Genomic DNA, 116,208 nt, shown 5'->3' on the forward strand with positions numbered 1-116,208 from the left:
TTTCATACCTTGTCGTCCTCCTCCTCCCAAAAATAAGCAAATATTGTTGAACTTGCTAATCCGAAGCAAGGAATGTCCACTAACCTGAGTAAACCATGTATCCACCTCAATGTCGAACTCAAATTTGCTATGACATATTAACATTAACGTGAACCAAGTTCGAATTGATGGTGCGACGCTTCTTAAGGTTGTAGGTCTAGTAGGGTGTTTTGACTCTGCCAAGATTATGATGGCAATATGTATGGTCATACTGCACTATTGGAAGGTGGAAAATGCCGATCTTGCTATGGTCGGGCTTAAAGGTTATGCTGAAGGCTTTAAAAAGGTGATATGTCAGGCTTTATTCTTCACTCCCTTTATTGGAGTATAAAATTTGACTTAGGAAAGGATGTCATCTATCAAAAAATTTACTTGCTCTTTCGCTAGTGAGAATGGATCGGAAATGTTCATTCCCCATGTGGTAAATGGCCAGGAAGTGACTATTGAATAAAACTATTATGGAGGGAAAGAAGAAGGTCAATCTTCTAACATTTTCAATAAATAAATAAGAACCCCTTTAATGAATGAGCCAGTAGTACTCAACTTTCAAAACCCTCGTTGCCATGCATTCGGCTCCCAAGTGCATCCTGCGTATTCCTCGATGCAACTCCACCAAGACGTATTAGGCCTAATCTTCATCTAAGTATTTGAGCAATGGGGAAGAAAATCCCGCTGGAAGAGTTTTCCATTGTACATTATGTAGGATGAGGCTTATCGTACTTTCTTGGCTGATGTTGAATCATCAGGGAAGGCATTGTTGGTCAGATAGTTGATGATCAGGGTCATCCAACTAACATTCCCCAAGTCAATTGGTAACATATCGTCATGATCCCAACTTGGAGTAGTTAATGTTCCTTTTATGAGAGTGTAATGTTGCCCCATTGTCTTAGTACTGTCGAGCTTTGAGAGTACATGTGATGGCATTTTCATGTGTTCTTCTTGAATCAAAGTAGTGAAAGTGATGCGGAAGCAATGGGTGAGTGAAACAAAGCCCTCCTAGGAGTTGTGTTGGCTTTGAAGGTGCATGATGAGTATGGGTTTGAGAGGTTTGGCCAGCTCAAGGGAGAAAGGTGAAAGGATTGAAGTTTATAGCCTAGATTTCTAGGAGAAGTAAAGCTAGTGCACAAAATTGGCAGCATAACAATACTCAATTAAACTTGAAAATACAAGGTGTAGGCTCCTCCTTTTATAGGCTAAGGAGGACCATAATGCAACCCTAATGCTAGCCAAATGAAATGTAAATGTGAAGCACATGGGTGCACATGGCACATGGGTGCACAAATGAGCACATGGGGAGGGGTGTGTCTAGTTTTTATGCTCACCCCCTCCATGGTCTTTCTAGAATGTTCACACAAATATGCTTTCTACACCACTCTAATTACTAAGCACCCCTAATGGGCCTTTTATGTAACAATTACAAAGGTCTTCTCTTCCCAAAACCGTAGCTTTGACCCATGTGTATGTGAAGCTAGACGGTCTAGAAGGAATCCTCATCATGGCCTAGACGCTCCTTATGTAGCCGCTCCTCATCATGGCATAGACGCTCCTTTTCATGGGATAAACGCTCCTTTTTTAGTCTAGACGCTCCTCATCATAGGCTAGACCGTCTAGTCTTGGAGGCTTGGCTTTCATCGTGTGGTGAGCTTGGGCCCTCCTCCATCAACATGAGCACAATCATGGTAGCTTTTGGTACATGAGTGATGTTGAACTTGTCAAAATCTTCGATCAGGTTCTTGGCAATATGATACTATTTTGCAACAAAAGCTCTTTTGCTTGATATTCATCATTTATTTGTTTTGTAACTAACTGAAAATCACTTTAGCACTTACACCTAATTTCCATGCAAGTCTTAGTTCGACGATTAGTCTTTCGTATTCAACTTGGTTATTGGATGTTTCAAAGTTGAACCTAACTATTTGCTCGAGAGTAATGTCATCAAGTTCTTTAGGATCACCACATATTTGCTTCTTCTATTGTTGGAAAACCCATTCATAGTGAGGACCACCATTCGTGTCTTTCTCAAGGTATGAAAGCTTAATGAGAAAATTTGCTAAGAATTGAGTCTTTATTAGTCATCTGCTTTTGTATTTTAGTTCGAACTTAGATAATTTCAGTGACCATGCAATCATTCTTCCAACAAACTCTAATCTTTGTGATACTTGCTTGATAAGATAATTCGTGCGTAGAATAATGTTGAGAAGATAAGAAATAGTATATATTAAATCAAAGAAGTCTACATTATTTTATTTATAAAAAAATAAAATATTAGTTTTTGAAATGTAGTTGTTTGTTTTAGTTTTTATATTTTTATATCTATAAAATGATTATTTCAGTTTTTGTTATATTAATTTATTCCTGATAAACATTTTTTTTTAATTTTATATTTTTTTCCCATTTTGAATTAGTCGTTTGGAAAATATTTGATAAGAAATAAAGATTAATAATAAAATACATTTTAAAGGATTAAAATTAAATAAAAATATTAAAATTAAAAATGTAAAAGTAAATTATAGGGACAGAAAGTCAAAATAAAAATTACTCGGACCAAAAGCAAAATATAATCATATTTCAAAGGCAAAAAACATTTTAAACAAAATCAGATAACGTCGTTTTATTTGTAAACTTGCTAGACTTTGTGCCGTTTTGGATGTCAAACAAACGGCACGTCGTTGCATAGCACCTTAAATTCTTCCTTTTCAATTATTCCCTTTCCACATTCTCTGTTCAGTGCTTCAGAGTTTCACTAAGAAGAAGAATCATGGTGTGGGGACTCTTCCCCGTTGATCCTCTTTCAGGTACCCATTGTCATTGAATGATTAGAAGAAACTTTTATTTTTCTTTCTGCTTCTTTTTTCTAGGATTTATAGGTCTGTGACTGTTTCTGTTAACATACTATTGGTGTGCCAAGACAGTTATTGTATTTTTTATTTTTGAAAATTTGTGTGGCAGGTGAAGATAACTACTATATTTTCAAAACTGGAATTTACAAAGTTGGTCGAAAAGGTACTGTAATTTGTGGTTCCTTGTGATTTATTCCAGAACTGAAGGCTTATGCACATATTTGATGGTTAAACAATTATCTAGACATCTGTGGCTGAAGTGTTTGATTGATTTTCATTGCTAATGCTGAAAAGATATCCTCGAGGGACTCTTTTCTGGCATGGTGAAGTAGCCTACCTTTGATAGAGTGAAGATATTGAAATTGGGTATGAGTGTTTTTTTCAAAGACTGATATGGAAGATGGGCTTACGCTATTAAGATGAGGGCTTGCCTGTGAGTGAATGTTACCTCTAACATGCACACAATAACAAAAAGCTTATCCCACTAGGGTTTCTAATACGCACGCTCATGAAAACCCTTTACAGTTTGATGGGTGGTTATCTGCATGTTTACTTTGGATTATTTTTTAGGAAACAATTACTCTTCTATGTAGACCCTCGAATTTCTATCGTGGTGCTGCAAGAACAAAATTTGCTGAATTTACAATTTGTTTATAGTAACAACGAGGGTGGTAAAGGTCAAATTCCTGGCAACATGATCACATAGACTCTTATACCAAGTCAACCCCCATTTAACCCCAGATTAAATGTTATGCTGATGCCTTTTAATAGTTTTGATCTCCAGTCTGTATCATAAACTATAGCAATACCTGTCGTTGTCCAGATTCAGGAACTATAACAGAACTGTTAGCAAAGGACTGGTGAAGTTGAAGGTAATTAACTGTAATAAAAGCAAGTATAACAACGGAACAATAACAACAAAATCTTATTCCAATAAGTGAGGAGGTCTGTTGTCATTCGGCTCAATTAAAGACCAAGGTTTTAGAGATGTTATTTATCATAAGATCCTTCCTGACAACATCTTCAAATGTTCATCTTGCTCTCCCTCTCCTCTTCACAGGACTAAAATTCATGCAACTGAAATAAAGTAAACTAAATTTTAAAGCTAAAACTGTTTTGTCCATATAGAGCAAAGTGAGATGCTGGTGGCTTTTCAGAATGGATTGTTATGACAATTTGCTTCCTTTTATTTTTCATTCACAATTTTTAAGTTTCTCTTCTAATGATTTTTATGTTTTATTGAATTTTTGGATATCATAATGATGCTTTGTATGAACTTGCTACTAACTTCTTACAGGTTGTGATGTGATAATCACTAAAGATAAAGGTGTTTCTCGGGTTCATGCAGAAATAATTGTTAATAAAATGAACCTGGTAAATCCTTTACCAAATGAATGTTCTCATTTGTCACCCAGTATACATATTAGAGATTGCTCCAAGTATGGGACATTTATTAGCAAGAATGTTGGGCCCAAGAAAAAAGTTCATGAGCTACCAAACAAGCAAACGCCACTAGAGGATGGCGACCTTGTTTCTTTTGGCACTGGTAGTGCTACCTACAAGTATGTCTATCCCTTCAACTTGATTCTATTTCTTTTGTGTCATTCACTTTTAATTTTGAAATGCTATTGCAGTACCTTTCTATATTTGAGTTTGTATGTATATGTACATTCAATCTCATAACATTTGTCTTTCATCTTATGTCTGCTTAAAAGCTTTACAATTTAATTTGACAGGTTTTGCCATGTACCCCTCGTTTTTTTCATCTGTTGCTCAAATAAAGTGGATCTTCAAGAGAAAATTTCATCAATTGGTCAGTGGTGGAAAGAACATCTGAAGGTTCTTCAGTTCTTATAATTCATGAATGCATGCTGTGTAATTGCTTTAAAATACATTTACTTACAATTAGTAACGAAATAAACACCGAGCTGGTGGAAATTTGTGCTAGAAGCAGTATTATTGTGTGATAACTTAAGAGACCATTGGTTTGAAAGGCCACTATTAATGTACCTTTTATTTTATCCCATTCTAATTGTGCAGTTTTGATATTATGAAATGCCTAAATTTTGGTAGTTTCAACTTTCAACTAACATTAGCTATCATTTTGAGAAAAATAGAGTTTGCATATCTTTGATGGTAACCTGGTATTATGTAAATTTAAATTATAACAAGTTCAGAAAAATCTTTATCTTGCTACATAAGCAGTATTAGACTCAATTTGTTCAGAAAAATTTCACACTATGTTGTGACTTGAGTTATAAATTTAATGTTTTTCTCTCCAAACTGGAAGAATAATTATTTTTTGGAAGCACTAGACTGTTGTTTTCATGTGAATGCTGAATATTGACCAACTTATACATTCAATGTAGGTGCTAGTTTTACTCATACCTTAGGTGAAGGGTGCACACATGTGCTGGTAGATCAACTCATGCCGTTGAAGAAGGATCTTGTTGATGCTGTTGTGGCAAAAAAATCTTGTGTTCTCCAAAATTGGCTTGAGGTATATAAGCGTTTAGGTTTGCATATTTGTTCTTAACTTTTCATTAATATTTTACATTCAAGTGATCGTGTGCATTCACAGTTTGATGGCATGAAGGTTAGTTTCTTACATACTTGTCATATTTGAATTTTTTGTTTTATTGTTTTAATATTTCTTAACATGTCCTTTTAAAATCTTTTAAGATTTACATAGCATTGTTCAACAATAGAATAGGTTATGTAAAAGGAGAGCTGATGTAATGGATAATGCTGGAAGATTCTTTTATAGATTACACAGCAATAATATATTTAGATGTCAGTTACCTTCTTAAATTGTCAGGATGATTTACTAAAATTCAATTCAAAATTAAGTTACAACCATAAGTTCATAATCATAATTTTTCATGTAGCTTGTGGACCTTTATCTTGACATAAGAGTCTCATGATCTAGTCTACTTAAAAGGTTAGATTAGTGCACTGAGAGTACATTTTACATGTTCACTAGTTATTGTGTTTGTTAGAAGCATATACCCTGAACTGTATGCCAGAATTTGTATTCCGAGTGCTGGCCTATGATAATGGTATTAATTGTTGCTTATAGGCAAAACCATAGAATTGATCAAATTCATTTATCATAACAAATCATCAAGCATAAACATTAATTATAGTCTTGAAGTGTGAGATTCGATTGAATGATTTAGTCTGCAACCAGTAGAGGAATTTTTCTTGTGTTTGAAGTTTAACCTGTGACTGTTTGTTCCATTCCTTGTAGTTTTTTGCAGAAAAGAATATCAGCACCGAAATTCCTAGCTGTCATTCGTAAGTATTGCTTTGACTTTGGAGTTTGGTTATGCTAGCTTTATATTCCATGTTCTTGACCCCAGATAAGCTAACTAAAGAAGCTTACTTTTTCTTCTCTATTCCCTATTCTTTCTCAAGCAGATATATTCCAACAGTGTCAGTGGACGGAGAATCTATTAAAATTGCTGACCCCAGGTCGCGTGAAGATTGCATGAAAGGATACACATTTTTGTTGGAATCTGAGCATTTGGTACTTGTTATTCAAAGTCTTTTATGCTCACTCTAAACCCAACTTAAGTATTATAGTACTAGCTAGTTTTGAGATTTCCCTTTTTAAATAAATATGCTGATACATTTTCTGCACTTTATTCTTGGAACTTTTTTTAATGTTCATATATAAATATGCAGTGTTTTTGAAACTATAAGATGGAAACATCTTGATATTTTTGAAGCATAGCTCGTCTTGACAATATTATTATCTTAATTCTTCTTCCTGCTTGCAGTATAAATTTCGGGATCAGCTAAAATCTTTATTGGAGGTGGCTGGTGCAAAAGTTGTTTCCGCTGGAGATTTTTGTTCAAATAGTCAAGTATGTATTTCATTTCTTTCTTTTCCATTTATGAATTTTTGTGTGTAAGTGATATAGTTTTGATTAAGGAATTAATGGTAGACATAAAATTAAAATTGAGGTTTTGGTACATGTTGAAATTAAAGGGGTATATGAATAATACGGAGTTGTACTGCAATTTTAGAAAAGAACAGGATAGAATTGATGTAGGGGGGAAAATTGATGTCATTACAGGTTCTGAGTTAACTATATCAGTTCAATATCACAAAATGATGGGTAATTAATGAAGATAACACACATAGAATATAAGCTAGGTGGTTAAAATGCATAAATACATCATGGGTTATTTGTGACTGCAAATTGCATATGAAGCTCAAAGGGAAGTTTTATGGTTTAACTATAATAGTATACAACAAGCTATATTCTATATGGTAGTAAATGTGGAATTTTAAAGGAACAACAAAAGGAAAAAAAAAGTGAAGAGTTGTAAAAATGAGAGTGTTAAGATATAGGGCTACGCAAGAAATACATGAATTGTAGTGAAGATTATAGAAAATCGGTTAAGGTGGTTTAGACACATGAAAAAAAACCCATTATTGGCACTAGTGAGGGGAGTAGTTTGTATGACTTTTACCCTGTGAATAGAGGTAAAAAAACAAAAAGGAAATTTTAGAAAATTATTAAAATGGATTTCATGGTGATTTATATCTGAGAATTTGATTTTTAACCAAGTTTGATGAAATTGTATGATCCACACACTTGACTTCATCTAGTTGAATAAGTCTATTGTTGTTGTGACTATCTCCGCTTCTCTATTATTATCCAGAGTTAGAAAGATAGTCATCGTTGAATAGCAAAAGAGTTCAAGTTCTTAGTCAGCAACTCTGATTTCTCTGTTTTAGACACTAGACTTATTCTCAGGCAGATTATCTCTGGATAAAAGTTATGTACTTCAGTATTGGGATTCTCACTTGTTTCTTGTAGGCTTCAAATTACGGAGAGGATAATCGTGTGGTTTGTGTCATCCCAGAAGGACCAGCATGCAAGACTAATCTTTTTGATAAACTGAGTTCCTTGCTTAGAGTTAGTGAGATGGATATACTTTGTGCTGCTTTCAGTGGACAGCTAGATCTGTCTACCTTTAAATCACCATGCAGTAAGTATTCTCTATATCTCAAGTAATTATTTGCACGGTCCAAAACTTTGTTTTTCTCTCCATAAATAAAGAACCCAAATCAGTAAATATTTCAAAATTACTACTGCTTTTCTTCGCTTTCTTATACCTGTGTTTGCTGCTGCTGAGTGTAAAATTGTGAGACTCGAATTCCACTAAAGGGGGATGAAATTGAAAAAAAGGAGGGTGAAATTGACTACAAGAAAGACATTGCTGTTCAATTGGCTTACAAATTAATTTTGGTTTGGTGGTACTAATAATAAGTTTTGTTATCTGTATGCTGTTTTATGCATACAGAAGATTCAATGTTTCACAGAAGGCAACTTCCATTTATTTATTGCATTATTGTCTAGGGTGAAATGTCTAGATTATCAAACTAATGATTCTGTTATCGCTTCTTCATGATTTATTTATAAGTGTGACTTGGGTCTAAGAAAGGGGGGAGGGGGAGAAATAGCGTTATGGCATTGCCAACTTTTAAAGAAATAGCCCATTTCAATTTGCATCTTCCATCTGGCATCTCTGCTAGGTTTTTTATTAATCAAAGTCTCTTATTCATGAAACCAAGTAACAAAAATTAACACATTTGTAGTATTGACATGGGCACTTGGAAATATAAGAACCATCTTGATTTCTTAATTGGTTGATCACCTCAACATGTGCACACACTTACATATTATTACATTTTATTGAAGAACCATGGCACAATCCGAAATTAAATTTCTAATTACAGGGAATAAATCAACTAACTAAATACGAGATTATACAATATAATCCCTAATTGTAGGGATGTAAATTAGCTTATCAGTAAATCAGCATGTTATCTCAAATAAATTTGTACTTCAGTTTACAATAACAAGCTCTGTGTTGTTGCAGTACTTGTTTCGTCTTCATGCTCTACAGATGAGACAATTGTAGCAGATTCAGATACTGAAGTTGAAACAGCCACATCAGCGCGCTCAACTGAGGCATTAAGCAACGACAATAATGTAAAATGTGGAAAAACAGAAGAAATATATGATGATTCTTGCACTTTGGATAAGAGAAAACATGATAGTATAGAGGCATCCTCAGATGATGTTTTAACCAGATTGCATGACATTAAACGTGCAAAAACAGAAACATCCTTGGATGGTGCTTCTGTCAGATCACATGCTACCAGCTTCAGTAACGATAATGTTGGTGTCAAAGTAAAGAAAGACAAGGTTGATGATAATGAAACTGGAAATTCAGATGTTGTTTATAGCCAACATTTAATTGTTCGAGATACAAACATACGGAGTAGCGTAAGCACTGCACCAGACAGCAGTTTTCCAAATTTTAAATGTTTCAGAAAGGTATGTAGTTTTGATACCATATCTTGCTTAAAAACGTGCTTATAGCAGAAAATTGAAACCAAACATATTTTGGTTTTTGTAATTGAATTTTATCTTGACATCTAAATACCTACAAATCTTGTTGCTTCATGGAATGTCAAATATTAAATTTTAACATATATTATTAATGTCATGGTTCATGAAACCTGTGCCTACCCTGACCAGTTTTCTTTTAAATGGAATTTCAGGCACACACTCAATCTGGTAATAGCTTTGACAATCTTGTTCCATTTGCAAAATATCCATACAAGTGAGAATAATACTAAATCTGATATTATTTTGAACAAAAAATTCGCTAGTCTATGCTTCATTAGGTTATTTAATATTTCATTTTTTTCTTCCACAGGGATTCTGACTGCGGGGATGACGAAATGTCTGAGTTAGTGAAGGAGGAAAAAAGGCGAAAGAAAATGGAAGCTGTCGCAGATGACCTATTTAATAATGAGAAGGTGAGTCTAATACTCTTCCCATACCCCCAAGAGAGAGAGAGAGATCTGGTCCATACTTAATCTTATTGAGTAATCTACCTTAATGTTTTACATGTCCTGTTCTAGACAAGGAAACGAGGCACAGGTGGTTCACGAGGCACTGTTGGTTCTCTTCGTAGCATTCTTTCTTCATGAAGGTAATGATGAAACTTTTAACCAGTAATGTGACAAGGGTCTGATGTGATAAATGCTGGAAGTATAACACCACTTGGCATTACACAGATACAAGAATAAAGATATTTATTTTGCATTGCCGAGCAAGAACATAAAAGAAAGATTGGTGCACTATTTAGCTAGGTCATTTATCCATTTTGATTGAGTATTCTATCAGTTGCTTTTAGGCCTTATGCAAGAAATAGATTGAATGTAAATATATGTACGGTTGAATACATGAAATTAAATTAATGATTCATAATTTATTTGGTCTTTTGCTTTTTCCAGATGTGTAGTACTTGGTTAAATAATAATAGAGGATTGTTAGCAATACTCTTTAATACTTTCTTTCTAACACTCCTAATATATTATGTTACTGTGCCTTTTTTTCCTCTGATGTGGGCATGGTGAAATGCTATAGCAGGGATGTCTCCAAAGAAGTGGCATCAAAGATTCTGCACACTTGATGTTCAATTGTCTGCGTTTTGATTGAGAATAGAGAGAGGTTATTGGCCGTCTATGGTGACACTCTTCCTCTTATCTTTGAGAGGCCTCTTGAAGGATCTATCTAGTTTCCCTTGTTAGCATTATGAAGTAAACCAAGAGTTCATATTTCAGATGAGTGAGATGACCATGTCTTTCTCTTGGATAGTGAATACCTGTGGTGTGTTGATATAAATCACATTTTTCTAATTAAACTTTGTATGGTAATCCTAAACACTGTGTAAATCATATTTATCTCATTGCTGTGTCACAGCATGTTGTTGCACCTTTCCTATTTTTTTTGGTGCCTGCTTATAGGAGAAGTGAGATTAGAAGAACTACATCTAGTTAAACGTGAAAAAAAAAGTGAGAATAATAATTCTGCGAGTTTAACCATGAGGATTGTATTTGTTGAATTTGATTGAAATTTATTTATGTTGTAAAGCTTTTTCGCAGTTATTCATTCATAAATTATCATATAAGTTATATATATATTTTATTCGTTTTGGTAATCACTACTTTGGTTGATAAAAAAATGCTAATCGAACAATAACGCAATCTATACTAATAAGACTAAATAATAGCATAGGTCTATAATATAAGCGTCTTTTTCATTAATTCCCTTTTGACCAAGTTTTGCAGCCTTAAGCTATTCACTATTAATATTTATAACGCGTTATTGTTTTAGTAGTGCTTTTGGATTAACTAAAGTTTGGATTTTAAAACATAGTGCAGAATTGTGTTAGTCATTGTTCAAAAAAATCTTCTTTGAGCCAAGGAGATGAAAACCATTTGAGTATAAGATTAACTATGCATCCTAAAACTGACCAGACCTTATAAATCAGCGTTATCAATTTACGTTTTATTTTAATTTTACAAAGACAAACAAAAAAAAATATCCAAAAAATTGTAAGCAATCGTGTCATGTGGGTCCAGATCCAATGAATAAAAGTTTAACGATTTTCGGTACTAAAAATATAGAATATCAACATATACTATAGATATAATGTGTAAGTGAAGTGGGTGAAAACCCAGAATAAAAATACAAGAACAGTATCTCGAAGTGGTGGTGGAAACAAAAATCCACCAAAAAAGAAATCCCAATGAAAGAACACAAAAGAAATAAAACAAATTAAATAGTAATAATAAAAATCACAGCCTAAACCTGAATTTACAACTACTGCTCTGAATTCTAATAGAACTATTAGCAGTAAGGTTGTCCACCACAATGTTGCACCTAATCCTGAACTTGATTGTGAACAGTTTCAACTTCCCAAGCTTGATCCTCACAGGCTGGTTCACCTTCAAATTGAGGGGCACATTTCCAGTTTCCTGCAGCTGCTGCTGAAGGCTACTTTGCAGGCCAGTAGCATCTTGTGTTTGGCCAGTGAGAGGGATGCTAAGCACTGTGGTGTTGCGGTGACCTTGGTAGAACTTTGGTAAAGACCCTTCACATAGTTTTGTGTCCTCGTACCAAGAACTTATGTGGCTGCCACCTTCATAGTATATTCCAATCTTCTTGTTAGGGTTTCTGGCAGTGATTGTCAAGTTGAAAGTGGCAGATAAACTGTTGTTGTCAGAGGTATCAAACTGTGTGACTCTGAGCTCATCCACTGAGTACTTTGGAACCTTTGGTCTGAACACAAGGTATAATATCCCAACTGTGATGGCAATGGCCACAATCAGAATCAGCAATATGCTTATCAACCAACAGAAAAACCTGCAGCAGCAGCTTCTTCTTTTCTTTGGTGGCCTTGAATGCATCACAGGAATGGTGTGCTGTGGAGGATGTTGTTGTTGTTGTTGCACTCCTCTCTCTGGATCACCTGCATCAGATTTAGACATGCTTCTTGGCACCAAGGGTGCTGAAGGCTGGTTTGGTGCCTCAACATCATGGACAGGGTGAATTTTCTGAGGGTCTGCAGCCATCTTGATCTGGTTTAGGACAATCTCACAATGAAGTTGTGCTTGAGGTTGGTTTGGTTGGTTTCTTTTACCTTCTGTTTGGAATAAATATGTATATATATATATACACACACAAACAGAAGCAAAGGTTGACACAAACACGTTTTGAGCAAGTCATGGATTATAAAGAACAGTTTGAATCCTTGAAGCTTCCCATTGATGACTCCAATGGCCAAAAGTGTGACTTCATATTTATCTTTTAGAGTGAACTTTGTTCTCATTCACATCACACATAAATCAATTTTAACACTGTTCAAACCAATAACTTCTTTCTTATATCATGTTAAGGTTAATGTTCAATGTTTGTGTCCTTATAGAAATAAGAAATAAAGCCGCCGAAGGTTCTTTCTTTAACTTCTTGGTTTCTCATTTGCATGACGTAACCGTGTTATTATGCTTTCTACACCATTTTCCTTTGTAGGTCAATTCTCCGTGACATCAAAATTCTACCAAACACTTCAACCTAAACGGCTACACCAAAAAATTTGAGGGTATAAAGAAAAACAAATATGAAAATGATGCAACAGAAAAAATTATAATAATTATTTGCAATCTATGGATCACATTGTTTTCTCTTACGATCTTTTATATCTTCTACTTAATTTATATGCATTTTATTATTTTGAAATAACAAGGTGCTTATAATATATTATTAAGTGTGATTAGGTTGGTAATTTTAAAAACTACCACACGTCTAATAAATATCTTTTCGTCTTAGAATTTTCTTCTATGGAAAGAGAAAGGGATTAAAGTTCCATTAGAATCTTTTAAAAGTTATTATGTTTTAAGAGATAGCTGTTTGAAAAAATAAATAGCGTGTTAAATCAGGCACATAATAAAAAATTGAACTCTAATAAGAACGTTGATTTACTAAAATATTACATATTATTAGCAATACTGAAATTTTTTCAACAAATTTCAGCTATATGAGAATATTTGTCAAACGAAAGGAAAGTCTCTGGGAATTAGTATGGACAAACACGTGGAGATGCGATATTAAAATATTAATATAACTACTACTAAGTTTTTTTTTAAAAAAAATGTGTTTTTCTAATTTTTTTAATAATATTGACATTTATATAATTAATTTTTAGTTCTACTTTAATCACGTTTGTTTTACAGAATGCTGGTAGTACTTATAATATAATTTGGTTCGTTAATTACAGTATTATGTTTTGTTACGTATTTTTTGTATCTTAAACATTTAAAAACAATGTTTTATGAATAATTAAAAAATAACCAAAAGGATTAGTTAATAGGGTTTTTAGTTATTTTATTGTTTATTCCAGATTTAAAGAAGTGCAAATTTTAAATTGAAGGCACTAAATTATTATGCCAAACCATTCCTTATTTAATTATAAGGCATTTTTTAATTTTATTTTACAGTTTGAAACGGAACATGATAATTAATAATCTTTTATTCCATTACCCAATAATTTGTATCATCTTTCTGTTAAAATATCGCCCAAACAATTCAGCCACCTTAATAGCTTGGTGAGTAGGTTAGCAAACCCACATCAATATAATAAATATTAAATGTCACACAAAATTAGTATTATAATCTTCTTTGATGACTTGTACGATAATAATTCTTTAGCATATAAACTATTTTATCATAACGAATAAATGTCACAACTAATCCACAATAATCTAAATATTTAAATGAAACAAAAATTCATTTACAACATATAAATAGGTTCACCCCTAGGTAGCACAGAACACTCACACGGACACGACACGGATACTAATATACGTAAAATCTGTAAAATCTCTAAAATGTAGGACACGAATTTATATATTATATAAATTGACAATAAAGATTTATGTGCACAAGTATGTTCCAGAATACTTTTTGGAGCAGAAAGATGTTTTTCATGACTGGTTCACAAAGATTTGTTTCTTATTCTTATAATCATAATAACAATTTATACAATAAAGTTTGAATTTTAGAAAATTAATGTATTTTTTCTTTTTTTAAATTGTGTTAGAACCGTACTAGAATTGTCAGAAATCTAACAAATACTCTTTGAATTGGACACGGATACATGTCCTACAGGTGTCATACGAGTATCGGACACCGACATGCCATTTAATAAGAGTGTTTGAGCTTCATAGGATTCCCCTTATAAATCAATTTTATAAGAAGAAGATGTATTAGAAATCCAACGTAAATTAAGAAAAAATTAGTTTTGTAATATTTAATATTTACAATTAACAAATTATAGTTTTGTTTTAGGGTCTTCCTTGACTTTAACGAAAAGCTAAAAAAAATATCCTTCTAAAAGTCTTAAGTCTCTAGAATATATCTTTTTTTGCTTACAAGTAAAACGTTTCCTTGGGTAATTTTAACAACAAAAGTTGTTTTGCCCTAGATACGCGTCTGTTGAAAAGACCAAGTCAAAGCCATGCCTTTAAATTTTAATTACTATTATTATTAAAAAGTTGATACGAAATCAATGTACATACAGTTCAATATTACATCATTATTATCACTGGAAAGAAAATCTCTGCAACTCTTTGTAATTTACAGAACTCTACTTTTTATTTTTTTGTTAATGAAATAAAATACTTGAAGTTAAATAATTAGTTAATAGTTTGAATTGAAATGTGCAATGGATGATGACATTAGAAGGCAAGGAAAAGCAACACAAAGGGGAAGAAAAGATTTTTTATGAGTAAAATATAGTTTTGTATTATCATTGGTTCAACTAAGTTCTAAATCTTTGAAACATTGATTTAAGTTTATGTAACAAATGAATAGAGTTTGAGCAGTCACTTTTAATTATGGTTGATACACAAATGGTGTTTGTAATCTTCCCTCTGTGTATTTGAAGAAACGAAGAGCATGATATAATGCTGCCATAACACAAGTTCAGGAGCAATCACACAAATTGTTCATAAACAGAAGAGAGATCAACTTGAATTGGCCTTGATGAAACAAGTAAAAATAGTTGCGAGTATGCAACTCAAAACATCAGAAATGTCAACCTCGTTGAACATCTAAGATACAACACAAAAAGGTGGAATTCATGCATTATCATCATCACACACACACACCCTTATCAGAACCAAGCCTGCCACGTCCAATGCCACTGCTGTGTTCGTGATCACAGTCTGTTCTTTTGCTATTCAAATTCTTCTTCTTCTTGATATCAGAGGACACTTTACATTCCAAACTTTTCTGTCCCTCTTCTCTTGAGCTCAATCTTGAAGTCCAGCTATCTGTTGAGTCAGCAGAGTTTGGTTCCCATGAAGAGCAAGAAATGGCCCCCCAGTGATGTTGGCCACTGCTGCTCACAGTGAAGCTGTTGCTTCCTGAAGACTCTTGGTCATCCATGTCAACTACCGCACTACCCCTCTTCACCGTCACATACTTGTGCAAACTCGGTTCCATCACATCATCACCAACATCTACCTCAGATTCCACAAAAGGGTCCTTGGAACCTTGCACTTTCTTTCCGTAGTACCCATTCCTGAAAGATTGTTGAGTGGATGGACTTTTTCTGTCCTCAGAGAAGGCACCGGAGAAATTGGAGCTGGTGGTGTAGCTGAGATCGCCAACAGCTTCAATGATAGAGCAAGCCTTGGTTAGACAAGCTGGGAGAGATGTAGAAGAAGGTTGTTGTGGTGTGTTCTTTTGATGGAAGTTCTGGATGTCCTCAAGCAGTAGGGAGGCATAGGAATGTGTAGGATTCACATTCACCACAGATTCAGGATTGATGTCTAGGTCTCTAGATCTTCTAGAAGATCTGCTTCTTGTTAAACCTTGGGGTTTAAGGTTGTCAACCCCTGATGACGCCACCGTTGTCTTCACCACAGCACTGTCTAAAGACACGTCCTCATGGTGCTCCTTTGTCTTGCAATTCACAGTCACACCCTTCTCCAGTGCAACTCTGCCATTTGGTTTCTGCAGTGGGAATGGCAAAACATCATCTTAATACCATAGTAACTAGAAAATTACCGAAACCAGGCCAATTTTTGAATCTTCCATAGTTAAATTAATAAATAGGAAAGGTAATAATGATTACAATTTACAACTAATCATGAAAACAAATCAACATTCCTCATTTAACCCAATGGCATAAAAGCTCAATCACAACAATAACACAATTCTTTCCAGATACCAAGTGATTACCTGCATGGCTTCTGCTTCAGTTTTGGGCTTGTTTTGTTGTACCTTGCTGTTATTATCAACCTCACTAAGAGGGTTTCTTCTGTAAGGAGATTGTTCTGCTTTCCTTGAGGAGTTATTACGGCTAAGAGAGGGTTGTTGGTGCTGCTGATTCTCACTCAACACTCTAGCACTTGCCACATTCCCATTAACTCTTGCAGGAGACTGAGTACGTGGTGATGCGGCACCCCTTGAGCCAACATCTCCAACATTTCTCTTAACAGTGATCCTCTTGGTGCCAGATTCTCCACCACAATTGTTACTCTTATCCATAGCCAAAGAGGAAACAGTGGGGGGAACGGACACCATTTTCCCAGGCCTAGAACTTGCATTGTTGTTGCTTGCATTTGCAGAAGTGTCAGATGATCTTCTACCAGGAGACCTACTCAATCTTCTTTCTTTGCCAGTGGATTGGTCTCTTTCCCTACTTGGGGTTCTTCTCCTTCCCTGAGAACGCCTGGGGGACTGGCGGTGGCGGCGGCTCTCCGCTGCCACATCGTTCTCCTCACTGCCACTGCCCTTGGCTCTCCTTTGGTCATCCTCAGCAGAAGGTGTGTCATTGTCACAGTTATCAAAATCAAAACTTCTCTTAGAGCCTGAGTACTTTCTACAAGAGCTGCTTCTGCTGAGCCTCCCACACTGGATCAGAATTGCATCCACCTCTTCTTTGGTGCAGCTTGAAGTCCTCACTCCCAAACCAACGTTTGGAGTGGAAGGCGCAAACTTGTTAACCATTGATTCTTCATTGCTGGAGGAGGCCCCATCACCTTGTTGTGGTGCTGGTGACTGAACAACAAAAGGTGGGGATTTGGAGGTTGTTGTTCTTTCCCTATCATCATGGCTCTTCCTGTGTTTGATGATGAATACCTCTTTCCTCACTTCACCTTCATCTTGTGGTGCTGCTTCAGGGTCATGTTTCTCTTGCAGTGTCTTCTTCTTGAGGCTCACCTCCGGGTCAGTGGGTTTGGACAAGGTGACACTGACACAGTTCTCAGAATGAGAAACTGTGTTGGATGAAGTAGAGGAGGACCCATTCTTCTTGCTCAAACATGTACCCATAGGGGCTAGAGAAAGAGTGGTAAATGACAAAGAGAGTGAGATAGAATTCGAAGAAACAAAGGAACAGGGGCACCCCAATAAGAGAGAAAAAGGAGTTTAAGAAGATTTGAATTTCAATTAGAACAACAAAGGTTGTGGCTCGTGGAAAGTGAACGTTCTCCAAGAATCATTTTTTATTAACTTTAATACTAAGGGGAAAATGAAAGATAGAGGAAAAAAATTCAAATTTGTTGTGACCCAGATGACCCCACTGAGACAAAACCTTCAATTTGTTAGCTTTTTCTGAAATAACTAAATAATTTGCAAAACAATTTGGATCTTTGGTACATATGCCAGATGGGTATCTCCAACGTAACATGTTGTGTTTGTCTTCTCTCTCAGGATTCAAATTCGCATGATAACGGATTAATAAAGGAACAGTGTAAACCTAGAAAGTTGCCAGTTTTTTTGTATTAAACGGTTAAAAAATGAGCAACGGCTATATTCGTTTGGATTATTGTTGGTATTTGGGCCTTCAACAAGAATGTTCACACTCACTCACATGTTCATATGCATCTTCTTCTATTCATTTTATATACCACTGCTGTTTCAAAATACTCTCAATTTTTACCAAATTTTTTTAATTTAGTATACATTTTAATTGAAATGTAGTAACTATGGCTTTAAATAAACGCTTCATCATAATTGTTAGGGATTATTAATGAGTAATTAATAAGCATGTGGAACTTTGTTCACTAACACACGCAAAAGAAAAACTTGATTCAGCATTGGTTTCAACATTATTGAAATGAAGTTAAAGTTTGGAAAAGAAGGTCATAAACTGATATTAGTGGCAGTGGAAAAGTTTGATGAACTATTTTTTCTTGAATTGAGATGTCAAGTACCAATAAAAGGCTATCACATTCCTTTAATAAAAAGTAAAATCTATTATAAATATAATAAATAAATTATTGCTACATAATATACTCATAATTGCAGCTCTCTACTACTTTATCTCCCAGTCTTTCCCAAAGTGATACCACTTATGGTTTGGATATGATTGCAGGATAAAGAAAAGAAAATTTAATTATAAAAAATAAAATTTAAACTGCCCTTTTTTTCCTTATTTTTTATTCAATTTAAATTTCAAAATTAGAATAAATAATATATTTTTACACTGTAACTTATTATAATAGAAATAAAATTATTTATATCACTGTACAAAAAAGGAATATCTTACTTGTTAACTACTTTTTAGATAATTTTACTTTATTTAATAAAATAATTAAAAATTACTATATAATTTTTTATTTGAAAACAATCATCATCATTATTTTAATATTATTTTTTATAAAATTATATACACACATAAATATACAATAATAATTAAATAATAAAATTAAAATTTAATTCTTTAGTTATTAATTTTGTATTTTTATAATATGTTCTTTATATTTTATATATTAATTAAATTAAAAAGTGATCAATTACTTTGTATATAGTTTATTTAAAGTTTATATAAATGCTTTATATACACTTTCTCAAAGGTTTTGGTGACTTTGACAAAAATTGGGTTAAAATTAAAATTTATCATTAGTGGCCTTGGAATTCGAAGTTGTTATTTTTTTTTTCTTCCCTTTTGTGGAAAGTATTGAGTCCCATAAATGGTGTGTAAATTGGAGAATTCAATCAAAGTGAAGAAGACAATAAAAAGTAGCCTCTGACCTCATAAACTAAGTTTCTAGAGGTTTAAATTTTAACACTTCTAGAATTTAGTTGTAAAAAGTGTTAACTTTTTTAGTTTTTTAAAATTAGTTTTTTAACTGTATCATAATACAAGAGAAATTACTCTGTGGAACATCATTCACATTTCAAAAAACTACAAAAATGGAATAAGTTTAGTGAGCATAAAGGGAAGAGCAAATCAGCTTTTTGTCAGACAAAAATCAACTGGGTTTTGCATTCAGTAACTCATGAATGTTAACCTGTACCCATATAATTTTAAATGACTATTTTACTTCAAATGTGGAGAACAATATTTTTTATTTTGAAGTATTTTTATATTTATACCATTTATGGTGGCTTGCACTGGTCAGAAGTAGTGGTTAGTGTAACTGATGGGTGATGATGATTGGTGAGCATTGTGGTTGTGTAATTTCATATGTACTCATAGTCTTCACTCGGTAGCATAGCCATAAATGCAGTTCCAGCTAGGTAGACCAGACTAAGTTTCATTACAAAGTAAGTCTCAAATAGATGTTAGTATGCATTGATCGTTTTGTTTAGATATATTTTTCTAATGTATATTTTAGTGTGTTTACATTCATATATTATAGATATTTACCCATTGCATTATATGATTAAAACTAGTGAAGGTGAAATTGTAAAATATTGTTTCATACAAACATTAAACGTGGTCTACATATTATTATACATAGAATGAGTTGCCTCAACAACTCTTTACTCATATATTAAGAATTACACGCACATATATTAATCTTGTAAACAATTAACTTTATTTATACTTCTTATTTTCAAAATATAATAATATGTTCTAAATTATTTAAAATATATTTTTAGATAAAAAATGTCTTTCTAAATATGCAAACACTATTACATTCTAAATTAACATTTCAAAGGTATTTTCACATAAAAAAAATACATTACAGATTATAAAATTCAAAATGTGTTTATTACATTTTAGATTATCATATTAAAAAATACGTTCTAAAATACACAATGGCAACTTTGCCATTTCATCCCTCAAGAGGGTGGGGTTTAAATTCATGAGGGTGTAAAATGTAAAACCCAATCAACTCCTTTAATTTCTAATGTTTTTTTATTGGGCTTCAGACTAACCCAGTTAAATTTTAAAAGCAATTTAATAGGGAAAAATAAAATGAGTTATGGGCCATGTGTTGGCTTCATCCGATTATTTCTTTATGCATCTTTCTGACGAAAACGATTTTTTATTTTTACAATTTTCCGAAAAGGTTTTCCATGTGTATTAAGAAGCTTTAGCATAAAACGTTCTGAAAACATCCTTGTAAAATATATTTCAAAGTGAGAATTCTGGATATCATCTACAGTACATAATCTAGAATAACGTTTACAAAATATTTGGTCCGAAAACACTAAAATTTGAAACCTTTTAGAATGTCCTTTCTATAAAGTTTTTAGAAACCTTCAAAAATCTTGTTCCGAAATAACCTTACGGAAAAGTTCTTATCAAGCAGTCTTCTGAAAGTGCTGACATAACAGCCCAATTAGTCCCAAAGATGATGTGAAAGAGGAGATTAAAACCGCTTAAGCATCTAATAAGTCAATTAAAGAAACTTCTCCAACTCAATACTCTATCCATGACTTGGACAGAATTGGAACACTAACTAGAAAAAGAACTTGAATACAACTAATAAAAGCTTTAAGAAACTACTAGAATAATAGTGAGGTCTATCATATACAAGATTTCCTTTAGTTTATAGCTCAAAAACTATGAAGGTTAACTCAAATCAATGTCCATATGTTAAATTTATGTTGAGTATTCTCCAAGTTATTAACATATACTCGTCAAAGCAATTCTGCAATCAAGAAATTCGAAAACAAGTTTTCCCAATTCTGAAAACCTTCCCAAAAAAAAAAACTTTGACTGCGTTTAAACCTAGAACTGGCATTTGCAAAATTTCCTCCGAAAATCTTGGTTACGGAATTTTAACTTCTTTTTATAATAACCATGGTTTAGAAGACAGAAAGCATCTACACATATAATGTCTGATAACATCCATAGATAATACCTAAAGAGGAGTTAATCCGTTTCCAGCCCCACCAACCGCTCTACAAAACAACCAACAGAGCATAACAAATCAAACCCCAGTGGATCCAAACCCACCTTCACCTCTCAAAGTTTCGTCCAAATCTTCAACCTCGGTAACACTCGGAGTCACAATCTTCTCAATGATGAGTTGCGCAACCCTGTCTCCAACCTTCACTTCAAAATCAACATCCGAATGGTTGAACAGTATCACACCAACCGGGCCCCTGTAATCCGCGTCAATCACCCCAGCACCCACGTCGATCGAGTGCTTCCATGCCAACCCGGATCGTGGAGCTGTAATCAAACACAGTTTAACTCAAACCGAAAAGATAAAGGCTATAAAAATTGTAAAAGGCCTTAAACGGAGAGAAAGTTACCAACGCGCGCGTAGGTCCCTTCTGGAATCGCGATGCTGATGTCAGTGGCTACCAGAGCCTTTCCTCTGGCCGGCACCTTCGTCTCCACGGCGCTATCAAAATGTCATCTCATAATCTTTCAATGACTAGTTAATTAAAATAGTGAAAGAGAGAGCGTAGTTTAAAGGTATACCTAGAGAGATCGAAACCGGCGGAGAGAGGGGAAGCCCTGGAGGGCAAAACGGCCTTGTCGGAGAGCTTTTTGACGCGTAGAAAGGGAGGGGTCGAGGAAACGTCGTCGTTTTGGTGGAGTTTTGGGATTTTGGGCGATGGCTGGCAGGAGCCGTTGGTGGCGTGAGTCTCTGGTTGAGGTTGAGCCATTATAGAAACAAGGCGATGACTTTGAACGGTTAGAATTGATGAAGGAGGTTGAAATGGAGGGTAGGGTTTATATAGAAGAGGAGGAAGAGGAAGAGGAAGGGAAAAGGCGCCCAATGTTCTAATAACACCAAATTTTCCCGCCATTTTTTTGTTTTTGGTGGGGTTTGAATGGTCAAGAAGCAGAATGTACTTATAGGGCAGTGTCAGATGCACTGAAGAGACCTTTACTCTTCGTTACTATTATTAAATTGCCTTACCTGCATACTTAATTATATTTATATTTATTTTCACCTCCCATTTATTTAATTTATAGATGTAGACTCTCTGTGTGGTCGTCTACAGAGTAACTCGTGTGAACAACTTTACAGAAAAGAAAAGGACTGAAAATAATAAGTTAAATTTCACGTCTTCTTGGGCATCCTCATAAAAGTATCAAAGTTGTGATGGAAGTAGAAATTTGGGATTTAGTTGTTGGTAGTGCAAATTGTAGAAACATCAAGATTATGATAAAGAATGTGAGTTCTGAAAAATCAAACAGTGGTATGTTGTATTTTGTTTGTGAAAGGTGGAGCAACTATCCATAGCCAACACCCTATGCAATTAGTATCCGGAAGGAGGAGCAACCATGGAATCTGGTTGTATGTTTGGATGGATTATGGAAATTGGAAGATGAAGTGCAGAGATTTAATCTCTTGGCTTGTTGTTGTCTGATGGTATTTGTATTTACACTATATAAATATTGGTGTTTAAGAAGTAAACACCAATTGAGGTTTGCCTGTTATGATAGCTGGAGTCAATAATTAAGTATCCAATTAATACTTTTGAGAAATGGAATGGCTTAGGTGATGTTGGTTGAATTTTAAGGTTAGAACAAAATCTAAGACAAACATTGAGTCGACTTCCTAATCAATCAGGAGATGGACTCCAAAGGTGCAATTTTCTTTTTCATTTTTCAGCGAATCAACTAGAAGAATTTTGTAACGAAACAATTCCAATGTTTTGCATTGGTAGTTTCTAATGTGCCAAAAACTTGGGTTAAGCGACTCAAGAATCTCAGATAGCTTCACTATATAAAGTAAATTCAATAACTATGAAAGAATATCCAAGCATTCTAGACATTGATGCAGAGTAAATCCAACAACTATGAGAGAATATCCAACCATTCAAGTCCATAAACAGGATATTGAAATCTAAGATTTAGGTTTCAGACAGTGATTCCAATCTAAGATTGTGGGTTTGTATGTGGTTTTGATCAAAGCTTTAGGGTTCAATCCAACTTTCTTCCAAGAGTTTACAGAATAGGGAGTCAATCTGTGTTGAATATTATGAAATTGACCCATTGGTTGTTTAGTGTATTCTAACCTTTACAAAAACTTGAATAACACCATGAACAGTCGTATCAAACAATGAGATGGCTAAGGTACACAGGCGAAATTACTATAGATCCACATAAGAAGGATACTGAAAGCCTTCTAAATTTGAGGGTACAAGAGAACTTTACTGTGTTGAAGTTAAAAATATATTTGATGATGGCTATGCTGAACCAGATAACTCAACCATGAAAAACCTTAGGAGTACAGTTGATGTGTTATTCAAAACAAAAAGTAAATGAAGTGAAAGGATGCTATATAGCATTTGGCAGCTATGCAAGTGAAATCAATTTTTGTGTTGCATCCTCCCACTCTCTGAACCAGCAAAGGGGTCGATCACAACATTTATTACAGCTGGTTTCCGAGCAGAGAACGATTCTGAAAGAGCAAACTTGAGTTCATCCGGCGTTCCAACAAGATACCCCTTTCCGCCAAAAGCTTCTATCAAAGCATGGTACCCTGCATTAGGGACAAAATCTGTGGGGGCAGGATCACCTTTGTGAGGTCCGTCTATCTCCTCTGGGCGTCTGCGGTCACCACCATATACACCACCATTGTTGAAAACAATCACAACCACAGGAAGCTGGTACCGAACCAATGTCTGGATAAAAGATAAGGCATCACATGGCATTCTTGTATTCCGAAAAATTAATTGCCGCAGTAACAACAAAGAAAGTAAAAACATATGTACATTCATATTAATTGAGAGAACTTGCATATACATATCATAATAACAACAATTTAAAAACTGTAGAAAAAATGGTTGGAACAAAAATTGAGTTTCTTAACTATTTAAACAAGAAATCCATTTAGATAGACTAAAATCCACAAGCATTATCATTTCAAACTTGAAGAAACTTATTTTCCTGGTTCATGATAAAAGATATAAAACTTCTCCAATCTTCGTGAAAAGATAACCAAAAACAGAAAAAATTCAGAATTACAACAAACAAGAACAGCAAAACCTAGTTTAGAAATTCTCCAAAGAAGCCAAAACGTATACCTCACACTTAGAACTCACGTACTTTCTCATCCATTTTGCTTTTTACTCTCTCATCCTCAAAGAAAATGAGCACTTGGATACTATTGTTTAGCCCAATGTAGGCTGAACCACTATTCTAATGACAGGGACAAGAAGGGTAATAAATTCCTCACAAATAACAAATCTAATCACACCTTCAGGAACACCATCCTAAAATCTATTCCAACAGATGGCAAATATGTTATGTCAATTCCAGGACTAGGTTCAGTTTGCATAGGACAGTAAAAGGAATATAAATGACAATGTCTCTCTCACGCACACATACACACTTAGTACACAAGAACAGATAAGTAATTACTATGCTTAACTAACACACAAGGCATGATGAATAAAAAATGTACCTCAACTTCAATGGCACTAAACCCAAATCCAGAATCCCCTTCAACGGCAACCACAAGCCGGTCCGGAGAAGCAACAGCGGCGGCAATGCAGTAACCAAGACCAACCCCCATGGTCCCCCACGTGCCTGCATCCAATCTTGTCCGGGGCTCGGTCTGAACTAACACAGACCTTCCTACATCCATGGTATTTGCCCCTTCAGAAACCACTATAGGAGCAGGACTTCCCAAACCCGCGATAGCATCGCGTATAATCCTCATAGGCGTCAAGAAATTAAACGGCACAACATCCTTTCCCAATTGAACCTCCATCTTTGCCACATTCTCCTTCGCCTTGTTGGAAATCGCTTGCACCCACGGATGCGTGCTCCCCAAGCAAAACGGGTCATCTTTAATCTCCTTATTCAAAACCTCAATCACGTGCTTAGCATCACCCACCAAACCCAAGTGAGGTTTTCTCAGCTCAATCTCCTCCTCACTCACATCAACCAAGATAAACTTCACATCCTTCGACCACTTCGGTGGCTCACCGAAGTGTAGAAGCCAATTCAACCTCGCTCCAACCACAAGCGCCACGTCACACTTCCCAATCGCGAGTGACCTAGCAGCGGTGGCAGCAAGCGAGTGAGTATCCGGCAACAACCCCTTCCCCATCGGAGTGGGGAGAAACGGAATCCCCGTCGCCTCCACCAGCTTCGTAAGGGCGTTCTCTGCACGCGCGTACGCCGCTCCTTTTCCAAACACAATCAACGGCCTCTCTGCACGTCTAAGCAGAGAAACAGCTTCTTCGATCTTCGAATTGGAAATAGAATAAGGTTCGGGTTTCGCGCGGTTTTTTTCTACTTCAGTTAAGAGTTTTTCCGCTTCGGATTCTGATACTTTTTGATGTAAGACATCGGTGGGGAGATCTAAGTAGCACCCACCAGGCCGGCCTGATTGGGCCCATTCCAAAACTTGGGCCACACAGGCCGGGATTTCGGAGATGTGGGAGGCTCTGACGGAGAGTTTGGAGAAGGGTTTGGTAGCTTCAATCTGGTTGAGTTCCTGAAAGTCGCCGCGGCCGACGTCGTTCTGGTTGCAGGAGCCGGAGATCAAGACGGTGGGCCAGGTGTTGACGGAGGCATTAGAGAGGCCGGCGAGTCCGTGAACGCATCCGGGGCCGGAGACGGTGAGGAAAACGCCGGGGCTCGCTGTGAGGTAGCCGTAGGCGGAGGCGGCGTAGCCCGCGGACTGCTCATTGTGGAAGGCGATGAAGCGGACGCCAAGGGCAACGGCGCGGTTGGCCAGCGACGTCACCGGAATTCCCACCACGCCGAACATGTGGCGCACGCCGAAGCGGACCAACGACTTCGCGGCGAGAACGTTGCCGTCGATCTCCATCGGTGGTGAATTGAGTGGTTCTGTTATTGGAGCTGGTCTGTGACTTACGTGGAAAGCAATTCGACTCTGAAATGTTATGCGAATTGCGATTTGGTTAACGTGCGGATCTGAATTTATACACGGTTCGAAATTTGAAACCTTGTTGAATTTCTTACACACTTGCTTTGTCACCACCCAACCATGACTTCATTCAGATAATTGATCACCCAGAGGATGTAATTATAATATAATTATCGGTAAAATAATGGTATTAATTATTTTGAATATATATATATATATATATATATTAGTAATAATTATTATTATTATTTCACTTATTTCTTATGCAGATATATAAATTTAGGAGGATAAGAGAAAAAAAAAATGTGAGGCATAATTGTATTAAGTGAGAAGAAGCTAAAGGTTTTGAAGAAGCAAAATTGTTCTTTGCCAGTTCCAGTTCTCCAATCATTTGGCATGACTGCGGAGATTGGTACAACTGGTGTAACTTCATCTTCTCCTCATTTTGAATTTTATATTTAAGAACCCTAAATAGTATTTTATTTATCAAAATTATGAAATTACTGCCTTTCAAAGCTTGTAGGAATATAATAACAATTTATTTTAATTTAAATTACAATAAAACTAAATTTCATAACATGGTATTGAAAACTATATAGATTATCTGAATTTACACATTTGTAAATCAAAATGATAAGACCATTGAGTCGTTTGTGAGTGTTTTTTAAAATGATAATCAAGTATTCGGTTTTAGAAAGGATATGAGATGAGAGTGAACTTTGAGTGATGCATGTGAAATGTGAAATTCAATAATAATTTGAGTTTGTATATATAACTAGTAGTGTTAATAACTTTTGATAAAGAGTTAATATTAAGATACGTTAAAAATAAGGTTGATAGAAATGAAATAAGAAATTTGATGGCCAATATATTAAGATATTAAAATTTTAAAACTCAACTATTTATTAATTTGTTATTATTTTGTATATATTTTAGGTTTTTTAGTTTATGGTTTAGGTTCAGTGTGTAGGTTTACATTTTATGTTTTATTATTTAGGGTTTGTGTAGAGTTTTTACCTCTGAAATTAGGGTTAGTTGTGATATTTTTTACTAGGGTTTATATTTTACCGGTTTAGGATTTTAATATTATTTTTTAAAATTATTTTTTCAATTAAAAAATAATTTAATCGTTCTCAATTTTATAAAATTTATAAAAGAAATTATTCCATTTAAAAAAAATATCACTAAAGTCATGCTATATATATATATATATATATATATATATCATTTAACATAAATTGAAGTTGTGTATAAATATGCCGACTTCTTAAAAAAAATGCACAGAAATCATGTTATATCTCTACTATATCTTCCAAAAAAATTCAAAATCGTATTTTTCATCATAATAAAAATATTTTCTACCCATTATGTGAATTTCAAGAAAAAATTACATCATTTTTGTGCTTTTGCCTTATGATCGCTAAAATAGTGCATATAGTTAGTAATTAATAATTCAGAAAAAAAAAAATAGAATTAGAATATTACATTTCAAATCCTAGTTACAATGTTAAGTAGGATTAAACAATAATAACTGATATCTTTATCCAGCAAAATCATCTCTGGACTCTTTCTTCCTACACCATAAAGAAATTATATAAACCTATAAGGCCCAATAAGTTTTACCAACAACTATATTTGAGATTTGAGTAATTTTATAAATCATCAAGCCCACAAATGTTTTGCTCTCTTTTATGTGAATATATAAACCAAGAAAATTATATGAATTCAAAATATCATATCAGAAATCTAAAATTTATTATTTAATTTTTTTTTTTTAATTAATATATAAATTATTTTATATAACACAACGAATGTTTATATTATTAAAATTAAAATTGTCAAATATTACCTTCTGGTCAGCTTTATTCATGGCACCTTTGGAATGTTGTTTGACCATTGAAAGGTACTGAAGCGGTGAGCCACCGCATAGACCCTCCACCAGTTACAACCTCAGTCACCCACTACCTACATGCAACCATAACATGCTTTTTCAACAAAACTCCTATTGTTGAAATTATTATTTTAATACAAACTTTATAAATATAATTTTATTAAAACTAAAGATTTTAAAACTCACATTTACAAGAAACATTATAATATATTATTACTTCCATAATTAGCAGTCTCTCTTTCATTTCCTAAAACTCTTTTATAGCATCTTTTATTATCGTTTCAAAAATATATTTAAATATTTAAAGACAAAGACATGACATAACCTTTAGTAAATACTCGTGCTCTCAAATAACACTAAATATTTAATTTAAAATATTTTAGTAAAAAAAGTCAAATCAAATGAAGAAAATAAGTTTAACATCATTTCATAATAGCATGGATGCTTCTCTTTCAAATTGGAGAATATTCAAACTTGTCTAAAATTAAAAACATTTTTTAAATTATCTAAATGTTTAAAAAAACATCAAAATCAAATAATAATTTTGATGAAATATCATCTTATCAACTCACATAACTCACGTAACTTATGAAAATTTCAACATTTCAACTTAGACTTAGAATTTTTGATGACTTAATAAGGTGATGTAGGATAGACCCTTTTGAGTCATATTTAACCATGTGTGAAACCATTTGAATGGTCTAATTGAATATATGTTTTGATTAGTCTAATACTGTTAATTTGAACTTTATACTTTGAATTACACTTTTCTTGTATAACCAAATGTAGTTATTTTGGTACTTTCATGATAATGCCTAAGTTAATTAAATCTAAGCATAGTTTGTTTTATTTCCTTGATCTTGCGAATTGGAATATAAATTTGAGTGAGGTTTATCTTGAACAATAGTTATATTGGTTAACTAGGGGATGGTAGTACTTTTGAGCCAAAAGTGTTATATGTAATAATAAGGAATAAGAAAGTGTTTCCACTTGTCAATTTTGTAATTTAGAGTAACTCATATTTGTATAATTAACTCATCATAATTTTTTTTTAACGAATTACAATCAAAATGAGATGTTTTATTTCTAATCAATTCCACTAATTGGATAGAATCTCACTAAACAAATTTTCCTAAAATATTATAATAAATATTAAAATTTACAATATTTAATAAAAAAAATTAGAATTAAGCTCAAAAACAAAGAAAGAAAGGTTGAGAAAAAATGTTAGAAAGAGATATTTGTAAGAATAAGAATAAAAATAAGAATTTGATAGAAGGAAAAGAAATAACAAGAAAAAAAATGTAGTCATAGGTTCACAAACTTCACAATTAAGTTTCATTTTATAAAAATTATTTTATTTTTAACTTCATAACTATACAATAAAAAAAATAAAATACAAACTATTTATCCATTATAAACAATAATACATATATTTTTTTATTTAAATAAACGTATAAATATTATTTGTTAACAACACACAGCAGATATGTTCATATTATAGTATATGTTTGCACTAGTATTGTATAAAAGTTATTAAATATTTTATAAAAATGACCAATTATATAAAAGTATATTATCTTTTTCACAAAAAAAAAATAAATTATTTAAGTGTCATGATTTTGTTGGTTTTGGGGCAGATGAATAACACCTCAGCGGCATGTGCCAAAAACCCTTCCCCACTAAAAGACAAAAACTCACAAGTTCCCATATCAACCAAACCCAATCGCAGTCACCACATATCCCAAATTATCTACAACTCTATTTTTTTTCAAAGATAAATTAATTAATAGATAATTTTTATATGATTTAATTACTATTTTATTCCTTAATTATATATGTATATTCTAAATTTATTATATAATTTTGACATAAATAGAATCATAGTTTATGTAAAATGAATGAGCTATAATAAATTTAAAAAATAAAAATAAATTATAACAAAAATGATACAAATTTTAAAAATAAAAATTATAATAAATAAAAAATAAACAAATTAATAACATTACAAAAAATTAAAAAACTATGAAACACCACCAACCTTGTGCATGAAGACTGCGGTGGTGGTGAAGAGTGACATGGGACCAACAGCGGCGACAACAATACCGACAGAGCAAGGCAAAGAAAAAACCCAAACAGTGCCAATGAAACAGTGGTGACCTCCTAGCAATGAGAGAAAATAAAGAAATAGGATAAACAAAAAAAAATACAAAAACTAATGGTAAAGAAGAAGTAGAGATCTGGAACAACTCACCAATGGCACGAAAACAATGCAGGTTGTGTGGATACAAGAAGAGAGGAAGCACCTAGCAGAAGAACAAAAAAGAAACGAAGTGCCAAGAAAAGTATGAAAGCGTGCGTGACGCACTTTTGTGTTAAGATAAAAAATGATTTAAAAATGCGTCTAAGGGGTAAAGTCACATTTTTAAACAAAGCTTTTTGTTTTAAGAATGTGGCTATTAGGTAAAATCACATTCTTAAATAAAGCGCTTTGTTTAAGAACATGACTTTACCTAATAGCCACATTCTTAAAACAAAGCGTTTTAAATGCGGCTATATCAAATAGTTGAATTCATAAATGAAGTTAATTTCAAAAATACCATCGCGTTTTGAATGGCAATGTGTAAAAACACTTTAAATAAATGGTCATTGTTTTTATATTTTGCACTAGTGGTTGGAACACTCTCCCACAACCTTTTGTGATGGTCATCTCATGTGGCATGAATATCGTCCACTTCATTATCAACATCAAAGATTGAAATATTTGTGAAGAACGATAAAATTTCATTGTTATTAAGTATTGAATTATCGTTCTCATGAATATTGTGTTTGATTTTTTTCTTGAAGAACCACTGACATTTTTGTTAACGGGATTTGTGACATAAAACTAGCTTGAGATTCTATTATGAATAACTCTTTATTATATTTGACATTTTCAAGATCAGCTAATGTAAAATCCAAATACTATTATTACTACCAATCCACTTAATAGGTACACTAAAATTTGTGTAATCAATCACACATATTCTTCAATTACACCAAAGTAAGACATTGATGATATAATAGGATGTTTATCTTAGAAAAAAAATATTGATTAAGCCTCCACCATTACTCACTATTTTGCATAGTATTTTCATTCATATTCAAATTTGGTATAAAATGAATATTAGTGTTTATTATGATTTCGTTCATATTTTTCTTTTTTTAATTGACGTTAGACTTTCAATAATTATGTTTTGATTTTAGCTTAATAGTTTTGTACTAAATAAATATATTCAATATAAATAGGACACAACTTTATGTAGCAGTGGAGCTTAATTTAAGCTTACTTTTAAACATTGTATATTAGCAACAAAAGAAATTCAAATTCATTCATTGGTTTGATTCAAATTTAAAATTACAATCTGGTTCGAGTATAAATTCGAAAGTAAGACTCAAATAAATAAAAAAAATATAAAACAACTCAACCTCCCCATTTTTAGAAATAATAATTTTTTATGTTGCATACGTTTATATTATCCAGTTTTATATTATTATCCAGTTTAAATCTGTAATTTTTAGTTTAATATTGCTATTTTTAGTTTTCTTTCATATATATTATTAGATGATTCAATGACTTAATCCAAATCAGTTCCAATATTATCATATTAGTTTGATTCATAATAAGGTTTTAAAAAATTATTTAATTCAAAGAAATCAGTATCAAAGTTAGATCTAACAATGTCTTAAACTTAGACTAATTTGTCCGTAAAAACATCCACAATTTTAGCTTCTTATATTTTTGTATGCATTATTGCATTTTTACTATTTTATAAAATTTACAAGTAAGTATTTTTTTTTTGCTACCAAAGTATGCGTAATTCGAGGACCAAACACTTGTAAGGTGTTTGTCCAAATATACCTTTAAGAAAAATTCTTCAGTTTAGTTTTAGAAGTCAAAACTCATAAAAAAATTAAAGGGAGTTAATTTTTTTTTCCCATTTTTCTTGTTTCCTCTGTTTTTTTTTCCCATGTATAACTAAAACCCTATAATTTAGGTTTAACGAACACGACTCGAATTCCTACATAGTTTGTGTTGTCTTCTAACATAATTTGAATTTTATTAATTTGGGTTTTTACAGTTATGGAAGTTAGGCAAACAAAATGAAAAGTTAGGTACTAATGGTTTGTCGAAGAATCACGTGTAGCCAAAATTATAACATCATATATATAAGAGTTCTTAACCAAGTGTAAAAAATTTAAATTTTAAATATAATAGCAAATTAAACATATTTAAACCAATTATATAAGTTTTATTTTATAAAAATGATATACAATTCACTCGGTGTCCCATCTTACAGGAGAAATAGAAGAAAATTATGTTTTTGTTTGTACGAGAATAGGAGAAATAGTAAATAAATAAATGTAATAAATTTTTTCTCAAATTAAAAAAAAAAATACTTTACTAACTTAACAAGAAAACCAAGATTCCTTGGAAGTTTTTACGAATGTGGAATATAAGTATTATAGATACGTAACAGAAAAGAAATCTTGTCATAAATAATAATTCCCTCTTTCAGATTCTCTCTTACTTTAAATATGAGAAATCGAGTTTTGAATATTTATTGTTATGAAAACATGTTCAGCCAATAACACAATTGCATGAAAAATAATGAGTGAAATGAAAAGTAGATTACTGTGATAAGAAATATGAAGATTCCCTGAAAAATTGAATAATAGTTTAGCATAATGTAGTAATAGAGATAAGATGGGTTGTCAGAATCACTCACCCAACTAACCTAAATGCAAAATGAAATAAAAATAAAGATGTAAATTAGTAATAATAATTTGGATAATGTCATCATTGTCATGATCCAAAAGTATAGAGAGGGCCCCACTTTCACGGTTATTGTGAGATTTGAGGAACAGGTCAAGTGTTGTCATTGTCTTACGAGGGTAGGGCTCAGCTCAGCCATTCTATCTACACGCCGCTCCATCACACTCTCACTCTCTCTTTCACAACCTTCACCTTACTCTCTGGTATTCTTCTTCTTCTTCTTCATCATCATCATCATCATCGGCATCTCATCTTTCCTTTCGCCATCTCCTTGTCCTGTGATCATGTACCATTCTTCAGTTTGAGTCTTGTGATGTTTGGAAATGAAGGATCTGAAAAGTTTTTGAGTTGTGGTTGATATGTTGTTATTTTGAGTGATTATGAAAGTAAAATCTAAGGGCCCACGTCTCACCCATCTTAATTAAATTCGAAAAGGATGCTAGTTTTTCAGATTTGAAATGAAAAATAAAGGCTTCTTAGTTTTAGTTAATGTTTTGTTGACGTGGGTAGGGTTGTGCTGTGTTGATTGATTTGGTTTCTCGGGTACTGGATTTTGTTTTGGTGAGCTTTTATGTATTGACATCCAATCCATGAGCCTTTGGTGATCTAAAAAAGAAATCTGAAGAAAGGGGGAGGTGAGAGTGTGGTTCAATTTTTGATGTCCATCTGGGGATTGGATCTGTGAATTTTGCATGTTTCACTGTTTCTGTTTTGTTTTTAAACATTTTTGACATACTTATGACTTGTAAGGTGATTTTTTTTTCTCTAACATGTCTCAACTTTCCCGTTTGAGATTCTTCAATGGATATATGAAGATAAGTAAATCAAATGCTTTCTATGATTTGAGCCAACTATTTGTTAATTGGACAAGAGGGTTATTCTGTTCTTGGAAGATGGATCCTGGATCTAATCGAAGTAATGGATTCTGTGACTCCAGAACTAGTTTCTATAGAATCTCCCCATTTGCATGTACTTTGTTCTTGTACAATTCTTTGCAGAGTGCAATTTTCATCACTTATTCTGTCATAAATCTGTGCATAGATAGATTTGAGACTAATTAATTTGCAAAATCGGAAATTCTAAGATGTTCTATCTGGTTATTAGACAGCTAAAATGCAAGGAGGATTGAGATCATTTTTGTCCCACGGGAATGTCATAAAAAATGCTGTTCTGCAACGGGTTCGCATGGTGAACCCCCTGTTACAGCCAATCGCCTCCTCACGGTTTGAATCTGTTACACCTGCTCGCATTGAGGAACATGGTTTTGAGAGCACAACAATTGCAGACATCATGAAAGATAAAGGCAAGGGTGCAGATGGCTCCTGGCTTTGGTGCACCACAGATGATACTGTTTACAATGCTGTTAAATCGGTAATGTGTATTTCATTTTATTACTATTGTTTTTGGAATAAATCTAGGAGTTTACAATGTATTGATGTATGTTCTTACATTGACATCCATTGCAGATGACCCAAAACAATGTTGGAGCTCTGGTTGTGGTGAAACCTGATGAGAATAAGGCAATTGCGGGGATTATAACGGAAAGAGGTACCCAATTAGGATGTAAATTCTTTTTATTTTACTTTTTTGGTGTACTAAGTACTTTATTGGTGTAATGGATAATTTAGTTTTATGTGTGGATGAAATTGTTTGGAAATACAAAGTAGTAAACTTAAATGTTCTATATTATAGAAACAAAGAAAGAGGAGGGGAAACTGCTTCTTTATGCTCTTTCATCTCCTTCTTCTTATCCGTGCCATCTAAGATCTTAAAATTCTATTTAGTTTTGGGGCAAGATTTTTGGTAAGTATAGTTTCTATATTCTACATGTTTTATATGTTAAGCCATTGAGCATCATATACATAATTGCTTAACTGAACAAGAAAAATGAGATTGGCATGCTTGACACACTTGGGGGCGCCCTGTAATTTCGAAAAGGATGACAAGAAAATGGGTTGTATTCACTCGATGGTGCTTTTGGCTTTCAAGATTCTGTATCTTGTGTTGTAAGTAGTAAATACCTGCATGTGTAAGAATGTTATGATTTGTGTTGGAGAAGGAAAATGTCTAATTGGCTGACTAACTAGCTAATGATCCAGTTGCATAATGTAGTGGAGGAAAATAGAATGGTCTTTTTATCAATATATTTTCATGCAGTTAAATGGTCTTAATTATCTACAGCACTGTCTGTTTGTCCCTTGGTCATTTATGTTAACTATTTGGTCTTTTGTTATGCAGATTACCTGAGAAAGATCATCGTGCAGGGAAGATCTTCCAAGTCTACTAAGGTTGGAGATATTATGACTGAGGAGGTATGTATATTATTGTACTTCTTGTGTTCACTATTCTGCCAGCTTGCAGAAAGAGCTTTTGAGAAATAAACAACTATTTTTCCAAAATTAAGCTTTACCAAACGCACAGTTATTCTATAGTGAAACTGCAATTTGTGCTATGCTATGTGTTTAGAGAATTAAAATGTTCCCCTAGTTAGTGGTGCTCCCACTCATGATAACTAAACTAAAATTCTAATGTTGTGACTGCAGAACAAGCTTATCACAGTCACCCCTAATACCAGAGTTCTACAGGCTATGCAACTGATGACTGGTATGTATGAGCTTTGATTTGAAACATTAAAACTTGTGAGATAGTTACTATTATAATCACAGTTTGTAACTGGATATTATAAAAGGAAAAATAAAATAAAAATTCACATTGTTACAATTATCATCATTATGATCTGAAACCAAGTTAGATTACATAAGCTTGTAACTCATGTATGTTTCTGATCTTATTCTGCATTTTGTTACAGATAACAGAATCAGGCACATTCCTGTCATTGATGAAAAGGGGATGATTGGCATGGTGTCCATTGGAGATGTAGTTCGTGCTGTGGTGCGTGAGCACCGTCAAGAGGTTGAACGTTTGAGTGCTTTCATACAAGGGGGTTATTAGATGATGATGAAAATCCCTGAAGAGCACTCAAGCTAATTTGGGTTAAGTAATAAGCCTGAGTGCTTGTAAATATGTTATGGCCACGGTGCCTTCTTGTTTGCTTCCCTGTAATTTCAGTTTTATGAACATTAGCCCCAATGGTGTAGCAGCATGTTAATAATAACAACTGGACGCAGTTTGAATTTGTTTTCAACTTTTGAAAGCATGTTTCACTGCTTACTGCATGGATCTTCTAATCTGCACTATGCAGATGGTAACTTTTGTTGCCTTATCATGGATGCCCCAGTTAAATATGTTACTTTTATACATAATATTATCAAACAAGTGTTTCAAAATGATTAAGAAAAAAAAGAGAGAAATTATTATTTTGTTAGTTTCTTTTCTTTATTTATCTCAGCATTTGCTTTCAAAGACTATTATGTATTGACAGTATAATCTACTCTCGTCTAAGTACATGTTATGTAATATGATAACTTTTTTATCAGTCATTTTAAAAAGTTATTTTTTATGTAAACAAAAAAATAACTTTTTAATTCATAACTATTAAGCTTTTACGAATAAAAAACTATTAATTTTTTTTTAATTTATACATTTAATATTAAATAAAAACGTTTTATGTCGCCATTTATTGATGTGTTGTGTCATTGAGTTTAAATTTGATATAAGATTCCTCTTTCTGGAACCGGTTATGAGATCATAGCTTGAGTGGAATAAATCATCATAAAGTAACATTTATTTGTAATTTCATTTCATTAAATTACATAAACTCACTTATATATGGTCTACTGGGCATGATAAAGGAGATAAGATATGGTAAGATATCATGTATTTTATTAATCAATTATTTGGTAAGTCAATAAGATATGATGAAGACAAATTCTACTTTCATATCTTATTCCAGTACCTATTTATTTTTCTTTCATTAACCTACAACAAATCACTGTCAAAGCTTACATAACACATAAAGTTAGAACCAATAACGTGCGTGGCTTGTAGAATGGTTATAGACAAGTGAAGCTTCTGCGTCAAGAACCCATCACTGCGTGCTCATCTTCACTTCTTGTAGTTTATTATGGTACATAATCGCTTCTCATTGAGTAGGTTTTATTATTTTTAAGATTGGAAAATTTTGTTAAAACCTATTTTTTAATTCTAGAGAAGATCGTTGAATTTTGTTTTAATAATACTATTATAAGTTAGTTGACATTACTATAATTATTTGTGTCAATAACAGTGATAATTTATAAAATTGATTAAGAATGCAAAACTCAATGTATATACATTGCTCCAACTTTAAACAGTAAAGGAAGTGTTCTTTTGCCTTTGTCTCACCCAATACCTATCTCTTTTGGTGGGATTTGTTTGCTTTCCAAGGAATTTTGTGAAGGGGGAAATGGGAAATGGATGGCCATAATGTATTTACGGGTTTTGGCCTTACAAAAATGACACAAAATAATTTACTTACAAATTATTATGGACATGTTTTGTATTTGTTGTGAGAAGAGAGTCGTCCTCCAACACTATTATCATATCCCTTCTTCGTAGTGGAATACACTTTTCCTATCATGTCATGTCTTCGGTGCTGTTTGGTTTGATACAGAAAATTTGAACAAAAGGGCTTCATGGAATCCACTTCTTCTTTTGGTTCATTCTCCTTTTATGAGTATGCTAGTCCAAGCAAAGTAGTCCTATGGCTGGCATCTATCTTCTCTGGCATCATCTTGTGTGTTATTGTAAGTAAACTCAGATTGTTCATTATTTGTGTTGTGTGTGTGAGCTTTATGTTGCCTTTTAAGAGTTGATAAGATGTCTTTGCAAACTGGAAAAAAGGGTATTGGAAACTTATGGGTTTCTTACGTGGACTGCGTGGTTGTGCAATTTTTTTAAGATGAAGCTATTGGGTGAAGGCTTTGTATTGAATGTGGGATAAATCTTTGGAATGTTCTTGGAGTGGAACTGCAGTTGTGTGTACTCTGGTTTCGGAAAAATTATATCTTTTAATTACTCTATTGGCTTCCTCGTTTTGAATTGATATGGTCCATTCTTTACTTATTTTCCTTCAAGAGTAAAAATTCCTTCAAAATGCACAGAAAAGTTCCATGCCTTACTATCTCAGAAAAAAGATGGTATGTCATGATTCATATAGGGTGATTTGGCATTGGATACGCTTTTAGATGTATATTTATGAATGGAGTTTCAGCTTGTTCTATCTTCAATTTGTTCTTTTTCTGAAACATATGTTAAGTTTTATCTGAAGGGGGGTAATTCTAAAAATGACTAGTTGTAGTGAAGAACTTTTTGTTGGCAATTTTAAAGCCTGATCTATTTGTTCCTTCTTGAAGGCTTATACATCAACTGCTATTTTGAGTTCTTTGTTGTTCAAGGGATATGGAAAATTGAGCAGTGCAGAGAAAATTGAATGGAATAACAGGTGAAGTACCTTTGCATAATCTTTCCTCTCTGCATATTAATTAACTATATTTTTTGTGTAAGTATGAACATAATTTGTAATGCAGGGGATTCTCTACGTTTCATGCTCTTTTTGTATCATCTGCATCTTTCTACCTCGTCATCTTATCAGATGTCTTCATTGCGAAATCACACGACGACATAGTTATTAATAAATCATCAAGGTTATCAGATACAGTATTGGGGGTAAGTTGAAGATATAAGCAAAATTTGGTTGTTAGTCTCTTAACAAAATTTGACTTGTTGTCATCCATTTGTATGATTTGTCGGTCTCATGGAAATCTTATTAGCAACATTTTTGTTAAGATTCTGTCTGTCATGCTATTTGTAATTTATTTATTGCTGTTAACTCGTTCTGCTTTGTTTTTCATCATACTTCCCTGCACAGATTTCTATTGGTTATTTTCTAACAGATCTGGCTATGGTTCTTTGGAATTTTCCAGCTTTAGGGGGTCTTGAATATGTAAGTACTTATAGGCTTTCTTGTTATTATTATTAACATTAACAATATTATCAATGCATTATCTGACACAATATTTTACTTTTATCTTTTTATCATCTTTTACTTTCATGTTATGTTGAATTCAATAATATGTAACTGGTAAATCTTCTTCCTCAATCAACATTTAGGTTCTACACCACGGGCTATCCATAGGTTCCATTACACTATCCCTGATAAGTGGTCAAGTTCATATCTACATACTAATGGTTCTTTTCTCTGAGAGCACTACTCCTTTTGTAAATCTTAGATGGTAAATCTGTTGTTCATAATTTCATCAACCTTCATGTACTTTTTCTCAACATTACTTAATAACATTAATTTTATATGTAGGTACTTGGATATTGCTGGCCTTAAGAGTTCCAAACTTTACATTTGGAATGGCATTGCATTGTTCTTCGGGTGGTTGGTACTACTACTGTCTAATATACTCATTATAGTCTTGGTCTAACTATAATTCCTCTGAAATGAAGTTTGGAAAATGGTCTGAAGGATTTACTTATGAACATGTATAGTTTTATTTGGTGCTTTCATTTTTGTAATTTTCTCTCTTATTTTTTACAAAATGAAAAGGTAATATTCCATGTACCATGTATGTGGCTGAAGCTTGCTTTATTTGGAAAAAAAGAATCACAAGTGGATGGATTACTTGAGGTTTAGCAGTCTTGGACCATAGCAAAAATCAGTAAATTAGTAGGTTAATTATACTGTCTTGAACATGGTAATGATAATATATATAGGTACGTCTGTGTCATCCAACTAAAACATGGATCTTAAAATGCTGAAGCTATTTGTTTTTCAACAGCAGATGCAGAAATTTAGTCCTTACAATAAATGTTAGCAGGGGTGTCAAACGTTGTTGTGACTTTCGATGTTTGTTGGTTGCAGTGGTTGTTATGGAACTACTTTTATTGGTAGTTCCAGGTACATACCAGTTAGACCTGAATGAGCTTTTTGTGCAGAGTGATTTCAACCACTTGAAATTTCTATCCTTAACTGTTATCTACTCTGTGGTAGGTTGCAAGGATTTTCCTGTTCATGTTCCTTTTTTACCATATATGGACCCGTTTGGCTGAGGTTAGCATGTGCTGTGACCCTGTTACATAAGTAGTCAAATTTTCCCTCTTTATTGCACTGAATCAAAACTCTCTTTTGTTAATTTCAGGTGAAGGAGGTCTTTCTTTTCGGCTTTTACACCTTGATTATGGTGCCTTCTGTGTTGGCAGTGTTGAACATATTTTGGTTCTGGAAAATTGCAAAGGGCATGGTTAAAACTCTCACTAAAGCAAAGCACAAGGGAGCATGACAAATACTCTTAACATAGCATCTTGGCCAGTAATTGTTTTATAGTACAGTTACAATCAACATTTTTATTTTAACTTGAAATTGTAAGCTTCACTTCAAGTGTATATTTGAAATTTGAAATACTCAATTGAAATTCTTTTAGTGGCAAAACCTGATCTCAATCATTTTCTTAGTATGCTATTATGTATGAAAATTAAGATTCCATTTGAATATGCTATTATGTATGAAAATTAAGAATCTAGATACAAGATATACAAATATTTTTTAAGTTTTAGAGAGTTAAAATGCAAATAAAAATTTATCAAAGTGAATGTTGCATTGAAAGAAAGAAATTTTTTTCAGAAGTTCTTAAGACAAGATCTACACAAAATAAAATGAAAACTTTGTATAGTATGAGTGTGCATTGGAGATAACCTGATATAATTACCAAAGGAATGACATTTTATTATGTTTAGTATTACTCTGTATTTATAATTAGAACTTCACTTAAAAATTCACATTAATTAAATTTTCACTTTTATTATCTATATAACAATAATAGGAGGATGTTCTAATTGCTTCTAAAATTGCCATCAACGGTTACTCTTTTTTTTTTCAAAATTATTCCCAATTATTATATCTTCCACATGTATGAAATAGCTCAACTTTTATTTAAAAAAATTATCCTTTGTTTTATATTTTAACTAAATAAAAGTAACATGATATCAAAATATTTTGTGGACGTGGTTTTAAAAAATTATTAAAATAAAAAATTAATATTAAATCATAATTAATTTAAATAAAATATTACGTAGATAAATGAGAGTGAAAACGTAAATAATTAAAATAAAAATGGGGATATTTTTGACACTCATTAAAAAAATAATCACTTGACAAATTAATATTATTAATATTTTAATCAATTTACTTTTACATTTGAACTTAAAATAATAATACTTATATTATTAAATTAGCTTATTAAAAAAATGTCAACAAATTTTTACCTTTAACGTCTCCAGCACAAAAACAACATTTTGAGATATAAATCACATCAGAAAGCATCACGGAATCTAATTTTGGTTTTGGTACACGGCACTAAGGAGAATTTTAGCATTACTGAGTTTGGAAGAAAAATGATAGTTTTACAAATTATTTGAAGTTCTATACAACTCTTATAAGTTTAGAAATAAATAAATATATATATATAATAAAAAATAAATTTGTAATTAAATAATATAAAAAAATATTAAGAGTTATAATATAATTTTATAAAAATTTAGAATTGGGAATGTGTACTTACTTTTTAATTATAGATGAGTATCAACTTTGCTTAGGCTCTGATCTCAGCACCTGTCAGAAAATTAATAGAAATGAAAAAAAAAAAACAAAAGAGAATTTTCTATTTCTTTTCTAAGGAGAGGACAAGTGGACACGGCAATGACAGAAAAAAAAACCAGGCACAAATCGTGTTTGTTTGTAACTTCTAAGGACATTTGTGTCTCTGTTAAAGACCCTCAACTACCAATCAAATTTTATGGTGTAAGACTGTTAGGTATTCTAGGAGAATGTTACGGATAACTGATAATTTGTGGTTGTTGCATGCATGTTAGGTTTCACAAACGTGTTTTCTTTCTATATACTGCACAACCTTTGGCCTTGGTTTCCCAAATTAGATTTTTGCTTTCTCTCTTTTTCCTTCTCCGATGCCTTTGCCTCTATTTCCTCCTTTCCTCTTTTACTTTGTATTTTTTTCATTTTATTTTTAGTTGCAGTAAATGCACACGTTCCCTCTTTCTACAAAAGTTGCTATCATGCAAATGAGTCTAGTATGGGTTATGGTGACGCTTGATTTTGAGTATGGTGAGTCGTGATTACTGTGCCAGGTAGTGTTTGTTTAGGGTGGATAAACGTTTGAGGTTTTTGTTTTGGCGTGTTCAAGATGTGGAGTAGATGGTGGTGTGCTGGTGGTGGAGGATCACTTTTGAGGCAAAGGGCGTCTTTTGTTTTCAGTGGAAGCCATGGTTGTGTGGGGAAGCTTCACCCTTTTGATCCTTTGAGCGGTTTTGGAGGGGAATGTGGTGGAAGGAGAGGAGGGGTGGCGTTTGTGTTGAAGCAGATGAAGAGGGGTGTGTGTTCCACAACTTCAGTTTCATGCCTTGCTGGTGATTCATGTGGGAATGGGAGTGCTAATAATAATAATAATAATAGTAATAAAAGTAATGGTGATAATGGGGATGGAACAAAAGGGTCTCCGACTTCCCGTGAGGCTAAGAAGCTTATGAGATGGACGAGTGTGGAATCGTTCAAGGAGAAGCTTGTTATGGAGGGGAAGGAGATTATTCCCTATTCTCAGTTTCTTGAAAAGTGTGAGAAAATGGGAGTTGCAAGTAATGCTGAGGAGGCTGCAGCATTTACCCAGTCTCTTGATGATACTTCACACATTCTCCTCTTCAGAAACAAGGTCTTTCTGCATCCTGATAAGGTGAGTTCTATCTGTCATGATTCTATATCAGTATCATTCGGTGTTTCATAATTGTTTATCAGAAAGAAAAAAAATTGATTTGTTACTGCAGGGCTCTCTTAAAACATGATAAGATCAAGATTTGTTCCCATCTGTTTAATGCCAGGAGATACCATTCATCATGGTCCCCTACTTTTTAGGCTTTGTTTGAAAGTTTAGAATATTTTGCATTGCTACATTAATACCTTGCAATTCCTGTTTCTGGTGGTTCATGGCTTGTGAGTATTGTCGCCTTTGGATTGCAAATTAATAGATTGTCTAGTATAAAATGGATCGTGATTGCTGTAAGTTTAAAATATGAATAAACGTAAATTGAACTCATAAAATACAATAATGTTCACATATAAATCTTATTATATAATGACTCTCACACAATCATATAATCAAGAAGGAATAGACACTTACCTTGATCCATGAGTGATCCTAATTGAGCAATTACTTTATCTCCTTTTGTCCCAATCTATCTTTTAGCAATTCCGTTCTTGTCACACACTTTCGTGATGGTTAACAGTGAAACAACTATTATTTGCATAGACAGAATCCTATAGCCTTTAGTTCTCAATCTTCATTGGACGTAGGTTTTCATTAGGTATTTCATCAGATATATATTTCTCACGTTAACCAATGAGTCATTTATTCTATTATTATTATTATTATTAAATCATATTTGAGCCCAAAACTCAAACTCTAAGTCATGTGAGTCACTTTATAGAAATTAATTTACATAATTTCTTACAGTTAATCACAAAACTTCACCCTTTCTAGTCCTCCCATTATCCGAATTTGGACCATTATCCGAATTTGGAGAGAAAAGCCATATATGTTGGCCACTAGACAGGGCCAAACATCATAAAACTCAAAATTGAGAAGAAAACTTGCATGGAAGATTTACTGAAATTGAACTCAAATCTTGAAGACTAACTACCTTTTTATTGCATGGTGAATAGCAGGTGCTGGATCCGGTTAAAAGAGCAGTTCCAGTGTCACTAATAGGTGATGATGATGAGGTAAAGAAGGAGGAGGAGCTAAAGAAGCTGGGAGAGAAGAAGAGAGAAATTGACGAGTTGGCACGCATGCAGGTGAGGAAAATCCAGTGGTGTGGACTTGGATTTTTTGTGTTTACTTTTGGACTATTCTTCAGGCTAACATTCTGGGAATTCTCATGGGATGTGATGGAACCTATCACATATTTCACTGCTGCCTCATTCTTCGTGATAGGCTATGGCTACTCCATGTTCACTTCTAGAGACCCCACTTACCAAGACTTGATCAAGAGACTCTTTTACACAAGACAGAAAATCCTTTGCAAGAACTACAATTTTGATGCTGTCAGATTCAAGGAGCTCCAATGCATGTGCCAGAAACCTTTCAATGCCAAAGCCATTTCTAGTAATGGCAGAGGGGGGGAACACGATTTGGAGGATGTTTTGCGCAAAGATTAACCAACTAACATTTCTTTTTATATACCATAACGTTTCTTTCCATTAACCCTTATGAAACAAAATAAGATAAATGTTTCATTCTTCATTTCTATCTTGCATAAACTTTATTTTCAACCCTTACTACTTAATAATAATAATAATAAGTAAATTTAGTTCCTTTCTCAATTATTTTATCCACTTTCAATTTTTTTGTCATCTAAACTCTTGTCCTTTGTTCGGATTATGTAGCAATGAAGAAAGTTAAAAGTGTATGAAAAAATTGATGAAATTTGTGAATGATAGGATGATGAGTGTAATTGAAATAATTTATCTAATTTATTCAATTACAACAATGAAATGACTAATTAAAATTAATTTGTGCATCAATTAAAAGTTATTTTTTTTAAAAAAAACTAAGTGAAAGAGTTTTTATAAATTAGTTTATACAAAATAATTTGAAGCCACGGATATTTATCCTTTTTATAGAAGTGCTTATGATTATAAATTTATTCAAACAAGTTCATTAATTTAAACAAATGTTTCAGTTAATTAACCTTTGTGAATTTACATACGAAAAGGATTACATGATACATACTCTTTCATTTTGTTCACAATACATCCTAATTTATGAGTCGTGTTGTTTTCAAAAGTGAAGCAATTTTTTAAATAATTTAAAACTACAAGTAATTAATTCAGATGAGATTTTGAATATTAGTAATGTCAATTAAAACGAATATATTGTTTTGCCAATGAATTAAGATCCCATTGGAAATGAATGTATTATTATGAATTGGTTTTTTCAAAGCTCACTGAATCTTAATTGATATTAAAAATTACTTGATACTTATTTCAGAAATTTGAAAAATAAACAATGGGTTCGTCAATCTTAATTGATTCGCCAGATAAAAATAAATATGATGTATAGAATGAATATGTAATAATAATATTATCGAAATTCAAAAACTTTAAATTCGTTAATTAAATATCTTAAAATCAAAATGAGAATGAGGAAATAAATATCTTAAAAGCAAAATGATAATGAGAAAAGAAAAAATTAATATTTGCGGTGAACGTGGATCGAACACGTGACCTTCAGATCTTCAGTCTGACGCTCTCCCAACTGAGCTATCCCCGCAATTTAATAATAAACTTTAATACATTTTAACTGTTTTGAGTGTAATGTCAAAAATACGTTTGGTGCTTTTGCTTCTCACACCTTCATGATTACTATCTGCAGTCCATGCTAACAGTTAAACAATTAAAATACTTTTCCTCGTTGAAACATGCTCTGCCATCACACCACTATCATTACATTCACTAATTTATCTTATTTTTCCACTGTACTTATGTTCTTCACTGTACTTTTGAGATGATGAATAGAAGAAGGAGAAAGATAGAATAAAATGTTGGATTTTGTGGAAAATTTGATTTTGTTCTCAAAATGTTTAAACTAAAATAAACTATTGTCTTTTTCTGATAACAATTGTGAAAAAATTATTTTGAAAATTTTGTTTTAAAAAACATGTCATATGTTTGATATGTTTTAGGAAGTTTGTTTAGAAAGATTTGTGGATGAGATAATCCAGAAGAAGTCACAGTTGAAATATACATGAATGGTAAAATAGTCACAGGGCTTTTAAAAACTACAAAGGTGCAATTAGTGATTATAGGGGTGCCAGAAGCAAAAGTCTATTTTGAAAACCAATTAAGATAATTGCTTATGCACTCCATAATTTTTATAATAACTATTTTATTCTTTTTTAAAGTGGCTTTCAACTAACTTATGGATTATTTTTCTAGAACACATTAAGAATTCATGAAATACATAGTTCTTTTTTTAAAAAAAAATAAGATTTTCGGAAAACATAAAACATATTCCAAAATAAGTTTTTTGGAATAGGATTTCTAAAATAAATTTTTTGGAAATGCGTTTTTCAAAATGAATTTCCAGAAAGTTTTTTTTAACAAGATTTTTTTCCATTGTTCTCCTTTTCTTCTTCTTCTACATCATACAACAGTGATGATGCAGAAGTGGCAGAGAGTAGTGGGGTGCAGTGAAGGAGAAGCAATCAAACAAGGAAATTAGGTCATTTCACCCATGGCTGCATCTTCCTGCACCTCTATATCTTCTTGTGCCACCCCATAAATTTTTTATATTCCAAAAATACTCTTTTCAATATTCTGTATTACATAATCCAAAAGTCTTTTTTTAGATTCAGAATTAGCTTCCAAATTAAGTAATCCAGAAGTCTTTTGTGATTAGCTTTCAAATTACATAATCCAAAAATATTTTCTATACATAAGATTAGCTTCTGAATATATAATTCGGAAGCCTTTTTTTTAGATGTGTTATTAGCTTCCAGATTACATAATCTAGAAGTTTTTTCTAAATATGAAATTGACTTCCGAATTATGTAATCCGAAATATATCCAGATTACATAATCCATAGGCTTATTATTTCAAATCCAAGGGGTGAAAAAAAGGATAAAATAGTATTTTCATATTTAGTATGGGGTGGTATAAGAGGTATGGAGGTGTAGGAAGAAAGAGTCTTCACCCATTAGTAGGGTTGCAGTTTAAAAAACAGGGGAGGGGTGCAGGAAGTAATTTCCAAGAAGGGCCTGTTAAGGCAAGACACCGAACGAAGAGCCGAACTGTTTCGTTTTTTGAAATTTGTTTCTTTTCTTTTTCTTTTCGTGGCTGACTTTTGACTTCACATCTAAGCATTAGCAAAGGTAGCAAGCGAAAAACAGGAAAAGCGAAACGCAAAAGCGGTAGTTGAAATTTTGGATGTGGAATTGTCGCGTTCAAATTGGAGGGAGCGGCGAAGGGAGAGAGAGAGAGAGAGGAAAAAAGGATTAGCATAACCGTCTAAGCAGGAGCAGAATCGCGTTCCGATGGAGGCGGTGGCAGAGGGTCTATGGGGGCTCGCGGAGTACCACGAGAAGAGAGGAGAAATTGGGAAAGCAGTGAAGTGCCTCGAAGCCATATGCCAAAGCGAAGTGTCGTTTTTCCCAATTGTTGAGGTCAAGACTCGTCTTCGCATTGCCACACTTCTCCTCCACCATTCTCACAACGTGAACCACGCCAAGTCCCACCTCGAACGTTCCGTTAGTCTTCTTCTTCTTCTTCTTCTTCTCGCTGCTAATAGTTTCCACTACAAATTCTTTGCTTATGGTTTTGTTTTGGTTCTTTTTTGCAGCAATTGCTTTTGAAGTCTATTCCGTCTTGCTTCGAAATAAAGTGCAGAGCGTATAGCTTGCTCAGCCAGTGTTACCATCTCGTCGGAGCTATTCCACCGCAGAAACAGGTCTTGCACAAGGGACTTGAGCTCACTGCATCTGTTGGATACGAGTATGTGTTCCCTTTCTGAGATCTTTCAGCATTTTAATTTTAGGTTTCGGTTTAGGTTATCTGAAACTAGTGGTTTGCGCTTTGGACTTTGGACTTTGGACTTTGGAGAATGAAACGTAGTTGTAGCTTCAATGTTTATTATTAGCTTGCTTGCTTCTGAAAGTCAATGGTTTTTATCACTGCACTTTATTGTCTGATGTTATGCTTCACAATTTGACGATGCCTATCTGTTGTTGCCATTGGATCTGTTTAGACAAACTTCTTCTAGGAGAGAAAAATAGGAAGAAAAAAAAGATGAAATGTGCTTTCTCCATAAACTAAAATTAGCTTTTATGGATATGTATAGTGATGTAGACTATGCTCGGTTTAAATTATGTTGGATTGCATAGGAATGGCAACAGGAAAGGTGCGGGTTTGATTATAACTGTCCCGAAATATAAACTCATCCCCGTCCCCCGAACCGGTATTTAATTTGTGTCTCTATTGGATAACAGTATATCCGAATCCATCCATATATTTATTAAATATTATTTTTACAAAAAATAAGAATCGTAATAAAAAAATCATATTTTGAAGAATTTAATGTGAAAGGACACATATTTTCTTTTTTTCAATGTTAAATAATAAGGAAAAAATTATAATTACATAAATTTCAAGAAAGAGAACCAAATGAACTAATAATGTTCTAGTAATTTAAAAGGAAGACAAGATATATAATATATATACCCATCTCCATTCCCGTATCCCATTTGAAAAGCTGGTTATTTCCCATACTCATACCTATGACCGATCAATTCGGATATTCTCATCAAGATTGAGTTTATTTGTCATCCCTAATATTGCATGTTCTTGGGTGGAAACTTTGTGACTTCAAGAAGTAAAAAAAAAAATGTAGTTGCAAGATCTCCTACCAAGGCAAAATTTCGAGCTATGGCACAAGGGGTGAATGAACTGTTATGGTTGAATTTTTTTTGGATGAAGTGGAATGTGAAGAACTTATGATTCTCTTTTGAGATAATAATAGGCAATTTGTATTGCTCACAATTCAGTCTATGATAATACCAAACACAGAGATAGACTGACACATCATCAAAGAAAAAATGGATAATGGTCTTATAACTGGTTCCTACATCCCATTAGGGCTTCAACTAGCATATTTGTTTCGGAGGGACATTTTACGAAGCGGTTTGATGATCTTAATGCAAGCTGCAAATGATAAATATTTATTTACCAGATTGAGGGGGAGTGTTGAGGAAATACTATTAATTATTGGGACTATTTATATATGGTAGGGATGGGATGAGTTATTATTAATTATCATATTTATTTCAATAATTGATTTCTAGAGTTGGTAGTCTCTTGTATAGTTGACATTAAGAATCCCAATCAGAATTTCTTCCCTATTTTAATCTCTTCCCTTTCCTTTTTCAAGTCTGACTAACACTGCTACTACAATTACTGTCGCAACTACTGCTAAGTATTCATAGTTTCTAGTTTATTTCCTTGAAGGATTTCAATGAAGTTGTGGTCTTGCAACTTCAATTCACAGCTTGCAAATGCTTTATCTATTGAAGGGGATTACCAGGGTTCAATCTCTGCCTTAGAGTGTGGATATGTCTGTGCTACTGAAGTATGCTTGCCGGAGTTGCAGGTATGTTGTCTTACGTGAAGAGACATGTTATTTGATTCCTTCTCTTCATTTGCCATCAATTCATTGGTGAATTTCTACCTCTAATCGATAGAACCTTCCCGAAGCTTGTTGTCTTTCACATCTATTGTGTGTGTCAACAAATAACTCTCTACTATGCTAAAATAAAGGCACTCCATTTGTTGCGAGTTTAATATAATATCGCCCATCAGCTCTGTCTGTAATTTCTTGTTTTATAACAATGGAGCAGATGTTTTTTGCCACTTCAATATTGCATGTCCGACTCATGCAATGGGATGATGATAATTTGGTTGAGCAAGCTGTTAATAAATGCAATGAGATTTGGGAGTCAATTGATCCAGATAAAGTGAGTGCAAATGTTCTTTAGCTTCTGACTTTTCTAGTTTTCTTTGTGTAGACACTGTGTGTTTTTAACTGAAATGTGATTCTTTTTACCTTTGCTCTAATTTATTTTCTCTCTTGCATCCTAACACTTCTCAGCGACGACAATGCCCTGGCTTACTATTTTATAACGAATTACTGCACATATTCTACCGATTGCGACTATGTGATTACAAGAATGCTGCACCCCATGTAGACAATCTGGATGCTGCAATGAAGTTTGATATGCAGCAAACACAGCACATACAGGAGCTAGTGAAGGAGCTTGATGTTCTAGATCAAAGTCTCTCCAGATCTGACCTTCACTACAGGGATAGGACAGCATTATCTAGAAAGCAAACAATGATTAAGGAGCAACTGAGTAGCATGACTGGGTTGAATTTAATTGGGCAGGAAACACTGCAACCAGTGTATTTTGGGAATGTCAGAAGAACCATTGGAGATAAGCTTCAGTTAGCACCTCCTCCCATTGATGGTGAATGGCTTCCTAAAAGTGCTGTTTATGCATTAGTTGATCTAATTGTTGTTGTATTTGGGCGCCCAAAAGGACTTTTTAAGGAATGTGCAAAACGCATACAGTCTGGGATGCATATAATACAAGGTTGTTCACCTGCTTTTTTAGTGAGTTTGTGTGTTTTTTCATCTTCATTTGGGTTTGTTCCAATTTATTGCTTTCCTGAAAGTACAACTGCTACTTATTTTAACTACAAAATAATGATTTCTCATGTGAAATCAATTTGTAGTTTGCTGTCCAAATAGCCCTGTGATAATTGTTGACGTTGTCTGATTTATGCCCTTTTACTTGCAGTTCCACCATCTTCCAGTCTTCAACTATTCTATATGACCAATTACAACCATAAAGTGTTTTTTTTTATAGTTTTCTTTGTTAGGCTTTAATGTGAAATGTATTAGGATGCGTCAACTGATTAGAAGCATTACTCTGTTAAATTATTTGTTCTGATTCCACGATTGATGAGTTAAGTTGTTTCTGTTACTCAAATGGATTTCCATGTTAGTCGCTGCTGTTATGGCCTGCTTTGGAGACTGAAGTTGTAGCCACTTTGGAATTATTTTCGTTATGAAAATAACATTTCTTCTGCTGTAATAGTGTCTCATATTGTAAATAATGTATTTTACAAATTTCTATTGTAATGATTATTAGTTGTCAAACATATTAGGTTTTATTTTGGGGTGATACTGAAGTATTTAGGTTTATATGTTAAAATGGGCATCATATTTAAAATCATTCAATTATATTTAGTTATTCATATTTTGAAGTTCTTCCCTGCAGATGAGTTAGTGAAGCTTGGAATTACGGATGGTGTTCGAGGTGAGATTTGTTATTCCTCCTAGCTTGTCCGCTTTAAGATGCTTATGCTTCCATGCAATCAAGAATTCCTAATGTAATTTTGTTGGACCTTTTTTTACCAGAAGTGGATTTACAACACTCTTCTATTTGGATGGCTGGTGTGTACTTAATGCTACTAGTTCAGTTTCTTGAAAACAAAGTGGCTATAGAGCTCACACGAGCAGAATTTGTTGAAGCACAGGAGGTTGGTTATCTTCCTATGATATATTTTGTCAGCACCAAGGATGAGAAGACATGATAGTTTGCATTTATTCCATACAATTTCAAAATCGCTATTAATAAATAATAATCCACCTTATTAGCTGTCTTGCTTCTGCTGATATTTTTCTTGTTCCTGTAGATTTATAAAGTAGCATTCCATTACATTCCGGAATTGATATAGTTAATTAATACCGCTTCAATTTTTCAGGCTTTGGTACAGATGAAAAATTGGTTCATGCGGTTTCCAACCATATTGCAGGCATGTGAATGCATCATTGAGATGCTTAGAGGTCAATATGCTCATTCAGTTGGCTGTTACAACGAAGCTGCTTTTCATTATATTGAAGCAGTGAAGGTATACATATATATGTATGCATATGACATCTCTATAATATAGATGCGATCTTTTAGTAGTGAACAAGATGTAGTCACTGCAGTTTTGATAATTTTGACACGTTTATGCTGATTTGGCATGCTAGATACATATTTATGTTTTTGTCTGTAGAGCTTGTTATAAATTGTTGGTGGGGTGGGGATAACTTCATGGTATCCAAGCAATGACTACATATTTCTGTGTAGCTTACAGACAGCAAATCAATGCAAGCTATGTGCCAAGTTTATGCAGCTGTCTCTTACATCTGCATCGGTGATGCTGAATCTTCTTCACAGGTGGAGAAATTCCTCTAACACAAATTAAATTGGTTCTACATATTTTTTTTAAGTAGTTTAATTCCAGGAGATTTTCTTTTATTGAATGATATTTTTTCCTCAGGCACTCGATTTGATCGGGCCAGTTTATGGAGTAATGGATTCTTTTGTTGGAGTTAGAGAAAAGACAGGTGTTCTTTTTGCTTATGGTCTTTTATTGATGAAGCAACAGGATCTACAAGAAGCAAGGTAAGTTTTTAGATAACTGGTGGAATAACCTGCACAGGTGTTGAGTCTACAATCTAGTGTTCTTTAATGTATTTGTCTGTTATTTTTTAATTTAAAATTTGTGTTAGTAGATGTGTATATGAAAATATCTCAACACCTTAGAACTTGTAGATTACAAAAAAAAATTAGCAATGGATAAATATTTAATTTAGCCTATTTTACTTAGGCATCCACATTGGAAAAATGCACTTTACCTGCATTTATTTTATTCATTATTATACTTTTCTTATTTAGTATATAAGATCCCCGGTTGAACCATTGACTAGATTACTTCATTGCGTCAGTTTTTAAAACATGGATACTGACAATGGAAAGAGTTACTGTGCGTTCTGTTGGGTTTCATTCATATAAGAAGACCAGTGCTACACCTTAGTTGGTGGATGTTTCTTTAAATTATTATGTCATGTAATGTAACAGATTTGACTATTAAATGGACCTTAAAATTAAGTAATCTCCAGAATGGAATCTCACTTGCAACTGATCTCTTACCTCCATCAACATATATAAATTCTAGTTCTTCCTTTGTCTAAGTTGCAAATTTGTTGCAGAAATCGTCTGGCAAGGGGATTGCAGCTCACACATACATATTTGGGGAACCTTCAACTTGTTTCACAGTATTTGACAATCCTTGGGAGTTTGGCCCTTGCATTACGTGACACCGTACAAGCCAGGGAGATATTGAGATCTTCTTTGACTTTAGCAAAGAAACTTTATGATATTCCTACTCAGATTTGGGTGCTATCTGTTTTGACTGGTACTTATCTATCTTATGTAAGACTACCTAGTTTGCGAATGCAACAAATCTATTATGACTTTAAGTGCTCCCTAGTTGCACACTTTGTAGATGAGTACTTAGATTGCCACCTGAGTGTCATGCCTTTCTTGCTTATCTATTGTGCTCATTTTTGGTTTGAACTTTTTGATGATAAACCTTGCGTAAGAGTGGCTGGTATGTAAGTGGGATGATATAATTTAAATTGTATGATTTCCGGCATGGTGTCTTGGCTTTATTCTGTATATTTAATTGGAGGTTGCAGGTTCAAATCCTAGAATAAGCTGTGCTCATCTTATCTTTCCCAAACCCATGCACTGGGTGCTCTCTCCCACTTTCTATTTATATATTTATCACTTTCTGTTTATATATTTATCGTATCATATCTCCCCCTCTCTCTCTATATATATGTATGTATATGTGTTTGTATATATATATTTGCTTGAAGATTATGCATGTATACTTATGGTTTCAGTTTTCACAATGGTCATCCTTAATTGTACGTAACTCAATGTTTCTTAATAGATTTATTCTATTTTAAAAAAATGTTTAAATATACTTCCTGGTTATTTCAGCCTTATATAAAGAATTAGGTGAAAGGGGAAACGAAATGGAGAATGTGGAGTATCAGACAAAAAAATCAGAAGATTTGCAGAGGAGACTTGCTGATGCACATGCATCCATTTATCATTTTGAAATAGTAAGTTCATATCGACAAAGAATCCGTATGCAGTTTGTCTTTTTTATTTACGTTATTTATTGTTTGTTTCACCACTTTGATCAACAGATTGACAAAATAAGACTTCAAGTTCACCAATTAAACGATTTATTGTTTGTTTCACCACTTTGATCAACAGATTGACAAAATAAGACTTCAAGTTCACCAATTAAACGATTTGGACATCAAGCGTGCAATGGCAGGTCCACCTCTGGGAGTCAATCTTGATATTCCAGAATCTATTGGTCTGTCCGCAGCCGTGCCGGCTCCTTCATCGTCAAGGCTTGTTGATATTGACACCAGAAGACGTGGAAAACGGAGACTTTAGTGTGTTCCTTGTGCCGGCAAAACCATTATATTTTTTGTTAATTAGTCGCAAGCTATTGGTCCAAGGTCCAAGTGGGTTGAAGAGTTCAGCAGATAGGGTTTCCAGCAAGGTTTTTTTGATGCGCGTCACTGTAAAAGATTATGTACAGTTAATTAGAATGTTATTCATAAGTTATAGATGGAATAGATATTAGAAGTTACCAATTAACATTTAGAATAGGTGTTTATTTCTATTTTATTCTTTTGTATCCAAAGAGAGAAAAAAAAAGGTTGAATAGGTGTTTTAAGTCAGTATGTTTTCTTATTAGAAGATGTCATATGTAAATTAATTGCAATGGTTTTAGTGAAATATAATTTCATGTACACCACATTTAGATGAAATGTTTTGTTCTTTGTCAAAATTAATCATATCATTCATGGTTATGACTTATCTATTGTTTACAAAAAGAACTTCATTTTTTTCTTGGTCTTTTTGCTGTTCTTGTTCATGGGTATTCAGTACAGAATGTCAGAATCTTAAATGTGTGTATTTGATTGTTAGAATGTTGCAAAAATTGACTTCAGTTATCCACTCAGTCCTTCCAAATTATATGGTGACACTGCTTCTGACCTGCTATGCACTTTTGTGGGTTGTGGGAATACTACCTTGCTGTGGAGTATCGGTTGACAATATTCTGTTGTTAAAATGAAGTAATAATCATTATTGATAACAAAAACCAAGGTCACTGGACATCTGAATTATGAAAGTTGTCTCTTATAAAATGTTTAAAAAAGGGAGACTAAAAGTTACAGGGGATGTAACCCAATAAACTGAACACTGCAGTGAGATTATAAGATTGTGCAAGTTTTCAGAAATCAAAGTTGTCTATACAAAAATGTATGAATGTTATATGCATTCAATAAACAAAATTTTATATTGAGATCAATTAAATTATAATAAATAAGAACTTCGATCCAATTATTGATGACAGATTTAAAGAGAGTCCCGGATCATGATGATACTTTAACTTATGTTCATAAGAGTGCATAATAGTTGTTTAAAGTAATAATTTTTTTAGTTATTTATGCATTACTATATACTTCAGTATTAAACCTTAATTATACTTATTTTATGTAATTTATATGTTTAATTCATTTAAAAAAAGATTATTTAAAAGTTGACACTCAATTGTAAATTTTATAAATTACTAAGTGTCATACTGAATAGTCAACAATTTCTTTCATATTAAAAGTGAAATTATTTAAATCTATTAATTGCTAAGATTGCACCCTTTGACATCATCATGTGTCTAAAGTGCAGTTGATTAGTTGGAGGAACAATGCCTACAAAAGTCTGCAATAAAAAAAATTAGGTATGGTTAAACATTTTAATTCTCGTCCACTTACTTCCGCTTTATATAATATAATATGTAATTCGTGTAAGTTAAAGAATGGGTTTGGGTGAGATGACAAACAATCCACATAAAATTTATTTCTTTTTCTTCTCTGTGATGGAATTCATGGTTCTTATTGTCTAATTGCTCAAAAATTAATATATTAAAAAAAAGATACTTATAAATGTTTAAGAAATAACATACTCAATTTTTGGTTCAATCCAATTATTAGAGAACAAGCATGAAACATGCTTAAAGTGTTATAATTGAAAAACTAAAATATTATTGAGATTATATAAATAATAAAATTTGTTTAATTTTACATGTAAAATGAATTTATTTGATAATTTAAGTATCAATCATATTATATGTTTTTGCTAGTTATTTATAATTTATCTCTTGAATTTTTTAAAGTGAAAATATAAGGTTTTTTTTTTTATAATGATATTCGGACGAAGACATTTAAATAATAACATATATTTATCTTAATTCACTATTGAATATTTAAAGTTGTTGCAATATAAGAAAATTAAAATGTTTGAGTATATATTTTTTCAAATGCATGTATGAGATATATTACTAAAGGTCATTAAACATGTTTTGTATGTCAAGAAGACATTACATGTCAATTTTTGAAACATATACAAGGAATATAATATATCTTGGTTAGTGAAAATTTATTAAAAGTTATCATCCTGCAAGTTGAGAATTTTTTGAAATTTTTTAATGGACATGACAATGTGTTATTGATAATTAAATTTAGGAAAAGATAAATGGTAAAAGTGTTTTCAAAAAGTTTTGAGAAAAAATTAATTGAGATAAATATATGGGAAAAGAAGTTTGTATTTTATAATCTCTTATATTGACACAAGTTATAAGTCAGACATTGTATAAATGTAATGTATTTAGACAAAAATGTGTGATAACTTAATTGTTTGTTTGGATTTGACTGAAATGAAGATATGAGAGGAGTTGATATCAAAAGAAGTAAGTACAAACACATATTTTCCTTCAACATGTTACGATTTGTCCAATAAAGAGAAAATAAGTTGTTGTCAGTGTCTAAAGTGTGTGAAGGTACCACAACGATACTTTTCAAATGGTAATAACCTTATACTTATGTATGATTTTAAGTTAGTTGCTTAAAGTCTTATGATTGTCAATATTGATACAACAACTATAACATGTTGCTATTTGTTGGATCTTAGCCTAAAATGTTAGACATATATAACTTGTCTATGGTGATCTGTGTTTCGACAAGAAAAAGTCTTCACCAATGTTAGTGATAATGCATGTAGATTGTGTATAGAAGAAATATTTCATTGTTATTGTATATGATTATTTGTTCCATGATATGATGAGAGCAATTAATCTGAAGTGTTATTTTTAAGGTTCACAACATGAAAATATCTTTGTGCAATAACTATGTAAAATTGTTGTCTTGAGGACTAAAAAATATGCACTAAAATGTCTGAAATGTTAATTGAGAACATACCACTAAAACTAAAAGTTTTCCACATGAGAGTGTAGCAACAAAAACACCACGATTCAATTGTAATTTGATCAACCTAACCAACACCACTTAATTGATGTCACCTTTAACAATCTCATCCTCAGTAATTGTCTTATTGGGATTCTTGATGCCACTTACAATAATTTTCCCACCAACAAATGTTTCCTAGAGAATTGAACTCATGACATTGGCTCTGATACTGATTGTTAGATTAGCCACTTAATATTAGTCTAAAATTATAGCTTGTAGTCAGAATGCAATATTTTCTACTTAAGAGCGTAGAAACTCAAGAGCCCAATATCCTATTGTTGTTTGACTCACTAGACCTATGCAACATGTAACATAATAATTGATGTCACTTGGAACATGACAATGATAAATTTTATTCTTGATATTTGAGATTAGCCACATTTAACCAATCTCCAAGTTAATTTTTATTTTTGTCTTACTCACCCCATTATATAGATTACCAACCTCCGTCACTTTTAAGTTTGAGTAAAACATCTTTTTGATATCTACGTAGAACGAAGTTGAGTGGGAGAAGAGACATTTCAAACCTTGAAAAGCTAAGTGATGATTAAAATAAAGACTTGATTAATTAAAAGTATGAAAAGTCCATGAAGGTAAAAAAATCTCTGTTATTTTGTTAAGGTTTTAGAATAAATCTTTGAAATTTAATAAAGATTAAAAAAATCTTCTTTATTTTGCTGAGATTTTAGAATAAACCTTTACAATTTAACTAAGTTTAAAAAAACCTATGTTATTTTGTTGGGATTTTAAAATAAACCTTTGAAATTTAACGAAGGTTAAAAAATCCTCCATTATTTTCTCGAGGTTTTTGAATAACATTTGAAACTTAACAAAGGTTAAAAAAAACCTCCGTTAATTAAATCAATTCCTAGGATTATTTCAACCTCCGCTAAATAACTTTTGTTAATACCCTTTTTTCTTGTTGTGAATGTCTTTCTGCATATTATTCAAATGAAATAAAATATTTCAACATTTTTTTATCTCTATTGTTATTGCTAACTTCTTTTGCTTACAAATAAATTCTGAACATGGATCTAGTGACCACAATTATACTATCATTTCTCTAACATTAGACATATCTATGCTAGAACCATTTTAATTTAAAGTAAAACAACAACTATAAAAATAAAAATAATAACATTAATAAATATATAAATAAATAAATAAATAAAAGTACATAGATATGACTTGGACTCAAATACCTAATTATATACATTTTTTTGAGCAATTACATCTAGTTGTTTAATTCTTCATTGTCATTTTTCTCTATTACTCTTGGTTATAATATTACAAACTTAACACTAGTGCAAAAAAAAAAAACTTTCTATGACGGTTCTACAAGATATTTTATGACAATTCTGATGGCGATATAGATTCAGACGACATAAAAATTCTGCATTTTCTATATCGATTAAAAAAATATCATAATAAGTTGACTTACTAACTGTTGTTTATAAACCATGATAAAATGCGCACAGCTTTCTTGATATATTGGTTGATTTTTAACATCAAATTTCCCTCTATATTCTTACAACACTCAATTATAAATGTTATAGTGTTTATCTAGATTATTGTACACTCAATCGTAAAGCATGAAAACAAAATATTGGGTGCTAAAATTTAAAAATATTAACAAGACGCTTAAATAAAAATTAAAAAATACAATATATATAGTCGGCTAAGTATACTCTTTAAAATATTAATTTTAAAAAGTAAATGAATGAAGATTGGTTAAGTGTGACATTTTCGAGTCTAGGTTAATGAATTGTTTAGTCAATCATTTGTTCGATGTATATAACTATGCACATAGTTGATATTTTATTATAAAGTTTGCTTTTGACTAATTTTAAATGTTTATTCTTCGAAAGACGAGATATAGACATTTTAACAATATTATAAACTCAACAATTTATAATAAACAAAATAGTTTTAAATATTAAATTAATCTTAAACTTTGACCAATATTTCAATTTTCTGACTTAGCAAAAATAACATTTACAGGATAAAATATTACAACTCTCACAAAAATTAAAGAAAAATGAACACGCTTCTTGACCGATGTTTCTTCGGTCATTTCAACGAAAAAAGAGTACAGTACAATTAAATTTGACTTGGGTCAATGATGGTTCTTAGTATTTTATTGAATTAAAAAACGACTCAATATAAATATATACAAGACACTGTTAATTTATTTTAATAAAAAATGATATAAAATTAACGAATACAAAATCGTTTTTAAATAATTTAATAATAATAATAGTGGAACCAGCCTTCTGTCTACGAATTTTATGATTTGATTAGGAACATAGTTTCATTAAACATTTTTATAAGAAAAAACTTTTAAAAAATTGAGTGACCTTGATATTCCCAGGTTAATTTAAATCCCGTTATTATATTTAATAAGAGATTTAGTGATTATTCATCATGGATGTAATGATTATAATACTGTTGAGAATTTTAAAGAGAAATTTTAGACTTTGATTAAGGAAATGGTATAACTTATCTATCAAGTGTTTATAATTGTTAATAAAGAAGTAGTTAGTATTGAAAATTCTTCATCTACCTCATCCACTGAAAAATTGGTTTTAATTTTTCTAAAAACTTTAAATAACTTTATTAATGAAGTATAATACAATTTTTTTAAATAATCTCATTGTAACCGACATCTCTATATCTTCCTTCCAACCGCATATATCATTTTCAATCGCAATATTTTCATTCTTCTTCCGCCACAATCTTTGAGAGAACAGTTTCATAATTTGACATGTTTTAATTTACTTTATAAAATAAAATGCACACTTATCTGAGTGTTTGAGTCTTTTGTAATATTCACACTTATACGAGTGTTTGAGTCTCCTGTAGTTAAAAGTTTTTTCCATACAACATCGCAAAAATCCTATCAAGAAAATAACTATTGTTGCATTCGCAATGGGTTCAAACTGGACTATTATTGCAACCTAAAATAAATTGTGAACTCTTAAAATCAAAAGTTTATTGTATAGTGCAATTTTTTTTTTGTTTTGTACTCCATTTTTACATCTCATTGATTTTTTTTTCCTAGATTTTAGGACTTCCGGATTGTACAACCCAGTATAAAAAAAAATAAGCAAATGAAAACACAACCACCACCAAGAAAAACACTACGTAACTTACCTACACCACCAATCACTACAAATAACCACCACTTAAAAAGAAGAAGAAAATATCACACTCTCTACTATAAAAGATATTGTTGAAAAAGTATAGAGATACCAGGAGAATTTATCATCATATTTACAGTATCATGTCATCCTTGGAAATCTTTAAAAAATCTATAAAATAAATAATATTATTATAAAACTAAAATCATTCCTTTTTGAGAGTAAAAAAAGTGATTTCAAAATTTTGAAAAACGTAACAGCTATAAAAATTCATTCATTTAAACGAATTAAATATATATTTGAATCTTAATTCTTCTTATATAATTCGAGCAAATTGATCGCATCCATCTATTTGACATTATTATAAGAGAAATCAAATAGGTAGTGTAAAAATTAAAATTCAATGGCATCTAAAATAATTGAGATCATAATATTTTTTCTATTGATAAAAATTAATTTAAAATTTGCGGTGAACGTGGATCGAACACGTGACCTTCAGATCTTCAGTCTGACGCTCTCCCAACTGAGCTATCCCCGCAATTTGTTATTAAATTTTAATAATTTTAAGTATTTTGAGTGTAATGTCAAAAATACGTTTGGTGCTTTTACTTCTCATACCTTTATGATTACTATCTGCAGTCCATGCTAACAGTTAAAAAATTAAAATACCATGCTCTGCCATCACACCACTATCATTACATTCACTACTTTATTTATCTTCTTTTTCCACTGTACTTATGTTCTTCACTGCACTTTTGAGATAAATAATAGAAGAAGGAGAAAGATAGAATAAAATGTTGGATTACTGGGATAATCAACATACATCTATACGTCAAGAATAATTTAAATACAATTTTTTTTAATGTACTAAAATGTCTATTATGATCTTAACCATATAGTAATATCATCTTTCTAACTCCGTACATTTAATAATACACTTTTCTGATTCTTTGTAGTGGTGTAATGCACTAATATATAAATATTATATAACTATGAAAAGTTCGTATTTTGCTCAACTTGTTTTAAATCTAGTTTGATATTAGTTTTATTATCCCAATTCCTTTTTTTTTATTGGCTTTGGATCTCTGTGTATAGTTCTTTTAGTAAGATTGAGAAACTTTATTTGATTTGTTGAAAGCTTCTTCTGGAGAACAGTAGTTTTTGCTCTTGGTATTGTGTAACTGAATACAAAAATTGAATTAATTAATCAAAGAAAAGCATATTCAAATTGACCAAAATATGCTGATAGAAAACAATACTTTAGACTGCTCTCCTTTCTTTATCTATCGGCTTGGATGAACTTGTCCCACTTTAACTTTGTGGTATTAATTAAGGATTATTTTTAAACCTTAATTAGCATTTAATTGATATAAAAGGGATAGTCTTAAGTATATTATGCTAAGTATTTGATAATTCAAATGAAAGGAACAAATTAATTTGTAATTTTTTTAACTAACATAGTTCTTGATATTTTAAGTAACATGCCACTCAAAGATAGGTTTCTTAGACGGTATGACATATGCAGTAAGAAACAAAGTTATGTGAAATAGGAAGATAAATAAATAATAGTTGAGTGTGGAGTATGGATTGGACACGTAGACGATTTGAATGAGAAATAAAACAAATAAATAGGTTACTACAAGAGCTAGATTGTATACAATTGAGTAAGGATGAGAATGATGAATGACAATGGAAGGTCTCATGAGACACATGCGTACATGGTAAAATCAACTTATAACAACCTTTTGAATGCTTAAGTGGAGATGAAAAGTCTTTATATATAAGTATTTTAGAAAGATTAAAGTCCTCTCATGTGCTCACTTATTGACATGAAGAGTGTTAAAGAACAAAAGAGAAACCAAATATATGTTAGCCACCCGAGGAATACTTCTTGATGACATATTGTATGTAATGTGTGGTCAAGAGGATGAATCTATTAGTCACTTATTAGTAATGTGAGGTTTAAAATTTGAATGTATATAGGTTGGATCATTTATTATTTTTTTTATCAGCAAAGAATGAAATTAAATTAAGAGGGATACAAAAGGGGTATCCCAACCCTTTTACATACACCAAACCACATTAAGAATCTCAAAGAATAAAGAGATGAACAAACACTCCAGATGTGCATAAGCTAGACATCCTATTCTAGCTAGCACCGTGTATTAGAATGTTATAAGCATTGCAAACTGCAGCTACAAAACCATCAAAATACACCAAAATATTGATTATCTCCACCACCTCATTGACATTCCTTCTACCCATTGCAGTGGCACGATTGTAGCACTTGTCACAGAATTAATCACTTCAATGCAGCATCTTCCATTCACTCCTTTTTTGTTGGATCATTCATGATTCAATTTATTTCATTTATTTTATGTTGATAATTTTTTTTCTCAGATTCAATTTAATTAAAAAATGAGTTTTCTTTAGATATTTTCATGACCATTTTTCTCATATTAATGTTCACTTATTTATTTTATTTTTGAATAAATTTATTTCTTCCAAACACATTGGAACAAACTAATGGTCAAGAAAATCCTATCTATTTTTAGTAAAATAAAGTAATGCAGATTAAAGTTGACGAGTTTTTTCTCTCTCTCTCTTTCACAATGATGCTGCTAATTTTATTCAATTGAAAACAATAAGTGCAGAAAGATGCACTGAACCACTATCAAGATCAACTAATGTAGATTATTGGTGTTTTCTTGTTTTTTTAGCCAAATCAGGTCAATTTGCGTCCGTCTCACTCACCAATGAATTATTAATTCGCATGAATTTTTTTATATCTCAAGCCTATTAAAAAAAGCAAACCAATGAAAAAAAAATTTAGCAAGGTGGATTAAAAGAATAAGTTGCCAAAGTTGATGGTTTGAAACAACGTGCATTGGTCTAACCCTTGACTTGGTATGTTTCATAATTTTTATTTCATATCGTATACTAAAATATGCATAGATTATATGAATGCTGATAATTATATATATATATATATATATATATATATATATATATATATATATAACCATTTACAAAGCTTCTTTGATTGGTGTATATATAGGTAAACGTGATTCAAGTCCATATTTAATTGGATTCTATTTCATTAATGCAGTTTTATTTCATTTCATTAATGCAGTTTTATTTTGAATTTAATTTAGTTGTTTTTTACTAAGTAATTGAGATATTTTTTAGGATTAAATTGCTATTTTTTGGGAGAGAAAATGACTAATGATGGTTCAACATGAAGATACACGTGTTTGAAGATTCCAATAGAAAATTTTCATTCTTTTCTTTTATGTTTTATTTTTTCTTACTGTTGGAGTATTTTTGTTTACAAATTATTATTTTCTCATTTTTTTATCATGTACCTATGAACACCTATGTTTTATGCTCTTTTTAATTAGCCAACCTTAAGTCCATACAAAGACACTTAAACTGTCTATTTATTTTTAATACATAATGACTTGTTACTTATTTAACTTTCCTTATTTTTAAAAAATATTATAGTTTCTAAAAATTAAAGAACAAGATATATAATAAATAAATAAGTAAATTTGAATATTAATCTTTTTTACATACCTCACCCGATCCTTAAAGTGCTTTGACACGAAGTGATTGATGACAGTAAAAGAGTATTTGGTCGATGTACGACAGGGTGAATACGAAGAACAATGTAACATCATTAAAAGTACAATCGAGTTGAATTGTGGGATAATTAAAGACAAATTGTAAGATTGTTAATTTATGCATACCTACCACTTCATGTGGCCACTTGCAAAATTTTTCTTTTGTTCTTTAATCACCTTCTTCACTCACACAGAAAGCTCCTTTTTTTGTAAGCAGAAGTTGCAGATAGATCTTCAAGTCAACCCATCTTAGATAATTCGTGGGCATCTTTACCAATGAACTATGAACTAATATATATATATATATATATATATATATATATATATATATGTTTATAAGTGCTTCATTTCTATACAACTTGCAACTCTTACTCATACTTCATTCAACCCAGCAAATAAAGCCACTTGCATCACGCGTTCCTATATAAGGTCACACTCTCCTTGGCATTTGAAACACACACCAACTATTCAACTATCTTGTTTAACTCTTCTTGCTCCATTTTGCTGAGCTTCATTCTTGTTTGCTAATAATGACGATGAGCAATGGAAATAATGGTGTGAGGGTTGAACGAAGGGCACTTGAAGCGCCCAAAAATTTGATGGAGGTAATCTTCATATTGGCAGAAGCGATAATGTTGCTCTGTTACACCGAGAGAAGGCACATCTTCAACTTGCCCAGAGCCATCGCTCACGCTGTGTTGGACAAGGTGGTTTCCTAGTTCTTATATCTATCCATTTATGTTGGGGTTCTTTAAAAAGTTTGTTCTTGTTCAAAGAGGTTTTGCTTGTGAATATGTAGGGTAAGAAAACAATTGGAAGTGAATGCTGTGAAAGAAGTGACTGTGTGGAAGTGAAAGGCCCCCAGATCTTGAAGGAGTTATATGAGTTGAAGAGAATGCTGACATGTGCCATGCTTTTCAGCAGCAAACGTTCTGTTGCGTTTCTATTTGCTGCGGGATTCGAGGAGGAGGATATCCTCTATAGGAAAAGAACATCTAGGGTACGTTAGTTAATTAGTATAAATTTTGTTGATGAATTTGTGTTTGGCCATTTGAACTGAAAATGAAGTTTGCATGTCAGATTCTGAAGCCTGCTTTCACGGTTATACGTGATAAAGAATCAAAGAGTTTGCTTGTGTTCATCCGTGGAACGCGTAGCATAAAAGACACTCTCACAGATGCACTCTGTGCTCCAGTCTCTTTCGATCACTTCATTTGCAGTGATCATGAGAGGCATAACATAGTTTCTGGACATGCACACCGTGGTATGGTTGCTGCAGCTGATTGGATTAGAAAACGCTGCATTCCTGTACTACTTGAAGCTCATCATCGATACCCCCACTTCAAAATCAAGGTACTTAATAATGTTACTTAACTTGTTTTATTAATTAAAACTATGCATTTTTTGTTTTTTATAATAATAATATTTCCATATAGATTGTTGGGCACTCCCTAGGTGGTGGAACTGCTGCACTATTGACTTATAAGCTTCGAGAAATTCAACAGTTGTCTTCAACAACTTGTGTCACATTTGGCCCAGGTATACATGTTCAGTGGAGTAACTAATTGACTAGGTTTTGTATCAGAATAAAATTATTACATGATGTTTAATATTAACCTGATGTTAATTGTTTCATAATTGTAATTTATTTTGCAGCTGCCTGTATGACGTTGGAGTTAGCTGAATTCGGGAAACCCTTTATCACTTCTATAATAAATGGTTCTGACATAGTGCCAACACTTTCAGCTTCTTCTGTTCATGATTTCATTGCTGAGGTAACAACCTACATATTTTTGCCAAATATTTATTTGTTTTGTTACAGGTTAATTTCTCATGATGATGTGCCTTAGAAAATGTTTCATTCTTTCCACTAGTAAGCTTTCATGATTAGGTATTGATACTATAATTTACAGGGTCGGATTAAGGATAAAAACATCCTAAGCGCAGTTGGAACTCACTTATCTTTTGCGAAAGCCATTGCAGAACATGCAGTAAACAGTTGCACCGAGGTAGCTTCAAGCTCTCTTCTTCATATTATATATTTGAGATTGAAATCTCAGAGCGTGTTCTATAAGTATCTAGTCTCCTATTAGTTATTCACTAGACACTAACAAGAGTTTACAATTAACTGATTCAATGATCTTAACAACTATAGTATCTGAGTGGCAAGTTTTTATAACTAAACATGTCTCCTTTTTGCATAGTTCATTATATACATCTATTAATTATCTTATACAATATTGATCTTTTTCTATGTTTGAAGGTTGTGAAGAAGCATAAACACTCGTTGTTACCGTGGTCTCAACGTGACACATTGTCAGATAACTTGGTTCAAGCTTCTGGATTATCTGAGACAAGTTTTGAACCTCTTTTAAGTGAAGAACACTTACTCATAGAATCTATTGATGATGATGATGAATATAATTCTTCAAGGGAAGGATCTGATAATGATGACTCAGATGACGACAATGAAGATGAAGACCAATTGTTGAATCCAGTGGGGAACCTTAAACAGGAAAATCACGCTAACATTTATGCTAGTGTTTGTCCGGTCACAACTTCAACTAGGCGACGTCTTTATCCACCAGGCAGGATCATGCATATGATCCCTTCACATATGTCTGAAAATTCGAACTCAAACCATAGTGATGCTGATGAAAAACATGTCTGCTTATTATATCAAACGCCTACAGAGCTGTATGGAAAACTCAGATTTTCAAGAGGCATGGTATTGGATCATCCCACAACCAAGTATCTGAAGAAGTTGCAACAATTAATCAATAAACTAGAGAAAGAGTAACTCAAATATCGTGGAGGATGGCCAATTAAAGAAAAGTAAATGAAAAAGTAATTGGTACTAATTTGCTTTTCTTGATTCTAATTCTCTAGTTTGTTTATTATGAGTATATATTAGAATTATGATTGTTGAATAGGTAACATGTTGTAAGAATTTTTTAGGAGTTTGTTATTCCTCAAGTCTTTAAATGTTAATTTCTGCTAAAGAATACGAGTTGTATTTGTTTCTTTAAGCTCTATTTATAGAGCCATCCAATAAAGTTTTCATGTTCCTCTAACATAATGGCCGAAGTTGATGTGTTGCCGCATTTAAAACTCGGTCTTTTAGTGAAAATCCTCATCCATTATTTTTCCCAAGCAAAAATTGGTTCCTGAAATATTTATATTTGGGGTATCTAATAGTGAGAATTTTTGGACAATATTGAAATTGTTCATGGTTAGTAAAAGTGTTAACATTCAATCTATTAGCTTCTATTGAAATATTTGTTTTATTTATTGAAAAAATACTTTAACAAACATAGATAAATACATATAATAGAGGTAAATAATTGTGGTTGAAAAAAACACATTAATGTTTAAATGATAAATGAATAAAAAAAATGTTTATAATTATGAAACCTATGATATTTTAGAAAAGTTCTGAAACTTATGATATTTTACGGAGATTTTGAAACTTATAATATTTCATAAAGGTTTTGAAACCCATGATATTTTAAGGAGTTTCTAAAACTTATGATATTTTATTGAGGTTTTGAACCCATGATATTTCACAGAGGTTCTAAAATCCATGGTAATCTAGAGAGATTTTAAACCCGTGATATTTTAGAGAAGTTTTGATAACTATAATATTTTACTAAAGTTTTGAAACATGAGATGCAGCAAATTATAGAAATGTTGAGTTCATAAATGTTATAAGAGAGGCTAACCATGATCTCTTAAGGGCAATGGAAAACCATGGAAGAAACATTTTCGTATGCGGTTATTCATCGCAAAGAGAATATATTCCAACTCATACATACTCTTTTTGGAAATAAAAATAACCTGTTGCACTGGTGGCACATTTAAGACCTTTCTCTGATCTGAATCAGAGACTCGGTGTTGTTATGCAAATATAAAGAAAAATTTAAAGGTTTAAGGTGCATTCATCTTCATTAGTTTTTCTAGTGTTTGATGTATGAAATACAATAATAGTCTATTAACATTGATGAAACGAGTGCAGACGCTGGATGAAGTTGTGCATCTCAAGTGTAGAAAAGTAGAAAATGATGAACTAAGAAACCTGTAACGATATTTATTGAAACTCACCATGAGCTGATTAAATATGGAGTGAAATGAGCAAAAGAAACCGTTGATACCTTTGCAATTGTGGGTGTTCTCATCATAACTGTAATGTTCGTTGCAGTCTTCACTGTCCCATGGGTTAACATCAAGACACTGGTGTGCCCATTTTTATAAATGAAAAGGAATTTAATATCTTTACTGTATTTGATATAATCTCTCTTCGCTTCTATCATTGCAGTATTGATATACCTCGACATTTAGACATCGTGTTATGCTAAAATAGAATTCCTAGGAAGATTGTCCACCAAGAAAATGTTACGCATTAGTTCTTTTTCTTATCTCCAATATCTATGATGATTGCCTTCTGTGCTGCATTTGTATAGTTTTACAAAAGTTAAGGGTATGTGGGAGCCACTTGGCAACCGTCGCTGAATTTGCAAGTGTTTTGTTTATTTTACTTCTATCATCACAAGTTAGACTTCTACTTTAGATTTTTCCAGTTTACAACATTAAATCCAATCAGCACTGTCTTGTTGACTTTCGACGGTCGTTGATGGAAGTTAATGTTATAAATGGAGAAAATAGGAGTTTAAGTGATGATGGTAGAAGTAAATAAAGCGACGGACTATAAAGTGGATCTGATACAACCTAGATTTTTGTTTAGAGTAATTATATATGGACAATCACATTTTTTTATAAACCACATTACAACTTTTAATATTATTATTTTAATACTTTTTCATATTATTTAATTACAAATTTATTTTTTATTATATATATTTATTTCTAAACCTATCACATCAGGGTTGTATACAACTCTTTGAGTTGTCACACTATCATTTTCCTTTTGTTTAATTATACAAAGTGGAACACAAGATGCAATCATCTTGGACACTAGAGACAAGGAAAGGAACCCAAGACCTAACATTTTCTTAGTGGCAATCTTTGTAGGAATTCTATTTTAACATCGTAATATCTAAATGTCGACGTATATCAATACTATCAACAATACAACTATTTGGTAAAGTGTTGACAAAATACAACTACCAACAATGGAAAATTCTCATCTAAAATCTTCATTGGGTTAAGATTTGTTCTCCTCTTGAGAATGGAGGTTTGAAGATTATTAACCTTCATCATGAAAATAACGCGTATCTTCTTAAGTTTGTTTGGAACTTTGCTTATAGCAACAAACCTTGGTCTTTTCTCTTGAAAGCCAGAGTTCTTAAATCAAAATATAAGCTTAGAATGATTTATAGATCCTCATCTATTTTGCCTGGAATTAAGCGGTTTTTTGACACTATTCTTGACCATACTTCTTGAACTGTTGGTACATGTACTTTTATTAGTTTCTGAAATGATAAATGGTGTTCTACTACTTTTTAAGCAAAATTGCAGGATTATCTAATGGTCTAGCATTCCAGATACAATCTCTCAGTTTTGGACTAGTTGTGATTGCAATATTATTCCTTTGTCTTTACAACAGATGTGTCATTTTTTTATTCATATCATAATTAGAGAGGAACATAATATTCCTAATTGGATTCAATATGAGTTTGGTCGTTTCACTCTTAAATCGGCTAGGACTTTTTCTTGGAACCAGGAGTTCCCTATGGTTGGGGTAAATTCATTTGGTCTTCATATATTCCGTCTTCCAAAACTCCAGTACTCTGGAAAAATTTTCATGGACGGCTTCTTACAAATCATCATATTGAGAATAAAGATTTGCATATATGTTTTATGTGTACACTGTCTGAAAAGCACGAAAAATCATTCAACATTTATTTTTTGAATGTTCTAATGCTTTGCATATTTGGAGTTGGGTTAAACAAATTTTTCTTACTTCTCATTTCTCTAGTAAGGATAATCTTCTTTCTTTTATTAAGAGTGATAGTAATCCTTTCGTTAAATTGATTAAGCTTGTTGTGATAATTTTTTCTATTTGGATGATATGGCGTATGAGAAATTATACTAGATTTTAGGATAAAATTGATGTTTATAGGGCTATTTCGATAATTAAAGAGTTAATTTGTCTAGTGGGAAATTCGTCTAAAACTTCAAGGTATGTAATCCTCTTTCTGTTATATGGGAGTTCCCTCCACCACGCTGAGTTAAAATTAACACATATGGAACTGGTAGGGAATATCCTGCTACTTGTGGAGGTATTTTCCCGTGTGAGTATAAAGGAGTTTAATAATGTTTTCTCTGTGTTTATTGAAGTTCAGACTGTTATGATTGCTGAGTTTTATAAAGTTATACTTGCTATGGAGGAAACTCAAAAGATGGGGCTTACTACTGTTTGACTTGAATGTGATTCAACCTTGGTTTGTGTTCGGTTTACTGCTAGGACTAATGTTCTATGGATGTTTCCTAATCGATGAAATACTTGTCTTAATTACTGTGGAAAAATCAGGTTTAGGGTTACTCATATTTTTCGTAAAAGGATTGTGTGTGCTGATAAGTTGATTAACTTAAAGATTTATTCATAGAGAATCATTTCATTAGTATAATAAGCTTCCATCTAGTCTATTTTTAGAATTAGAATTATTTATGAATAGGTATAGTCTACTTATGTATCGTTTTTGTTAACATGAATTTTTGGTTTAGTTCTTCTATATTTTATATATATATATATATTAATAATACTTTTTTTTTCATATGATAACAGATAATTGTTGTTACTTGAGGTGTCAGCCTATCTAAGATGTCAAGTTGCATAATGATACATAAAATAAAAGTTTTTATATTAAGACATTTGATTAAATGGATTACACTTTTTTTTCCCATAAATGAAAAAAAATAAAAAATGAATTTTAAATTTAGAGGATTAAAGATAAATATATTTAGTTTTTTTTTTAAACTTTACATAAAATTTAGATAAATGAGAGCCATAGTTTTTAAATTTTCCAAAAGACAAAACTTATCTTGAAATTAATTGAGAGACTACAATACATTTAATTTTTTTTATTAAATCGAATTTAGGTAAAACTAAAACCATATTTTTCCTATTAAAAAACATAATTTTCCTATTGAAAAACACAAATTTCAAATTCTCTCCATGTTTTTCAGAATTTAAAGTGAAGAAACCTAGAACAATTGTTGTCCTTGTTTCATTTTCCATTTTATTCGGTGGAGGGAATGAATGATGTGTGCATTAACTTCATACCAAAAATCAACACTTTCGATTCCTTATGTTTTTCAAATTCCTACAGGAATGCCTCTCCTTCTTTTTTCATGTAACATTCTTCTATTCGAATCCCATTAGGGTTTTTTCTGAACTTCCCGAATTAGTCAAACTCTAGAAAGTTCCGACGTTTGCTTTAGACCCATTTGCAGAAGGAAAAGAAAACACAAAAAGCTTCGAACTTGACAGAAAATGCTTGCTGCTGCTGCTTCAGCTTCTCGAAACCTTATTCAACGCGATGCCAGCGTCGGTGCTTGCAGTGGCAGTGGCAATCGAGTTCGCTCTCTTTTTACAGTTTCTGTGATCGGCACAGTCTACCCAATTCGCACTAAAACATGTTACAGTCATGGTTATGGAATCGGTTTCAATGTCCCAAAACAGAGAGCGTGCCCAGGTTTGCTTTTTGCTGTAAAGGGGTTCCTCTCGGATTCATCAAATTCTAATTCTCCACATGGCAGAGTTCCCAGACCTTACCTACCACACCCTGTTAGTTCAATTACCTACTTTTTTCTTTGGGGCAAAACTTAGGTGCAGTTTCTTAGACGCTTTTGCTGCTGTTTTTCAATTATGCTTGAAGTTTCACCTCATATGCATACTAAAGGTTTGCCTTAATGATCAACATTGCTATCGAAGTGAAACTTCGATTTTGATTGGAGAGCAGCACCAAAAGTATCCAAAAGATGCATATAAGTTTTGTCGTTTTCCCTCTTGGTTCTCTTGAACAAATGCTTGTGATTAGTTCAAATTGAATGACTTTGATGCTGATCGTGGTTGTGGAATTGTGTGGATTAGATTTCAAGTGTGGATGGGCGAGCATTGTTCTCAACTTCAACTAAAGATGATGGAAACCAAAGCCAAAAACCTACTTCTTCGACCATTGCTAAACCCCCACCATCACTTCCTGATGGGCAAGTTGCTGATGTGAAGATCATACGCACACTTGCCAGTTACCTTTGGATGAAGGATAATCTTGAATTTCGGGTTCGGATTATTGCTGCATTGGGCTTACTTGTCGGGGCTAAGGTTAGTGACCAGGTTGCATACTATTCATGGTTTTATGCTAAGGCTAACTTGCTTATGGTGATTGGTGACCCTGGCTTTTTGTTGGAACTTTGTGTTCAGGTTTTGAATGTTCAGGTCCCGTTCTTGTTCAAGCTTGCAGTTGATTCGTTGACGACTGCCTCGGGGAATGCTGCTGCTCTTGCTTCGAGTTCAAGTGGGATTGCTCTTTTTGCAACCCCAGTGGCGGTGTTGGTTGGATATGGGATTGCGCGTTCTGGAGCTGCTGCTTTCAATGGTATTTATGTACTGGTTTTATCTACCTTCTAAACCCGGTCTTATCTATGAGGGTGACATTTATAAGTCTAAATTCTAACGTCTAGGATTCTCAAACTAAACAATTTTTAAGTCATGATTTATGCTGGTTGGACTTGGAGCTATATTTATGTCAGAGAAGTAACTAGATTAGGAGCGACGATAAAATATATCCTTATGAGCTGAAATGAGTAATGGAAGACAGTGCTTCAAATTTCAAAATTAATATTTAAATATATTATTAACATTTCGTTACCTTTAGCAGTGTGTCATTGCTCGTTGGAGACATGTGCTAGGTGCCATAGTTCCTTTTTTCACATGCTTTAGAGGGTTGAATTGGTCAACTTTATCAAAAAGCCAAAATAATTTTTTTGCTATATTTTTTTATTAACAATTTTAAAGGAAATAAAGGAAAATACTTATTGTGAGTTTTAAAAATTTTCATTTTTAGTTGATATTCAGATTATATATATACATAATATTGATATACCTGCTTTAACAGTTTGACCAATGACTCAACGGCTGAACCAGTAGTCTAATGTCTCAATGCCCTAACTGCCTCAATGATTGGTCTTAGTTTAATGATATTGGTCTGAATCCGTGCTTGAGAGCTGAAATTATCTTTTACACACTCATTACTCTTTATTGTTACTGCTAGTGGGGTTGACTATGAAATTAATTTATATTGGCTGGGCTCAGGGTGGCTCAATGATAATTTGTTCAACAAAAAATTAGCTCATTTTGTTGGCTTGAGCTCAACTCACTATGAGCTCACAAGTAATTCAAGCTTAATGAACCAATAAAATTTGTATCGACACATTACAAGTTCATTCTGAGCATATGAAAGTACACTCTATGCTCATTTATTAGACAGGCCAAAATAAACCCAGTTCACGAATTAATGAGTTTTGCATTTTGACCTGTTAGCAAGGCAAGTCTCAAATAGCTCTAGAGCCAGCTTGAGTCATTACCAGCCCTAGCTTCTGATGCTCTCCATCAGGGATATCTGCATGATTTGGTTCCTTTATCTATTTTTCTTTGAAAAAAATGGCTTGCATTTTCATTATTTATTCTGTTAAATTTTATTCATTGGATGCAACTACTTGTGACAGAACTGCGGACTGCTATATTTTCTAAGGTTGCACTGCGAACTATTCGATTAGTATCAAGGAAGGTATGCATACCGTTTCTTGGTTTCAATACATCAAATAAGGATATAAGTAATTTTAGGATATCTGTTTGTATTTTGTATTGATAGAATACATTTATTTAGGATTTGATTTATCTAAAATGATTAAGCGAGAAAATAACAGTGCATCCCTGCTTGTTTTAGAGTGGTTAATTTTGTGAGGTACATTAATTTAAATCATGGTAGATACACCCGTCACACTTTTTCATTCTAGGGGAGGCATATCCAGAGGTTTAAGTTTTAGATTTAATTCCTCTTTTAATCAGCTTCAATCCGTCTTTGTGAAAATCACACTTTATGTGTTATATGATGTTAAAAATACTCAAATCACACTTGTATCTGACTCTTGTAGGTCTTCTCTCATTTGCATGACCTTGACCTTCGGTATCATCTAAGGTATGTGTTGTAATATAATTACTAGGATTTACTCCTACTCTTAGGCAGATTTATAATTGGGCTAACTTATTTGATTTGTGCTGTTCGTATTCCCTTAATTTAGGTTAGATGGAGTTTATATATATGGTATGTGATCACACTTTTTTAAGAGAGCACCTGATCCTTCACAGGTTTTGCTTGTGCCTAAATCCTAGCTGCCTTCATTTTGTCCATAGTACCCTAGCCACCTTCATTGTGTCCATAGTACCTTAGCCACCTTCATTGCTGCCAGTCCTGGATTGCATTAATTTCCCAATAGTCCAGCCACCATTTCCAGTGGCCAGGTTCTTCCTCCTTTGCCGTGAATTGCTATCAGTTGCCAGCCATCATCCACCCTTGGAAAGTGCTTTGATCAGACCAGAGCACCACAACTGTATTTGCAATGTCTAGATTGGACAGGTCCCTAAACATCTCCACGAGAGCCATCCACAGACTACCTTCCAGACCATGGTTTGGGATGCTGCCCCTGCAAACCTTGTCACTGACATTCTCTCTTCCTGTGCCAGGGGTCAGTTGGCCTCATCTTTGAGCAATTTTGCTGTTTGAAGCAGTCTGTCATGGGTTGTTTAATCTTTTTTCTGATTAATGCCTTGCCTTGGACGTTCCTCTGCTGCCTGACACGTATTTGCCATTTCTGAAGAGAGAATAATTGGTTCAACTCTTGGCTTACATTGATGTTCCCATATTGCTGGGCTTATATAATCTCGATTTACGAAACTGTTGATCTATGTGTGATATATCTTTAGGATATCATGTGATATTTATCTTTAGGATGTCATGGATACTTATCTTTAGGATATCATGTGATATTTATCTTTAGGTTGTCATGAATCATGGATACTTACCTTTAGGATATTGTGGGATATTTGTTTCCCTCTTTTATGTTATTTAGTTCTTTAATTTTGACCTTATTGATATTAACTTCATAATAAACAAGATTTTTTGAAGGTTTGATTAAAAATGAATTATAATTTCACCTTGGAATGCATTGGGAGTTTTTGGTCTCTTTTCTAATAGGCTTTCATGAGTTTTTTGTAAATAGTTTCCAAAGGAGCATTTTTCCTTGATCTCTGATTACTTTTCTGGTTATATTAGTTTCTTCTTAGCTCCCTCCCTTCCCAAAGAAATTCATGAATATTATTAGTTAAGACCTGATTGTTATAAAGTGGCCTGTATATGATTTGGACTTTCTACACCAAAAAAGTACTATGTTTGGAATTTTCAAAGGGTTTGTGGTTGAAGCAGAACTAGGTCAACCATTCAATAGGGTTGGAGTAATTAGCATCTTCTCTTGTAATTCATGATTGATGGCTGATTTTCTGCTCTTGTGAACACCTATCAGTCATTATTTAGGACCGCAAGAAAAAGTTCTGTCTGGAGTCTGCTTGTGGGAGTTGTGTTTATTCACACATTTAAGAACAGCAACATTTATTGTGGTAACTGATTTAAGTATGAACTATTATTAACTAAACCATCGAAGTCACAAAATATTTACCTCTATTTGTGATTGTCTTCTGTTTTTTTAGTGTTTGTCTATTGTTTAATCGAGTACCACCTTCATTTAGTTATTGTTATTTCCAGCCGAGAAACTGGTGCATTAAGTAGAACAATTGATCGTGGTAGTCGTGGAATAAGTTTCATTCTCTCCTCTATGGTGTTCAATGTAGTACCTACCATGTTAGAGGTACGCCTCAGTTGTTCCCCTTGTTGCTTAGCTCAATGATGTATTCTCCCAATGTTGCTCACTATTAAGCATAGAAAATATTTAGCAGGAACCATATTTTTACTTGTGGCTTCCTGTTTTATTTGAGGTTTCTTTAATGATCTTCGAAAATTATTTTGTCATCCCAACTCTTGCTTCGAGTTTCTTAACAACTTCAGCAGATTTAACATGTGTCCATCCAGATATCTATGGTAGCAGGTATACTGGCCTACAAATTTGGAGCTCCCTTTGCGCTGATTACTTCCTTATCGGTTGCTGCTTATGTTATTTTCACACTGTCTATCACACAGGTATGATGCCTTGGACCAATCTAATCATGTAATATAGTTAAGCTTGGAAAAGTTTGGTACTCTCTTGAATTGCTTTTTGGTCTTGTTATATATGTTAATGACATTGTGGCAACCTTGTACACTTTGATGTACTAATACTTCAATTTATTTTACGTATTCAATACCAATACTCTCGGATACTTCACCAGTACATTTAATGAAGTATCCAAACCCATGAAGAACAAATACTTTTATCATGACAATGATTTATAATTTTTTATTTTTTAAATGTTTTAGAAATGTGATTTTAAGTTGGATCTGCACAATTTTAATTACATATTTATTACAGTGTTATCGATATCAAATAACGAAAAATATTAAGAACCCCATAAATCATTTATGAAAATATGTTGGAAGCCATAATGAATTATGATGGAAGCATCGTGGACAAAAAAATACAATATATACATATGGACAATTTAATAAAAATGTAGAAATATAATTGTAGTGCAAAAATAATGAAAGACAACCATAATAATAATATCATGTCTAGAAATTCAAATAACAATAGAATCAAATCAAAACACCCAAAAAAAGGTGGGTGGCGTTGAATGAAAAGGAATTTGAAAGAAAAAAGAAGACTTGCATTCAACTGAACTGCACAATAACGAAGGAGGTTGTTGAGTAGGGTGACCTATGTTTACATTTTGTTGTAATTTTTGGTATAGGCTGGGTTGTACGGCCCAACTCCTTTTTTAATAGAGAAAACACACTTGGACTAACTAGGTTTCTAACCTTCTAGGAAAATAAAAAAGAAAAGGGAGAAGATTAGGGTTTCATCGTCGTGGATTTGGTCACAAGGACCCAAGGCTTATCCTTCATTTTGCATGCGCAAAGTGTTGCCACTTTGCAACTTCTGCCGCATTCGTTTCACAACTCCACTCCATGACACTCAAATCGGCCGCGAAGGGTTGCCATGGAATACCTGCACCGTCACCTCCATTTTGTGATGAGAAGCCGATTTTTGATAACATTGATTTATTATACTTGAAGATTTTTTTATATATTTTTAAATATGCATGTCACATGTAGTATGGACTTATTTTTTAAATAAGCATATTGTCATACCGAACATGTATCATATCCGATACAAAATATCGTATATGTGCATGATAGCTTGTACCTCATTTTTACTTTTAGCCACTTGAGTTTTGTAGGTTTAATAATGGTCATTAATCTTTGTTTACAAAATTATCACTTATCTTTTTTGTTTTGTTCCTCCTAGGTTTTGGATAAGATGGATGGTATTGGTTTTATAAATTAATGATGGAAAAACTTGAAAGGAGCATTGTACACTAAGTGTATGAAATCTACTTAAAATGATGAGCCTTATGCTCCAACAATTAGCACTTGATAATTTCTTGGATAGAACTTTGCCATAAAAGTTTAGCCCCTTTTATGAGTATGAAAATCACATACCTTGTGCTTGGATAGGAAATTTTACAATTTCAAGAAATTAAAATACATTGAATTTGAATTGCTTTTATTTCAAATTGTTTAATTTCTTTAAAGTTTTGTTTTGATAAGACAATTCAAATTTATTGAATTTTTGTTTTCTTGTTTAGATAATATTATTGACATTGATCCAAAAGAATTCCTACCAAATGGCATTATTTATGTTGTTAGATATAATTGCGAATGTAATGGGCTTAGCCCATACTTTTTGTATGATTCTATATAAACATAACCCTATGTTCACTAGGGTGTGTGCGTGTGCATGTGTGTGTTTTTTCTGCTGGCGTTGTTGCTTTGTCACCATGCTACGGTCGTCGTTTGGATCGTCTTGGCTAGGCAACCACTTGCCACAAGAATTTGCGATGATCAAAGTTTGCACGTGCTTTCATGTGCCTCCTATCTGTTGTGCACTGCGCCTCTTTCGGTCGTGCGTGGTGGCGCGTCCGACATTCCTTTTGGCCTTGTCCTATTGATCGAAGCCTTTTGGATTTTTAGGGTTTTTCTCTCTCCTCTAAGGTTCTTCTCTCTCATGTTTATCTATGACCTCTTCTACTATCACTGTGCCTCACCCGTACGTCTATACTAATTATGTCAATGTCCATCTATCCATTACCAAATTAGATGACACTAATTATGATACTTGGGTTTCAGACATTAAACTATGGCTTACGACTCAGGGTTATGTTAATCACTTTACCCAGAGTACGGCCAATATTTTTGAGAATGAGGTTTCTCGTTGGTTAAAAATTTAATGCCCAATTAGGCATTGTTCTCAAGTCTACTATTCACTCCTCTTTAAAACAAGTATTTCGTGCTTATGAGACATGTTCAAAGATTTGGGAACGTTCCAAATTATTGTATACCATAAAATTCATGCTCTTGTTCATGATTTTAATGAGTTATTGCTTCCTACTTCCACTCTTTCTCAAGAACTTGAGTAAAAGTCCAAGTTTTTAATATTATTGGCTTTACATGGACTTCTTGATGTCTACTCTCATGTTCGTGATCGATTTTGGGATTCCATGTTGTGCCCAATTTTACTTCCACTTATTAAACCCTTTTGTGTGTGCCAGGTAAACCACGTGTTAATATACCTGCTTCCACTGATGACTCTTTTGCTTTAGTATCTCAGATTTTAAAATGGCGTCACAAGTATGAACATTATCACAAGCTAGGCCACAATATTGACGGGTGTTATGTCCTACATGTCGTCTAACTCAATCTGTTACAGTTGTCCAAAATGCTCCCTCGCAATCGTCTACTATGGGCCCTACATCTAATACCTCGTAACAGTTTTCTATTTTCAATTAATTTCTCAATATGTATGAGGATCATTAGATCTTAAGTTCCACTATTGTTGCACACACATGTACATCTTTTGTTGGCATCATTCAGTCTAGTTCTCCTGGCCGTTTGGTTCTAGACTTGGGTGCCACAGATCAAATTACTGGTAACAAGTCGTTTTTCTCTTCCCTATCTACTAGTGGTTATTTACCTATAGTTATCATGGCCAATGGATCTAGGGTCTCATCACATGATGTTGGTACTATTAATCTTTTTCATTCTTTATCTATTGATGATATTTTTTATCTCCTTGAGTCTCCATTTAAGCTATTATCTATTAGTCGTCTCACCCATTCCCTGATTGTGTTATTTCATTTCCCAAAGATTTTGTTTGTTTACAAGATCGAAATTCGAGATGGATGATTGACACCAGATGTGAGTCACATGGTCTTTATCACTTTCGGACCTTTACCCATGTTGGCACGACTATAGATTCTCCATCACTTATTCATGTTTAGGGTTTGGTTTGGAAAATTTAGTAATGTTGTTCAACAATTTGGTAAGACTAGAAGTGAGGCAAACCGTTAAGTTTTTAACCATCACTCGAGTGTTGGGTGTATCTATCCGGTAGTATATGTTGATGACATTGTTCTTATAGGCAGTGACCACCATGACATCTCACAGGTAAAGCAACAGCTATGTCACCACTTTCAAACCAAAGATCTTGGCAAACTCTTATATTTCTTGGGGATTGAGATAACACAATTCAACAATGATATTATTATCTCTTAAAGGAAATATGCATTGGATATTTTGGAGGAAACTTGGTTAATGAAGAAAAAAAATTTGTTGCACACCCATGGATTCTAATGCTAAACTCCTACCTAGTCAGGGGAGTCTCTCTCAGATCCCGAGAAGTATAGAAGATTAGTTGAAAAATTGAACTATCTTACCGTTACTCGTTTTGACATTTCCTTTGCAGTCAATATGGTGAGTTAGTTTCTTAATTCTCCACGCGCAGATCATTGGAATACAAACATTTGTATATTGAAGTACATAAAAGGTTCTCCTAGGAAAGGTTTTCTATATGATCACAGTAACCAAACTAAAGTTGTGAGTTATTCAGATGTTGATTGGGCATGATATCCTTCTGATAGAAAATCCACTTTCGAATATTGTGTCTCCTTTGGTGATAAGTTGATGTCTTTGACAAACAAGAAACAAAATGTTGAGATCTAGTGCAAAAGAAAAATATAGAGCTATGACCTCAACTAATTGTGAACTTATTTGGCTTAAACAACTACTTAAAAAGTTGTAATTTGGAAAGGTCAATCAAATGACTCTTATATGTGACAATCAGGTTGCTCTAATATTAACTCTAATCTAGTCTTTCATGAAAGGACCAAACATATGTGATTTTATTTGAGAAAAGATTGTATCTGGAGATATCAAGACTGAGTTTGTTAATTCAAATGATCAATTACCGAAGATTGATTTTGCCGATAAAAAAAATCTAAGGATTTTATTTGTAACAACCTGGGCACATAAAATACACTAGCTTGAAGGGAAGTGTTAGATATAACTGCCAACGTAATGGGCTTAGCCCATACTTTTTGTATTATTAATCTCTATATAAACATAACCCTACGTGTTCATTATACTCAAAGGATTTATCCTATAGTTCTTTTCCATTAATTTAATAGATGCCAATAGCAAAAATTGTTGCAAACATTGTCAAAAAATAGCTACTACAAACTTTAGATCATAAAATATGGCTTATATCCACCGAAAAATAGCACCAATATTGGTTGAGAAAATCCAAACAAACATCAAGAAAAAGGTATTCTTGACCTTCATTGGCGAATTAATAATTCCAACAAGGACAACTTCAAAATATCTCCTTTTTAACGTTGACTAAAACTTCGACTTACATGAGCCAAAAAATAGTTTCATTAGCATCGATAAAAATCCAATCTTTCATCAGAAAAAAGAAATAGTTCTACAATATTGGTTGAGAAATAGTCCTAGCCAATGTTTTGATGGATGTTAGTCCAACACAATCCTTATCGACTTCAACTAAAAATAATATTTGTTGAGTTAACCAAGAAGGTTGTGTATCAACATCATTTGAAAAATACGGTTGATATTGACAAAGAAAAGTGTAACTAATGTCAGTTGAGAAATAATACTAACCTTTATCGACAAAAAACTATGAGAAACTTTAACATGAAAGAAACACGACATTATTTGAAAAACGATCTGATGATGTCCTTGATCAAAGCCGAGTTGAAAGTGTTCTGACTAAGGTTTAAAGAGAAAATGTGAAGAGTAAGGGACATGGATTTGGGAGAGAAAGGTGTACTAAAGATTTTTAGTTTTTACTGATTTGGTGGAATTTGAAATTCTTTAATGTTAAGTTATCAAATTACTAAAAAATTTCTAAAATTTCAAATTCTTTTTAAATTATACATGCAAACAACATATTTTGTCATAAAACATTTCAAATATTCTATAAAAATGAATTAGCTCTTAAAAATTATCCATCCAAATGCATTAATAAAACACATTTAGTAATTTGCAGTTTTCTTGTGTGAAATGCAGTTTCAGTTCTCAGTAACAAATAGTTTGCTTTTCATTGGCCAACTTATGTCTTGGTGGATAGATGGATTTGAATACGATGCAGTGAATTTGTTTAAAAATTAATTGATTACAGTATTCATTAACTCATGTTTTCTGGTTTTCTCAGTGGAGGACTAAGTTCAGGAAAGCCATGAATAGGGCTGATAATGATGCTAGTACAAGGGTTATTGATTCACTTATTAATTATGAGGTGAGCATTTTAGTCATTGATGCCATTTTTTTTAATGTTATCTTCGTTTTAGTGTTTTTATTATCACTTTTTCTTTTCTTGTTTTACAGACTGTCAAATATTTTAATAATGAAGTTTATGAAGCTGATAATTATGACAAGTACCTGAAGAGTAAGTGATTAATTTTCCTTGTTAAATTGGGTGTGCAAAATGGCACTAGTTATTTTGTATATTATAAATGCTCATATATTGTTCTTTGCCTATTTATATGAACATTATTTCATAGGTTTGTATAGGCATCTCTCACTTAAGCTAGTAATGAGCATCAACCTTTAATTTCACACTGTTGCCTTTAATCTCACTTAAGAGAGCATCTAAACTTGCTTAAGTGAGCTTTTGAGTTCCAAGATTAGGTGCTTATTGATTTCATTAACTTAAGCAAGCCTTTATATTTTGCTAACATGCCTTCGCCGACATTGCTCATGTGGGAGATCATCTAGACACTCAAGTGAGCCTTCTAAAGAAAAGTTTCTTAATGTGTTTGCTTGACTCAATTAGATGTTTCACTAAAAGTGAGGCTTTATGTTCCTTAGGGTTTAGATGTGCTACCACGAGTGGCAGACAATAGTGGTGGTGATGCGATGTTGAGAGGTGCGTGAGGGTGTGCTAGAGCCGCGATCTTTGCAGTGTGGTGGTTTCCTGACCAAGACGATCTAAACGGCAATGTCATCAGTCCAAAAGGCAGTGGTGGCGGTAGGAAAAAAAAATCATCGATGAATAGTGGATTCACCAAGAAGTCAAGGATTTTACCTTAGTTCTAGATACCATGTGAAAATAAAGTGAAAAAGAAGAAGTATAAGATTAATCGCTTGGGAATAATGAACCAATAGGATTGTGTATTTATAGATAGGAAACACACAAAAAGTATGGGCTAAAGCCTTTACATCAAACAAGATCATCCAAAAATATCTAGTCTCAAGCTTGAGATGTCCAATTCTCAATATAAGGGGGTGTGTGGTAGAGATCCCATATCGATTAGAGATATGGTGAAATTAAAGTGGATACAAATCTCATCTTGCAAGCTGATTTTGTGAGATGAGTTCGGCCTAAAACTCATTTTCTAAGATGATATCAATTGGACCTATGGATCATTTCTTATTAAACCGTTATTGGATCACCCATAAATATTTAGTTCCATATTTGAGGTGTTCGGTCCTTGGCGGGATGGGGTATGTTAGATGTCCCACATTGACTAGAGATACGGTCAAATTATAGTATATAAGTTAGTGCAAAACTCACTTTACGAGTTAGTTTAGTAGTGTTGTGTTGAGCCTTAATCCACTTTCTAAGAGGTGGTGTTCTTAATTGCCCCAACATCTATCTTATTCCTTTTCTAGGAGGGGGTATGTTAGATGTCCCACATTGACTAGAGATACGATCAAATTATAGTATATAAGTTAGTGCAAAACTCACTTTACGAGTTAGTTTAGTAGTGTTGTGTTGAGCGTTAATCCACTTTCTAAGAGGTGGAGTTCATAATTGCCCCAACATCTATCTTATTTCTTTTCTCCTTTGTGAATGAGGATTTGTTATTCCATTGTATGCTTTCTTCTGGACTCTAATCTTTTAATATCTTATTCTTTCGACAAAATGGAAAATATTGGCAGCTTCTCTAGTTTCATTTGTGCTTCTCTTATTCTTTTTTATCATTGTCTAGGATATGAAGATGCTGCTCTGAAAACCCAACGAAGTCTTGCTTTGTTGAACTTAGGTCAAAATATTATATTTAGTACTGCTCTTTCATCCGCAATGGTGCTGTGCTCTCATGGGATCACGGATGGAACGATGACTATTGGTGATTTGGTAAAACTTTTGTCAAATATAGTTCTAGTTTGACGGTTGGGTAGCTTTGCTCCATTGAAGCTTTTATTTGTTCTTTAATGATTATGTTTGCTTTCATAGACAAAGGACTCCTTATCCCCCAATCTCTTTGTAATTATCTTCTCGCTGCCATAATGAATATCTTCTTTTCTTTAATTAATCTAACTTCAATATGCAGGTAATGGTGAATGGACTTCTCTTCCAACTATCTCTTCCACTTAATTTCCTTGGTAGTGTTTATCGTGAGACTATACAGAGTTTAGTTGACATGAAATCCATGTTTCAGTTACTTGAGGTATCTTCCCTGTGAAATTTTAGTAAATTATCTTGAAGCTAATTTGAAATGTGTTGTTGATTATGAAATTTCTTTCTTTCACCTCGTATGTACCAACATGAGTTCAAGATACAGATTATTGCTAGAATTTGTTGGCTTCATGAATAATTATGTAAATTTCTTCTTATTGGAGATAGTATTGTGTTTTCCTAATTGCTAGGTGGTTGTTTATTTCTTTCTTTTGATCAGTTTTCTGGATTCTTGTGAACATGGTGTAATTGCAAAAGAAACATCTTCTGTGTTATTTTGTTCTTAACGTCTGTATTTGTTCTTAAAATATATGCTGTTTAGTTATGTGATCATTCTTACTAGATCTAGAACTTTCTGACTTTGTGATACTGCTTATTTTCTTTTTCTATAATTAAATTATTATTATTACAGGAAAGAGCAGAAATCAGGGATAAAGAAAATGCACAGCCTCTTAGATTTAATGGGGGGAGTATCCAATTTGAGAATGTACATTTTAGGTGCGTGATTGCCTCTTTACTAGATTGTGTTTTACCATTTGTGTAGATTGAATTCCGGCTAATATATGTGGTAATATTAGTAGAGAGAGATTGATGTAGTAGAAAATTAGGAAGCCAAATTTGTGTCGGATGCAGTGATACTTAAGAATTTTGACTTATATTCAAGTGATTGTATGTTGATGCTTTCTATCTCCAGTTACCTCACAGAAAGAAAGATACTAGATGGAATATCGTTTGTTTTGCCAGCTGGTAAAAGTGTTGCAATTGTTGGGACTAGTGGAAGTGGTAAGGTTCATCATACTAATTCTTTATTTTGTAAAATTATTTTACATGCTAAGCTGTTCTTAGAAATTTTTTCCTGCTGCCTATTGCTGGAGATTGCCAATGGTATGGAATTTCCTGATTTATTTTTGCTTTTTATCAATCATTTGCAAATGGTTTTCATATAGTTAATTGAGAATGGATGCAGGTGGCAGCTATCTGCTACCATTCTCCACTCACTAATTGACGTCAATGTGTTTCATTTTTTGCAATGTGAAGTGCTACCGTACTAGCAGCTTCTGTTACCACAGAATTCAATCCTAGATAGTGGAGTGGGCAAAGTGGGTGATCCAGTGGGGTAGATGTGTGCTGACAGTGGAATGACCGCTATTCTATTCTTCTACATACATTTATAAAAGCTCAAAAAGGGAAAATAGATCAAAATTCATGCACTAATAATCATTAATAATAATATCAGTAATAATTCATGTACATAAACAAAACATAAAGTATATCGTAGTTCATAGTTGCCAATAGTTGATAGCAGTAGTAGGCAAAGCCGGTAAAATTGTTTTGGCCTTATGGGTCGGCCCAAATAGCCAATAAAATGTTATAAAAGCTCAAAAAGGGAAAATAGATCAAAATTCATGCACTAATAATCACTAATAATTCATGTACATAAACAAAACATAAAGTAGATCATAGTTCCCAATAGTTGATAGTAGTAACTTGGAGTGTAACTTATATATTTGTTGTGAAACTTCGGTTAATGTCTATTGGTTTTAAGATAACTTCTAACATGATATGAAAGCCTATATGTCATCTTGGTAATGTGCCTATTCTAATAGGCTCACCTCTTCCAAGCATGCATCTATGGAGGGAGGTTGATATTACACATATTTTTATAGGTTTCACTTGGATTAGGATTTAAATTGACAATTATGATGACAACTCAGTGAGGATCGCCACTGGACACGAACTTAGAACTTAACTAAGTGGTTAAGTAAGTGTGAAGGTTCTCTTCAAAGAGGAAAAGGCAAAATGCACACACTCTAATTGATGATGAATCGTGGAAACGAAAAGAAGCTACAAGTAAAGACAATGAATAAAAGGAATTGAACAAGACAAGATAAAGGATGAAGACACTTAGATGGATGAAAAGTATTTGATGAAGGTGGAAGCATAGAGGTAGTCACGCCACTTGGAGGAGTGATCCAAGAGAAGTGAAGAGGAGTAGCCACTTGAAGCCATCCAAGATAAGACTCAAAGGAAATTTTAGAACACTCATAAGTTCACTCACGCAGAGTTTGTTTACTCTATTCAATGTGATTTACAAGAGGGGTGACCACCTATTTATAGTGATAGTTGCCATGTGATTAAGGCATGGAGGAAATTTTTGAAATTCAAAATAAGGTAGCTTAACTCCTAAAAATGTGCCACTAATTGTGGATCTAGAAGGGGTCACACTTTACACATTTAAGCATGTGCTTAATGTAAAAAGTGTGACTATGTGGGCTGCACATGTGATGCATTCTAGAAGCTAGGGTTTCACCGTGCTATGGGCCATGAACAAACCCAATTTATTTTATTTAACACCTCTTTTAAAAGATTAAAAGAAAGAATAGTTGGTAGCTTGGCCCATGCTCTGGTGTTTTGCTCTTGATGATGAATGGTGGGCCCTTCTGACCTAGCCCGAGATGCTTGACCTAGCTTTGAATATTGTTTTTTGCTCCTGATCATCTTGTAAGGTTGGGCTAGTTTAAATGGTGATGCTCCATTCATGGTTACATCAGAGGTTGTTGGGAAGTTCCACATTGCCTACTTCAATTCCTGGATTGCAGCTTATAAATATATGTTTGCTTAATGCCAATTGATTTGAAGATTAAATTTGACAAGTCATACTCTTTAAATTGTGAGGACCTTATAAATTTTAAATTTGTTATCATAGAATTTTTTAAGGATATAATGCTTTATATGCATTTGGTTGCAACAATAATTATAATTTTCTCTTCTACATTTATTATCCTTAGGACTTAGTCCATGTATGCTATACCTTTCCCACCAACAGTGATGGGTGTATAGTTTTTTTGGAATTAAGTAGCCATTGGATTTAGAAAGGGTTGATCTGCTTCTGCAGGAAGTTTTGGATCCATTTGCCCTAATTGCTACCTTTTTCAGGTGGCCTTCTTCATGGCATGTAGCCATTTCCTTTCTGAACCAGTTGAATCCCGTGTTCTGCGGTTCCTCTCAAGCATAGGTTTGTTTGCTCCTGCGGAAACCATCATCGTTCTAAATTTTGTGGGGCAGAAGCTTGCTAGGAAAATGTGTTTTAATGGATTTTGTTAGGATCCAATTTGAATATATGGAAGCTGAGTTATATAGGAAGTATAGGAATCTGGTGCAGGGTTAAGGCCTTGAGTTCTCTAGTACAATGACATAGCTTTTGTGGTGTGGTTCTCCCAAGGTTATTATAAAAGCCTTTTTTGTGTCGTTTTGTGAATAATGGACATTGCTATTGCATTTGATGGTCACCAACTAGGAAGCAGTTGGGAGATTGTGTGTTAAAACCCATTCATGCACTGCATCTCTCCATATGATTTTTCATCTGGTAGTTGGTATGTGTCTGACCATTTCAACTATCATCAGTTGTTGTAGTTTTAGTATGTGATCTCTATTTGTTTATTATCGATAATTCATTGCTTCTTGTTTTGAAGTTTTGGCTTTTGGTTTACTTAATTACAACCATGGCTATAAGTTAGTTGGGAGAGAAGTTGTGTTTTTTGCCTAGCCAACCTCATTTGACCACACTCTTCTCTTTATAATGGCCTTTCCTATGATATTGAAGTCTAGTATTCTTTAGTTCTTATGCTTTATACCTACTCCTAAAACATGAAATGCCTCAGTAGTCAAATTTAAATATGGTGCCTGTTGCATTTTCTGGCTTTTGAATATTCTCTGGTCTGTAATAATTGTTACGAAGTGAACTTTAAGCCTAACTCAACCCCATAAAACTGGCTCATAAGGTTGAGGTTTGCACCCACTTATATACAATGAAATGTTCTTATCTCTAGTCGATGTGGGATCTCCATCACACCCCCTCACGCCGAGAGTGATAGATAGAAGCTCGTGTGTGGGATAACATATTATGGGTGGTGGCCTGATAAACCCAACAAATACTCGCTAGGATAGGATCGAAATGGCTCTGATACCATGTTACGAAGTGGACTTTAAGCCTAACTCAACCCCATAAAACCGGCTCATGAGATTGAGTTAGGCTTAAAGTCCACTTCGTAATATGGTATCAGAGCCATTTCGAGTCTATCCTAGCGAGTGTTTGTGTTGGGCCTATCGTGCCACCCGTTATCGGGCCGCTATCGGACCACCCATAATATATAGTCTCACGCACGAGTTGGCAGTCTCGGCATGAGGGGGGTGTGTTGGAGATCCCACATCGGCTAGAGATTAGAGCCTTTCATTGTATATAAGTGGGTGCAAACATCAACCTCATGAGCCGGTTTTATGGGGTTGAGTTAGGCTTAAAGTTCACTTAATAATACATGTTCATTTCTAACATGCTTCAAATTTGTATTTCTGGACAGGAAAATCAACCATTCTTAGATTGCTATTCAGGTTCTTTGATCCTAATTCTGGAAGTGTAAGATATGAATTTGATACTGTAGTGAGTTTAAGCTATATTGCCATGATATATATTATATACAGTTTCATCCTGTCTCATTTGTACCGTGAGATGCATGATTTTTAACACCTATATAGTTCTAAAGATGTGTGTATAGGCTTCAATAATAAATGAACTATATAAATTGAGGTTAATCTGGTTAGTTACTTATCTATGGGTAGTTGACAAGTAATCAAGCTAAATGTTTTGGTTCTAATAGATGGATTTATATTCCATTATAATATATAGAATACTAATCCAAGTTTAGCATGCTTTAGTTTACAAATCAATGATCTTTTGCATGGAACTTATGTTAGAAAAACAGCATAACCTGGATGCAGATGTTGCATCTATCTACTAGGACTTATGCATGAAATTTCTCATCAGACTCTTGCCATTTTTGTGGGTAAAACTTTTGTTTGCTTTGTGAATTTCTAGCCAGTAATAGGATACTACTGATCACTTCTTGTAAGCAGGTTCTCTTTATAATTAAGGCTTTTGATAGAGCCCAATGGCAGTTTTTAACCGCCATCCTTGTAACTATGCCACAAATTAGTAACTAGCATAAAGTTTGGGTGTTGTCTTTTATCGTTAAATTACATGGTTTTTCTCATTCTCATTTTTTTCTTTGTACTACAGATAAAGATAGATAATCAAGATATTCGGGACATAACCCTTGAGAGTTTGCGGAAGTCCATTGGTGTTGTTCCACAAGATATTGTAAGTTAAACAAAGCACCTATCTCTAAAACCTCATGTCATGTTGCCCCTGCCCGATGTTGCAGGTTGTGAAAACCTAAATGATTGTGGACAGGTACTTTTTAATGATACTATATTTCACAACATTCACTACGGTCGGCTTTCTGCAACAAAGGAGGAGGTAACTTCTTCTGTAATGTTGTGTCTCTGCTTGCTTCTTCACCTTGCAAAATTCCACTGCTAGGTTCCAAGTTATATTTATTACTGTATGCATGCAGGTCTATGAAGCTGCTCAGCAAGCAGCAATTCATAACACTATCATGAATTTTCCCGATAAATATTCAACTGTTGTCGGAGAGCGAGGGCTAAAGGTTATAGAAATTCCCTCTTTTTTAAAATATATGTTTCTCATTATTGTTCGTCTGTGTAATAACTTGTTCAGGGAATGGAGGTTTATGTGTTGCAAATCTTAGATCACTGAAAGAAACACCCACAATGTATATGTATTGAGAAAATCTGATGTTATTAACTTATAAAAGCACATGAAAATTATTTTAAAACGGAGCTAAATTATTGTTTAAAGAAATTAGAAAAGAAGTTCTTTAAGTGAGAGGAGATGTGTCCTTTGTGGCTAAATTTCCATATATTTATTAAGGTTTTGTTTCAAAAGTCATACCTGATTAGTCTAAACCAAATTGTAGACATCAAGAATTGATATTTTTTAGATTAAATTGTTAAATATAATAAGAGTGTTTACTTAGTTATATTTTGTATGTACATAGTTAGAGTATGTACTTAGTTATATTTTGTTGTATACAATAAAGCCGTTAGTTACTAACAAAAACTATCTCTTTCTGTTGTAGTTAACTATAAATATGCTTGTAAGATTCCTCTTTCACAAGTTAATAAAATGTATGCAGTTTACAAACTTCTCTCTCGTTCAGTTTCTTTTACAAAGATCTGATTATATAAGGTGTAAAAGATCTACCTAGGGATCTTATTATGTTTGTGAGTGTAGTAATGTCTACCTAGGGAAATACAATCCCATGTTCTTACATTATTTTTTCTTCAAATGATAAAAGTTTACAATGAAAAACTCTTAAAAATTTAAGTGAATGGCTTTTCTTAACAGTTAAGTGGTGGTGAGAAGCAACGTATTGCCTTGGCTCGTTCATTCTTAAAAGCACCTGCAATTCTGTGAGTATTCTAATCATATTATCTACTTGACACTTTTTGTTGTGTGTAGCATTGTATTTTTATATTTACCAAGTTCCAGATGAAAATGAATTGTTTTTATGGACTGAAATTATTTTAATGAATTTGTTTACATTCTTCCCAAAGATGGAATCAAATAATTTCTATTAAGTATGTTTATTGAATTACCTTTTCTCAACAAGAAAAAGATTGAACTAAGTAAGGAAATAAAGAATTATTTTATTGATAACAATCACATTAATTATATTCTCATCACCTTTATTTTTTAACAAGGAAACTCTTTAAAATAAGGAAATAAAAATATGTTAAAATGAATAAGAAAATTGTAAATATATTTTTTCTTAATCCCTATAGGGATATTTTTATCCTAATAATTCACTATTTAATCCTCTCCCCCTCAAGTTGGTAAATGATTGTAGATCATTTTCAACTTGCTTTCAAGATTTTGTAATCTACCACCCTAAGGAAGCTCTTTAGGGAAATGTCTGGTACTTGAGGTCCTGTAAGGATATGGGTTGTTGTAACCCCAAGACTTCTATCAATTTCAATGTGTTTATCATGTTGTACTAGATTATAGGCAATTCTCATTGTTGACTTGTTATCTATCTTATTTTAAAGTTATCTAGTATAATTTTCATCCTAAGTCCTTCACACACACACACCCCTTGAGCAAGGGCTCGAAATTCTGTTTCTGCACTAGAATGGGATAGTCTATCCTGTTTTTTACTTGTTCAGGTTTCTCCAAGAAACATGTAGTTCACATAGGTGAGTTTTCTTCTTTCCTGAATAATAGCCCCTTACCTAAACTTGACTTGAAGTACTAAAAAGAATTTTGTCCACTACTTGCATGTGTCTTTCTCTTAGATCATGCATAAACGAGCTTACCACACTAACTGCATAAGTAGTGTTGGTCTTGTGTGTAATGGATAAATGAGTTTTCCTACCAACATCTGATATTAGGCCTTTTCTATGAGAGCTCTATCGGCTTCTAATTTTATGATTTAGTTCAATTGAAACTCCTAACGTTACTTCCCAACTTATCTGTATCTGTGAGATCAGGTAGATACTCTTTTCTTTGGGAGATGAAAATCTTCTTTTTGGAATAAGCAACTTTTATTCCAAGGAAATACTTGAGTTTTGTGTAATTTTATTATTAGATCCTTGTTATTTTCTTAGTGTTTTTTTAGTCCATATACTATCAAGCTATGAATTTCATCGGGACAGAAATCTAAATTAGATATTTTATAAAAGAATTATTAAGAAGTAGACTTCAAGTCTAACTCAATCTTATAAAAGAAGTTTATAAGGGGAGATTTGCACCCACTTATATATTATTAAGTGTCATAATCTGTAGTCGATGTGGGATCTCCAACACTTCCCCTTATGGATCTCTAACAAGAACAAATGCGTAAAAAGCATTGTAATAATAAAATGAATAAAATACGAGCAAATGTGGAAATAGAAAATTGCTTTTTAGACAATAAACTTATTCAAGAAATAAGGGGTACACAAGAATGGGGGAAATTTACTTAGTGTCAAGGACTATCACCAAAACATAATAGAAGTAAATATCCTTCTACTGCATAGCTGTCGAGGAAATTTCCTTTAAGAAACCATATGTGAATATCCAAAGAGGCCAAAATAGATATCCTGACAGGGTATGAGGACGTACTACAAAAAGTAGGAAAATTAGAGAAAGGGTCTTACAAGATGAGTTTCTCCGTAAGTTCTTGTAGAAAAGAACAAAAATATTGATATCAGCTCCTTCATAAGATAAAATTAGTTTATACACAAATTAAAAAAGAAAATTAGAGAAGTTATGGAGAAGCTAATTTCAATTTTTCCTCAATCTTTTTTCCTAAAAAGCTTGTGGAGAAGTTCGTACAAACATATCCAAAGGATATAATCTTATTAGACTCGTTATATTTTGGAGCTCAAATATGTTACATGTGAATATGGGTACAAATCAGGCATTGAAATAGGGTATGGAAGAACTTCTAAAATCTATGATACGGGTACAATAGGATTTTAGATATGAAAATATGAAAACATAAAGATTAAAGTAGTTAAATAATAAGATAATTAAAGGCACAAGTTTATGAAGGCAGTGAAATAGTAATTTGTTCTGTTTAGTAATACATCAAATCACTGGATAATACAACTTGGTGCTTTACATGGACTAATGAGTGATAAGCATCCATGTGTATTCAACAAGTCCTAGTACTCTGAAAATACCACTATTGAAACCCTGAACTAAACCCACTCACTTCCTGCATAACATATGTTGTTGAGTGTTAATTTCATCCCTATGTGCTTGCCATGTCCTAAGTTCACCGTTTTTCTGTTAACAACAGATAGACCTTGCAAGACATGATCAATTTGAAGGGACGCTAGTCCAATTAGTCATTTCCAATGCAGTTGCTTTCAAAGGTTGTTAAGCAACATTGCTTAACAAAATTTACAATTGTGGAGCGAATGATATGACATTGCTTAGACAAGTACCGTTGGTGAGAAAATCTTATTCTTTGAATGAGAGAAATTAGTGGAGATAATTCTTTTGGTATTAATATGGGATAAGACTTACAAAATTAAGTTAAACATTTACTTTCAGCAACCTTAACATTAGAATGAATTTTTGTGCAGAGTGCTTAAATGTATGCGGCATTCTGAGATCCACAAAATTAAGATAAGCAACCATACATTGTGAATGTTGTACATCTACAATGGGATGTTGAAATTGTGACTTGACTTATTTACTTAAAATTTTCCGCTTATAATAGTATCGTGATGTGTTATCTAATTAAAATTATAAATATGGTTATGGTAAATAACCTATAGGTCCCTACTGAGATTTTGTGGTCATGATGCATTTCTAATTTAACAATCTGATATAAATTCTAAATATGATATACTTTGCCACTCTTCAATCATGGGAGATCCCTGTGATTCAGATAAAGTGGGAAGCATCAATGTTTGTCAACATAGAATAAATAAATGTTAGTCTTATTTTAATTGCTTCCCTTTGCCTTTGTCCTGTCTCTCGCTGTTAGGTTGTGTGATGAAGCTACAAGTGCTCTTGACAGCACAACAGAAGCAGATATTTTAAGTGCGTTGAAGTCAGTAGCAAAAAATCGGACTTCCATATTCATTGCTCACAGGCTTACCACTGCAATGCAGTGTGATGAGGTAATCTCTATCTAGTTTTTATGTCCTCAAACAGTACTTAGTTCCTAGATTATGTGTGTCCTAATGTGCACCTGTTATAACAAACTTTGTGTTTACATAGATTGCTCCAGAACATAGTTACTAGTTTTTTTATCTAACAGTAATCATATGTATGTTGAAGTAGGACACATCTTTAAAAGTCAAGACATCATAAAATAAACGCATCTCATAACAGGAGGTTATTTACATTAAAAGCTTTATTTGCCCAATGTTCAGATTATTGTCCTGGAAAATGGGAAGGTGATTGAGCAAGGATCCCATGAAGTACTCTTATCAAAAGCAGGAAGATATGCACAACTGTGGGGACAACAAAATAACTCAATTGATGCACTTGATACAGCCATCAATGTGGGAGCATAAAAAGTAATAGAAGGCTTCGCCCTTCCTCTTGGTGAGAGAAAAAAGACATAATGCAGTGTTAATAGTCCATATACTTCATTACAATTTTGAAGTTTTGTGATACCTAGTCTGTTGTAAGCTTTTCTTATCCTCTAGTACATTTTGTTTTGTTTAGCTAGGCCAATTCTTGCAGCAGGAAATATCAAATGTCATTTCATGGGAATTTCAATTCTTTGTACCAACATATATAAGTTATTGGTATTCAAAGACAACACTTATACACATCAGTCCAAGATGATTGAAGGTTGAATGAGCTTTCTGCTGACAGCAACAATTTGTATTATTGGATTTAGATTATAGATTGTGGAGTATCTATTGTTGCATAAACTAAAGCACTTTCAACTAAATAAAAATGATTTCTTGTAAATCAAGCCCCTGCCTAAACTGTAACAGGACCAGCTTTTGGTGTACTTTCCCAATATGAAAAAGAGGCGTAATTTAATAACCCACATCCATTACCAACCTTTATTTTTTATCTTTTTTTAGCAAAGATTCTTATAAAAGCGTTTTTAGGCTATTATTGTAATAAAAAAATGGTTTTCTGCATATGTAATTTGTGAATTGGGATATGTTTTTTAGTAATGGTGGAATTATAATATAACATCAAATGCAGACTGTGAAATGCGATACATTCTGTCTCTATCAAATTTCTTTTTGTCCAGTAAAACTTTTATGAAATTATAATACCTATTTCAAATATACTTTCTGCCTCATTGAGATTCAAGAATGTGCATCTTATTAAAGGTAGGCTTGATTGCTTTTTATACTTACCTAGTTCTAATTGTGACAATTAGGCAGTGTTCTGATCTGTCTGGTCCATCTATTTTTGTCTATATTGTTATTTCTCTAGTTGTTATTGGCTAAGAGTGCAAGGGTTAAAATAAGAATTTTTCATTTAAAGTATTTTGTGTGGGACTAATGATAGTACATAACAAGTAGTTAAAATGAGTGAGGTACAATACAAAAGGATTTATTTTGTTTTTCTGTCTCCTGTACTTTCTTGTTTCTTCTTTGTCTAGGCTACTTCTCTATGGTAACCATACTTCCTTTGTAAGAATTTCAGTAATGTAGTAATACATACAAAGAATTTCTTTGTGAACATACTGATGTTTGTTTCTTTGAGTTTTACATATTACAAATTGGTACACTCATTGAGTGAAGATAAAATACTAGTATGAAAAAGCTCACATCCAAAATTAAGCTATCTTCATATGATATTTAACCTATTATGGAGATAAGAGAGGTTTGTGATGAAAAGAGATTGTTAGGTAGCAGTACTGTTAAACTGTTTGTATTGGTTAGTGTCTTTCTCTTTCTGTTATATAAACAGTTGATAGTTCCTTCAAAATTCATGGTATGTTGTATTACATTTTATTGTAATTATTCAAATTGACATAAATAGATTATGTTTAACTCACAATAATGGCTAACCATGTATATGGTATTACAAGTATTCTTTATCACACATTTTTTTATCTGTGATATCAAGTATTTATTTGTTTAAAGCAATCAATCTAACAAATAATTTAAATTAAACCAATTAAATTGACTCGTATTGTTAGCCTAATCAAAAGCAACTCAAACCAAACAAATCAAATTCAATGGTAATTGGTTGGAAGTATTTTATTTGTACTTTACTAATCTAATGAACTCAAACAAATGAATGATGCAAGTTTTCATTATTAATATATATATATATATATATGTGTGAAAAATTATTGTCAAATCACGTATTGATTTTGTAATTTTTTCTATTCTTTACTTAATGTAAGTGAATATAATAAAATATGTTGTTTATGGTTTTTTAATGATGAGATCATTCCTTTTTTTTACAAAATTATGAATTTTTTTTCAAAAATAAAATTTGTATATGTGCTGGGCTTTTAACCAATGTGTACTTGATCGAGTTAGTTTGCTAAAAAACATTGAAAGTCCAAACAAATGAAAATTAATTGGTCTGAATTTTAAAAAATAATCTGGAATCTAATTTAAACATATCTTTTAGCACCGTTAGAATCCATATCATGCAATGATATTATAAGAAACTCCGAGTCTATTTTAGATGAGTCTTACCACATATCAATTTTTAAGTAGGGGTGGCAAAGCGGTCAGTCCGTCCCGCATTGGCCAGTCCCGCATTTGGTCCACAAAAATATGAGGCGGGTTGGTCCGTCCCGCAAAGTTATTGTGGGTTAGAATTTTCGACCCGTTCCGCATAAGAGCTGGCCTGCAGGTTTGCGGGCCAGTCCGCGTTTCTTTTTTTTTAAATTAAATATTTTTTTTTTTACATTTTATTCTTAAAAAATTGTCAAATTAAACCTATATATTTGTTATTATCAAATTCAATTTTTTTTTCTTCCTTTTCAAACATAGTCAAACATCAAAAAATTAAACATTAAGATAAATATCAAATATCACTATTCTTCCACTTCCAAAACATTAAACATAAACATTAATTAAAAAACATTAAACATAAACATTATTGACATTCTTCCATTTCAATAACATTGGATGTCACCTTAGAAGAACTTTCATCCATTTTTTCATAATTATAATCTTTCCCCTGCACACATTAAAACAATGACATTTTTTTTTTTCTTACGGGTTGAAAAGGTTAGCCCGCCCCGCTTTGTCATCCCTATTTTTAACAACTTATTATAATTTTACAAATTTTGTTATGATAATAAAGTCTTTCAACAACCAACATTTTTTAATTTTTTATTTACACTTTTAAAATTACGCTTAACATAATATTCAATTTTTAATTTTAGTAACCCACTATTTATTTAATAACCTTAATTTCTTTACCCTCTATTTACTCTTGTAAGATATATTAAAAAAAGATAATGATACTTAATATCAATTTCATTTAACACCAATTTTATCCACTTAGCATCTAAAAGAGTTATTATTTTATTATAATATAATATTTTATTTCAAAAAATAATTATTAAATAGTTGTTTTTTATAATATGAAATAAACTTTATTCTTAGAAAAATTAGTTTAATTTAAAATCTTAATATATATTATATTATTAAAGTCGGTTGTTAAATTGGAGTATTATTTTATGTGTCAAAGTATTATCTTATAAGTGTTAAAGTTTGAATGACTAAGTGCAACTAATTTTATTTTCCATCACATAGGTGAAAACAAAGATATGGGACAATTAAGGAGGAAAATAGAGACAACTCACTGTATGGACATAAATGTTCCCCAAATAAACACTACTCTCACAACTGTCTCAGATGTCTTATTGAGATATGTGCATTTTATGGGACTGCTAAAAATCAACATACAATACAAACTTACAAATCTCATTCTAGATGTCTATTTTACACTGTAACATGCACTGCTACCTTCTCTAAACCATTGCATAAGTTGTAGAATTATATATATGAAGTGATTCAAATTTCAATCATTATTTTTAACTGCTCTTTAATCAAACTTATATTTTATATATCATTTGTAAAATGCAAACAGGAGTCAAATACATGTACTGCTTGTTTAATTTTATTGTCTTTACCCTTTTAATAACTCCCAATTTCTGATTTTTTTTTTTAAATTAACTATAAACACCAACATCACTATTCCTCACATGGCATGCTGGTTTTGCAGTCAAACAATAGCAAAGAGGATCTTCAGTGCTTGGCAGAAGCAGAAGCTGCAATTGCAGAAGCCAGGAAACAGCAACATCTCAAGCTTTGGGAAATTTTGAATGAAAAAACTAGTGCTGAAATAGCAAAACTCAGGAAGCAGCAACATCTCAAGTTTTGGGAAATTTTTTATGGAAGAACTGCATCACCAACCATTACTAATGATGTACACACTGAGTCCATGAGAAGACAAAATTGGGAGATATTAAGGCTAAATATTAAGAACTGAAATTTAAGCATAACTCAACTTTATAAAACTGGTTTATGAGATGAGGTTTGTACCCACTGAAGTGATAACTTGTGCGTGGGATAAACTATTATGGATGATCTGATAACGGTCTGATAGCAGATGGTCTGATGATAAGGTCACATTTATTGGAATATGCTCGAAATGACTCTGATACAATATTAAAAAGTAAATTTTAAGTTTAACTGAACCCCATAAAATCGACTTATGAGATAAAATTTACATTCATTTATATACAATTAAATGTGTCGATTTGGGATTAAGAGAGTAGACACTAAGAGAGTATGCAAAGGTAAGATGCCCATAAACCGTTCAAACTCAAGGTTCAGTCTTGCTTTCTGAATCTGGAAACTCCTCAGCATGGTCTACTCTTGTTTTATTTCAATAAAACTAGACCCATTGTGAAGGGAATTCGGAATAAATGTTTGGTGCAAACAAGAACTAAGACACAAGTTTTTAACCATGTACAAGTATTGAATGAGACACAGCGATAATCAGGCTAATCATACTGAACAGATTGACTTGGTGCTTCCACTGAGTTTGGTGGAACGTTCATCTTCATATCTTGCTGATTTATTGAAGAATGAGAAACTGAGTTTTACGAATCTTACCAAAACTTACTCTATAGTTTCCAAATTATTTACTTGCTTATACTTGGTAAACTTAATTTAGTTATAAGTTGAACTCTTCATATTTGGATAAACAATGAATATATTCTGCCTTACCACCATCATATTTTCACACAATTTAAAGTTAATGTTTCATTATACAAATCCAATCATGGTTATATTATTAGGAGAGAGTTAGACGTGATTGGATTAAATAAAATGTGAATTTATTCACCATTTTCTATTTTCTATTCATGTTGAATCAGAATTTAAAGTTAGAAAAAAAAGACAATAATATTTTTTTTCAATTGTTCAATTTCATTAATTAGTTCGTACATACATGTAGACTATGATTTTATGAACTTAAAAAAAAATATAATAAATTTGCTAATAACTTAAATTAACTTGCATATAATTCAATTAAGTTTTTGAAAAATTGGTACAACAACTTCTTATATATAAACTGGTTATAATTTATTAAAAAATATTTATTTAAAAAAAATCATTAAATAAAAATTAAATTTTAAAAAAATAATTAATTATTATATTAATTAAATTAAATATTTTTAGAAACTAAAAAATATTAATATCTAATTAGTTATCAAGATTTTAGATAACAACTTTAAAAATCTAAATAATTAATTAAATATCAATTTAAAAATTATTGGATAATAATAAAAGTTAGTTTTTAAAATAATATTTAATTTAATTAATATAATAATAAATTATTTTTATCTTTAAAATTAGTTATTTCTAATGATTTTCTAGTATCCGAATGCTTACAAATAAATCTTACTCAAATAAATCTAAACATTCCTTAACTATATAATAAAGACACGTGATTAACTAGTAATGTTTAAATGTATTTTAGACCTGAAAAGAGGAAGATAAAATGTCCATTGCTGCCTAACAGCATGAAAACAAACAATGCAGGGTTTAAAATATATGTTCAAAGTAGCAAAAGTGATGATTCCTATTTTATGAGTAGTGAAAGATTGAAGTTATCCCCTACTAATATTTAAACATTGATTATTCAAGTTCCCATAAATGAGTGGATTTGTTAGGAGGAAGGAGTAAGAGAGAAAGTATAATTCTAGTGACTTCCACCTTAGCAAAATAAAATGAGAAGCCATGTCCCATTCATGATCCCATCACCAGCATAATTATTTTTGTTGTCTAGATTCTCCCAAGTTGATTCTGATGATAATAAGAGACTTAACCTTAACCTTTGGAATAAACATAAGCTTTTAGAGAGTCTACAGTAGCAGTGACAAGGACAGCTCAAGAACACTAGTTGAAGGTTTAATATATTATAAAACTAAAACCAAAAAAAGAGTATAATCCAAGTGAATAACTCCCCTTGCCCTTTTACCATATTTATACACCATTGATTGCCCAGCTGCCATCACACTCAACAGGACCACACCACCACAGCTGAAACCCCACACTTTAGTATTTAATGTACTGGCACTTGGACTGAGAGTGGTGTCACCATCCTCAAGTCTCTTCGTGAAAAACGAGGACTCAGGCCCATGTTAGATTCATGGCCTCAGACAAAATCTTCAAAATATTAGAGATGTTTGTGAGTGAAGACGGATCAAAGGTCAGTGGAAAAAACATCATGTGACTCCACAATTCTTTTTGCTTAATGGTGCCCATCAAGGCTTAAACATACACAAGAATATTAATCACTTCAGAAGAAGAGAGAATTATGATTCAAATCTAACAGTCATCAACCCCTCTACTGGCCTAAACCCTTGAATCCTGAGAATGACATGAGAAAAATGACAGTAAAAAACTCTACTGTTCATGGCACATGCAATGTACTCCCCAATAGGCTTTTTATTTATGTTATAGTCTATTATATTTATTGCTTTTCTTTGTCCTTGTTCCCTTATTGTTTGTCCTATGGAATGCAAAACCCTCTCCACCAACCTTGTTGATTGGCTTTTCAAGCTCAGCTTTCTCAGATAAATCTTAGTGATTGAAAAAGCTTTCTGAGACCATGCACCCCACTTGCATATGTACCAGAAATTGTTTCACCATCATCTCTCGAATTCCAGCATGCATATGATGCCAGCCATGCACTCATCATGTGAAGATTCAACATCGCTGACTACGCAGAATTATACAATAAACATCATTCCTGCTCACTTACTTTGGACCACAGTTGATGGAGGGTTTCTGTGAGGAAATGCATAATTAAAGTATTTACAAAACCCTACCACAACAGAAACAAGTGCCACTTTTGCATTACTATTATTCAAAGAACTCAAAAATTTTAACCAATATAAGCTTCCCAGAAATCAAATTATCAAATGGTTTTTCAACACGTGACATGCAACTGATTATAAAATGTTTAAAAAAATGACTCATACGTCCCTGAACAAACATGAAGGACTAGTGGTCCTGCATTTACATCAACACTGAGCATGATTATAATAAATATATATAGGGATTCTAACATATGGACAAAAGAGGATTGGAAGAAAATCCACTTCAGATTTAAGGGGCACTTCATGCCTTTAACACATCACATGCTCATTTATCAAAATATCTGGTATTAAATCAATACATAAAAAAGTAAGAGATTCAGTTCAATTGTACTTGCATTTCTCGATTTCCTCAAGTAACTAGTTTTGTTTTAGTCCAGTTATACACATGCACACCTATATAATAATACCTTGTCTTTTTGGAAATATATAGGAATACCAAGTCTATACATAATTTATCATTTCTTAGTATGAACTCCTGAGTATATGAAAATCCTGAGTTGGGGCTTAAGATGATACTGTACTGTTACATTATCCTCAAAAACACATATCTTCAGAAACTTTGAAGTAAACAAAACAAAAATAAAACATGTCCTTAACAAATAAAACATTATTAAAACTTCTATCATATGTATTACATGAAACCAGTATAATAATATTAGACAATAATATTCCCACTTGCCTATTTTTTATATATACTTTCAAGAAAAATAAATTGAAAGTAAGAGTTGTATTAACAGTGCACGATATTTGAAGAGAAAATTGAAAAACATAAATCTCTGGAATGTCAAACAAAACTAGAACGTTCTAGCTCCAAGTTCCAATCTCTAGCCATAGTGGTAGACCCAGCCTAGTGAACAGTAATGATACACAAAAAGGCAGGGTCTGTGGCGCCGATTGCACGGCTAATATTTAATTAACTCCAGGCACTGCAAAACTGGTCAGAGTACAGAAGATTGATCACTTATGCAATTATTATTACAACAACGTTACTCCAAGAAGAAAATATGAAAAAAGAGTATGACACAAATATAGATTGTCAGTCTATAAACAGCTATGTAACAGCCTCATTCTCATGTAGTAATATCATCAGAGATATAAATTAGTAACTTATAAAATTTGTTCTAATTATGATAGATTATTATAATCTCCTGTCCAGTGTTTACAAGGTTGTTTTTCCTTCATCTTTTATGACAGTTTTTGGGTAAGAGCACTACCTGATAATAACACATAAAAATGAAGTCATTGTAAGCAGAATCATCACAATTAGCCTGTCAGCAAGATAATACTGTTTGCATTCAAAAGCCTCCTCCTATGAGAAAAATGCATGAAAAAGACTAGTGTTATCGTGTGACCAATGCAATGTTTAAGTATTTCGAAGACCAATATGAATGAATGCTCAAAGGATGTAATACTGAATGATAATGCACTAACCTGTAATACATCCAATACCTGTTTTCCAGTGTTAAAAACAAATGAAGTAAAATCTATAATATAATCTAATGGTGTATAGTGTACTACTTTTGACATAATTTATAAAATAAATAAACTGATTATAAGTTGTTAATATGTCAAAATTCTAAACATGGTTGCTCCATAAAAAACTTATGCTGTTATCATTTTCTATTTTCTCAACTAAACAGGGTACAGAATTTAGTCCTACTCTTTCTGTTCTAAAAGGTTTGTTTGCAATCAAAATTTACAATTACATTTGTGTGCGTGCATGGTACCGAATTATAACATAAATCACTGAATTTAATTGAGTTCTGTTTAATTAGAGTGGATATATAAAAGTGAAGAGTTTGGTTTAATTAGATTGCATGCATATATATGTTGCATATGCAAGATAGATTAGAAGCAAAGGATGTCAATTTCTCAAATAAAAAATCACTTTATAGACAGTTTAACTACATTATAAAAAAAATAGCACAATAATTCTTACCATTTAATTGTTTTGTAATATAGTGACTGCCATTTTATACATAAAGAATAATAACTTTTTGCATCAAAAAAGTATTACACAAATATATAACAGATGAGGTTTCTATTCCCTTAATTTGAGGTATATAAGGTGTAGTTATAATATTCTTTACTTTTTTTGCTATCTTTAGATCTTAAAATGGATCTATACCTGCAAAAAAAATATGTGGATTAAGCTTGCAATATGAACTAACCATTTCCAAAAGTAATATGGATTATATACATATGATATGAACTTCCATAAAATGATTAGTCAAATGCATGCAACAATTGTCAGAAAAAAAAAATCAAAATAAGGTAATAGAGCTGCTAAACATTTGCTAGAAAAGAAATTACTAACAAAATAAATTTACACATTAGTAAAGTGATTATTTTACAATGAGAAATTCCATTAAGATTTAGAATGAGAGTTAAAAACACTTTCAGAGCAAGATTCTGGCAAGTGAAAATGTATATTCACAGATACTTAAATTAAGAATGTTAGGAGAAAGAAGAGAATAGATAACATTATAAACAGTTAGAGGGAGCTCCCTTCAGTCCAAGCACAGACAAGAAAAGGAAGAAATTTACCTCCTGCATCATTCAGACATTCACAATAGCATATCATGATGTCAGATCTATTGTGTTTGAATGAATGAGTCAGCAGCTAATTCAAACCCCTCACCCATCCATGAGTGGACTGAAGGAAGCTCTCTTCAACCATTTCTAATAATAGTTGCATCATAACTATTGATCTAAAAGCAACTTCAATTGCATATGTACAAGATAAAACTTAACAAAAATATTAAAATGTTGTAGTATACACAAGGTCTATCAATGCAAAATCAAAATGAGATAACTTTTAACCACAAATTTGCAGAATATATTTAGGCTTCTAAACACTATGGATGATGAGTTAGATCTTTACTAAATAAGTGAAATTAATCACACTTGTCACTGACAAGAAACAATAAAATGATATTTACAAAATACAATTAGACTTTGAAACAGAATTAACAGTGTTAATAAAATCTTTAAAAGCTAACTTAGGTGACAATTTGAACAAGTAATCTAATCAATTTAATCAAATAAGGCTTTTTCGTCAGTAGACACTACATGCAATCTTTAACCACAGCATCATTCACATGTAATAATATAAGATGCTTCAGATGTATTTCATAAATAGTTTTGGCTTGTGTATTGTAAACCTTACTTGTTGAAGGTAAAGTCAGAACACTTCACAAGAAAACGAAATATTCTGCATAGAATCCTGATCCTTCTCATTTGAATATATGTTTATAAATTAGGAATTACAAATTTACAGCACTATCAGATGACAGAGAAAGTGCTGTATTTCTTTTGAATCAGCATCAATTTTACAACTTCCATTAAATGACTTCCAAAATATTGAAAAAATATATTGTACCAAAGAACCCTAACCCTAAGCCTTAAAGAAACAAAGAACAAAATCTGGACATAAAACATTTTCAGAAATTTTTAGGATCAATTTCTTTCAAAATGATAGAATAGTGGGTACCCTTGTTTCTAACTTATCCATGCACAGGTGAAGCATCAGCTTATACATATTATGAATGTGACCAATTAAGCAAAAACCAGAGCTTCTTTTCTCTATTTGAACACGAATGCAATGTTATATTCATAAGCACAAAAATTAAAAGGTCAACTTGTGTGGTATAATGCAGATAACATGCAGATACAAACAAATAAACCAACTATACTGCATCTTACACTTACACCTTACCATTCTCATAAAGCTCTACAATCTGAAGCTTTAACTTAAGGAAGATATGAGAAGCACTGCTAAAAAAATGGGAAGCAATAGGGATGAAGAAAACAGAATTAGAAGACCTAATGAGTTGTACAAGCAAATTAAAAAGGTAAATTAAAGAGTGAAAAACTCATAAAACAGAAAAGAAGAAGAGAGATTTAAAGGGTCAGAAGCAGAAATCAGTGAAGAGAAGAGAAGTGAAGGTGTGTGAAAGAAGTAGCAGAAGGAGAGAGAAAAGGATGGGAAGTGTCACTGTCTTCATTATAGTCAGAGAAAGGAAAGCGATTGAAGATCTCATAACCACACATACAAATCTGGCAAAGCACTGTTTCCAAAAGAAAAGAAAACAAAGGTAAGCAAAAATCATCTTTATCTTTTCCCAGCAAGGGAATTCTTTTGCAGGAGACTTTTGCAAACATAATAAGATAGATATAGAGAAGCAGAAGTAGAGCGTTTTTCTTTCTTGTTTCTTCTTCCTTTGTGATAACAAAGTCATCAACCTCATCCTCTTCTTATACACACACCCTCTTTCTTTCCCTCCCTGAAAACTGATAGAGACTCTTACCACACACACATAAAATCCAACCTACCTGTACTGTTTAAGTACTGTAAAGAAAGAGATAAATAAATAAAAAGAATAGTGGGAGGAAAGGTGGGGTTCTCCTTGCCCCTTTAGCTCATTCTCTCTCATCTTTTGTGCCACTCAACTCTGCTGCACTCTTTTCTATTAGACCAATCCAACACAAAGTATTATTATCATATTTTCAAACTTGTATCAGAATGCAAGAGTTTTATATTTTCATTTTCATTTTTTTACTTCTAGTTAAAATTTTAAAAGACATCTTTAAGTCTGAGACTATGATTTTGTTTAAAATTTCTTCATATCACTTCAATGAATATGTTTTAGTAAGAGTTTTTTTAAGATTCAAGTTTTAAACTCTCGAAATCCTTTTATATTTTAATTTCCTTTTTCAAATCATTTACTATTATATTAATTATATCAATGAAGATGTGAACATTAGCTTTAGAAATGTTCTTAAGTGGTGAAATGTTTTAAAAACATATAACTATCAAAAATCTTAATCATGTTGCTTATGAAATAAAAATCAATTTTTAAAAATCAAAATAATTAATTATAATAGTAATTAAATTATAAACTATTTTAAAAACTAAACAAAATTTAAATTTTTAAATTAATTTTTATTATTATTAAATAGTTTTTAAATTAATATCTAATTAACCACAAAAGTTTTAAAGAACAAATTTAGAAATAGTTAAAAAAAAATTTCGAAACTTACATTTCAAGTAAGTCTAAATCATCATACTCAAAGACTAAAAAATGAGGTTGTGATAGATTGTTTAAAGCTTGTTTGAAATTTATTAACTTATAAAAAAAAACTTATATGTGATTTATCCTTTGTTATTTTTGGCTTACTGGACTAAACTTTCAAAATAATTAATAAAAAAAATTAGAACTTGCATAAAACAGTTAATTTTAAATACTTAATTAAATCATTTACTCAAAAATAATCTTAATCAGAAATCTCACTGATAGCATGCATAGGGCTATTCATTTTTATTACCAAACAAACTACAAAGTAAATTAACCAAGTTTTATTAGATTTTCTCTTACACTGTTTTTTATTTTTACATTAATCTTTTTAATTATTCAAAAATGCTGTATTAATCATCTTAAAATAATACATTGTTAGAAAACTTCAAAAAAAAAATACTTGCAATCTGAATAAAGTTGAAGTGCAAATTTAGTTTTAGGAATTTAAAAAATGGTATGATATTATTTGAGTGTTGAATAATATAATATGGTGTGATGTGCAACTTTTTTTAGTCTACTTTTTTGTACATACACAAAGTGGTTGTACATAGGGAGTGATGCATTTGATTTGAAGTCAGTAATTAATCTGGCGGAGAAAAAAATGAAACAAGAGAGTACATAGAATTGTCCAATTTAAAATAAGATGAGTCACCAACCTGCCATGGATGAACAGTTCTTCTCTCTCACTCCACTGAACCACAGATTAACATGTATCACAGCTTTTCTTCACAATTCAGATTTTCAACCACACGTTTAAAGCTCATCTTTCATAAGGAATCAAATTTAAAGTTACATTTACCCTCTTTGCTTCTGTCTAACTACTGTTTATAAAGGAAAACTCAGTAACTGTTTTCTGTATATATGCTCATTTCTAAGAAAAATGGAGAAAGAAAGAAATATTTGTTTTTTGTAAGAGTTTGGTTATTAAACAATAGTTTTTAAAGGATTGAAAATAAAAGAGGAATGGATTTGTTTATTTCAGTTCGTACATATTATGATAATAAATAGTACAATTGTTTTTATTTTTTTCTCCTAAATAAAATTATTAAATAAAAACTAATTTTTAAATATTAAAATAATTAATTACAATAATAATTAAATTAGAGATATTTTAAAAATTAAAAAAAATAATTTTTAAATTAGTTTTTATTATTATTAAATAGTTTTTAAATTAATATCTAATTAGTAATCAAGATTTTAACTATCAATTAATTATATTTTAAATTTGGTAGTCAAAATTTGGATTGTTAATTAAATACCAATTTAAAAATCATTTAACAATAATAAAAACTAATTTAGAAATAAAAAATTATTTAGTCTCTAATCTAGTTAATAGCAACTAATTATTTTGTCTCTAAAATTGGTTTATATTTTATGATTGTATTGTAGTGTGTTTCAGGTTAGAGTGTTGAAAATTGATTTTATTATAACTTATAATAATTTAAAAAATGTAAATAATAGTAAGAGCATTATAAAATGTTATTTTAGAAAAAATAATGCTCTAATATTTGATATTGAAAATACAAATAAATTTAAGAGGTGAATTGCATGGGTTAGAAATAATTAATATTTTTGAAATGCATATATTATATTAATCTAAAATAAAATAAAAAATATAATTAAATAATTAATCAAATTATATAATATTTATTATTTTTATTTTTATAATGTTACATTCATAAAAATATGTATTAAATACGTTTTTTGAAATAATTATAACAAAAGTAGTTTATTCATATTTAATTAAATGACAAAAGTCAAAATTCTGACTTACAAAGTATAAGTTAGTGACATGGAAAATTTTAAAAAAATGATGAATGTTACTTATCATTACACATTGTTTACACATTATAAATAGGAAGAACAATTATTAGTGTTTCATCAAGACTTATACCAAGACCTGTTTTAGATCCAATTTTTTTACAAAATAATCCATTATTTTTGGGTTTATTGATTTTATAATGAAAAACTTTACTGATTTATTACCTTCTTCAATATCTAACCATTAGGTAGGATTCTTTTTATTTTTGTAAGACCACTTATTTGAAACTTATACAATACTACACCTTAGAACTTTCGTATCTTGAGAAAGGAAAATGTCAATTTTTAGAACTATAAGAATGAATTTAAAAATAAATATATATATATATATAATAAATAATAAATTTATAATTAAATAATATAAAAAATATTAAAATTATAATATATTTATATAAAAATTGTGAGTTGTAAATATATTATTATTTCTTTAAAAAACTTTCCGGGTACTTGGCATCAATACACTGTTATTTTTTTGGTAAATAGATTTTAGATGATAAATTTAAGGGAAAAGTTTAGAAAATAAGATGGTTGGAAAAATTAATAGAAAGTGAAAGAAAATGAATTTTTTTTATGAAAAATTGTACATGATGTAGTGAATATGGTTCATTTTTTTTTAATTGATAAAAAGATAAAATTATAATTTTATCTTATAATAAAAATTAATTAAAAATTAAATGTAAATTCATTTCTCAACTTTTCCAATAAAGGGTTTGAGATTGGATAACTGGACAATTTATTTAACTTGCAATCCAATAAATTATGAATTTTAAAATTGTTAGATCATTTAAGATGTGGGTTTTTTTTTTTCAAAATTCCTTTTAATCTTAAAAGATTGATATATATAATTTGAATTTCCTTCTACTACTGGTAAGTTCCCCTTTATAATTACTTTATGAAATACTTTGAAAATTAGTCTTCACTTTCCATTTGTGTGGTTTGGAATTTTGCTTTGGTTTTGTTTGAGTTTAAATTTGAGTTATTCTTTTGTTTGATTGGTGCATGGGGTTGTGTTTATTGAGGTTGTTGGATGAATGGACATCTTTTGGATGATTAGAGGAAAAAATGTATCATTTTTTCGTTTGCTTGAATCAAACTATTCATAAGCAGGCTTAGGTAAATAAAATAGGAACAAAATAAAATATTATTTTAATAATTTAACTGTTGAAGTTTTTAAGTTCTTCAAAGTTAGATTTTTAGGTTATGAGTTAAGTTAACTTTAAGTAGAAACTTTTTTTTCATCCTTTATCTCAGTAAATTTTTTTATTAAATAATAATTAATTTTTTTTTAATTATTTAATCACTATATGAATTAAATTACATACTATTTTAAAATAGATCCTCGAAAATACACTATATTAACTTTTTTTAGTATGTGATAAACGACTTTTAAGATATAGTCTACTTATGAAAAAAAAAATATTAATGTTCTATACTTATAACATTTTCCAAAATACAAGAACAAAATTAGTCTACAAGATCAATAACTAAAACTAGTTTCATTTAAAAGTACAGAAGTTTAAAAAAAAACTTAAAAATTATAAATGAGTTCGTGAAGAGCTTTGACCTTAGAGATAAATGTAACTTGAAATATAAAACATTACTTAAATTGAATATTTTTAAAATTTGAAAAAATATTATATGGAAATGTTAGCTATTTCCATTTTGGATACATTAAAATTATTTATTTTAATAAAAACAAAGTTTGGTAGTTTATGATTATTTATTGAATATAACTTTCCTTTTAACTCCATTTACAGTTTCTTTACATAATTTTTTTTTATGCTAATGAAATTAACTATCCCTAACTAAACTTGCAAAAATAAAAACCGACTTTGATCTTTGACAGTAATGAATTATCCATATTGAATAATTTAATTCTCACAATTATCCCAAATATTAATTTCTAAGACTCTGACCTATAAAAATTGACCTCAAACCTAGGTTAGTAGGATACCCCTACAATATTAAACTATACCAAAACATTGAAAATACATTATTGTCGTACTTAGGTTAATTATTTGTGTGACTTTTGATTTGGCTAACTCAATCAAAAGTATATGCGGGGAGACCTGGTTCCTGGATTCCTTATCCACGCATGTGATTAACTAATCTTAATCTTAATTTGACAATCATTTTATTCCAAAATGCCAACACATGATGTGTTTCTTCGTCTTTCTGCCAAAGACACAAATCTATATTTCTTCAAATTATTTATTGTTTATGAGAAGATTATGTGTTAATTATTATGATAATCCGACAGAAAAAGGGTAACTATATGGTACCCATTTGTTTTTGTCTGTACAATATCAGACCACAACTTGCAATGCTTACCATCTAACTGTCTGTCATGTGCAGAATAAGTTTACAAAAACAAAAGTCATTGAATATGTATAACAACTCTCAAGTGTTTAACATTATGGGTATTTTCGATTTAAATAAAATGTAAAAGTAGATTTCTTGTTCTCTTGTGTGTATTGAGTTAGGGGCTGAGGAACAAACCCAACATCTAATAAGACAATGACTAAGATTGTAACTCATATGAACCATGCAGCCCATTCTACCAAGCAAAACCAAAATAGGCTTAATTAATCTATTCACACCCCTAAATAAATTATATAATAACAAATTAAGAGGTTTTCGTAGTTAAACACCACCTAAAGTAGGGTTGCTTGTTGTTACTCCTTCATACGTATTTACTTTTTCACTATAATAAAATTATTAAATAAAAATTAATTATTTATTATATTATTTAAGTTAAATACTACTTTATAAACTAAAAATTATTAATTTCTAAAATAATTTATATTATTAATAAAAATTAAAAATAATTTTAATATCTAACATTAACTATTAAGAATTTTATCTACTAATTACTTTAAATTTTAAATTAATCACTATAAAATTAATTTATAATCTAAAATAGTCAATAACTAAAATCTTAATAGTTAATATTAAATATTAATTTAAAAATTAGTTTATAATTTTCTATTAATAATAAAAATTATTTTAAATATCAATAATTTCTTAATTTATAAAATAATATCAATTTAATAAATAACTTTTATTTTTAAAATTCTTTTTTATTTGGTAATTTTCTTATACTACCTAACAAATGAGATGAACAACACCATCTATATCTCTCTCACTAGGAGATTCCAACAACCAAGTGCTAAATACACCACTACTTTCACTAAATATCTAAATTACTAAATTGCTCATGTGCACTCATTAACAGGTCCTAATTAATTTGTTTTATGTAAATTAATTTATTGAAAATTTATATGTTTGTATATAAATCAAGTAGATCATTTTTAGAAAAGCATCTAGATGAAAATTTCAATAAAAAACATCTCTCATTCGAGCACTTATTTTTCATAAATCAGTTTAGATATTTGTTCACACTCTTTGCCCACAAACTAGTGTGATAATAGTATATACACATTCACCAATACATCCTTGAAAAGTGTAATGATTCAATATTCTCATTTATTATAATTTTAGTCTTTTAAGAAAAATAAGTTATTACTGTTTTTATTAAAATATTGTTGTTTTATTGTAATTCGTCTTCAAATCCCACTTTTTCTTAATAAAATAATATATTTAATAACAAAATAAAACTATTTTGATAAAAATACATGTATATAAAAAAGTATAAAACCACAGTGTTGGTGAGACAAAGAGAATAATACTTTGGATTCAGTGGATACAAAAAATTATACTAAAAAGAGTCCATAAGATTCTATGATTAAGAAAAGATTAGAAATATTTGTGGAAACAATATTATTATAAAAAGAAGACAAAAGAAGAACACATTCTTCTCTTACTGCATTGGAAGCATGAGCCATGGTGATATTAGGTTGTTTGTGGGGGGGTTTGAGGTTGCAATGGAGCATGACATTTGGAAATGTCGCAGAGAAAGAAAAAAGCAGTGTCGACAGAATCTTAATTACATAGGTATGGTATTTGAAGCAGCACGAGTTGTCGTGAAATGAAATGACAGTGTTAAGTTGTAGTCGGTGGGTGAATTAATGGTGTGGGGTTGGAAATTGATAACAAAGAACAAAAAAGATGGTTGAATGGTTAATTACCCTTTATGATGAACCATATTTTAAGCCTGCCATGGAGGATTCTGTATTCAACATTCAACATTCAACATTCAACATGAACATTCAATGATGTTGAGCAGAGAAGCATAGAAGGAAGCTGAAAAGGTTAAGAGAAAAAGAAGCTTGCAAGTTAAAAACACCTTTCTTCTTTTACTACTTTCAGAGTTTCATCTCAGAAGTGATTCTGTTAACAACACTTAACTGATGTGAAAGAGTAAATGGAAATGAGAAATTATATGAAAAGTATTTATGATGGTTAAAAACTACTTTTTCTTGATATAAAATTATCTATTATTTTAAAAAAAATTTAAAATTAATCTTAAAGCAATTATAAGAGTTACTTTATTTTAATCATTCATCTTTATAAAATAGTTTTCATGAATACTCAATGTTAATCATTAGATCTAAAACAAGTTTGTGAGTATTAGAGTAATTTAAGATATTTATTTTTATATTTTATCTTGATGTTTCATCCTTTTCTCATTTTAAGAAAAATATTACTTTTCTTCACCCTTCATTTTTTAATACAATGCTTCTGATAAATAACTCATAAGAAAAAAAAATGAAAGTGTAAGAATAAGAATTAAATTTATTAGAATGGGATTTTCTATATTTATACATCAAAGAGAAATATGTTGGGCAATTAAAATATCTTGCTAACGTCTTCAGTAAGACGTGAAGTGGGCTTTTTTGCTTTTTGTTTTCTATTTTTTGTACAATGGTCATTTGACATTCGTTTCTGTACTTCTGTAATTTCTTTTTGCACCTCTGTTGCAATATAATGATAAAAATAAATTTTCAAAATTATTATGTTTTTCCAAAAATGCAATCTAAAATGTATCAAGAATACTTTCAAAATATTAATCATTTTAAAGTATTCCACAATAAAATTTATCATTATAAAATAATATTTCTAGAATAATTTAAACCAAATTGCCAAATGTTGAAACAATAGATATGACAGATCCATGGCATTGAAAAAATCATTTTATACTTACGTTATAAGTTCCCTCGTTACCATTTTTGGAGGTGCAGGAAGTAATTATGGAAGTGCATTATCTTTTCTTCTCCAATTAGAGTTTAAATGTTGAGTGGGTTCGAAGCCCATTGGGCTCATTTATAGCCATGTCACAATATTAGGAACACATTGAGCTTTAGTAAATATTAAGGGTTTTGTAACTGCACCTCCATATAATCTGAAAATCTACTTTTATCCTTTTTAAAATTATATTTTAGATTGTACTGAAATATATTTTGTGTATTCTTAATTGTATATTCTCAAGTAAAAATATGTATTTGATTTTTTTAACTCTATTTATATTTTATTTGCATTAATTTCAAACATAATTAATTTATTTTAAAGATTTTTTTGGAATTTTATAATAAATACTTTATTTAATGATTTCTTTTAAGAGAAAAAATATAAAGCAAGAGAAAACATTTCATAATAATGACAATATCTTACATATTAATAATCAAAAAATTTGTGTAATATCAATTGTTAAATTTAAAAATATAAAACCTAAGCATTAAAAGATGATTCATGTCGCTTTTCCCGTATAACTCCTTAACATTTGGTATAAATGACCCCCTCATTTATGATGTCTCCGACTAGCTGCAATGCATTGAGTTTCGTCCCATGCTACAGTACATTCTACCACATGTTCATAGTTGATTATGCATTGTAGAATGTTGACGATCCTCTTGAATATACCTTGCATTCATTGAACCAATGCATTAAGCACTTGAAAAATAAAAACAAAAAATCATGATAAAATAATAATGGAAATAATTCACTAAACAAGCATGCTCATGTTTTGACAAGGATCTTGTTTGGCTATCCTTTATGTGCTTGATGACACGACAATATATATGATCGTGAAGAAGTGTGTAAGGATGTGACATCTATCTAAACCAGTGCATGTATTCGACTGCAAATGCTAATGGATGTGAAATTAGTGTCACACCGGTAACAACTGATCAATAAAGTGTGATCATCGATCATCAATGACAACAAATACACCTCCATTGAAAGGTAGGGGAAGCCGAGAAATCGACTGCTCATACCCAAATTAACACAAAACACCCTTGGGCAAATGAAATTGTGAGCATGTTCCAAACAAGGTATAATCCCAAGAACATGGTTATTACCTCAAACGATAGACTAGGTCGATGGTCATCTTAGGATATAGAGCATCGCAACATGGGTAAGACTATCGATTTGCACGTGCACAACACCAAGTGCACAAATATGACACTCAACAACATAATGACATGTTTGAGGGAGGATTTCCTTATATGCAACATTAAAAATGTGTTGCTTAAAAAAGACAGACAACATGTAAATAAGTGTTTCCTTAACCAATGTCAACATTTTACAAAATGTTGTCTAAAAATAGGCAACACTGAAAATGTGTTGCCTAAACATTAGACAAAAAATGTTGCCTAAGTTTTTCCGAAAAACATTGCATATTCTATCAATATAAAACAACGGTTGCAAAAAAGTGTTGCCTAAACCTAAGCCCACAACTATATATTCCGCACAAGTGTTGCCAAACTATTGCCTAAAGTTAAGGAAACACTTTTTCTACTTTAGAAAACAGTTTTTGGTTGTTGTCTAAGGTAAAAAATGGTGTAGTGATAATTTCCCAACAACAGGGAGATCGAGCAATGCAGACACATCACTCAAAGTGATGCTCACCAACAAGTTTGTGTCAGAGTGTTAGCTCTTAAGAAAGGCTAGTATAAGACCTTTATCAGCGATGTCATAACTAAGGTTGTATAGTGGCAATAATTCAATGTTAAGCACTATGGACTCAATTTAAGGATGATGGATCCCAAACTTATTGAGCTTGGGCCTGTTGGAGACCAACTTTAGTTCATATCGATCATTCTTGTCCCATTGTCTACATACCACGTGGTCGGCATAACTCTACAACAACGAAGTATCAATATATCTCTTAGGAAATCCTACTCCAATTTTCTCATCCTATCTTTTAGTAGATGGTGGCAACACATCACCATCAATGACAACAACAATAGCTTGTTTCTATCCTTTTTACAAACCGACGCTGCCAATCTCTGTCTAACTTATGATTTTGATGATGATCCACTTCTCATCTTGACTATATCTCTAGAAAAATAACAAACAATCAATCAATAATTTTTTAAAAATTAATATATACATTTCTAATTATACAATATAAAATCTATTTATAGATTCATAAATACATTTTAAATTGTACAATTTAAAAATTCACAATCTAAAAATCATTTTATTTTATACAATATTTCATAAGTTCAAATTCAAAAATCAAATTCCACCCAGAAACATAAAATAAAAAATACACCATAAATACTCACATTTTCAATTAAAATACAATAACGACGCTCAATAAACTTCTAATAACCTCTCTTACTCACAAACAAAGGAAGAAAAATCTAAAAAAAGTGCATACAAAGGGTCAAGCAGGATTTAATGGGAAGTAGAAAAGAAAGTTATTTAAATATAAATATAAAAAAGGCAAATTTTATGTTTTCACAATAAATATATAAATATGACGATGCAATTGAATTTTACGAGATACAAACTTCAAAACCCAAATATTAACACCGTAATGAACAAAATTATATGCATCCAAATGACTTAATATATATATTTTTAATATATACACAAAAAAGTTAATAAATAAAAATCAATCTTAAAAATTAAAATAATTAGTTATATTGATTAAATTAGATATTATTTTATAAATTAAAAAAAATTGATATTTAAAATAATATTTATTATTAATAAAAATTTATAAAAAAAAATTCAAATTAACATTAATTATCAAAATTTTAATTACTAACTACTGTATATTTTAAAGTAGTATCTATTAATATTTTAAAATCTAAAATATTAATAATTAAAATTTTATAACTAATTTAGATACCATAAATTTATATTATATTATGTAAAAAAATTGAGATGAAAAATTTATTTAAAGTAATAAGAATTATTTTAATAAAAGTTAATCACTAAGGAAATTGGTAGATAATAATAATGAAAATATACACATTTATGCCATTAAAACTTGTTTTGCGCCGACGAAGTCAACACAATACAAAATAATATATATATATATATATAGTTTTAGTTTAAGGAGACAAATATTCTTCATATGATACAATAATAGGATTATTATGAATATCAAACTTCTTTTTGACTTTTTTTAAAGTATTAAATCAATTGAATGTCTAAAATTTGAATTATACATATTTTCTTTATATTAATTTTTTTTTAAAGTTGAGGAATTGAATTTGTGCTATATAATTATTTTTCTCTGTACCGCAGTTGCTTTTATTATGCCTTTCACGAAATACTTTTTTTAAGCATATTTAAACTTGTCAACGGTAATCACTCGTTAAGAAAAATGTACTTAAAGACATTTATTAAGAAAATAAAAATAGAATTATTAAAGAGCATTTATCATATAAATTAATTCAGTATTTATTTAAACAATTAAATAATTAATATATTTCTATATTAAATATTAAATGTTTGTCAATCAATTCCCTTAAATATATTTTTCTATACACCCAAAATAGAGATGATGGGCATTCTCAGGTTATTAATAATAATTTGTTGTTCTTCTCTCTCTGATTTTTATTTATCAGTCTTTAACTCCAATAAAGTGTTTTACTTCTTTGCCTATATCATTGTATCAACAAATGCAGATACATGTGTTTAAGATATTGGAAAAACAAATTTAAAAAATCATTAAAACATCATTTATTTAATATTAATTATTTTTGTTGAGATACTTTTTTATATTAAAAATTCATTAAGATATTACCAAAGAAATGTAGAAATTATTTAATACTTGTCTTTTTAAAATTATTAAAAAT

General features: G+C 31.7%; 11 protein-coding genes, 1 long non-coding RNA gene and 2 other non-coding genes across 29 annotated transcripts; 7 read left to right on the forward strand and 7 right to left on the reverse strand.

Annotated features, from left to right (window-relative positions):
• Nucleotides 1-2,657: 2,657 nt before the first annotated feature.
• Nucleotides 2,658-10,699, forward strand: NBS1 (nijmegen breakage syndrome 1). Of its 3 annotated transcripts, none has more exons than XM_068631325.2 (14): nucleotides 2,658-2,834; nucleotides 2,989-3,042; nucleotides 4,177-4,441; nucleotides 4,616-4,692; nucleotides 5,249-5,379; nucleotides 6,130-6,176; nucleotides 6,300-6,408; nucleotides 6,662-6,748; nucleotides 7,712-7,883; nucleotides 8,778-9,238; nucleotides 9,466-9,527; nucleotides 9,624-9,726; nucleotides 9,832-9,902; nucleotides 10,343-10,699. In XM_068631325.2, the coding sequence occupies exons 1-13, from the start codon at nucleotides 2,798-2,800 to the stop codon at nucleotides 9,898-9,900; spliced, it is 1,674 nt and encodes a 557-aa protein (XP_068487426.1). In that variant the 5' UTR covers nucleotides 2,658-2,797; the 3' UTR covers nucleotides 9,901-9,902; nucleotides 10,343-10,699. The 3 variants fall into 3 exon arrangements, with proteins under 3 accessions (XP_068487426.1, XP_068487427.1, XP_090149608.1); XM_068631326.2 differs by having other exon boundaries at nucleotides 2,683-2,834; nucleotides 10,340-10,699; XM_090293482.1 differs by lacking the exons at nucleotides 2,658-2,834; nucleotides 2,989-3,042; nucleotides 4,177-4,441 and having other exon boundaries at nucleotides 4,616-4,718.
• A 678-nt stretch (nucleotides 10,700-11,377) lies between these two features.
• LOC137825615 (NDR1/HIN1-like protein 6) lies at nucleotides 11,378-12,528 on the reverse strand. Its single transcript, XM_068631327.2, has one exon. The coding sequence runs from the start codon at nucleotides 12,328-12,330 to the stop codon at nucleotides 11,554-11,556; it is 777 nt and encodes a 258-aa protein (XP_068487428.2). The 5' UTR covers nucleotides 12,331-12,528; the 3' UTR covers nucleotides 11,378-11,553.
• A 2,709-nt stretch (nucleotides 12,529-15,237) lies between these two features.
• On the reverse strand, nucleotides 15,238-17,898 carry LOC137823602 (uncharacterized protein At1g65710). Its single transcript, XM_068628807.2, has 2 exons — nucleotides 16,502-17,898; nucleotides 15,238-16,273 (listed from the first exon to the last, which is right to left on the reverse strand). The coding sequence occupies exons 1-2, from the start codon at nucleotides 17,594-17,596 to the stop codon at nucleotides 15,410-15,412; spliced, it is 1,959 nt and encodes a 652-aa protein (XP_068484908.1). The 5' UTR covers nucleotides 17,597-17,898; the 3' UTR covers nucleotides 15,238-15,409.
• A 3,375-nt stretch (nucleotides 17,899-21,273) lies between these two features.
• Nucleotides 21,274-22,282, reverse strand: DUT1 (DUTP-PYROPHOSPHATASE-LIKE 1). Its single transcript, XM_068628809.2, has 3 exons — nucleotides 21,936-22,282; nucleotides 21,764-21,855; nucleotides 21,274-21,680 (listed from the first exon to the last, which is right to left on the reverse strand). Exons 1-3 carry the CDS (start codon nucleotides 22,265-22,267, stop codon nucleotides 21,436-21,438), a joined length of 669 nt encoding a protein of 222 aa, XP_068484910.2. The 5' UTR covers nucleotides 22,268-22,282; the 3' UTR covers nucleotides 21,274-21,435.
• A 1,253-nt stretch (nucleotides 22,283-23,535) lies between these two features.
• Nucleotides 23,536-26,636, reverse strand: LOC137823603 (Thiamine pyrophosphate dependent pyruvate decarboxylase family protein). The gene is made up of 2 exons (XM_068628808.2): nucleotides 24,877-26,636; nucleotides 23,536-24,094 (listed from the first exon to the last, which is right to left on the reverse strand). The coding sequence occupies exons 1-2, from the start codon at nucleotides 26,251-26,253 to the stop codon at nucleotides 23,780-23,782; spliced, it is 1,692 nt and encodes a 563-aa protein (XP_068484909.1). The 5' UTR covers nucleotides 26,254-26,636; the 3' UTR covers nucleotides 23,536-23,779.
• Nucleotides 26,637-32,967: 6,331 nt separating this feature from the next.
• CBSX3 (Cystathionine beta-synthase (CBS) family protein) lies at nucleotides 32,968-36,165 on the forward strand. 3 transcript variants are annotated; one of them, XM_068628810.2, is made up of 6 exons: nucleotides 32,968-33,223; nucleotides 34,125-34,391; nucleotides 34,487-34,568; nucleotides 35,259-35,332; nucleotides 35,564-35,624; nucleotides 35,830-36,165. In XM_068628810.2, the coding sequence occupies exons 1-6, from the start codon at nucleotides 33,053-33,055 to the stop codon at nucleotides 35,970-35,972; spliced, it is 798 nt and encodes a 265-aa protein (XP_068484911.1). In that variant the 5' UTR covers nucleotides 32,968-33,052; the 3' UTR covers nucleotides 35,973-36,165. The 3 variants fall into 3 exon arrangements, with proteins under 3 accessions (XP_068484911.1, XP_068484912.1, XP_068484913.1); XM_068628811.2 differs by having other exon boundaries at nucleotides 33,134-33,655; XM_068628812.2 differs by having other exon boundaries at nucleotides 33,134-33,306.
• Nucleotides 36,166-37,034: 869 nt separating this feature from the next.
• LOC137826102 (uncharacterized) lies at nucleotides 37,035-40,395 on the forward strand. 3 transcript variants are annotated; one of them, XM_068631956.2, is made up of 8 exons: nucleotides 37,035-37,705; nucleotides 38,315-38,403; nucleotides 38,489-38,627; nucleotides 38,830-38,904; nucleotides 39,072-39,193; nucleotides 39,274-39,349; nucleotides 39,958-40,017; nucleotides 40,106-40,395. In XM_068631956.2, the coding sequence occupies exons 1-8, from the start codon at nucleotides 37,595-37,597 to the stop codon at nucleotides 40,244-40,246; spliced, it is 813 nt and encodes a 270-aa protein (XP_068488057.1). In that variant the 5' UTR covers nucleotides 37,035-37,594; the 3' UTR covers nucleotides 40,247-40,395. The 3 variants fall into 3 exon arrangements, with proteins under 3 accessions (XP_068488057.1, XP_068488058.1, XP_090149610.1); XM_068631957.2 differs by having other exon boundaries at nucleotides 37,248-37,705; nucleotides 39,274-39,345; XM_090293484.1 differs by having other exon boundaries at nucleotides 37,275-37,705; nucleotides 38,855-38,904.
• Nucleotides 40,396-41,890: 1,495 nt separating this feature from the next.
• LOC137826957 (calcium uniporter protein 1, mitochondrial) lies at nucleotides 41,891-44,276 on the forward strand. 3 transcript variants are annotated; one of them, XM_090293935.1, is made up of 3 exons: nucleotides 42,027-42,706; nucleotides 43,693-43,824; nucleotides 43,964-44,102. In XM_090293935.1, the coding sequence occupies exons 1-3, from the start codon at nucleotides 42,164-42,166 to the stop codon at nucleotides 44,012-44,014; spliced, it is 726 nt and encodes a 241-aa protein (XP_090150061.1). In that variant the 5' UTR covers nucleotides 42,027-42,163; the 3' UTR covers nucleotides 44,015-44,102. The 3 variants fall into 3 exon arrangements, with proteins under 3 accessions (XP_068489220.1, XP_090150061.1, XP_068489219.1); XM_068633119.2 differs by having other exon boundaries at nucleotides 41,891-42,706; nucleotides 43,696-44,276; XM_068633118.2 differs by having other exon boundaries at nucleotides 43,693-44,276.
• A 952-nt stretch (nucleotides 44,277-45,228) lies between these two features.
• TRNAF-GAA (transfer RNA phenylalanine (anticodon GAA)) lies at nucleotides 45,229-45,301 on the reverse strand. Its single transcript has one exon. It is a non-coding gene; the product is annotated as a tRNA-Phe (tRNA).
• Nucleotides 45,302-46,823: 1,522 nt separating this feature from the next.
• LOC137824454 (Tetratricopeptide repeat (TPR)-like superfamily protein) lies at nucleotides 46,824-54,275 on the forward strand. 3 transcript variants are annotated; one of them, XM_068630103.1, is made up of 13 exons: nucleotides 46,824-47,277; nucleotides 47,370-47,521; nucleotides 49,031-49,172; nucleotides 49,420-49,536; nucleotides 49,671-50,172; nucleotides 50,863-50,901; nucleotides 51,003-51,124; nucleotides 51,350-51,496; nucleotides 51,721-51,810; nucleotides 51,914-52,038; nucleotides 52,626-52,831; nucleotides 53,425-53,549; nucleotides 53,707-54,275. In XM_068630103.1, the coding sequence occupies exons 1-13, from the start codon at nucleotides 47,065-47,067 to the stop codon at nucleotides 53,893-53,895; spliced, it is 2,169 nt and encodes a 722-aa protein (XP_068486204.1). In that variant the 5' UTR covers nucleotides 46,824-47,064; the 3' UTR covers nucleotides 53,896-54,275. The 3 variants fall into 3 exon arrangements, 2 of the variants coding, with proteins under 2 accessions (XP_068486204.1, XP_090150060.1); XR_016514857.1 differs by having other exon boundaries at nucleotides 46,825-47,277; nucleotides 51,728-51,810; XM_090293934.1 differs by having other exon boundaries at nucleotides 46,825-47,277; nucleotides 53,637-53,759.
• A 6,140-nt stretch (nucleotides 54,276-60,415) lies between these two features.
• On the reverse strand, nucleotides 60,416-60,488 carry TRNAF-GAA (transfer RNA phenylalanine (anticodon GAA)). Its single transcript has one exon. It is a non-coding gene; the product is annotated as a tRNA-Phe (tRNA).
• Nucleotides 60,489-63,940: 3,452 nt separating this feature from the next.
• LOC137824355 (uncharacterized) lies at nucleotides 63,941-66,647 on the forward strand. Its single transcript, XM_068629984.2, has 7 exons — nucleotides 63,941-64,280; nucleotides 64,373-64,573; nucleotides 64,654-64,926; nucleotides 65,010-65,112; nucleotides 65,230-65,348; nucleotides 65,487-65,582; nucleotides 65,837-66,647. Exons 1-7 carry the CDS (start codon nucleotides 64,104-64,106, stop codon nucleotides 66,371-66,373), a joined length of 1,506 nt encoding a protein of 501 aa, XP_068486085.1. The 5' UTR covers nucleotides 63,941-64,103; the 3' UTR covers nucleotides 66,374-66,647.
• Nucleotides 66,648-70,624: 3,977 nt separating this feature from the next.
• Nucleotides 70,625-93,855, forward strand: ABCB25 (ABC transporter of the mitochondrion 3). 5 transcript variants are annotated; one of them, XR_016514693.1, is made up of 21 exons: nucleotides 70,625-71,320; nucleotides 71,627-71,857; nucleotides 71,957-72,131; nucleotides 73,261-73,322; nucleotides 73,690-73,733; nucleotides 75,354-75,456; nucleotides 75,678-75,785; nucleotides 81,310-81,393; nucleotides 81,483-81,543; nucleotides 83,090-83,235; nucleotides 83,432-83,548; nucleotides 83,969-84,054; nucleotides 84,251-84,339; nucleotides 87,915-87,970; nucleotides 88,631-88,711; nucleotides 88,805-88,870; nucleotides 88,968-89,060; nucleotides 89,822-89,886; nucleotides 92,259-92,411; nucleotides 92,548-93,090; nucleotides 93,346-93,697. XR_016514693.1 is itself a non-coding variant. In XM_068628514.2 (21 exons), exons 1-20 carry the CDS (start codon nucleotides 71,027-71,029, stop codon nucleotides 93,487-93,489), a joined length of 2,241 nt encoding a protein of 746 aa, XP_068484615.1. In that variant the 5' UTR covers nucleotides 70,625-71,026; the 3' UTR covers nucleotides 93,490-93,520; nucleotides 93,644-93,855. The 5 variants fall into 5 exon arrangements, 3 of the variants coding, with proteins under 3 accessions (XP_068484615.1, XP_068484614.1, XP_090149820.1); XM_068628514.2 differs by lacking the exon at nucleotides 92,259-92,411 and having other exon boundaries at nucleotides 92,955-93,090; nucleotides 93,346-93,520; nucleotides 93,644-93,855; XR_016514692.1 differs by having other exon boundaries at nucleotides 92,259-93,090; nucleotides 93,346-93,799.
• A 7,050-nt stretch (nucleotides 93,856-100,905) lies between these two features.
• On the reverse strand, nucleotides 100,906-104,242 carry LOC137823400 (uncharacterized). 2 transcript variants are annotated; one of them, XR_016514694.1, is made up of 3 exons: nucleotides 104,032-104,242; nucleotides 101,528-101,622; nucleotides 100,906-101,247 (listed from the first exon to the last, which is right to left on the reverse strand). It is a non-coding gene; the product is annotated as an uncharacterized LOC137823400 (long non-coding RNA). The 2 variants fall into 2 exon arrangements; XR_011083121.1 differs by lacking the exon at nucleotides 104,032-104,242 and having other exon boundaries at nucleotides 101,528-101,926.
• Nucleotides 104,243-116,208: the final 11,966 nt, after the last annotated feature.

Source organism: Phaseolus vulgaris, chromosome 8, assembly GCF_051622355.1.
Source record: "Phaseolus vulgaris cultivar YP4 chromosome 8, ASM5162235v1, whole genome shotgun sequence".
NCBI lineage: Eukaryota > Viridiplantae > Streptophyta > Magnoliopsida > Fabales > Fabaceae > Phaseolus > Phaseolus vulgaris.

Coding starts and splice junctions, on each gene's coding strand:
- NBS1 (XM_068631325.2), top strand. CDS start 2,798: ATGGTGTGGGGACTCTTCCCCGTTGATCCTCTTTCAG. Junction 2,835..2,988: donor CCCCGTTGATCCTCTTTCAG/GTACCCATTGTC, acceptor TTTGTGTGGCAG/GTGAAGATAACTACTATATT. Junction 9,239..9,465: donor ATTTTAAATGTTTCAGAAAG/GTATGTAGTTTT, acceptor ATGGAATTTCAG/GCACACACTCAATCTGGTAA.
- LOC137825615 (XM_068631327.2), bottom strand. CDS start 12,330: ATGGCTGCAGACCCTCAGAAAATTCACCCTGTCCATGATGTTGAGGCA.
- LOC137823602 (XM_068628807.2), bottom strand. CDS start 17,596: ATGGGTACATGTTTGAGCAAGAAGAATGGGTCCTCCTCTACTTCATCC. Junction 16,274..16,501: donor CTGAAGCAGAAGCCATGCAG/GTAATCACTTGG, acceptor TTCCCACTGCAG/AAACCAAATGGCAGAGTTGC.
- DUT1 (XM_068628809.2), bottom strand. CDS start 22,267: ATGGCGGGAAAATTTGGTGTTATTAGAACATTGGGCGCCTTTTCCCTT. Junction 21,856..21,935: donor GCCGGTTTCGATCTCTCTAG/GTATACCTTTAA, acceptor ACATTTTGATAG/CGCCGTGGAGACGAAGGTGC. Junction 21,681..21,763: donor AGGGACCTACGCGCGCGTTG/GTAACTTTCTCT, acceptor GTTTGATTACAG/CTCCACGATCCGGGTTGGCA.
- LOC137823603 (XM_068628808.2), bottom strand. CDS start 26,253: ATGGAGATCGACGGCAACGTTCTCGCCGCGAAGTCGTTGGTCCGCTTC. Junction 24,095..24,876: donor TTAGTGCCATTGAAGTTGAG/GTACATTTTTTA, acceptor TCTTTTATCCAG/ACATTGGTTCGGTACCAGCT.
- CBSX3 (XM_068628810.2), top strand. CDS start 33,053: ATGATCCAAAAGTATAGAGAGGGCCCCACTTTCACGGTTATTGTGAGA. Junction 34,392..34,486: donor TTTACAATGCTGTTAAATCG/GTAATGTGTATT, acceptor CATCCATTGCAG/ATGACCCAAAACAATGTTGG. Junction 35,625..35,829: donor GGCTATGCAACTGATGACTG/GTATGTATGAGC, acceptor ATTTTGTTACAG/ATAACAGAATCAGGCACATT.
- LOC137826102 (XM_068631956.2), top strand. CDS start 37,595: ATGGAATCCACTTCTTCTTTTGGTTCATTCTCCTTTTATGAGTATGCT. Junction 38,404..38,488: donor AAAATTGAATGGAATAACAG/GTGAAGTACCTT, acceptor TTTGTAATGCAG/GGGATTCTCTACGTTTCATG. Junction 40,018..40,105: donor TATGGACCCGTTTGGCTGAG/GTTAGCATGTGC, acceptor TGTTAATTTCAG/GTGAAGGAGGTCTTTCTTTT.
- LOC137826957 (XM_068633118.2), top strand. CDS start 42,164: ATGTGGAGTAGATGGTGGTGTGCTGGTGGTGGAGGATCACTTTTGAGG. Junction 42,707..43,692: donor TCTTTCTGCATCCTGATAAG/GTGAGTTCTATC, acceptor CATGGTGAATAG/CAGGTGCTGGATCCGGTTAA.
- LOC137824454 (XM_068630103.1), top strand. CDS start 47,065: ATGGAGGCGGTGGCAGAGGGTCTATGGGGGCTCGCGGAGTACCACGAG. Junction 49,537..49,670: donor AGTCAATTGATCCAGATAAA/GTGAGTGCAAAT, acceptor AACACTTCTCAG/CGACGACAATGCCCTGGCTT. Junction 51,811..51,913: donor ATGCTGAATCTTCTTCACAG/GTGGAGAAATTC, acceptor TTTTTTCCTCAG/GCACTCGATTTGATCGGGCC.
- LOC137824355 (XM_068629984.2), top strand. CDS start 64,104: ATGACGATGAGCAATGGAAATAATGGTGTGAGGGTTGAACGAAGGGCA. Junction 64,927..65,009: donor ACCCCCACTTCAAAATCAAG/GTACTTAATAAT, acceptor ATTTCCATATAG/ATTGTTGGGCACTCCCTAGG. Junction 65,349..65,486: donor TTCATGATTTCATTGCTGAG/GTAACAACCTAC, acceptor TATAATTTACAG/GGTCGGATTAAGGATAAAAA.
- ABCB25 (XM_068628513.2), top strand. CDS start 71,027: ATGCTTGCTGCTGCTGCTTCAGCTTCTCGAAACCTTATTCAACGCGAT. Junction 75,457..75,677: donor TAGTACCTACCATGTTAGAG/GTACGCCTCAGT, acceptor GTGTCCATCCAG/ATATCTATGGTAGCAGGTAT. Junction 88,712..88,804: donor GTGTTGTTCCACAAGATATT/GTAAGTTAAACA, acceptor GATTGTGGACAG/GTACTTTTTAATGATACTAT.